Consider the following 121896-nt stretch of genomic DNA (forward strand, 5'->3'; position numbering starts at 1 on the left):
AATAATAGATATTTTCTTTGTTTCTTTTTGTTTACTTTGAATACACAATATTTTATTCCACTAGAACTGAATCATTTTTAAGTTGTCTTCATTGTGTAAGAAGCTGACTTTGGACCCTTTTACTGAAGAAATATGGGGGGAAAATTATTTTGTTGTCAACAGAATATGAAGTATGGAAACTTCTGGCATTCAGATTAAAATTTCTGTTGATTTCATGCAAAGACCAAAACAGTAGTGAGGAAGAAACACTGCAAAAATAAAAAAGAGAGAGAGAGAGCATCCCACTGGAAGAAATAAAAGGAGAAAAGCTTCTGAAGCTGGAGGAACAGGGCCAGGCATGTCCCCCAGATATGAGGCGTATAATGTTCCTCTTTCCTTCTAATAAACTGCAATCTGTTGAGGACTGACCATCTGTCAGCTCAACAATAACAGTGATCTTTATGTGATAAATAAAATGCAAATTCTAACTGATTTGAGTAAATTAATCATCTGTTACAGTGTATTCTAAGGTGTTTCAGGGTGGAACTCATTTAAACATATCCATTTAAATTCTGATTTAAATCATTGATCAAAAAGACTTTGTTTAATCTTTTTTTTTTTTTTTCCTATGAGCTGTAAATCACCTCTCTCTTCATTTTCCACTTTAAAAGTGCACTTTTGGGGAAAAATAAGGATCTGAATTATGTAAAACCAAAATTGCACACCAAAATTTTTTTTTCTGAACATTCCTATGTTCCTTTGGGAGAAGAAAAGCATACATTACATATTATCTTTGGAAAAAGCATAATTTAATACTTGAAGTTTATTATGTTCTGTGTATAATAATTATTTTACTATTATGAAATATTGTTTTTCAGAACAGAAATAGGCATAGTTCCAAATTCTGATTTCCTTAGTAGCTTTCTAGATATGCCTCTAAAATACCTCAAATCTAGCCCCCAATACTATCTTTAATTTACGTTATTTGTAGAAAATTTTGAAAGTTTGAATGAGGGCTTCCCTGGTGGCTCAGTGGTAAAGAATCCGCCTGCCAGTGCAGGAGACATGGGTTCAATCCCTGGCGCAGGCAGATCCCACATGCTGCGGGACTAAGCCCATGCACCGCAACCACTGGGCTGTGCTCCAGAGCCCGGAAGCCACAGCTGCTGAGCCCACGTGCCACAACTACTGAAGCCCCACCAAAGCCAGCTGCTCTAGAGCCCATGCTCTGGAGCAAGAGAAGCCACCACAGTGAGAAGCCAGTGCAGTGCAACTAGAGAAGAGCCCACGCAGCAATGAAAACCCAGCACAGCCGAATACGTAAGTAAATAAAATTTGTTTTAAAGGTTTGAATGAATATATTCTTGCATGCAATGCCTTACCATGATGTTTGAATTGTAATTTATAAATTAATTATATTTTTGCAGTTGTTAGGATGTGTTTTGCAAAATACATATATATATATGTATATATTACCAAACATTTTAGTTTATGTTTTTGTAGTTGAGTCTTAAAAATTAACCTGATATTTATCCACGTTGAGTCTCTATGTAAGTATTTTTTAGAACGTATTTAGAATGAAGGTGAAATAATGATTGCTATTTCCTTTCTGACAATCTCTCAGACTTCTGTTAAGCTATAAGTAAGCTGAGTCTGGACTCATGGAAAGGCTCTTGGCTGAGAATCAGAACTGTACCTAAAACCATAAAGTTTTATTGCCCCTTCCTGTTTGTGTATTAGTCTCATCATTTTTCATCAAATATTTATTAGGCACCTACTGTGTGCCAGGAACTTGTTAGGTATTGGGTTTGCAACAGGTCAAAGAGCAATGTGAGTTCCTGTCCTCAGAATTTCTTAATCTACTCTCTTCTAATAGTGGCTGTGAATCAATCCTACCCATTATCTTAAATTCTCTACTGAACTCTAGATTTGAAGCAGTGATCTTTTCAAATACCTTTGCTTTTGCACAAGGGCCCAAGCTCCTCTGTCCAGAGCACAGGTCACCCGTTATGACTCAGTCATAGATTTGGTGCTGACAACTCTATTCAATTCTGTGTTATTGCTCAACCAGTGTCTAAGGATTAAAGGATCTTTATGAAAATTATATGTTTATCTCTCGAGCTCTAGATGGCTGAATATTACCTTATGGGAACATGTACTCCTCAACAATGGAAATATTGAAAAGGCAATTAAAATTTAATAAAACTGCCAAGCCAATGAGATTGATATCTTTAGAGATAATTTCCCTTGCTAGTTTTTAGAAATGATATAAAAGTCATTTCAAACATCCTCAAAGCTTTTCAAATTAACTTACACTACAGAGATACCATACAGGCTCTAAGAAAAGTAAGAGTATTTAGAGGCTTCAGAGATCTTGTTGTTGTTATTTATTTACTAAGACAAAGAAAAACACTCCAGAAAAAGGACCAGGTTAAAAACAAAATGCATTATCTAAATTTGCTTTTGAAAGAAAATTAAAAGGGCATGTAGGACTGTTTGATATTATTTCTCTTATTTGTGGCGCTTCCCTGATGACTCAGACCGTGAAGAATCTGCTGCAGTGCAAGAGACACAGGTTCAATCCTGGGTTGGGAAGATTCGCTGGAGAAGGAAATGGTAACCCACTCTAGTATTCTTGCCTGGAGAATCCCATGGACAGAGGAGCCTGGTGGGCTATAGTCCATGGGGTCACAAAGAATCGGATGCGACTGAGCAGCAGACATTCTTACTTGTATTGTTTTCTTGAAATCCCAAAGTCATACAGTGAACAAAAGGGTCAGCTGAGCGAACACATATATTTGAGATAAGCTACTGCTCAGCAATGGAGCAGATAGCATCTCTCTCATTTTTGTTTTAACAATGATTTAATGAATGTGCTTATTATTGCATTTCACAAAAACATCATAGTTACCTACTAAGAATCAAAAATAAGGGATCCAAGATGGTTAGGATAGTCTGCTTCTGGCAAGAAGGCAGACAGGTATTTTTAAATCCTCCTGCAACAGAACACCTAGATACCAGATAAATTTCACAAAACTGTGTAAAACGTGTATCTGAGATTATATGAACGTGAGAGAGGACTAATATGTGAAAGCTTGTCTGGCTACAGGCTTCAGCTGACCTCAAGACATCTGAACAGCATAGAACTAGAGCCTTGTTTGTTTAATCATCATCATCGTTATTCCATGCTGCTGCTGCTGCTAAGTCACTTCAGCCATATCCAATTCTTTGTGACCCCATGGACTGTAGCCCACCAGACTCCTCTGTCCATGGGATTCTCTGGGCAAGAATACTGGAGTGGGCTTGCCATTTCCTTCGCCAGGGGATCTTCCCAACCTAGGGATCGAACCCAGGTCTCCCACATCGCAGGCAGATTCTTTACCATCTGTCACCAGGGAAGCCCTATTATTTCATAGCATTCACTTATTAATAAGCACCCTGACAATCTACATGTGTTTCAGCTTTCATGTTTACAGAGGAGGAGCTTTTTGCCCAGATTATGTTAAGAATTCCCATTGACTCCCTGGTGAGTTCTATGAATATTGAAGTGGAGAAGCCATCTCCTGGGACTGACTGTCTGCTCCCAACTTTCCTTTGGCTCAATATGAATGAGTTAGTGGTTCCCCAAAGTAAATCTAGACTAGATATCCTTAGGAGATGTTCTGATTAAACTACTGCTGGACTAGAAACTAGATGGAGAATTCCCAGAATACTTACATGAAAAGTGACTGGCTTTCTTTCATTTAATAGCAATGTGCAAAAAATAAGTCTCAACATTTAAAAAGCATACTTTCACTAATCTATTGGCAAGAATGGAATTTGTATGAAACACAACAAATTTTTGGCCACCTGATGCAAAGAAATAACTCACTGGAAAAGACCCTGATACTGGGAAAAATTGAAGGCAGGAGGAAAAGGGGAAAACAGGATGAGATGGTTGGATGGCATCAACTGACTGACTCGATGGACATGAGTTTGAGCAATGTCCAGGAGTTGGTGATGGACAGGGAAGCCTGGCGTGCTGCAATCCATGGGGTCGCAAAGAGTCAGACACGACTGAGCGACTGAACTCAACTGACGTGAACTGACCACACAATTCATGTTAGCTGGAACTTGTACTAAATGACCTTTAAGCTCCAATCAGTTCCTTTTTAGTGGAATTCTTTTCAAGGAAAAATATGTGTTGGCTTCTCATGATCTAAACTGACAGTTCTACTGTGAACTACTCTTGATGCATACATACATATTCATAGATCAAAGCCAATTTCCTTTAACAACATATAAAAAGATAGATTTTTAGGGTGCTAACTGAATGCTTCAATCTGAGTAATGATTTTCATTAGTAAGTTCCAAATTGCACTATTAGTCTTTTGGCTATCATGTTAGAATAAACACTGTATCTGTATTATCCTATAATAAAACTCTTGTTAGAATTTCATTATATATCTCAACTTGTATCATATGTCAACTAGCTTGTATTTTTGTTCTTTATCAAAAATCGCTAAGAAAATTATTACTAGACTTTATATGGTTAACTCATAATTCCTGATTTCTTTATATGTTTAATATGAAATGGTCCAGGAGGTGTTTCCACTGTCAAAGATGATAATTCCTTTCAGTGATATAGCACATACTAGAAAATTAACTATTCCTCCACAAAAACACTTCAAATATAGTAAAAAGAACCATAGGTTTTTTATTTGTTTTTCTTTATTTTAAAGACAGTTCTGCAGATTTATAGTTTAATATTGGAAGATTAATAAGCCTTTTACAATGTATACTCTGTGTGTGTGTGTGTGTGCACAGGCTTAGTCGTGTCCAACTGTTTGTGACCCCATGGACTATAGCCCACCAGGCTCCTCTGTCCATGACATTCTCCAGGCAAGAATACTGGAGTGGGTTGCCATTTCCAACTCCATGGGATCTTCCTGGTCCAGGGATCGAACCCACGTCTCCTGAGTCTCCTGCATTGCGGGCAGATTCTTTACCACGGAGCCATGTATACTGTGCTGATACTTTATTTTTGTTTATTTTATTTATTTGGGTGCTGGGGCCTAGTTGCAGCATGTGGGATTTCTAGTTGAGTCACGTGAACTTTTAGTTGCTGCATGTGGGACTAGTTCCCTGACCAGATATCAAACCTGAGCCTCCTGCCTTGGGAGCATGGAGTCTTGGCCACTGGACTGCCAGGGAAGTCCCCAGAACTTTAGGTTTTTAATGACCGTTCTGGAATAAGAAGAAAGCCCTCGACTTGAACAAAGCAGAATTAGAATCCAGGCACCAGCAGACATTGGCCCTGTCTCCTGGGAAAAGGGAGAAAACTGGGAAACTTTGTATTCTGATTCTTGCTCTGGGTCAAAGAGTAATATAAAAATTGGAAATTCTTACCTGAGAAATTTTAACTGTGGCCCTTTCACTTGGAATTGTGTTTCAAATCATACTACCTCCATTATCCAGGCCTTCTATAGGAAAATATACCCTCATGTCAGAATTTAGGATTCCCCAGATCAGCCAAATGTGAGCTCCCAGTATTATTACCAAGCCTCCCAAGTCAGTCCCTGACCAGGGTCTGCCTGCCCGGTGTTGTTGGAGCCAATGGAACAAGACTGAATTAGATTCAGAAGCAAAGGAAAGCTTTCTTCTTTGACCAAAGGAAGAAGAGGCAGAAGCTTGGGCTGTAGAGGACACACTCTCCCTGACAGGCCGTGGGCAGACTGCTTTATAGGGATCTCAGGGAGAGGTTCAGGGGGGTGATGCAGCTGTTCTGTGCAGGCCGCCATCACAGTGCAGGGGTGCATCCTCTCTGCACCTGCCCTTCCCCGTGCCACCCCCGCCATCTTGGCTAGAGTGTCCCAAAGTGCGTGTCTGCCCACAGAGCTGAGGTGCCTGCACAGCCATTCCCCCAGGGAACTTGGGTCTGATGTGCCAAGCTCAAGGCTAATGCATGTAGCACCTAAGAGCAAGTGACACTAGACTGAGCACAATAGAAAAAAAAAAAAAAAAAAGGTTAGACTTTATCACCCAGGTTCTGATTTTATTCCCCAGGAATTATTTAATGGACTTTGCCAGTGACACCAACATAAAACGGCAAAAATTTTAAAAAATGGTGAAATGAGTTACCATGAGCAAAAAGTCATGGCTGAATAAGATGCCAAAGAATTTCCGTATTGAAATTATCTCATGGATAATGTAAAATAAATGTTTATAGAAGCCAGCCATCAGTTTCCATGTGATTCCTCTAAAGGTGTCAAAAATATGAGTAAACAATAGCAGAGTATCATAAATGACCAGGATATTTGGAAAAGAACCAAAAATAACTTCTAAAATTAAAAATTTTGTCATTGAAGGCAGCAACCTAAGTGTCCATGGATAGATGAATGAATGGATAAAGAAGGTGTGGTGCACATTTGTGTGTGTGTGTGTGTGTGTGCGTGCATAATGGCGTGTTATCCAGCCATAAAAAAGAAGGAAATCTTGCTATTTGTGGCAGCATGGAACTTGAAGGCATTATGCTGAATGAAATAAGTCAGGCAGAGAAAGACAAATACTGTATGATCTTATTTATATGTGGAATATTTTTTTTAATGAACTTGAATACAGAGAATAGATTGGTGGATGCCAGAAATGGGGGTAGGGAGTAGGTGAAAGAATAAAGGGGGTCAAAATGTATAAATGTATAAAGTAAGTAATATGGATGTAATAAACAGCATGGTGACTATAGTTAATAACACTGCATTGTATATTTTAAAGTTGCTCAGAGAGTAAATCTTAAAAGTTTTCATCACAAGAAAGATATATTCACAGATGATTTATTGAGGTCAAAGACAGAACTGAAGAAATTACACATGATATAGCACAAAGAGAAAAATAAGAGAGATCAGAATCATAGAGGATAAGACAAAAAATTGAATATAAAAAAATTGAATATTACATGGAGTTCCTGAAAGAGAATAGGCATAATAGGGCAGAAACGATATTCTAAAATATAAGAGTTAGGGAACTGAATTGTTCACTTCAAATGGTTAATTTTTCTGTATGAATTTCATCTCAATAAATTATTTTAATATTATTTATTAACACATATTATTTCTTATACATATTACACATATAAGGAATTTAATATATATGATACATATCTTAGGGCTTCTCTGGTGGCTCAGCAGAAAAGAATCTGCCTGCCAATGCAGGAGACACATGTTCAATCCCTGGATTGGGAAGATCCCCTGGAGAAGGAAATGGCAACCCACTCCAGTGTTGTTACCTGGGAAATCCCATGGACAGAGGAGCCTGGCGGGAAACAGTCAGATATGACTTAATGACTAAGCACACACACACACATATGTTTATCAGATTAATAAAGCACGATATATCCCACGTAGGATAAGTAGAAAGAAATGTACAATGAGAGAAAACAGAAGCATTGACAATCAACTGAAGTCTTAATAGAAGCCAGAATTGTGTGAAAAATATCATATCCTCAAGATGCTGGGAGACAATCACATCAAAGTAGAGTACTTTACCTAGCTAAAATGTGACTCAGGAGTGTGAACAAAAGAAAGACATTTTCCTTTACTTAAGAAATAAGTAAAATTATTCCACAAGGAAAAACTGAGATAAAAGAATGAATAGCAAAGAAATTTGCAAATATGGATAAATCTATACAAATATTATAATTTAGGGAATGACATTTGGCAGGGTTATCAAAGCATTTAATCTACTTCATAAATTTCTCCTCCATCACATTCCTTTCTCCTGTTATGTGATCAGTCCTTGGCTTCATCATTCAAAGATTTTTAACACGTGGCCTTTCTCCGCACCCCCCCCCTTTTTTTTTGTCTCTTTCAGTACTGTAGGCTGCAAATTTATAAATGTAAGACTTTTATTCATGTTTTCAGCAACCATTCATTGAGTACTTGCTTTTCACCAGGGATTGTGCCAGGCACTGGAAATAACCAAACAGCTTACTGTCTGGACAGGTAGATGAATAAGGACAGGAAATACCATGTTAGAGATGCTGTCACCAACATATCCTAGACCCTTAGGAGAACAAAGGAGGGAGTAATTGATTATGAAACCTGAGGAGATTGGTGACAACTTAATAGAAAATGTATTTCCAAGCCAGCAAGGGAATCAAGGGCATTCCAGGCAGAAGGATACATGTGTGTTCAGAGAGGATTGGAGTGAAATCATATAACATATTAGAGGAACTGCAAAAAAATTTCACATGGCCTTAGCATGAAAAAAAGAGGGGCTGGGGCCACCACTAAAGACAGGGCTGGTGAGAAAGGCAAGGGTCAGCTCAGGAGGCAATTGGTCTGCCATAACTAAGAAGCTTGTGTGCACGTTCAGTCACTTGGTCGTGTTCAACTCTTTGTGACCCGATGGACTATAGCTCTCCAGTCTCCTCTGTCTTTAGGATTTTCCAGACAAGGAAATGGAGCGGGTAGCCATTTCCTTCTCCAGGGGGTCTTCCTACCCAGGGATCAAACTTGGGTGTCCTACATTGGCAGGTGGATTTTTTTTTTTTTTTTTTACCACTGCACCACCTGGGAAGCCCATGAACAGCAGGGAATTACTGAGCGTTTTTAAGCTGGGCAGTTACATGGTTAGATTTGCCTTTAGATACATTTCATGCCATCTATGTGGTAGGTAAATCATAAGATGGGATTTCCAGTCGAACACTTAGATACAATTGAATGTCAGTCTGTAGAGCTGTCCAAGAAAATGTCTGAAAAGTTAGAGATAAGATGAGAAAATATGGTCATCCAACATGTAAAATGTAGAGAGTTAATAAAATGATAAAGAGATCAGTCAGCCTCAAAATATTTTAAATATATATCATCAGCCAAATGAGCTGACTAGAGATGTGATGTGTCAAGGACCAGACAGCCCTTCAGCTACCTGAGATGACAGTGGGTTGATGAAGAGGATCTGATGCCTAGACAGATTTGTCTCCTGTCGCATAAAGCATTCATTGTTAGTCAACCCCTCATTCCCTTTGTTCCACCTCTGCTCTCAGCCTCATATTCATTCCTCGGAGTGGATTCCAGGACAGAGTGCCCTTAACAAGTGGCAGGTACCAAAGTATCCTGAGTTATTGCTCCCAATATAAGTTAATACCTTAATTTTCAGGTTTATGAGTCTCACTTTTGGTTTGAATAAATCAACCCCTGAGAATTCCCTCAACTTCAAACCCACTGGTAATATTTATTTTCCTCAGCCTAAGAAAGCTGGTGACTATGGATTCATCCAAGATAATTCTCACCCACCAGGAAGTTTTTCCTTGGCAATTTTTCTATTGCAGTAACAGCTATGATTATCTAATGTCCTAAGAAGCATCCATCCTCCTCTGAGATCCTCCAAGCTACATCCAACTCAGCATGAAGAAAAGCTTAAAGAGATGAATCTCTGAATTTCTGTTCCTAAAGTGCTTAGTCATTCAGTTGAGTCCAACTTTTTGAGACCCCATGGACTGTAGCCCTCCAGGCTCCACCGTCCTTGGGATTTTCCAGGCAAGAATACTGGAGTGGATTGCCATTTCCTTCTCCAGGGGATCTTTCTGACCCAGGGATCGAACCCTCGTCCCTGCATCTCCTGCATTGGCAGATGGATTCTTTATCCGCTGAGCCCTTGGGGAAGTATCGTGCTCAAGTTTTAACTGATTGAACAGCTAGTTTCCTTTTACCCAAGGAACCAATGGTGACATTTTATAACACACTGGGAGATTTTTATAAATTTGTATTTTGAATCTATGGGCTTTGGATCTGAGGGCTTTAAAATAATACAATGCTAAAATACATTAGCATTCCACATATTTTAATAACATGTTAATGAGGCAGTTTTAGATTTCCGTTGACTTATACCTTAAAAACTTTAATATTACTTTTAAATTTTCTCAAATTCGTCATATTATAGCCAAAAACAGATTTTAAAATAATTGGAAGCATTTCAAACACCATTGGTCAACCTCCCAGAAGAAGTTGTGATCTTTATGTGTAATTACATTTCTATAGTTAAATTCACATTTCTTTTTAGTTATGTTACAAGATATTTATAGTATCAATTATCAGCTTTGGACTGTACTTGAATCTTGTCACTTTTTAAAGTTGTTAATGAGCATGATATTCTGTAAAAACCAACACTTACATAATCACTGTACTATTGTCTTTCATCCTGAAATCATCACCTACTTGCCATCACGTTCTTTTATTTCTTTTCTTATTTCACAGCTATAGTATTAATTAGCAAATAGCAGCTTCAACTCTGGTCAATACTTCATTGTCCTTTAATTCCTTCTCCAATCCATACCATTTTCAATACTGACTCCCTTACCTACGTGTCCCTTTGTTCCATTCAGTTAACGTCCACCCTCATATTTCCAAACTGGGGCAACTTCCATTGACTTTAAGAACTGTTGGCATACTGCAATAGTGAGAACAATTTTTTTTTTTCTGGCGATATCTGAACATGTTGTGGTTTTAGTAGAAGAAAAAGGATATTTTTCCTGCTCCAACCACATCTTATGGTGATTTCTTACTCACTTCTGAACCCTTGGCTCCCCCATAGGACAGGGCTTGATTATAGAGAAGCAGAGATGATATAAGAGCAAGCAGTGTGAAGTTCCATTCAATAGCAAGCATTTATTGAGCCCCTTCTGTGCAGCTTTGTCCTAGCATTCTGGGCGGTGGAGATGTTAGCTTCTCTTTTTTTAAGATCAAGGACAGACCCACCCCCACCCCCACCCCCACCCAACTCACATCCTTGATTATAACTGATAAGAGTTTCAGGAGAATCTTCAGCTGAGAAGAAATTGCAGCACAAGCAGTACCTGCCATTTGCAGCAACATGAATGAATCTAGCAGATGTTATGTTAAGTGAAACTAGCCAGATAAAGACAAATACTGTACCATCTCACTTATAAATGTAGAACCTTTAAAAAAAAAAAAGTTGAACCCACAGAAACAGACAGTAGGATGGTGGTTACCAAGAACTGATGAATTGGGGAGATAGGGAAATGCTGGTCAAAGGTACAAACCTTCAGTTACAAAATAAATAAGCTCTGGGGACTGAATGTACAGCATGGTGATTGAGTTAATAATACAGCATTATGTAACTGAACTTTCCTAAGAGAATAGATTTTAAGCATTCTTACCCAAAAAAAATGCAGTTATATGAGGCAATAGATGTGTAAATTAACCTGCTTGTGAATTATGTTGTTCATTCAGGCTTCCCTGAACATCACCATCTCCCGGAGCTTGCTCAAACTCATGTCCATTGAGTCAGTGATGCCATCCAACCATCTCATCCTCTGTCGTCCCCTTCTCCTCCTGCCTTCAGTCTTTACCAGCATCAGGGTCTTTTCTAATGAACTGGCTCCTCACATCAGTTGACCAAAGCATTGGAGCTTCAGCTTCAGCATCAGCCCTTCCAATGAATGTTCAGGACTGATTTCCTTTAGGACGGACTGGTTTGATCTCCTTGCAGTCCAAGGGACCCTCAAGAGTCTTCTCCAACACCACAGTTCAAAAGCATCAATTCTTCAGTGCTCAGCTTTCTTCACAGTCCAACTCTCATATCCATACATGACCACTGGAAAAATCATAGCTTTGACTATGCAGACTTTGTTGGCAAAGTAGTGTCTCTGCTTTTTAATATGCTGTCTAGGTTTGTCATAGCTTTTCTTCCAAGGAGCAAGTGTCTTTTAATTTCATAGCTGCAGTCACTATCTGCAGTGATTCTGGAGCCCAAGAAAATAGTCTTGTCACTGTTTCCATTGTTTCCCCATCTATTTGCCATGAAGTGATGGGACCAGAGACCATGATCTTCGATTTTTTCAATGTTGAGTTTTAAGCCAGCTTTTTCACTCTCCTCTTTCACCTTCATCAAGAGGCTCTTTAGTTCCTCTTTGCTTTCTGCCATAGGTTTGTAAAGTATACCTATGTCAAATAATTATGTTGTTCATTTTGAATATGTATAATTTATTGTCAGTCATACCTCAGTAAAGCTGAAAAGTAAAGAGTAATGAAGCTCTTCTGATTGGGGTGAGATTTTGATAGACCCACAGAACTAGATAAATGGCATTAACTATTAATATGGGTATCATCTTTCTAGATTTTACAAAACATCTTCATTTCATTTTTTCTCCATTTGAGATGTTCTCGGACTTAAATAGACTGGGACTTAATATGAGACCTGAGAATATGGTAGGCTGAATAATGATGCTCCAAAGATGCCCACAGCATAATCCCTGGAACCTGTGAATAATAAAAGAGACCTTACATGGTATAAGGACCTCGTGAATATGATTAAGGTAAAGATTTTGAGATGGAGAGATTATCCTGGATTATCTGGGTGAGCCCAGTGAAATCACAGAGTTCCTTATAAGAGAAACCAGAAGATGATGAGGATAGTAGAAGATTGGAGTGATTGGGAGGAAATGACTATGAGCCAAAGCATGTGGGAAGCCTCTAAAAACTAGAAGAGGCAAGGAGTGGACTGTCCCCTGGAGGTACCAGAAGGAACCAGCCCTGTGGAGACCTTGATTTTAGCCCTATAAGCCTCATTTTGGACTTTTGAGTTCCAAAACTGTGAGATAATAAATGTATGCTGTTTCAAGCCACTGTATTTGTGATAATTTGTTGTAGCAGCAACATGTTAACTTATAAACCTATGAAATGTTCCTGTTAAGTGTTTTCAGTGCTAGGGTAGGAATGATATTCCTGGTACTCAGTGCCTATGGTGCTTATATTATTACTGTTTTGCAGAAAAATCTCAAAGTTTTTATATCATCAAGTGAAGTGTGAGTGAAAGTCACACAGTTGTGTCCGACTCTTTGCAACCCCATGGACTATACAGTTCATGGAATTCTCCAGGCCAGAATACTGGAGTGGAGAATCCCGAAGCCTTTCCCTTCTCCAGGGGATCTTCCCAACCCAGGGATCAAACCCAGGTCTCCTGCATTGCAGGCAGATTCTTTACCAGAGGAGTCACTAGGGAAGCCCAAGAATACTGGAGTAGGTAGCCTATCCCTTCTCCAAGGGATCTTCCTGATCCAGGAATCAAACTGGGGTCTCCTGCCTTGCAGGCCAATTCTTTACCAGCTGAGCTACTAGGGTACTAGTACCCTACTAGTACTTAGTATAGTAGTACTAGTAGTATTACTTAAAGTATTACTATAGTAGTACTATATACTACTCATATCATCAAAGTTGATCTATCAAGTCCCAGTATTTTCCTGACAAGAATGCAAGATGTCTTTGCAAACTAAAGAAAAGTGAAGTCGCTTAGTCGTGTCCGACTCTTTGCGACCCCATGAACTGTAGCCCACCAGGTTCCTCCATCCATGGAATTTTACAGGCAAGAGTACTGGAGTGGGTGCCATTTCCTTCTCCAGGGGATCTTCCCAACCCAGGGATCAAACCTGGGTCTCCCTCGTTGCAGGCTGACGCTTTACTGTCTGAGCCACCAGGGAAACAAATGAATAGCTACAAAGGAAAATTTCTTCTTTTTCAGTTGCCAAATAGGCAATCTCTTTGGGCTTGGGCAAATTTTTAATTACTCTTAGACTAATTAGCATTTCCATATAATAATGATTAGAATTTCATAAAAAATTAAAGAAAAAAAAACTCTCAAGTAGGATGGAATGAACAGATCCTGCAATTATCCTGCTACTCTAAGATCTTATTTCCAGTAGGGACTTTCTTGTTTTACGTAGTTTCACTGAAAGTATAAACAGCTAAAATATACTCTCTGCTGGAGTTTCTAACTAATGGTCCCATTTTTGCCTCTAATAAATCCTAATGAGATAATGATAGATTTGCCTTTTGCTAAAATCCCTTCAGCAAATTTCCAGTTTATGCAACTGAGACCAAAAGAAAATTGAATTTTTTCTGCAAGGAAGACTGTCAAGCTAATTTCTCTAATGCTGTATGAGTCACATAAGCCACAGTTAAAAGATTATATGTATTCAAATTTCAGAATTCTAGTGATTACTTAGGTTTCCTGAGAGTGCTTCAGAAAGAGAAGTAGCAGCCAATTCTATTTTAGGGGACAGACACATTGTATTAGTTTAAAGAAAGTGATTTTTTTCCCCCACAAAACACCAGATGGTCACTACCGAAATCAGAATGATTATATTCTTTGCAGCCAAAGATGGAGAAGCTCTTCTATACAGCCAGCAAAAACAAGACTGGGATCTGACTGTGGCTCAGATCATGAACTCCTTATTGCAAAATTCAGACTTAAATTGAAGAAAGTAGGGAAAACCACTAGGCCATTCAGGTATGACCTAAATCAAATCCCTTATGATTATACAGTGGAAGTGACAAATAGATTCCAGAGATTAGATCTGATAGACAGAGTGCCTGAAGAATTATGCACAGAGGTTTGTGACACTGTATAGGAGGCAGGATCAAGACCATCCCCAAGGAAAAGAAATACAAAAAGGCAAAATGGTTGTCTGACAAGGCTTTACAAATAGCTGAGAAAAGACGAGAAGCGAAAGGCAAAGGAGAAAAGGAAAGATATACCCATTTGAATGCAGAGTTCCAAAGAATAGCAAGGAGAGATAAGAAAACCTTCCTCAGCAATCAATGCAAAGAAATAGAGGAAAACAATAGAATGGGAAAGACTAGAGATCTCTTCAAGAAAATTAGAGATACCAAGGGAACATTTCATGCAAAGATGAACACAATAAAGAACAGAAATGCTATGGCCCTAACAGCAGAAAATATTAAGAAGAGATGGCAAGAATATACAGAAGAACTATACAAAAAGATCTTCATGACTCAGATAGCCATGACGGTGTGATCACTCACCTAGAGCCAGACATCCTGGAATGTAAAGTCAACCGGGCCTTAGGAAGCATCAATACGAACAAAGCTAGTGGAGGTGATGGAATTCCAGTTGAGCTACTTCAAATCCTAAAAGATGATGCTGTGAAAGTGCTGCACTCAATATGTCAGCAAATCTGAAAAACTCAGCAGCGGCCACAGGACTGGAAAAGGTCAGTTTTCATTCCAATCCCAAAGAAAGGTAATGCCAAAGAATGTTCAAACTACCACATAATTTCACTCATCTCACACGCTAACAAAGTAATGCTCAAAATTCTCTAAGCCAGGCTTCAACAGTAGGTGAACCATGAACTTCCAGATATTCAAGCTGGATTTAGCAAAAGCAGAGGAACCAGAGATCAAATTGCCAACATCCGCTGTATCATCGAAAAAGCAAGAGTTCCAGAAAAACATTTACTTTTGCTTTATTGACTACACAATAAAAAGCCTTTGACTGTGTGGATAACAACAAACTGGAAAATTCTGAAAGAGATGGGAATACTAGACCACCTTATCTGCCTCCTGAGAAACCTGTTTGCATGTCAGGAAGCAACAGTTAGAACTGGACATGGAACCACAAATTGGTTCCAAATTGGCAGAGGAGTACATCAAGACGGTATATTGTCACCCTGCTTATTTAACTTATATGCAAAGTACATCATGAGAAATGCCAGGTTGGATGAAACACAAGCCGGCATCAAGATCACTGAGAGAAATATCAATAACCTCAGATACGCAGATGACACCACCCTTATGTGGTGAAAGAAAGCAAAGAAGAACTAAAGAGCATCTTTATGAAAGTGAAAGAGGAGAGTGAAAAAGTTGGCTTAAAACTCAACATTCAGAAAACTAAGATCATGGCATCCAGTCTCATCACTTCATGGCAAATATATGGGGAAACAATGGAAACAGTGACAGACTTTATTTTGGGGGACTCCAAAGTCACTGCAGATGGTGACTGCAGCCATGAAATTAAAGGACGCTTGCTCCTTGGAAGAAAAGTTATGACCAACTTAGACAGCATATTAAAAAGCAGAGATATTACTTTGCCGACAAAGGTCCATCTAGTCAAAGCTATGGTTTTTCCAGTAGTCACGTATGGATGTGAGATTTGGACAATAAAGAAAGCTGAGCACTGAAGCATGGATGCTTTTGAACTCTGGTGTTGGAAAAGACTCTTGAGAGTCCCTTGGACTGCAAGGCGATCCAACCAGTCCATCCTAAAGGAAATCAGTCCTAAATATTCATTGGAAGGACTAATGCTAAAGCTGAAACTCCAATACTTTGACCACCTGATGCAAAGAACCAACTCATTGGAAAAGACCCTGATGCTAGGAAAGATTGAAGGCAGGAGAAAGAAATGACAGAGAATGAGATGGTTGGATGGCATCACTGACTCGATGGACATGAGTTTGAGTAGGCTCTGGGAGATGGTGATGGACAGGGAAGCCTGGAGTGCTGCAGTCCATGAGGTCGGAAAGAGTCGGACACAACTGAGCGACTGAGCTGAACTGATGGTCATTATTCAGGATAGATGTGGGACATTGTCTCAGGAGTCAGAGAAACCTCTTAAAAAAGAGAATAGGGGTCCTCTGTGTTGTTTCAGTGGATAAGACTCTACATTCCAAATGCAGGGGGCCTGGGTTCAATCCCTGACCAGGGAACTAGGTCCCACATGCTACAACTGAGACCCAGCACAGCCAGATAATTTTGTTTGTTTGTTTTTAGGAGAGAAATAGGACTGTTTGTTTGGACTGAGGGTGGAGGAAGGAGGTTCCCACTGTGTCTGGCCTTGTTGACCATCCTCAAACAACTTCTGGAGATTAATGTTTGGGGATGAAAACTAACTCAAAAAGAAATCAAATATAAACTCCAAGGATAAAGAAATAAAGAGACTCTCCGACTCACCTCCATAGGTTTGCCACTGTAACCATAGCTTCTAGAACAGTCCTGGACCCGTGGTAGACACTCAGTAGTGTTCTGGAATGAATGCATGAGTGCATGAATAGAAAAGGAGTTGCTTCCTTGAATAGCTTTCTAGTAACTACTTACTGGATCCATGCCAGAGGGCTCTGTACATAGTCTGATACATGAATGAAATAAAAGGTACAAGCAATGAGATGAGAGAATGGGATTGTTGACTCCTTGATATTAGGCAACTTCTTGAATATGATGGGCATAAAAATGCAATAAATAGAAGGAGAGTAGCAGAGGATGAAATGTTTCTGCTTATACCTTCTTGAATCCACACCATCAACCAGAAGTCCATGTCCAGAACACAGAATACCTTGGCTGCCAGAAGTTCAGAGTCCTAACAAAGCCTGACATTTGGAGCTCAGTGAGGCATCTCCCTGATGAATTATGATGAATTATGAAAGACAAAAACTGAATTTAAAATAGATCTGCCCAAGAGGATGGTAGAGTTATTGAATCTTGAACTTTCATATCAGTTGTCTAGTAAGAGACTCCACATGCATCTTCAGAAAAAAAGAGGTACTTCCTTAGAAAAATGCATGAATTGATGTATGAGCACAGAAAGCTATTTTATATACTTTGGTAAGTCTCTCTTTCGAACATCATCTTTTGTGAAAGTTATAAACAGCAGAATTGCTATTAGAAAGAAAAAAGAAGAACAGTTTCCACTGAGGATACAGCCTTCAGGAAGACTGTCTTAACACCAGCAAAGAAGTTGATCTGGGCCAGCAGAATGTGCCTGGCCTTAAGTGTATTTTTCCAGCATTCCTAACAAGGCCTGTGTTCCGTTTAGCTAAGGGTCTCCATTTCCCTTGGAGAGTGAGGCTTTGAGATTAACACAAATCTCCCAGGGAGAAGTCACACTTGAAATGATACCAACCTTTTCTACTAGGATAACTGTCAGAGTGGTCAGGGGGACAGGGAACTAGAGTCTGACATCAGAGGAATGGGCCTAAAGGCAGGCTGAGGTCAGACTCACTAATTTACCACTTTGCTTGGAACTGGCGCCAGGCGTCTTCAATGTTATCAAGCCCACAGTGCCCCCTGCAGGGCAGAAGGACAGGAATTTTGGTCGTATTTTTGTTTTGCTTTTGATTATGCTACTGTCACGGAGAAGGCAATGACATCCCACTCCAGGACTCTTGCCTGGAAAATCCCATGGACGGAGGAGCCTGGTGGGCTGCAGTCCATGGGGTCGCTAAGAGTTGGACACGACTGAGAGACTTCACTTTCACTTTTCACTTTCACGCATTGGAGAAGGAAATGGCAACCCACTCCAGTGTCCTTGCCTGGAGAATCCCAGGGATGGGGAAGCCTGGTGGGCTGCCGTCTATGGGGTCGCACAGAGTCGGACACGACTGAAGTGACGCAGCAGCAGCAGCAGCAGCATGCTACTGTCAAGTACTATTTTGTTAGAAATAAGGAGATAAAGACTGTGAATTCTCTTAATCTTCCAAAACAGTGGGAATTTAGCCAGCTTGAATTTGAGTTGGCAAAGCTTATAATCAGCGAAATCGTACAGTCTGAGGAATGACAATCTTTTCTTTCAAAAGACAAACAAAAGTCCTATAAATTTAAATAATCTTATAGAAAATATATAACCCACTTCCCTTCCCTTTAAGAGACATATTTTTCATCTTTATAACTTTTATGAATTTTAATTCTGTGTATGCTTAGTTTTAAATGGTTATAATTATACGTATTCTAAATGTCATTTAATTTTTTTTTAATCGAAGTCTCAATGGCTACATAGGTCTGTTAAGTTCCTGGATAATAATTTACTTAATCAGAGTTTTGTGCCTTGACACTTTGACCGGTATTTAATCTAAATGACGTATATGAATGATTTGTTTCCCTTTGAATTAATTCTTTAAGATAACAGGCATAGTGACTAGTGACAGACGCACAAACTTTGGAGGAAGAAAGGTTGAATTCAGATCTTGATTTGACTGCATTTAGGCAACACTCTGTGGGGATATTAATTATTCTTTAGGAAGCTCAGACATCTCTTCTTTGTAATGAGGCTGGTAAGACTTAAATGATAAAACACAAGTACAACCTCTGATACATGGTAGCAATGTGGTAATAGCATGATAAAGGGCAGCTATTGTGCTACAGCAATAATTATTAACTCTCAAAATTATTAAGTAGAATACCTTTCCTAGTTCTCCACTTCTGAAACCCAGTCCAGCCAGGAATCCAGTAAAAACAATGCCTGCCCAGGTGTCTCCTCCTCTCGTCTGCTGAAAGAAGACTTTTTTTTCCCAGATTGCTGGGATAGAAGTCAAGGTGTCTACTACAATAGGAGCAGGAAAGAAGAGAAAAGGGTTCAATGAAAGGCAGAGCTAGAGGGATGGTTTTAGAGCACTGACACAGGAGAGATACTGGGCCCAGGAAATTTGGAGGATTATGTTGTGTGTTAGTTGCTCAATCCTGTCTGACTGTTTATGACCCCACGGTCTGTAACCCATCAGGCTTCTCTGACCATGGGATTCTCCAGGCAAGAATACTGGAGTGGGTTGCCCTGCCCTCCTCCAGGGGATCTTCCTGACCCAGGGGTCAAATCCCAGTCTCCTGCATTGGCAGGCAGATTCTTTACCATCTGAGCCACCAGGGAAGCCATGGAGGAAGGGGCTATTAAAAGATACTGCCCTGGATTCTGAATTATATCCCTCTAACCCTCTTCAGTGAATAAAAGCAAAGAATATAATCACTCTTTAAAATTTCCTTACTACTAAATTCTGCCTCTGGAATGTGTCTTTGTTCTGAAAATAAGCAATGTGGATCTCTTGATGTGTAGGAATTAAGTCATCATCATGGACTTCATCATCCTTATTATCATCATTATTAGTATTTACTCACAGACTTGAGATTATAGGATGAACTGGGTAAAATAAGTTTCATGGATATTAATAATAATATATTTCTGTTTGGAAAGGCTACTCTGGTTAACACTGGTTTGGCTCCCTTTCAAAAGAATTTGTCTTCTTATGTGCCCGGGGCTACAGCTGTTTGAGGTACATTGGTCACCAAGCGTCTGGTTAGAAACCTGAGTACATGTCTGGGTTTGTCGGTGAGGGGACTCACAGGATATTTCAGGAGAAGGGAGGTAACCGGAGAGGCTTTTTCTTTTTTTTCCATGAGCAGCAAAAGCAAAGCAAGCCCTTGACAGCTGTTCTCTCCCCAGCCCTTTCCTGGCTCCTCTGGCAGTCATAGCTTAGAGGCCAATCCTTTACGTTCTCTGTCTCAGCAACTCTGTAGTACATGTACACAACTACATCATGGTTCAGTTCAGTCACTCAGTCATGTCCAACTCTTTGTGACACCATGGACTGCAGCACGCCAGGCCTCCCTGTCCATCACCAACCAACTCCCGGAGCTTGCTCAAACTCACGTCCATCAAGTCGGTGATGACATACAACCATCTCATCCTCTGTCATCCCCCTCTCCTCCTGCCGTCAATCTTTCTCAACATCAGGGTCTTTTCCAATGAGTCAGTTCTTCACATCAGGTGGCCAAAGTATTGGAGTTTCAGCTTCAGCATCAGTCCTTCCAATGAATATTCAGGACTGATTTCTTTTAAGATTGACTGGTTGGATCTCCTTGCAGTCCAAGGGATTCTCAAGAATCTCAGCAACTTTGTAGTACATGTACACAGTTTAGTTCAGTTCAGTCGCTCAGTCGTGTCCAACTCTTTGTGACCCCATGAATCGCAGCACTCCAGGCCTCCCTGTCCATCACCAACTCCTGGAGTTCACTCAGACTCACGTCCATCGAGTCAGTGATGCCATCCAGCCATCTCATCCTCTGTCATCCCCTTCTCCTCCTGCCCCCAATCCCTCCCAGCATCAGAGTCTTTTCCAATGAGTCAACTCTTCGCATGAGGTGGCCAAAGTACTGGAGTTTCAGCTTTAGCATCATTCCCTCCAAAGAAATCCCAGGGCTGATCTCCTTCAGAATGGACTGGTTGGATCTCCTTGCAGTCCAAGGGACTCTCAAGAGTCTTCTCCAATACCACAGTTTAAAAGCATCAATTCTTCAGCACTCAGCCTTCTTCACAGTCCAACTCTCACATCCATACATGACCACAGGAAAAACCATAGCCTTGACTAGACGGACCTTTGTTGGCAAAGTAATGTCTCTGCTTTTCAATATGCTATCTAGGTTGGACATAACTTTACTTCCAAGGAGTAAGCGTCTTTTAATTTCATGGCTGCAGTCACCATCTGCAGTGATTTTGGAGCTCCAAAAAATAAAGTCTGACACTGTTTCCACTGTTTCCCCATCTATTTCCCATGAAGTGATGGGACCAGATGCCATGGTCTTCATTTTCTGAGTGTTGAGCTTTAAGCCAACTTTTTCACTCTCCTCTTTCACTTTCATCAAGAGGCTTTTTAGTTCCTCTTCACTTTCTGCCATAAGAGTGGTGTCATCTGCATATCTGAGGTTATTGATATTTCTCCTGGCAATCTTGATTCCAGCTTGTGTTTCTTCCAGCGTTTCTCATGATGTATTCTGCATATAAGTTAAATAAGCAGGGTGACAATATATAGCCTTGACATACTCCTTTTCCTATTTGGAACCAGTCTGTTGTTCCATGTCCAGTTCTAACTGTTGCTTCCTGACCTGCATTCAGATTTCTCAAGAGGCAGGTCAGGTGGTCTGGTATTCCCATCTCTTTCAGAATTTTCCACAGTTTATTGTGATCCACACAGTCAAAGGCTTTGGCATAGTCAATAAAGCAGAAATAGATGTTTTTCTGGAACTCTCTTGCTTTTTCCATGATCCAGTGAATGTTGGCAATTTGATCTGTGGTTCCTCTGTCTTTTCTAAAACCAGCTTGAACATCAGGAAGTTCACGGTTCACATATTGCTGAAGCCTGGCTTGGAGAATTTTGAGTATTACTTTACTAGCATGTGAGATGAGTGCAATTGTGCAGTAGTTTGAGCATTCTTTGGCATTGCCTTTCTTTGGGAAAGAGCAATATTGCATAGGAACCTGGAATGTCAGGTCCATGAATCAAGGCAAATTGGAAGTGGTCAAACAAGAGATGTCAAGAGTGAATGTCGACATTCTAGGAATCAGCGAACTCAGATGAACTGGAATGGGTGAATTTAACTCAGATGACCATTATATCTACTACTGCGGACAGGAATCCCTCAGAAGAAATGGAGTAGCCATCATGGTCAACAAGAGAGTCCGTAATGCAGTACTTAGATGCAATCTCAGAAACAACAGAATGATCTCTGTTCGTTTCCAAAGCAAACATATACACAACTACATCACAAATCACCAAAGGGGAAAAAAAAAAAAAAAGGTTGAATCTAGATTTACCAAAGTGATAAGAACAGCAGTTTCAGTCTTGAAGGGATTCAACTCTTAGAAGCTCCTCAGAGAAGTTCTGCTATCACACAGGGTTCGAATAGGAGATCTTTTATCTTCTTGACCTGAATACCTAATGAAAAGCTAAAAACAAACATCTGTACTAGCTCAAGATTGCAGTTAAATGGAAAGCAAAATTTAGAACAATAAGACCCTGATACAGATTAGTTTACAAGGGTCATATAACATTATCAGTTCTATAAATAAATAATGCCCCTGGCCAGAGTGAATAAATAGGAAGCATCGATTTCTGTATTATAAATGGCAATAGAAATGAGGATATTCACACTTACAAAAGGAATGGGCACTCTAGTACCTCAATTTAATTAAAGCATAAAATAAAATATAAGAAATCTAGAAAAATAAATATTTAGGTCAGTCTTTACTAACAGAAGTCATGGAGTAATACTATCCCTTCTGAGCACAGGAATAATTCACAACATAGCCCCTAAAGTCAAAGCGATGTGTTGAATAAGTTTTGTGTGACATTGGAATCTCTTCAGTGAGATGTGATAAATGTTTCTGGAAATGTGGTGTCAAGGATGTCATGAAGTGAGAAGCTTTGAAAAAGAAATTATTTGACAGATTTAAACCATTCTAAAGGGAAGTTTGAAGTTCTACTGAGTAGATTAAATTTGACAGAAAGTTTTAATTCAGAAACATTTAGAGGGAAATAATTTTGAAACCCTGAGATAGAGGGCAACATCTAAGATGGTCAAGTCCTGAAGCATAGTGACCCTTACCCACCCAAACACATGAGCGCGCAGGCACACACACACACACACACCACACCACCACCACCACCACCACCACCAGGTACTGCAAACTCACATGCAAGTCTTTAAGTATGTCATAAACCACCATGAATGGGAAAGAAATGTTTCAGTGCCTGGGAGGCCCACTGGGTGACCTGAACTTGGAAAACCCTCTGCTCTCTCTGCTCCCACTGGCCTCCTCCTCTTCATGGACTGGTTGGGGCGGGGTGCGGGGGGATGGCGGGAATGGGAAAAAGGAGCACATAACAAAGCAGTGGGCCTTGCTTCATCATCTTGAAAAGGGCCACTAAATAAGTCTCTAGAGTTATTCTCTTTAAATGCTGGCACTCTAACAAGACATCGGGCTTGACTCCTTATATTGGCAGATGGTAAATGAATAGAGTATGTACCGTTATCTCTAGCATATGGTATCAGCCTTTTAAGAAATTAAGTCATCTAAGTACTTTTTTGGTAAAGTTATGGGTTTTATTTTATGCAAATCAACATCCCTTCTTCCTTCTCCTCTGCTATACCACAAACTTGCCAGGGTAATTTATTCTCTAGATCCCTCTTAGAAGACAGAGATCTGAGATCACATTGATTCTAAAGAAATATCAGGGCTTCCCTGGTGGTCCAGCAGTTAAGACTCTGAACTTCCACTTCAGGAGGCACGGTTTCGATCCCTGCTTGGGGAACTAAGAGCCCACATCCCTCATGGGACAGCCAAAAAATAAAAAAAAGAAGAAGAAGAAGCATTAACTGAAGGATATTTCCTGTAGTTAGTCCTGTAGACATAAAATGCTTCTTTTTAAATACAAACTGTCTACCCAAATACCACAAAATAAATTTTTTTAGAGTGACTGCTTCCTTCTACAATCTTGGGCTCCTGTCCTGCTTAAAGCAAAGATGGAGACTTGCTATAGACCTGTACCTGTAGGAGCACACACTGAATCACTGCACACACGATGCCTTACTGCCCTCACTGGAGTGTCCTCTTGTCCTTCCATTCATTTCCTGTTCTGGGCAGCACAAAAGTTCCTGCAAAGAATTTCAGACCACAGTGGCTGTGGGATTAAAAAGGGATATGCACTAGTGGTAGTTCTTGATCTGCTGCAAAAAATAAAGCAAAACAAAGGAAAAGTTTCATCAGTTCAGTTCAGTTCAGTCGCTCCGTGGTGTCCAACTCTTTGCAACCCCATGGACTGCAGCACACCAGGCCTCCCTGTCCATCACCAACTCCTGGAGTTTACTCAAACTCATGTCCACTGAGTTGGTGATACCATCCAACCATATTATCCTCTGTCGTCCCCGTCTCCTCCCATCTTCAATATTTCCCAGAATCAGGGTCTTTTCAAATGAGTTGGTTCTTTGCATCAGGTGGCCCCAAGTATTGGAGTTTCAGCTTCAGCATCAGTCCTTCCAATGAATATTCAGGACTGATTTCCTTTAGGATGGACTGGTTGGATCTCCTTGCAGTCCAAGGGACTCTCAAGAGTCTTCTCTAACACCACAGTTCAAAAGCATCAATTCTTCAACGCTCATCTTTCTTTATAGTCCAACTCTCACACCCATACATGACTACTGGAAAAACCATAGCTTTGACTAGATGGACCTTTGTTGGCAAAGTAATGTCTCTGCTTTTTAATATGCTGTCTAAGTTGATTATAACTTTTCTTCTAAGGAGCAAGTGTCTTTTAATTTCATGGCTGCAGTCACCATCTGCAGTGATTTTGGAGCCCCCCAAAATAAAGTCTATCACTGTTTCCACTGTTTCCCCATCTATTTGCCATAAAGTGATGGACCAGATGCCATGATCTTAGCTTGCTGAATGTTGAGTTTTAAGCCAACTTTTTCACTCTCCTCTTTCACTTTCATCAAGAGGCTCTTTAGTTCTTCTTTGCTTTCTGCCATAAGTGTGGTGTCATCTGCGTATCTGAGGTTATTAATATTTCATGCTTTTATGATAGTTCATAAAAGATTCATGCTAGATGTTAAAATGCATGCTTTACAGTGGCTTGAAATTCTTTCAAGGAAACAATCAAGGAAACAGAGAAATTAGTAGGCGATGGATTAGAAATAGGTGGAAAGTGCTTTGACATGAAGGAAAACACTACCATCCTCAGGACTTTCTGACAACTGAGAAATAGAAGGGAGAAAAGATTGCGTGAGACACATCATGACTTTAAGGGATTTGAAGAGAACAGATGCAGGGACTGTGTCTCTAAGGGGATTGTGCTCAGTAACAGTGGTTCTAAATGTGTGGTCCTGGATCAGCTGGACTAGTACCTCGATCAGTATCACCTGGGACTTTTTAGAGACATTCATTCTAGGACTCTTCTTTACCTCCCTAGGTAGATGATTCGAATACTTGCTAAAGTTTGAGAACCACTAGAGTTAAATCTTCAGAGAAGGCAATGGCACCCCACTCCAGTACTCTTGCCTGGAAAATCCCATGGATGGAGGAGCCTGGTAGGCTGCAGTCCATGGAGTCTCACAGAGTCGGACATGACTGAAGTGACTTAGCAGCAGCAGCAGAGTTAAATCTTGGTGGGGCTTTCATTTCCATGTTGTACCACCCATAGTGTGTTTGTGTGCATGTGTGTTTAAAATCTTAGAAGATAATAACCTTTAATTGTTTGCTTGTTTTTGATCCATGAATGGAGGGAATAATAAAAACGAAAGTGGTGTCAGTAAATAACAACCAGTGATCTTAAAATGATACTTTGGCCATCTGATGCAAAGAGCTGACTCACTGGAAAAAACCCTGATGCTGGGAAAGACTGAAGGTAAAAGAAGAAGAGGGTGGCAGAGGATGAAATGGTTAGATAGCATCACCAACTCAGAGGAAATGAATTTGAGCAAACTCCTGAAGATAGTGAAGGACAGGGAAGCCTGGCGTGCTGCAGTCCATGGGGATGCAGACAGTCAGACACAACTTAGCGAGGGAACAACAACAATCTTAAAATGATAGAAAAAGGTCAATAAGAAAATATGCAAATTGTTTTATATATTCTTTAACTTATCAAGTGGGAGGCCCTGGAAAATCTGTTGATGTAAAAATCATATTTATTTTCATTTGGAAAGAACCTTGGGAACATCTGGTACCTTCTCATTTTACAGATGAGCAACCTGATGGGTAAGGAGTTACTGACACACCTGTGAAACAGAAATTTATAATCTAGGTTCTGAGGAAGAGGGACCACAGGTAAGTGTTCAAATTGAGTAGATATGCTTGATTTGACTAGCAAGGGCTGTTTCTTTATCCTCTTGTTCTTCTGAAGACTTTTGTATCTTTAATATTCAATGCACAGAGCACATATTTTTCAGGGTCCAATAGGCTTCTAGCAAAAAGACTTCACAAACCATCTGCTTCATCAGCCATGAGCTTCCTGTTCTTTTAAAAAAAAAAAAATAAAATATTTAACCACATTCTGTGAAATTAAATGGCTTAAATAACTGTCTTCCCTATCTCCTGGCTGCTTCCAGAGGCTGGTGGCTAAGACTCAGATCCTTAGAGGAACACATGCTCTCTGTGGAGGCCATGGATCAGTAGAGCAGACCGTGGCCCCAGCTGCAAGGCTCACTCTGCCAAGGAAATGAAAGAGCCTTTTCACTCTCTACTTCTTCCCTCCCCCATGCCAGGCATGGCACCAGCTATAGCCCCCACCATCCTTCTGTGAATGCATGCCTCAATTCTGGAAAGAAATCCTAAGCAACTTGCCCAGGGAGAATTGCTCTTGAGTGAGTGAAAGAATAAACTTTATTATAATTATTAACCACTATTATTTTATTTATGCACAATATCCCTCCTTCCTTCAGAAGGTATGTAAGAGGAGACTGTTTTTAAGGGATGGGTATCTGTCCCACCCTCTCCAGATCACAACATCTTTACAAAGCAACCGGTTGGAGAGTCAGACCTGGACCTGTGTCTCAGTCATTCCTACAGTGCTGAGTTCACCGCCTTGAACACATTAGGAGGTCCATGAATATTCGGTGAATTACTGAATGGATGTGAAAGAGGAATGAGGGAAACTGGCAGTGGAAAGCCTAGGGAAATGTTCCCACTTGTCAGATGAGGATAAATTCCTAAGAGTTGAATTCTTTGTTTTGTACCTTTAGGAGTAAAGATTCCAAGAGTACATAGGGTCATGTTAGGATTACCCTGGAATAAAGCACAGCAAACCAGATCCATATGTGTCTCTGAGTCTGGGCAAAGAGATCTTCTGTATTCTCATGAAGGAAGGTAACTTGGGTTTGGAAATGTTCCAAGTCAGAGTCCAGACAATCTTCAAAACTGGGATGACTTTGGTTCTAGTTGAAAATGAAAACTCAGTGCTAACAAAAAAGGAACAGTGAGATAACAATAGGATTTTGAGACAAATTATGTTATATTCCATCATATAACATAGAAGGCATCTGCTAATATCAAAACTATGAGAGCCCAATACCTATTACTCTGAGGAGTATAAGACTCAAGTGTCAGATAAACTTTCCCTTGCAATACTCCTAACAATTCTATTATTTTTCCTACTACCACTTCTATGATAGCTTTTAAGTGACTAAATGAATTAATAAAAAAAATTTTTTTTTCATTTTGCCTGGGCCTCTTGCTATGTAAAGTCTTAATAAACAGTGAAGTGAAAAATATGTGGACTTTTGGAAGAAAAAAAAAAGGTGGGAGGCAAATGACTTTGGAAGCAAATCAATAGCTGATTTAACTTAGAAAAAAAATAAAGTATTTCAAGAACAAATTCTGAGATTTCTTTTTTCTTAATCATCTTATTTGTGCTCAAAAAACTTACATGCAACATATTAAGATTTTATATTTTAGCTTCAGTAATATGCATCCCAGACTCGATGGACATGAGTTTGAGCAAGATTTGGGAGTTGGTGAAGGATAGGGAAGCCTGGGGTGTTGCAATCCATGGGGTTGCAAAGAGTCAGACACGACTGAGCAACTGAACTGAACTAAATAACTGATTGGAAAATTAAAACAAATATCCTTAATATATTAACAACTTGGACTTGTCTAAATATTAAATATCTCTAAGTATTAAATTTGACACATAGTAACCAACTGATTATCTTGACAAGATGTTTTAGGTTGTAACACTTTGATTTGCAAATCTTTTAGGCAAGGCATTTAAATGACATGTTAGAAATAACTTTCTATGGGCAAATTCTTAAAAATAAAGACAAGTAAAATATCTTGGATGAGAATCATAGAGATTGTGGGGAGGTAATGTTTTTGAAACTGAGTCCTCCTAAAACCAAGTTCCCTTACAGAGTTTATGGGTTCCCTTACAGAGTTTAGCCTCTTTATCCATTCTATTTCTTGTCCCACCCCTGGTCCCCTCAGGATTGAAGTATTCCACACACAAAAAAAAAGGTGGTGGTGGAGGGGAGACTGAATAAAGCAGGACCAAGGTCCATGTAAGTTTTCAGCCTTTTATAGCTAATTTATTTTTGGAACTCAGCTGCATTCCAAATTTTAGCTGGAAATTAAGTTGAGTATCATAAATGGGATCAGTACTTTACACATAATAGATACTCAGATATTTGACTGATGCTCTAAAATTGCTGATCCAGAATTCCTATGCAGGCAGGAAGTTAGAATAAAGAGAGAGATATAAAACAATGAGGAAGTATAGAGGTATGCAAGACAAGGGTGTTTGTGGCGGTGGTGGTGTGATTGTGGTGTGATAATTCTGGTGGAGGGATAGGATGAGCTTCCATAGTATTTCTGACATTTGAAATAGATCTGAAAAGCAAAGAATTGTGGAATGCAAAGTCTATCCTAGAACAGCTGAAAGTGTGATGTGGCTGGAACACAGATGTGAAGAGAGGAAGGGAAGAGGGCTGAGGCTGAGATGGAAAGTCTGACCAGATTTTATGGAAGGTCTTGGATGCCTTTGTAAAGAGTTTAGATTTATTCTCCAGGCAATATTAAAGCTTTTAAGCGAAAGAATGACATGAACAAATTACGTTTTAGAAAACTCTGGTCATAGTTGGAGAAAGAATTGGGTTAGAGAGACTAGACAGAGGAGGCTATTGCAAAAATCCTGGTAAGAAATGACAGTAGTCTGAACTAGGTCGGTGGTTGTGGGAGGTTTAAAGACATTTCAAAAGTAAAATTCACAAGGTTTGGCTGTTGATCCTGTGCAGGGAGTAAAGAAATCAGAGGGTGAGACTTCACCTCCAAAACACTGGGCACTGTAAAGTGAGGTGATGTGTCTTTAGTCCACTCATTCCACAAATATTCATCAACCACCTATTCTATTGAAGGCTTGTGCTAGATTCTGGTGCCGAAGAGGTAAAAAGTGGGTAGATATTGATAGGCAGTTCTTGGGAGAGGAAACACATGAAGAGATGCTTGGTTTTCTTAGTGATCAGTGTTGTCCATTAAGACAACAACAAAAAACATTTGTGGGGAAGACTGGCAGACTGATAAAGACTAAAAATAATAATAATATCACAGTAACATATCCCAGTTTTATAGAATAGTGTACGCACACATACACACACACACACAAACACTAATGTGCAGGAAAAATGGAAAATGTATACACTAAATTATTTATAATGGTTCTTCTCAGATAATGAGGTGGTGGTCTGGTGGCTCCTATTTAATTTCGTGTTTTTTTTTTTTTTTTTTTGCATTTATCTGTATATATTTTTAATTTAACTACGTATTACCCTATAAGCTAAAAATAACTAATAATGCTATTTCTGCTTTTGAAAAATGATCAAGAGCATTGAGAGGTAGTTAAGAGGATAGTAAGACAATAGTCCTGGGAGCAGGAAAGGTGAGTGGAAAGGGGTTGAAAGCTTGCAGAGTGGAGAGAGAGTTCAGCATCACCTGCAAGAGACAGCCGGGACATCGTGCCTGCAAGATGTAATAGGGAGGGACTTCCCTGGCAGTCCAGTCATCGACTTCACCTTCTAATGCAGGGGTTGTGGGTTCGATACCTGGTCGGGGAGCTAAGATCCCACATGCCTTGGAGCCAAAAAAAACCAAAACATAAAGCCGGAGCCACAGTGTAACAAATTCAATAAAGACTTTAAAAAATCGTAATGAATACATAAAAAGTCAGAAGAAATAGGTTAAAAAAAAGGTAATAGGGAACTAGGTACAGCTCCTAATCAGGAGAAAGACCGGGTCCTATGCACAGATCCATTTAGAGTCAGCACGAAGAATGAACTGAAGCGGGGCTGGTTAGTGTTTGGGAGATCACAGGACCTCCCATGGCAAGAGGACTCTGGTCAAATTAGATGTTTAACCTTCCTGTGCCTCCTGTACAATGGAAATAAGAATAGCAGCTGCCTTAAAGGGAGGTGCATCTTGAAACTAAGAAAGGTAAGTTTTCAGGACTTTTCACTGTTATAAGTACTAATTTTGGTAATTGTGATTTCCTTTTTTTTTTAATTTTATTTTCTTGTGGTAAGAGCACTTGACATAAGATCTATCCTCTTAGCAAAATTTTAAGTGTACAACACAGTACTGTTAATCATGGGCACAATGTCTTAAGTAGATCTTTAGAATTTGCTCATCTTGCATAATTTAAGCTACTTGTTGATTAACAACTCCCCATTTCCCCTTCTGCCAGCCCCTTGTAACCATCATTCTACTGTCTGACTCTATGAATTTGACTATTTTGGAATCTCATAGAAGTGGAATTACGTAGTATTTGTCCTTCTGAGACTGGCTTATTTCACTTCTATAATAATGTCTGTCTTCAGGTTTCATCCACGTTGCTCTATTTTGCAGGATTTTTTTTGGTACTCATACTTCTCTGTTCTTTTTCTTTACAACCCCTGAAACCATACAAGTTTCAGGCCTTGGGAAACTTGGAGCCATTTCTGATAAGGCTTAGCGTTGCGTTCAGGGTGAAATGAGCTAATCTGTGTTGAGTGTGTGACACATGGTACTTTCCACTGGAGTGTCAGCTGCTTCTATTATGTGGAGGTGGAATACAGATGGTGGGTGTGTCTAGGATGATCCCTGAGTATTCTGGCTTGGGCTGCAGCATGCTAATTTCCCATAGAGAGACTATTTAGTTTTAAAATGAAGGAATACCGGTTTAGTTTTTGATATGTTGAAATTTAAACTGAAGATAAAATATTCAGTGAGTGTACAGAAGGAAGTAAGTCAGTGAAATGGTTAGTTAGAGAGCTCAAGAGTTGTTGTCCAGGCTCTGAGTTGTGTCTGACTCTGTGACCACTGTAGCATGCCTGGCTCTTCTGTCCATGGGGATTTTTCAGGCAAGAATACAGAAGTGAGTTGCCATTTCCTTCTTCAAGGGATCTTCCTGACCCAAACCTATGGGAATCAAACCTGTGTCTCCTGCATCAGCAGGCAGATTCTTTACCACTGAGCCACAGGGGAAACCCAGAGTGCTCAAGAGAGAGGATATCAATTTGAAAATTATCCAAATACAAAAAATAGTTAACCTCACAATTATGGATGAGAAGGTCCAAGGAGCATGTGTAAAATGAAAATTGAAGAGGGCTCAGAACAGAATCCTGGGAGACACCAATCTTTAAGAATGAGTCAGATTGTGATGGTGGTTACACGAATCTATATAATTTCAAAATACTGTGCACTGCCCTACCCCACAAAAAGAGTGCATATAAAAACTGGTGAAATCCAATTAAGGTCTGCAGTTGAGTTAATAGTACTGTACTGGTGTAAATTTCATTTTTGATCATGTATTACGGTTGTGGATCAGGCGGTAAAGCGCCTGACTACAATGAGGGAGACCCGGGTTCCATCCCTGGGTCGGGAAGATCCCCTGGAGAAGGAAATGGCAATCCACTCCAGTACCATTGCCTGGAAAATCCCATGGACAGAGGAGCCTGGTAGGCTACAGTGCATGGGTCGCAAAGACTCGGACATGACTGAGCGACTTCACTTTCACTTTCAAAATGTTATTTGGGGGGAAAGTTAGCTTAAAAGTCCATGAAATCACTATTTTTGCATCTTCTTTGTTTTTATTTCAAAATTAGAAAAAATTTGAAAAAAAAAAAAGCCTTGACTGCAACATATTCACTGCAGATAGTGACCGACATACTCATTTATTAATAGATAAGGCTGATCCAAAGTTGTTGGATAATTTGGAGTAAGATATTGTGTGCTGATACTATTTTATGGTTTTATTGAGCAGCAATCTCATTTCAGGCTAAGTTCTAAAGAATGCAACCAACTGCACAAGCTAAAACAACTGTGACATTCCTGCTACAATCTGTCTCAGGTCAACAATAACCCTAAGTCTTTATAGGAACAAAATGAAAAGACTCTGGTAGAGGCAGAGAAGATCAGAGGGGAAAATTCTAGAAGGGAGTGGATCTAAGAGAGAGAGAGAAACACCTGTTCAACCCAACACTTGGTTTATTCCCAGACATTAAGAAACACTTCCATAGAAAAATTAACAAAGAAAAAGTAAACTCAATTAGTTTTTCTTTGGGGTTGTTGTTGCCTTCAGAAAAACAGAATCATTAATAATCTTTGTGTATGTGCTCAGTCGCTCAGTTGTGTCCAACTCTTTGCAAACCCATGGACTCTAGTCTGTTGGGCTCCTCTGTTCACAGAATTTTTCAGGCAAGAATACTGAATGGGTTCCCATCTTCCGGGGGATCTTCCTGATGCAGGGATTGAACCTGCATCTCTTGTGTCTCCTGCACTGGCAGGCGGATTATTTATTACTGCACCATCTGGGAAGCCCTTAATCATCTTTGGATGTGTCCTATTCTCACAGATCCTTGGGGATGTAAGGATTGTTTGAAGTGATTTAGTGCTGTGGTCTCAAAATGTGGTCTGTGGACCAGCAACATTGGCATTCCCTGGGGACCTGCCAGAAATGCAGAATCTCAGGGCCCCTCCTCAGACGTATGGAATCTGAATCTGGTATTTTTAAAGCCTTCAGAGGAAGGCTTTGCAGTTCAGAGTTCAAGCTGTGCAAGCTGAAGAATTCAAAGCCCTGGCCCAGCCAATCCTGCCCTTCCACCACATTCATAATCATCAATAGAAAATTAATAAAGAGGGCACTTCCTGCCACCATGGGAGAATAACCTCACATATGCAAAAAAGCAGTGGAATAAGATCAATTTTTAAATTGTCTAGGAACAAAATCATATGAACTATGCTCTTTATGAACTATTAGGTGGAGCCATATTAAAGTGCTTGTATCAGTGCTTTTGTATGGTTCTACACAGCAAACTCGGTGATGGTGAAGGAAAGGGAAGCCTGGCGTGCTACAGTCCATGTGGTCACAAAGAGTCAGACATGACTTAGTGACTGAACAACAATAACAACCCAATATTTGCACTATAGTAAAATTTAAAAATGAATTAAAATTTCCTCTGGTGGGGCTTTTTTTGAAAACATCAAGGATTATATGATTCAGGACTTGTATTTTTTAGTTGTTGTCAGAAAATTAAGGAATATCTCCCTTAAAAAGACAAATTCTTTTGACCATTTGAGGTTATGCTTAGTTTAATGCATTTTTCCCAGAAGTTTGAGATAATGCAGATGGTATGCATTATTCAAAAGACTGGAGTATAAACATAATTTTATTTGCTTTCAGTTGAAACCAGTTATATTATATTAGTATTGAAGCTGATAATAGACAACATTACTAAGTGAATATGCAATACTGCTTCCCAAGTAGCTCAAATGGTAAAGAATCTGCCTGCAATGCCAGAGACTCGGTTGGATCCCTGGGTTGGGAAGATCCCCTGGAGAAGGGCATGTCAACCCACTCCAGTATTCTTGCTTGGAGAATCCCATGGACTGGGGAACCTGGTGGGCTACAGTCCATGGGGTCACAAAGAGTTGGACATGACTGAGCAACTAATACACACACATACACATGCATTTTAGCTCCATGTTCGTATGTCTGTGCCTAAAGTAAGTATTAGAGAAATACAGCAACTCTCATGATAATTCTCAGAGAGGGCAATGGCAACCCACTCCAGTACTCTTGCCTGAAAAATCCTGTGGACAGAGGGGCCTGGTAGGCTACAGTCCATGGGGTTTCGAAGAGTCGGACACGACTGAGCGACTTCACTTTCACTTTTCACTTTCATGCACTGGGCATGAAAGGCAATGGCAACCCACTCCAGTGTTCTTGCCTGGAGAATCCCAGGGACGGCGGAGCCTGGGGGGCTGCTGTCATGGGGTCATACAGAGTCAGACACGACTGACGTGACTTAGCAGCAGCAGCAAGTTATTTCTGGGCAGAGTAATCTAATTATAGATTTCCAAGTTGTTAGTGAACTTCTACAGACTGCATGGCATCTCAAAATGTTCTTTGTCTATGAAAGTATTAAATAAAGGACTTCAGGGAATAATAGGAAAAGGGTCACTTTGGGTTGAAAGTAGTGACTGTTCCAACACAACAATAGAAATATAGATGTGAAATTTCAGAATTTAAGGGCAAGGGGAGGAGGTGGGCTGTACTCTTGCCACTTTATGTTAAAAAAAAAACTTTTTCATTTGACAAGTTGATTCACTTGCCTACATGGCACAGCATATTTCTTCAAAGATTTTCACCGATCTGTAAAATGGAGAGAGTGGTATCCACAGGATGGCCCTGAGAGGGAAATGGCGTAATATATATACAAAGTGCCCAGCACCGTGTGAGGTTCCTGAGAAACACTAAACAGTTGGTAGTTCTCTTATGTGCAGTCCTTCTCCAATGTCTCCTATCTCAGTAACAGCACCTGGAGGCACAGCCAGTTGGTTAATCTCCAATCTGAAAACTATGCTTAATCCCTTCCCCTCCATATCTCCTCTCCACTCCCAAACTCCAGGGAACTTATTCAGTTCAGTTCAGTCGCTCAGTCGTGTCCAACTCTGTGACCCCATGGACTGCAGCATACCAGGCTTCCCTTTCCATCACCAACTCCCAGAGCTTGCCCAAACTCATGTCCATCGAGTCGGTGATGCCATCCAACCATCTCATCCTCCCTTGACCCCTTCTTCTCCTGCCTTCAATCTTTCCCAGCATCAGGGTCTTTTCCAATGAGTCAGTTCTTCGCATCAGGTGGCCATAGTATTGGAGCTTCAGCTTCAGCATCAGTCCTTCCAATGAGTATTCAGGACTGGTCTCCTTTAGGATGGACTCATTGGATCTCCTTGCAGTCCAAGGGACTCTCAAGAGTCTTCTCTAGCACCACAGTTCAAAAGCATCAATTCTTCGGTACTCAGCTCTCTTCACAGTCCAACTCTCACATCCATACGTGTGTATATATATATATATATATATATATATAATATTAAAATCACCCAAGTAACTGCCAAGTAGCTACCATTTATTCAGCATCTATTATGTTCAAAGTATTTTTAAAATTTAACAACATCTTAAATAGTGCTTACAATATACCAGGCACATTTAATTTAATGGAACAAATTTTTTCCTAAGCACTTTACACACGGTAACTCATCAAGTAGTTATTATCATTACCTCATTTTACTTGCAAGAAAATGGTGATACAGATGGGTAAAGTAAATTTGCCTAAGATCATAGAGCTGACGTGGGGACTCAGAGGTTGAATTCGGGTAGCTGGTTTTAGGCTGTGAGCTCTTAACCACTCCAATCTGCTGCCTCTTTGTAGGGTACAGAGTGTGGCATACATTATCTTTCTTATTGGTCAGGACAGTCTTCCAAAGTAGTTATTGTTATCCCAGTTATGTAAAGGTGAGAACTGAAGCTTTGACAGTAAATTGCCTATGTTTATGTCAAGGGAACATTTCATGCAAAGATGGGCTCGATAAAGGACAGAAATGGTATGGACCTAACAGAAGCAGAAGATATTAAGAAGAGATGGCAAGAATACACAGAAGAACTGTACAAAAAAGATCTTCACGACCAAGATAATCACGATGGTGTGATCACTCACCTAGAGCCAGACATCCTGGAATGTGAAGTCAAGTGGACCTTAGAAAGCATCACTACGAACAAAGCTAGTGGAGGTGATGGAATTCCAGTTGAGCTATTTCAAATCCTGAAAGATGATGCTGTGAAAGTGCTGCACTCAATATGCCAGCAAATTTGGAAAACTCAGCAGTGGCCACAGGACTGGAAAAGGTCCGTTTTCATTCCAATCCCAAAGAAAGGCAATGCCAAAGAATGCTCAAACTACCGCACAATTGCACTCATCTCACACGCTAGTAAAGTAATGCTCAAAAATCTCCAAGCCAGCCTTCAGCAATACGGGAACCATGAACTTCCAGATATTCAAGCTGGTTTTAGAAAAGGCAGAGGAACCAGAGATTAAATTGTCAACATCTGCTGGATCATGGAAAAAGCAAGAGAGTTCCAGAAAAACATCTATTTCTGCTTTATTGACTATGCCAAAGCCTTTGACTGTGTGGATCACAATAAACTGTGGAAAATTCTGAAAGAGATGGGAATACCAGACCACCTGACCTACCTCTTGAGAAAACTATATGCAGATCAAGAAGCAACAGTTAGAACTGGACATGGAACAACAGACTGGTTCCAAAGAGGAAAAGGAGTATGTCAAGGCTGTATATTGTCACCCTGCTTATTTAACTTATATGCAGAGTACATCATGAGAAACACTGGGCTGGAAGAAGCACAAGCTGGAATCAAGATTGAGATGACACCACCCTTATGGCAGAAAGTGAAGAGGAACTAAAAAGCCTTTTGATGAAAGTGAAAGAGGAGAGTGAAAAAGTTGGCTTAAAGCTCAGCATTCAGAAAATGAAGATCATAGCATTGGGTCCCATTACTTCATGGGAAATAGATGGGGAAACAGTGGAAACAGTGTCAGACTTTATTTTTTTGGGCTCCAAAATCACTACAGATGGTGACTGCAGCCATGAAATAGCCATAAAAGACGCTTACTCCTTGGAAGGAAGATTATGACCAACCTAGATAGCGTATTGAAAAGCAGAGACATTACTTTGCCAACGAAGGTCCATCTAGTCAAGGCTATGGTTTTTCCAGTAGTCAGGTATGGATGTGAGAGTTGGACTGTGAAGAAAGCTGAGCGCTGAAGAATTGATGCTTTTGAACTGTTGTGTTGGAGAAGACTCTTGAGAGTCCCTTGGACTGCAAGGAGATCCAACCAGTCCATTCTAAAGGACACCAGCCCTGGGATTTCTTTGGAAGGACTGATGCTAAAGCTGAAACTCCAATACTTTGGCCACCTCATGTGAAGAGTTGACTCATTGGAAAAGACTCTGATGCTGGGAGGGATTGGGGGCAGGAGGAGAAGGGGATAACAGAGGATGAGATGGCTGGATAGCATCACTGACTCTATCGACGTGAGTTTGAGTGAACTCCGGGAGATGGTGATGGATAGGGAGGCCTGGTGACCTGCGATTCATGGGGTCACAAAGAGTCGGACATGATTGAGCGACTGAACTGAACTGAACTGATGTAGGTAGTAGGTAAAACTGGCAAGGATTCAAACATAAGCACATTTTGATAGTTCATGATTCTATGTTTATTTTTGGAACTAAATTGAAGAAACCCCTGAATTTCTAGTCTTGGTAAAATTTTCTTTACTAGGATGTTTCAGATTCTTCCAAAATATGTTACCCCTTGGGATTTAGATAACCAACGAGACACTATCTTATAGTAGGAAATGCTAACTTTTAAAAAATATATACTTATTTTCCTTTACTCATTTGGCTGCTCCAGGTCGTAGTTGCAGCTTGCAGGGTCTTTTAGTTGTGGCACGAGAACTCTTAGCTGTTGCATGCAGGCTCTAGTTCCTTGACCAGGGATCAATCCTGGACCCCCTGCATTTGGAGCTCAGAGTCTTAGCCACTGGACCACCAGGAAGGTCCCAGAAATGCTAACATTTTAAAGTCAAAAATTCCAGTTTAAATTGTAGTTCTACCACTTTACTAGCCTTGAGATTTTGATCAATTACTGAATGTTAATAAACCTCATTCCATACTGTTTGGGGAAATTCAAAGATATAATAAGGAAACTACTCATACTGAAATACAGTAGTAAAAATGTCAATTTCAACAAAATAATTCTGAAAACAATCTTTGGGAATCTTGGCTTTGTCAGGTACTTGCTGTGTGGTTTAGAATGTATAAACCTTCTGAGCTTCCATTTCTTCATCTGACAATTGCCTTCTTATTCCTGGTTCATAGAAGGTGAAATAAAATGAAGTAGGTAAAATGGCCAGTAGAGGACCTTCCACAGGGTTGGTCTACACAAAAAAGATATTTATTACTATAGCCCCAAATTTGTTTTTTCAAAAAATTTAATAGAAACTGTTTTTATCTGAGTTAATCAAATTCCAAAAACTCTTAAATTACTCTGATGGAGTAATTTATAGACTCTGAGAGCAGGCTTAATATATATACACAGTTTCCTATGGACTGGTTTAAACATGATTTTGTTAGTATTTTAATTTCTGTTACTTTAGAATTGCCTAAGAAGCACCCTGCTGTTACAATTAAGTCTTGTGACTAAATAAAGATCAGTGATGCTTAGTTATGCTGTGAGCTGATAACCCAAGGACTTGTCTATATGCAAATTAAACTAAAGAAATGTTTTGGATGGCAGAACTGGCTCTTTTAAAAGAAATAAGCATCCTCAAGATCACCCTCTATCCAGAATATGATTTTTTAAAAGCCAATAACTTTGTTGTTGGTAATAATAAGTGTTCCAGACAAACTGGGACTGTAGGAAAAGAAAATAATCCAAATTTATTGGATTTCTTATCTTCACATATTAATTATGACACCAAGTCATTGCAGATGTATTATAGGAAGATGAATATTGTTTAAAGTTTGCATTACTTTAGGAAAAGAAACTTTATTTTTAAAGCAACATCACCAGTTAGAAATCCAAACATGCAAAAAAGACTAAGAAACACAGTCTGTTCAGGAAATAAATATGATTGAACAATAAAGAAAGAATTTCTGGATAGAATTGTTTGAAGTTTTAAATTGTAAAGTGTAATCCTTGGTGTATTTTTACAAAATTTCATAAAATAGCAGACTTTGTTTTCCCCTATGAATAGCATCTTTTCTTCTGAACTCTCTGTGAACTGATGCATTCAAATCTGTGTCCAGTATTGTGTCATCTGCTGTAACATCAGTTCTGGGGACAATCAGGCTAGGATGGATCTGCCCCAAGTAATGAAAGTGCTGAGGATGGAATTTCTGGACCTAGATCTTTCCATTCAAATCGCCTGAATATTGCCAGAAAAGACTTAGCTGTTCTATAAGGGGAATCCCCCCAAGACAATCAAGGATGTCCAATAATGAATTCCTGGTGTTCAGTGGATTTTAGTAGCAACTCATTGCACAGTTTTCTTTCAAAAAAAAACAAAACATAATTAAGATTTATACAATTTTCACAGAAGAGTAGGATACAAATTCTATTCAAGTGCCAAAGACTATCAACTAGGAGGCACTGGAACATAACCAGGGACATAAAACAAGGTACAAAAATTGCATGGCCTAAAGGTACTAAAGTCAGAGTCTATTCTCTTAACACTGTGGAATTATGTTAGAAATCAATATCAAAATGTATTTGAAAACAACTCACATATTCTCAAGTGCAATGTGACATTTACCAAGAGAGATCTTTGACTTAGTCATTGAAAGTCTTAATAAAGTTAGAAGACTGAAAAAACACAGAGGGGGTGATTGCAGAGAAGAAAATATTTAAATGAGAAAATTAATATGAAAGATAACTTAAAAACTCCAGGCATTTGGAAATTAAATGTCCACTTTTAAATGATGAGTGTATTTATGAAGCCATAATAAGGAAAATTAGAACAGTATAGAAATGTATAATAACAGTATAAAAATGAAAAGAGAATTTACCGGAATTTGTTGCATGCTGCTCAATGCAACTAAATACAATGCAGAATCTTGAATAAGATATGAAAACAAATAATAGACACTAGCATGACATTTTGTGAAATTTAAACAAAACTCTGTACTTTAGTTAATAACACTGTATCACATGTTAATTTCCTGTTCTTTTTTTTTTTAACAATTGTATTTATATTCTCAGAACTGAATTAGAAGTTTTAAGCCTCATTCAAAATTTTTTTTGAAAATCGCTAAGATGATAATCTTTCTAGACTTTTAGCAGTAATACTAGATGCCAGAATACATGGAACTATGTCGGTTTTGAGTCATCACACATTTTTCTTCCCAACTTCCCCATAGGTAATATACTCAAGAGGGAGAAGGGGCTAACATATAACTAGCCAACCAGCACTAAAGATACCCTCTTCCCTTTATGCTTGTCATCCCTAATTACACAGAACTTGGAAAACCTTTACACATGTACATGGAGTACTTAAATATAACCACCATTTTTGCTATAGAGAAAAAGAAACAACTTCACTGTTTTATCAAGGGGTTTTCTCACATTCCACTCACAGGTTTCTCCTACAGAAAGACAAGCAGTGTTTAAATAGAAGTTTAGACTTCGTATGTATCCTTGATGGTCTTAGACTGAAGGGCACTGACATTTCCTTTGAGCCTCCATCTCCACCTCTTGTAGAAAATCTGACGATCTCATCCACATGTCCAGACATTCCCAAGGCATTCACAGTCTACAGGACACTTCTGTTTCTGAGATTATGCCTTCCCTGGTTTAGTTCTGTTCAGCATCAACTGTATATTTGTCTTGTTCTGGACAATGTAAGCAAGATGGATATTGAAATTTTAGAGAAATTTCCCAAAATTTTTAGTTCAAATTAAACAAAAACAAAGCACAATGCATTTCGTTTCTTTCTTTCTTTCTTTTCTTTTTTGGCAAACTACACTAAGGATTCAGGAAATTTAGGTTTCTTAATCACAAATCAAAACAGAATCAAATGCAATATGAGGTAAATTTTTTTCTTTTGAGGTTTTTTGTCAGTCTACTGGGTTGCTTGCCTTCTTCTCTCTTCTGAGTGTGCACTGCTTCTCATTTTTCATTCCACCTGCTGCCAATCTCTGCTCATTTCTAATCTGTAACAGTATTACAAAATGCTATGCATATTCTTTCATTTATTTCTCTCTTATTTGCCTGTGTCTTTAGGCACTCATGTGTACTTGCTCAGTAGCTTCAGTCATGTCTGACTTTTTGCGACCCTATGGACCCTAGATAGGCCACCAGGCTCCTCTTTCCATGGAATTCTCCAGGCAAGAATACTGGAGGAGGTTGCCATGCCATCCCATGGACTACAGCACTCCAGGCTTCCCTGTCCTTCATCATCTCCCAGAATTTGCTCAAACTCATGTCCACTGAGTCAGTGATGCCATCCAACCGTCTCATCCTCTGTTGTCCCCTTCTCCTCCTGCCTTCGGTCTTCCCCAGAATTGGGGTCTTTTCCAATGAGTCAGCTCTTTGCATCAAGTGGCCAAAGTATTGGAGCTTCAACTTCAACATCAATCCTTCCAATGAATATTCAGGACTGATTTCCTTTAGGACTGACTGGTTGGATCTCCTTCCTGTCCAAGGGACTCTCAAGAGTCTTCTCCAGCACCATAGTTCGAAGGCATCGGTTCTTTGAGTTTTTCCAAGATATCAATTCTTCGGCGCTCAACGTTCTTTATAGTCCAACTCTCAACATCCATACATGACTACTGGAAAAACCGTAGCTTTGACTATATGGACCTTTGAGGGTAAAGCAATATCTCTGCTTTTTAACAGAGACGTATTAATACATATGCTGCTGCTGTTGCTGTAAGTCGCTTCAGTTGTGTCCGACTCTGTGCAACCCCATAGACGGCAGCCCACCAGGCTCCCCCGTCCCTGGGATTCTCCAGGCAAGAACACTGGAGTGGGTTTCCATTTCCTTCTCCAATGCATGAAAGTGAAAAGTGAAAGGGAAGTCGCTCAGCCGTGTCCGACTCTTCATGACCCCATGGACTGCAGCCTACCAGGCTCCTCTGTCCAAAAATTTTCCACTTGAGAGTACCAGAGTGGTGTGCCATCGCCTTCTCCAATTTATACATATAAATATATGGAAAATAAGGTACTTTACTGAGCATGTCATTAACCTCTTTATAATATAAAAAGTATCAACTTGATCAGAACAAAGCCAAATCAGGTTAGTAAGAAATGTTAAAAGAATTGCTTTCCGTAGTTTAATTAATAGGTTCTTTTTAAAAGATATTTATGTATTTGCTAAAGAAACCAACTAAAGATCCTCTAGAGAAGGAAATGGCAACCCACTCCAGTAATCTTGCCTGGAAAATTCCATGGATAGAGGAGCCTGGTGGGCTACAGTCCGTGATGTGGCAGAGTTGGACATGACTGAGCACACACCCATGCAGGAATCCTTTCATGTCTGATGACTGGAATCATTTGAAATAGATTTGCTTCTAGCCCTATATATTTCAAACGTTGTTTCTCTTCCATCAGTCTTTTGATGCTGTGTACTGTAGGACACGTTCATAGAGCAATATGACCCTTAGCTGGCATCTTTATGTTAAATGGCAACAGATAAGCCAGCAGAATAGGAATTTCCCTGGAAGTCAGTGCTACAACAGGATGGCTAGCAATAACACAATCACACACAGAAGCAACTATAAACATATCTCATAATTAAATGCACAACATTGACGGTGCTAAAGCCTTTGATTGTGTGGATCACAACAAAGTGTGGAAAATTCTTAAAGAGATGGGAATACCAGACTACCTTAACTGCCTCCTGTGAAACCTGTATGCAGATCAAGAAGCAACAATTAGAACCAGACATGAAACAACAGACTGGTTCCAAATTGGAAAGGAATATGTCAAGGCTGTATATTTTCACCCTGCTTATTTAACTTCTATGCAGAGTACATCATGAGAAACGCTGGGCTGGATGAAGCACAAGCTGGAATCAAGATTGCCAGGAGAAATAGCAATAACCTCAGATATGCAGATAACACCACCCTTATGGCAGAAAACAAAGAGGAACTAAAGAGCCTCTTGATGAAAGTGAAAGAGGAGAGTGAAAAAGTTGGCTTAAAGCTCAACATTCAGAAAACTAAGATCATGGCATCTGGTCCCATCACTTCATGAAAGATAGATGGGGAAACAGTGGCTGACTTTATTTTTCTGGGCTCCAAAATCACTGCAGATGGTGACTGCAGCCATGAAATTAAAAGACGCTTACTCCTTGGAAGGAAAGTTATGGCCAACCTAGACAGCATATTCAAAAGCAGAGACATTACTTTGCCAACAAAGGTCTGTCTAGTCAAAGGTATGGTTTTTCCAGTGGTCATGTATGGATGTGAGAATTGGACCATAAAAAAGTAGAGCACCGAAGAATTGGTGCTTTTGAACTGTGGTGTTGGAGAAGACTCTTGAGAGTCCCTTGGACTGCAAGATCAAACCAGTCCATCCTAAAGGAAATCAGTCCTGAATATTCATTAGAAGGACTGATGCTGGAGCTGAAACTCCAATACTTTGGCCACCTGATGGGAAGAACCAATTCATTAGAAAAGACCCTGATGCTGGGAAAGATTGAAGGCAGGAGGAGAAGGGGACAGCAGAGGATAATATGGTTGGATGGCATCAACGACTCAATGGACATGAGTTTGAGCAAGCTCTGGGAGATGATGAAGGACAGGGAAGCCTAGAGTGCTGCAGTCCATGGGGTCGCAGAGTTGGACACAACTGAGGGACTGAACAACAACAACAACCAACTCCACTTCTCCTTGAAAGTGAAAGTATAAGTTGCTCAGTTGTGTCCAACTCTTTGAGACCCCTTTGACTGTAGCCCACCAGTCCATGGAATTCTCCAGGCAAGAGTACTGGAGTAGATAGCTATTCCCTTCTCCAGGGACCCATGGATAAAACCCAGGTCTCCTGAATTGTGGGTAGATTCTGAGCTACCAGGGAAGCCTAGATCTCAAATGCGCTGCAGTCATGTAAACACCAAGGACAGGAAGGGAAGTCAAGTGTAAAGAGTCTGTGGTCTTAACTGATTGTGACTAAACTCTTTTTTCTTTCTGCAAATTTTAGTAAAACATACAGGTAAGCACATTTTAAGTGCTACCTTGGAAGAAGCCTGTGCAAATAGCCTGTGCAAATAAAGGACCTTAACAGTTAACCAAATAGCCCACATTATGGTGATAACTTAAAATAGAGTGGTAATGTTTAAAGGGCTACAAAATTAATCAAGTTATACAGGATAAAACACAGAGAGGAAAACTTAAATATGAGTTTAGTTTTTGTGGATTTTCAGTAAGGCAATTAAAACCCGCCTTATTGAGAGTGTCAATTCTGCCTTAACAGCATAAGGCACTCTGCAGACCACTCCCCCAAAAGATCTGAAATCAGAAGAACACAGAGAGTTGGTGGTATTTAAATCGAGTCACTCCCTCCTTCCTTCTACCCTCCCACCCCCTCCTCTCCCACTTCCCAGACCTAGGAGTGCTTCCCACGCCACTGCTAGGTGTGGCTCCCACTCCCCACACCTGGCAGTGGGGTGCTGTCTGTCTAGGAGGGTCAGGGGCACCAGCGATCCTCCTGCCCCAGTTACCTGGTGCTGAAGCGGAGTTCTGAGTGAGTGTAGCAGTCACGTGGGGGTTCCCTCCTTGTGCCCAGCCACCACTAGAGGTATTCAGGCACTCCCTTGAATGTGGCATTACTAAGGATACTGGGACCTCAGTGTTACCAGATGGTCTGTGTTAATAAAGCCTTTTTGGTGTTCGTCCCAGAAATTGAGGAGGTAAATAACATTATAACTTCGTGACAGATATTTTGGCTGTCAAGTGATTTTCAGTTTTTTAATTTAAAAAATGGAATAAGGATCCACTGGAGTAAAATACAAATTTGCATGATGTATCATAGTGATATGCAGCATAAGATTTGATAGTTTAAAGAATTGAATGACGATGCTGTTATAAAATTCCTTCTGTTAATTTTATTTTGTTTATGCAAGCAGTTTCTCAAGCTTTACATTTTTAAATGTTAAAAGTGGATAGAACCGATGCTAAATCCTGTCCCATTCTAAAAATAAATGATCAGATCAGATCAGTCGCTCAGTCGTGTCCAATTCTTTGCGACCCCATGAATCGCAGCACGCCAGGCCTCGCTGTCCATCACCAACTCCCGGAGTTCACTCAAACTCATGTCCATTGAGTCGGTGATGCCATCCAGCCATCTCATCCTCTGTCGTCCCCTTCTCCTCCTGCCCCCAATCCCTCCCAGTATCAGAGTCTTTTCCAATGAGTCAACTCTGCGCATGAGGTGGCCAAAGTATTGGAGTTTCAGCTTTAGCATCATTCCTTCCAAAGAAATCCCAGGGCTGATCTCCTTCAGAATGGACTGGTTGGATCTCCTTGCAGTCCAAGGGACTCTCAAGAGTCTTCTCCAACACCACAGTTCAAAAGCATCAATTCTTCAGCACTCAGCCTTCTTCACAGTCCAACTCTCACATCCATACATGACCACAGGAAAAACCATAGCCTTGACTAGATGAACCTTTGTTGGCAAAGTAATGTCTCTGCTTTTCAATATGCTATCTAGGTTGGTCATAACTTTCCTTCCAAGGAGTAAGTGTCTTTTAATTTCATGGCTGTAGTCACCATCTGTAGTGATTTTGGAGCCCAGAAAAATAAAGTCTGACACTGTTTCCACTGTTTCCCCATCTATTTCCCATGAAGTGGTGGGACTGGATGCCATGATCTTCATTTTCTGAATGTTGAGCTTTAAGCCAACTTTTCCACTCTCCACTTTCACTTTCATCAAGAGGCTTTTTAGTTCCTCTTCACTTTCTGCCATAAGGGTGGTGTCATCTGCATATCTGAGGTTATTGATATTTCTCCCAGCAATCTTGATTCCAGCTTGTGTTTTTTCCAGCCCAGCATTTCTCATGATGTACTCTGCATATAAGTTAAATAAACAGGGTGACAATATACAGCCTTGACGAACTCCTTTTCCTATTTGGAACCAGTCTGTTGTTCCATGTCCAGTTCTAACTGTTGCTTCCTGACCTGCATACAGAGTTCTCAAGAGGCAGGTCAGGTGGTCTGGTATTCCCATCTCTTTCAGACTTTTCCACAGTTTTATTGTGAACCACACAGTCAAAGGCTTTGGCATAGTCAAAAAAGCAGAGATAGACGTTTTTCTGGAACTCTCTTGCTTTTTTCGATGATCCAGCGGATGTTGGCAATTTGATCTCTGGTTCCTCTGCCTTTTCTAAAACCAGCTTGAATATCTGGAAGTTCGTGGTTCACATATTGCTGAAGCCTGGCTTGGAGAATTTTGAGCATTACTTTACTAGCGTGTGAGATGAGTGCAATTGTGCGGTAGTTTGAGCATTCTCTGGCATTGCCTTTCTTTGGGATTGGAATGAAAACCGACCTTTTCCAGTCCTGTGGCCACTGCTGAGTTTTCCAAATTTGCTGGCATATTGAGTGCAGCACTTTCACAGCATCATCTTTCAGGATTTGAAATAGCTCAACTGGAATTCCATCACCTCCACTAGCTTTGTTCATAGTGATGCTTTCTAAGGCCCACTTGACTTCACATTCCAGGATGTCTGGCTCTAGGGCAGTGATCACACCATTGTGATTATATGGGTCATGAAGATCTTTTTTGTACAGTTCTTCGGTGAATTCTTGCCATCTCTTCTTAATATCTTCTGCTTCTGTTATGTCCATACCATTTCTGTCCTTTATCGAGCTCATCTTTGCATGAAATGTTCCTTTGGTATCTCTGATTTTCTTGAAGAGATCCCTAGTCTTTCCCATTCTGTTGTTTTCCTCTATTTCTTTGCATTGATCACTGAGGAAGGCTTTCTTATCTCTTCTTGCTATTCTTTGGAACTCTGCATTCAGATGTTTATATCTTTCCTTTTCTCCTTTGCTTTTCACTTCTCTTCTTTTCACAGCTATTTGTAAGGCCTCCCCAGACAGCCATTTTGCTTTTTTGCGTTTCTTTTCTATGGGAATGGTCTTGATCCCTGTCTTCTGTACAATGTCACGAACCTCATTCCATAGTTCATCAGGCACTCTATCTATCAGATCTAGGCCCTTAAATCTATTTCTCACTTCCACTGTATAATCATAAGGGATTTGATTTAGGTCATACCTGAATGGTCTAGTGGTTTTCCCTACTTTCTTCAATTTAAGTCTGAATTTGGCAATAAGGAGTTCATGATCTGAGCCACAGTCAACTCCTGGTCTTGTTTTTGCTGACTGTATAGAGCTTCTCCATCTTTGGCTGCAAAGAATATAATCAATCTGATTTTGGTGTTGACCATCTGGTGATGTCCATGATAGTCATCCACAAATACATGAATCAATTGAAGAAGTCTCTATCACCTTATCAGGGTATATTTCCAGTAAATATATACTCTTTGTTCAATAAATGTTTATCCAAATGTATAATACATATAATATAAATAATAGTCAATCAAAGAGTTGTTATTTTTTTCTGGCTGCACCCTGCAGCTTGTGGAATCTTAGTTCCCCAACCAGGGACTGAACCCAAGGCCTCAGCAGTGAGAATGTGGAGTCCTAACCACTGGATCACCAGGAAATTCCCCAGTAGATATTTTTAAACTGTTTAAATATAATTTAAATATCATAAAATTCACTCATTTTAAATATGCAATTCAAGTGAATTTCATTGTACTTACAGAGCTGTACAACCATCATCACAATCTAATTTTAGAACATCTTCATCATCCTAAAGGAAAAACCTCCTGTCCATTTACAGTCAATTCCATTACCAAGCCCAGCTCTCGGTAACCAATAATCTACTTTTTGCCTCTTTATATTTGCCTTTCAAAGAAAAATCATTGAAAAAGAAATTTATGTTCATGTCTGGCTTCTTTCACTGAGTATAATGTTTTTGAGGGTCATCCATGTTGTGGAAACTTTGGGAATAGAATATTTCATTGTAGTGATATACTGCATTTTCAAAGATCAGTTCATTGGCTGATTGACATTTGGGTTGTTTTCACTTTTTGGCTGTTTTAAATAAGGTTGCTATGAACATTTCTGTCAAGTCCTCTTGTGCACTTTGTATGTGTATACAAGTATTTATATTATTGTTTGTATTATATGTAAACTATTTCCAGAACTAGACAGAATTCAACATCCTATTTCAATATTGATATTTATAGATGTGAAAACTGAGAAACTCTAGCCACCTAAACACACTGTTAATAAATATATAGGTGTAGAAAGAGTTTTATAACAGCAGCATCTCCCAATATTTTGAACCAAGTAAAATGAAAACATATGTCTATAGAATTTCACCTATAAGAGGAGTTTCTAGGTCATATAGTAATGGTAAGTCTATGTATAACCTTTTAAGAAACAAACTTTTTCAAAAAATGACTGCATCATTTTACATTGCTACTAGTAATGCATGAGGTTTGAATTTCTCCACATTTTTGTACGACACTAGTTAGTGTCTTTTTATTACAACCATTCTAGTGAGTAAGTAACGGCATCTCGTTATGTTTTTGACTTGCATTTCCTGAAAGACTAATGACATTGAGAATCTTTTCATGGACATTTGTATATCTTCGGAGAAATACCTATTCAAATCTTTTGCCCACTTAAAATTTTATTACTTAGCTTGTTGATTATTAGATTATAACTAACCTAATAACTTTCATATGTTTGAAATACAAGTAAAATATGATGATTCAAAAATATATTCTCAGTCTGTATGTTGTACTTTCGATTTCTTGATGGTGTTTTTTGAAGAGCAAATTGTTTTCATTTTGATGACATACAATTTACCTTTTTTTTTTTTTTCTTTTTATTGCTTATATTTTGGGGATAACCAGAATAAATATCAGGGTAAATTTTCATCAAGTGATATGGAAACATGAAAGTGAAAGAAAGTGAAGTAACTCAGTCGTATCCAACTCTTTGTGACCCCGTGGACTATAGCCCGCCAGGCTCTTCTGTCCATGGGATTCTCCAGGCAAGAATACTGGAGTGGGTTGCCATTCCCTTCTCCAGGGGATCTTCCCAACCCAGGGATCGAACCCAAGTCTCCTGCATTGCAGGCAGATGCTTTATCCTCTGAGCCACCAGGGAAGCCCCATGGAAACATGAGTTTAGGGCAAAAAGGAATGGGTATTTCCCTAGTGGTTCAGTGGCTAACTCTCTGTGCTCCCAAATCAGGGGGCACAGGTTTGATCCCTGGTCAGGGAACTAGATCCCACATGCCACAACAAAAGATCCTGTCTGAGATCTACAGGATCTACAACTAAGACTTGGTGCAGCTAAATAAATAAATAAATAAAAAGAAGAAAAGGAATGGGGTAACATTTTCTTCTATTAAAGAAATGCTTGTCATAGTTTTAAAAATTGATGATGATATAAAACTATCTGGTATTTAGGCTCTACTGGCTACAATTAAAAGTTATGTATCTCTTATTTTAGAATGTCAAGTTACTAGAAAACAATTTGTATCCTTTACAACTCTTTAAGTGAGATGAAAATTTTTGATGCTCAATCAAAAATGAGGGAGAAGGTACATAGTCACAGTTTCTCATAATTCTTTTTAAGGTGTATAAGAAAAATCATTTAAAACCACTGTATTAATGTATACCACCCCCACCCCCTATAGGTTTTTCTCTTTGGGATGGATGGCTGTTATCTTTTTGAGATTTCAGAGAACTATTAACACCAAATGGAACTACCAAATTTTAAACTCAAAAGCCTCCCCCAATAGTCATCCAATATTTCCCATCATTAATTTTGACTGAAAGAAAGTGAAAGTCGCTCAGTGGTGTCCAATTCTTTGGGATCCCATGGACTATACAGTCCATGGAATTCTCCAGGCCAGAATACTGGAGTGGGTAGCCTTTCTCGTCTCCAGGGGATCTTCCCAACCCAGGGATCGAACCCAGGTGTCCCGCATTGCGGGCAGATTCTTTACCAGCTGAGCCACAAGGGAAGCCCAAGTTTGACCGGAGTAACAATTCATCTGGAATTAAGTCACTGCCATTCTCAAACAAGTCACTTAGCTAGTCTTAAGAGCTCAGGGCACTATATATAGACTTTAATGCAAGTCTATTCAAGACTGTAAAATCTGCCATCTGCAGATTGAAGAAAAACATACAATCTAAAAGTTTCAAGATTAAGTTTTATACCAGACTCTTACTAAAGGCTATTGCCCTGGAGACAGCCTCTTAGATAATTTTGAAAAACTGCTCTGAAGAATCAGGGAGAAAGAAACCAGAATATGTAGTTTTGTGGAGTGTTTTCCCCTTAAGGGGAAAAAACGTGGAACTTCAAAAGATTACTGCTAATCACAAAGAACAGATTAAAGTTCATGATCTTAGTCCCTTTCTCTATATCAGAAGATGCAAGAGTCTGGGTTCATCTTTAGATAGGCATCTTCACTATCTAGGACCAGTAACCAAAGCACAGACCCGCTGTTGTGTTTTTCTCCATCCTAAACTCGCCTCGGGGCTCATGTGAGGGGGCAGGGGCGGCTGCACTGGCTTGATCCTTGCAGAACTGGAAAATCAGGCAACATTCCCTGTCCACGCACCGAAACTATCTTATTAACTTTAAAGAACATTTAAAGAAGCCTATGTTTACTTTGATATTCCTTTTGACTTTCCATGATCATAAATGGAATCAGCACATTTGCTATTTAACCTTAGCAGTCAGGAACTTTTTTTTTTTTTTACCGTGCTGTTTCTACAAACTTTTAGCACACACGGCCCCCCCTAACCATCAAGCCTCAACGCCCACCGCTCTGTACCACTCCCTCCCGCGGCCTGGGGTCCGCAAGAGAGTAAGAGACTGCGCAAGCGCCGGACTGTCGACGTGGCCGGGAGACCCTAGTTGGGGAGTCCGCGCTGAGTCGCTGGCTCAAGTGGTTCTTCCCTGGCCTTCGGCCCTTTATTTTTTACTCCCTCTAGAGTTTTATGGTGACTCAGACATTCCAAGTGGACTGACTTCGCCGCAGAGGCCATTTAGAAGGTCTGAGCGGACAAAACTGAGGCTGGGAGGGCGGGGGACGAGTCCGCGACGGAGCGGGCCCGCGTGGGCGTCACGTGAGGGCCGAGCTGCGGGGGCCGAGCGCTCGGGTCACGCGGGAGCCGCGCTGGCGGGCGGGGCGGCGCGGGCGCGTGACGTGGCGCGTTCCGCAGCGCGCGCCTCCTCAGGCTTTGTCAGCCGCGGCGTGCGGGGCTCCGGGACCCGCGGGTCAGTCCGCGGGGAGCTCTGGGGGCCGGCGGCGGCGGCGGCACCGCGTCTGAGGGAGCGGACTCTGCGCTGCGGCCGAAGGACCGGGCGGTCTGGCAGGCACAGGTGGGGCGGCGGCCAGAGGGAGGGAAGGAGTCGCCCCTGCGCGGACCCCCCCACCCAAGGCGGGCGGGTGGCGTCGGCTCCCCGGGCCGGCTGCGCGCTGGCCGGGCGGGAAGGGCCGAGAAGGCCTCGGGCCCCCATCCAGGTCTCAGGGGTGGAACTTTCGTGGAAGGGAGCGGTTTCGGGAGGGATTCATTTGAGAAGTTCTTAGTTAACCCTCACCTCGTGTATCTGCGGAACCTTCGAGCTCGCTACGCCCCCTCCCTGTTTACTGTTGGGTTGGAGGGCGCCGCCTGGCCCTCGGGTGGCGGTCTTCCCGAAGCATCTGTGGACCATTCTGGCCTCGCCACCCCCGCTGTTTACCGATTTTTCACCCTCACCCGGCGCTTACAGCTTAGAGAAAGTTCCGAAACCTTTCTTTACAGAAAGTCAGCCACATGGGGGTGGGTAGCTCACGATTTTACTCCTTCGAAAACAGTTGTTCGTGTTTTGGGGGGGCGGGGCGGGGTGGGGCACTGCGCACTGCAGAAGATCCCTCCGACTTAATTTCTCTGCCTGGAGAAAGTTGCTTTTGGAATGCGCAGTTCCGTGACACGGCATTATTGCGTTACTGTAGGGTTGGCCCAGTTCGCCACTCTCTTTATTGTAAATGAATTGCTTTACTCTGTCTCTTGAGGATGCTCGAGATTTGCTTTATTGTATTGTAATTTAATGAGCTTGTCTTCACTGTTGTTGCCTCTGAAATGCGTGGCCTCAAAATGTTTAGAAATTCAACTATTTTCTTTGAAATTTCCGAACGCAAAAGTAATACGAGAAGGCCCCCCTGCCTTTATAAGTGGAAGTACTTTTTGTTTCGCTCTCTTTTACATTAGCAGACTTAAGTTGGTGACTTTATGTGAAACGTATTTGGAATAAGAAGCTCTTCTCTCCTGCGCTGTCTCTTACCTGTGAGGCTTTGTGAAATGTCACTATATATAGTTCCTCTAGCAAACCAAAATAGGGTGAGTTGCTACAGAGGCAGTTACAGATAGATATTTGGGAAAAGTTCCTGCTCCTTTTGTTTGTTTGCTTGGTTTTATTTTGTAAAAGGCCTTCTAGGGAGATGAATGCTGCTGCTGCTGCTGCTAAGTCGCTTCAGTCGTGTCCGACTCTGTGCAACCCCAGAGACGGCAGCCCACCAGGCTCCCCCGTCCCTGGGATTTTCCAGGCAAGAACGCTGGAGTGGGTTGCCATTTCCTTCTCCAATGCGTGAAAGTGAAAAGTGAAAGGGAAGTCGCTCAGTCGTGTCCGACTCTTCGCAACACCATGGACGGCAGCCCACCAGGCTCCTGTGTCCATGGGATTTTCCAGGCAAGAGTACTGGAGTGGGGTGCCATTGACTTCTCCGGGGAGATGAATGGTTATATTATTAAAGACTTCTTGTGATATTGATTGTTAGCATGATTGTTACTACTTTTAGTGTTTATGCTGCTGCTGCTAAGTCGCTTCAGTCGTGTCCGACTCTGTGCGACCCCATAGACGGCAGCCCATCAGGCTCCCCAGTCCCTGGGATTCTCCAGGCAAGAACACTGGAGTGGGTTGCCATTTCCTTCTCCAGTGCATGAAAGTGAAAAGTGAAAGGGAAGTCGCTCAGTCGTGTCCGACTCTTCGCAACACCATGGACGGCAGCCCACCAGGCTCCTCCATCCATGGGATTTTCCAGACAAGAGTACTGGAGTGGGGTGCCATTGCTTTCTCCCAAGTGTTTATGAGATTGAACTAATAAATAAAGACAAAGTGTTTGGTCCAGAATTGAACTTCTTTCCTCCTAGTGTTTTTTTTAAAGTGCGCTTGTGCTTGCGTGCGCGCGCACGCGCGCGCACACACACACACACACACACACACACACTGTTACATGAAATAAATGCATTTTACTTTTATTAGAACATTTAAAAAATAGGTTAAATGCGCCATTGGTATCTGGAGCCAGGTTTTGATTTGTGATTGAAGATAAATGTAGTGATTGAAGATGAATGTAGTGGTGTAGGTATTGTTTTATTTGATACTTCAGATTGACGTTTCAAAGTCTTCTGTTTTCAACTTTAAAAATTAAAGTGGGAAGTCATGTAATAATAGTTTTTATCTTTTCAAGACACTTGATAAGCACTTGACTATGGTTAGGAGTAGGATAGACTTCTTTGTTTTTAAGTCACCATCGTATAGTCCTTTTTTCTGTGAAATGCATCTTCTCAGAGAGTACTGAGAAAAAGCAAATCCCGTAACAACCACAAAATAAAAATGTAATATTTTAGTAGAAAGTTTCTTCTTTCTGTGATATATATATATATATATATATATATTTCCCTCTTCAAAGTGAAGACGACAGCAAGGAAGGCTCTTCAGCAGCAGCTGACCCATGGAACCACCCCCCCCACACACACACACAAATGGACGTGTGCGCACACACCTGTCTTCCCTGTGAATAGCCCCCACCCCCTTCCTCCAGTGACACATTTAGGAAATCTTTCAGCTCATTATGTGAAATAAGTTTTTAAATAAAGACGTTTGCAAGGTAATACTGCTTCTACCTAGGGTTTCTTTATCGTGCATGCTTTCTGTCTTCAAATGCTATCTACCCTTTAAGACTTAAGCCTGAAGTCTAAGTAACTGAAACACTTCAGTTACCCTTCACACCTCCTTCTCTCTGCTCACTACTTGTTCATGTAGCGGGAGGTTTAACTTTGGAGTTAGGTCATTTTCTTGACAAATACTATTGAGCCTGACTCTTTGAATCTATCTTTTCCATTTACCACCTCATTGACTAGTTCTTGAGCAAGCTGCTGAGTATTTGTTAAACATTTTCTAAGTTAGAACAACCCTCCAAGGATATGAGGAGTAAATGGAGCATATAACAGTGCTGAGCATATCCAGAGAGCTTAATAAAAGGTAGTAAATTACGGTGCTTCTAAGTGTCACAGACCATGTGTGTCTCATGTTTGCAATATAATATCATAGTGAGTGGATTTAGAACTGTGTTTTTAATTTACTTGTGAACCCCCAAAATAATTTGTGTAAAACAATTCCACTTGCATAGGTTTAAGTTGGTTTATAATGTTTTGCATTATACTCTCAGGTGGTTGGAAAGGATGCAGTATCCCACGTAGCATAGATACATTTTAATATAAAATTGGTTCATCACTCTTAACTGTATCTCATGGGGTATAATATTGCACTTTTATATACATCACCATCAGTTTTTAAAATATATGCTATTTTACATGGTTCCTTTTTCTTGAAATTGTACTTTGATTTTATCCATTTCTACTATTACTCACTCCTGAGTATTCTTTTAATGTAATTTATTTATATTCAAAAGCTTTTTCTTTAATAAAAGTACTTGTGTAAGTTGAAACTAAGTTTTAAAATTTTTCTTTGACTATAGCTCTAGGAGTTTCTTTTCTTCTGGATTGAATTATTACAAGTAGTAATAGAACAGCATAATACCCGATGGATTTTGATAAAGGATAATTCAATATAAAAATGGAATTTTAGTGGAAATTTATATCTTAAGGAGATGAATAGTTGGAGTCATGCCTAAAATTGAAATCAACACCTGTGACTTTTGGGCTGTTTGATTCTACCATGAATTCTGCCTTTCCATGCTGGGAAATACACCATAGTAAAAATAGAAATGGGAGTGTGGTATATTTGGTAAAGTTTTGCAAACTGGGAAGATTGTGAAAGGAGCTTGAAATAGGAAAAGCAATAGCATGATAGCTAAACTGCAGGTCTGTTGCCCATAGGTCAGTTTTAGTGAGGAGGGATCTGAAAGCCTTTTTCTTAAAATTGTATATGTTGTTGTTACATGTTCCTTGACAAATCTTCATGTTCCCCTGGGTACACAGTCCCTCATTTAAAGACCATTTGAACTGTGGTTGTCAACGGGATGATTTTGCAGCCAGGGTACGTTTGGCAATGCCTGGAGATTTAAAAACAATTTTACTTATTTATTTTTTAAATGTTTGGCTGTGCAGGGTCCTTGTTGCTTTGCGGGCTCTTCTCTAGTTCCTGTTGTGACTTCTCTTGTTGCAGAACATGGGCTCTAGGGCACTTGGGCTTCAGTAGTTGCGGTTCCCAGGCTCTAGAGCATAGGCTCAGTTGCTTCGCCTCAAGTGGGATCTTCCCAGATCAGGGATCAAACCTGTGTCTCTTGCGTTGGCAGGCAGATTCTTTACCACGGAGCCACCATGGAGACATTTTTGGTCATCATGTGGTGGGTAGAGGTGGTCGCTGCTTCTGGCACCTAGTAGATAGAGATCAGAGTGGGGATAAACATCCTCCAGTGATCAGGACCGGAGAAGGCAATGGCACCCCACTCCAGTACTCTTGCCTGGAAAATCCCATGGATGGAGGAGCCTGGTGGGCTCCTTAGCGTCCATGGGGTCGCTTAGGGTTGGACACGACTGAGCGACTTCCCTTTCACTTTTCACTTTCATGCATTGGAGAAGGAAATGGCAACCCACTTCAGTGTTCTTGCCTGGAGAATCCCAGGGACGGGGGAGCCTGATGGGCTGCCGTCTCTGGGGTCGCACAGAGTCAGACACGACTGAAGTGACTTAGCAGTGATCAGGACAATCTCCCATAACAAAGAATTTTCCAGCCCAAAATGTGAATCAAACTGAGATTGAGAAACCCTGATTTAGAGGATTCAGGAATCATACTATCTAATTCTGTAATCTAAGGCAATGGGTCAGTAAACTCTTTTTAGTAGATGGTAAGATGTTTTAGGCTTGTGGACCACATACAATCTCTGTTGCATATCCTTGTTTTTATAACCTTTTAAAAATACGAAAGTAATTCTTAGCTCCAAGGTCTTTCAGAAACATGTGATCTAAAGCAGTTATGGCCTTCAAACCTCATTTTTCTTCCTTCTGCAAAGTACTGGTAACAGTAACAATGTCTCAAGAGTTGTTTGTAAGGACTGAATGAAATGAACATCTAGCTTGGTCTCCAGCACACATTAAAAGCTCTGTAAATGGTGTCCTTGGTAGTCGTGGTGTCCTGTGTGAGTGAAAGTCGCTCAGTCCTGTCTGACTCTTGGCAACCCCATGGACTACAGTCCATGGAATTCTCCAGGCAGGAATACTGGAGTGGGTAACCTTCCCTTCTCCAGGGGATCTTCCCAACCCAGGGATTGAACCCAGGTCTCCTGCATTGCAGGCGGATTCTTTACCAGCTGAGCCCAAGGGAAGCCCAAGAATACTGGAGTGGGTAGCCTGTCCCTTCTCCAAGGGATCTTCCCGACCCAGGAATCAAACTGGGGTCTCCTGCATTGCAGGTGGATTTTTTTTTTTTTTAACCAGTTGAGCTATCAAGGAAGAACACGTGGTATCCTATAGCACAGAGCAAAAAATTCCAAGTCACAGTGTTGTTCAAGACCCTGTTCAAGTAAGTCATTTGAACAAACTTAGAAAGAGTGCTGGTTAAATTCCTAGGTCAGCTCGCCATAGCCTGTGTAACCTCTGCTGTCTTGCTTTCTGAACTCTGAGCCTGCTTGTATCTTAAGGAGGGTGGAATGCAGAATTTCTGTCCCATGATGTCTGAGGAAAGAAAGCATTCTACTGGCATTCTGTTCTAAAGACAGATTCCAGTGTGGGGTTGTCAGTTTTCATAGGGGATTCAAGGTGGGACAAGTAAGATCTCTGATGATAGTCGATTTTATGTGATGTTTTCTAAATTGGGGACAGATATATATAAATGTACACACACACACACACTCTCTCTCTCAACTACCGTGAAGTCCCTGTATGTGACTGACCAGTGGTTTATTTTTCAGGTTAGAAAGTATGGTTAGGCTAGTTTGGTGATGCCTTTATAGTGCAGATGGTTGCTAAAAGAGCCTTAAGTCCTTTAAATTATCCTATCATTATAATTTTTACTGAGATCATAGGAAAATAAAACCACAGTGTCTGTAGTAGGCACATCTGGGTATTGAGGGCTTGAAATGAAGGTAGTTGAAATTGAGATATGCCTCAAGCGTAAAATACACACTAGGTTTTGAAGACTTAATGCCAAAAATAAGGAAAACTATCTCAATAATTTTTATATTGGGTACATGGTGAAATAATATTTCGGATGTTTTTGGATAAATAAAATGCTATCACTGAAGTTTTTTACTTTTTAAATGTGGCTATTAGAAAATTTTAAATTACATATGTAGTTAACATTTATAATTCTGTTAGACAGTGCTGCTTTAAAGCTTTAGTTTAATTTTTAAAAATTAATAATTGTTTTTATCCTGCGCATATAAAGAATTAAATATTTTTATAAGGCTTGCAGTGAAAATCAGAGATCCCACCACCCTGGTCTCATCCCTTACTCCCAAAGCTTGTATCCGTTTTATTACCACTTCTGGTCTTTCTGTCTGAATCTATAATAAATAGGATGCTTATATTGTTACTTTATTTTTCAGTGTTAGGCATTGTCCATTAACTTTCTAGTAGGAAAGATGAAATTTTAGGTCTCCCATGCTGTACCACAGGCACATAAACTTTCTATCCATTCATCTTCCCATCTTCTCAAGATGGTTGTATTATAATTTGGCTTGTATCAGGATTCATTATTTATATTATTATGATATTAATCAAAATTGAAACATGCAGTACATTGATTACTTTTCTTTCTAGCTCAGCATCTTGTTTTCCTTGGAGTTAATAATTGTCTTGATTTTTATTTCCTTAGTTTACCATGTACTTATTGCTGATTAAACCCTGAGTCCTCCCACAGTTAATATAGATCTCTTCTGAAAACTTAAGAACACATTAGGTATTTTCTTTTATGCTCTTTTGAATTAAAGCACCCAGTCTTCTTTCCAGGCTGGAGAGAAATAGTGTTCTTGGGCTGGTTAGGAGAGATCTGAGGGTCTACTTTGTAAATTAGCTTTGACTCCATCCCTTATTCAGTCCTTACTCTCTCTCCCAAAGGAGGACTGAATCTCATCAGTTCCTGTGCCTTTGGAGGTTCTACCATGAAATATATGTGGGGCTGCTGCTCTGGTTTCCTGATTGACAGTGTAGGCCTCCATTTTCTCACATCTGTTTTCTGAGTTGCGGTATCTGCCGCCTCTTTCAGAAACGAAGCACTGTTGACTCCCTCCGCCCTCCCTTTTTGTGAGTTTTGGCTCCGTTATTTGTTTTATTAATGGATATAATAAGGTGAAATATAGTGCATTAATCTTAAGTTTACAGATTTTTAATATATGCCTACACCCATGTAATCACCACTCAGATCCAGATAGGGAGCATTTCCGTATGCTATAAGGTCGTCCCCTTGTGTCCCTTTCAAGTCTATACCAGCACCTGTAATCATTGTTTTTGTTTCTGTCATCAAAGACTAGTTTTGCCTGTTCCTCAAAATCATACAGGATAGTAGTCTCAGTATGAAATCTTTTGTGTGTAGCTTCTTTTGTCCAAAGACTTGGTGAGTCATCAGCATTGCGGGCATCAATTTAAAAAAAAAAATCCTGTGTATTACTGCATAATATAAACATGCCACTGTTTATCCCTTCTCCTGTGGGTGGGCATTTGGATTGTTTCGAGATTTTGGCTTTTATGAATAAAGCTGCTCTGAATATTATTGTACATATTTTTGGTGTGTATATTCATTCATTTCTCTTGGTTATATACCTCTAAGTGGAATTGCTGGATCATAAAGTGGGTGAATGTACCTTAGATAGAAATGCCAGACTTCCATAGTGGCTGTACCATTTTTCACTCACACCAGCAAAGTATACGACAGTTCCAGTTTCCATCTTCTCTAACATTTGCCAGTATTCAATTTTAGCCACCTGATAAGTATATATAGTTGACCTTGAACAATGGGATTAGAGGTGCCAATCACCACATAGTTAAAAATCTCTGTATTACTGTCTCTGCCTCAGACATAAAGGAATTGATAAATAACAAGGACAGAAAACTGAAACACTTTGGATTGAATCAGGATACAGACCCTCTTTCTTTTGATTCCACATGTTGTGATGACTCTAATCAAACACAAACTTTTCCCCACACTTAATTAAAGAGCCATAAAATGAAAATACAGTACTGTATTTATTGAAAATAATCTATGTATAGGTGGATCCATACTGTTCAAGGGTCAGCTGTAGTCAGCTGGGTTTTAGTTTCATTTCCATGAAGGAATCATGTGTTGAATGCCTTTTCACATGGCCATTTGTGAAGTATCCATTCATGCCTCTTTCTCATTGAAAGGAATGGTTATGCCTTTTAAATAATCTTGTGAGTCACTTTAATGGAGTTTGGGGAGAGAAGAGGGCTAACTGCATGTGAGAAACCTGCCACCTTTAAATGAAAGTAAGGTAACTTTAAAGCTTCATTCAGATACATTCCTCCCCCTCATTTCTGTCATCTCCAGTATGTGATTCAACTTCATTTTTAATTAGCTGCTGTAATCCAGAAGTATAATGAGTTGTAGAATGAGACTCTTTTGTTCCAACCTAAAAGATATAGGAAACTTTTCTTTCTTATAAGAAACTGGAACAAGAAAATTATTCAGTAGCTATATTCTGTCTTATTCTCTTACATCTTTAATTAAAAAGATAGGAGCAAGAGCAATATTTATCCATTCAACAAATACATATTGAGTATTTCCTGTATGTCACATCTAAATAGGCTTAGGAAATATATCAGTGAACAAAGACAAGCAAGGCTCCAGTCCTGAAGTATATTCAGGTGGGAGGAATTGATACTAAATAAGTAAACAAATATCTAAATAAGGTAATTAAAAATATATTTCCTGTTTTGCAGAAATGGAACAAGAACCCCAAGATGGAGAACCTATTGAAATTAAGATCATCAAGGAAGCATACAAGAAAGCCTTTGTATTTGTTAATAAAGGACTGAATACAGATGAATTAGGTCAAAAGGAAGAAGCAAAGAACTACTATAAGCAAGGAATAGGACACCTGCTTAGAGGAATCAGCATTTCATCAACAGATCCTGAGTACACAGGTCCTGAGTGGGAGTCTGCCAGGCAGATGCAACAGAAAATGAAAGAAACGCTACAGAATGTACGTACCAGGTTGGAAATTCTAGAGAAGGGTCTTGCCACTTCTCTACGGAATGATCTTCAGGAGGTGCCCAAGTTGTATCCAGAATTTCCACCTAAAGACATGTCTGAAAAGTCACCAGAGCCTCAGAGCCTTAGTTCACTTCCTCAGCACAGTGAAGTAAATGGCAGCACTTCAACTGCAAGTGCAGAATCAAGTAGTACACCTACTACTTTGTCCTTGCCGTGTCAGAGTCATCCGTCTGAAGCACCTCCTGCTTACACTCCCCAGGCTGCTGAGGGTCACTACACTGTATCCTATGGAACAGAATCTGGGGAGTTCTCGTCAGTTGGGGAGAACTTCTATAGGAATCACTCTCAGCCACCTCCTCTTGAGACCTTAGGGCTGGATGCAGATGAGTTGATTTTGATACCAAACGGAGTACAAATTTTCTTTGTAAATCCCGCAGGGGAGGTTAGTGCACCTTCATATCCTGGATATCTTCGAATCGTGAGGTTCTTGGATAATTCTCTTGATACCTTTCTAAATCGTCCTCCTGGATTTCTCCAGGTAAGCCAAAGAAAGAGGTAAACAAATTTGAAATATGTGTAGAACATATTACTTTTATTTGATAATATTTATGATGTGTCCAAGACAGTGAATGCAAAAAGGTTACTATAATTTCTAGTTCCTTTTTAAATTCATGAAATTTATGTGCCTTCAGCATCTACGTTTGTATTTGACAACATTTCTTTTTCTTTAGATATAAAGTCTTGTTTTAGTATTAAATGTGTGATGACAGGACCTGAAGGAGATTGGAATATTCATCCTTTTAGTTTTTTATCTGAAGAAGAAACCTAATAACTTTAATTTCAAAAGGGATTTGTGTAACTCTTGTGTGAATGTGTAACTTTAAATTTCCACAAATGTTGTCAGGCCCCCACTGAGGGGCCAGACTGGGTTAGATGCAGCCCGGTGTCTGGAACAGTGGTTCTCAACTAGTAGGAACCACCCCTGCCGTCTCCACACACCCTGGGATATTTTGACAGTAGTGGGGACATTTTTGGTTGTCATAGCTGGGACTGGGGTGTGTGCTGTTTCTCCTGGAATATATAGTGGGTAGAGGCCAGGCATACTGCTAAGCATTAAACAGGATAGCTCTTATCAGTTAAAAAAAATAACTGAAAATGTCAGTCATGCCAAGATTAAGAAACCATGGTCTACAAGTAGAGACTGTGATGATGATCATCTGAGAAGCAATTCTAACTTTCCAAGTATATAGATTTACCAGGATACACTTGGTCCAAGAGCAAAGACTGTTGCTAAATAAAGGTTGAGGTTAGGACACTTATGGAATTCCTGAGGTATTCTGAAGGTGAAATTCCTGAGGTATTCTGAAGGTGATGGTCCAGTATCAATCTGTCTTAGTATGGGGAGATGGGTTTCTGGAAGTACAGATTCAGTATTCATTGGATATAACAAAAGGATCTGCATGGCAGGGAGATGACTATTTGAGAAGGCAGGTGCTTTTATAAGTCCAGGTGATGTGGTTTAGCTACAGTACTAGTTATCTACATTTTTTTTTTCTTTCTTGATATATTTTCAATTCTTATGCAGCTTTTACTTTATAAAGTCCACACGAAGGTTGTTTACAGATAGTTGGAGATTTACTAGGAGTGTATGAAGGAGATATCTGGGAGCATTGTTGGAAGAAACATTTCATTAGTGGACAGGAAGAATAGTGTGAATCATAAGTTATTTTTTGAAAAGAAGCCTTAACTTTGAAAAGAGTAGGCTTATTGATTCTGAGGGGTCTGATAAAAGATAAAATATTTTCTGCTGAACTGATAATAAAATGGCATTGTAAGAGTGGAATTTAAAAAACCTTTGGGTCCTGGGCTACTGGAGGTTCAGGGAATGAAAATTTGAAACATTCTATTCATTACATGAGCTCAACCATTAAAATGACTTGTCCTTTAGTAAAAATTTGTTCTGTGCTTTTAATTCTGTTTTTCTAGTAGCTCCTATTTTGAGTCCTAAATAAAAAAAGTAAAATTGTACCCCAAATGTGAGTCTTTTTAAGGACTCTCATTTACACGTGTTCAGTTATTTATAGCAGTGCCCTAAAAGAGAGTTGCCATGTGTTTACTGAATTCTCTGTTCTTAAAAATCACTATTGCTTTATTTAGGAAATTAGAAATTAAAGTTGGCAGACTAGAATTCTGTGGCTTCTAAAAACTATTTTTTTCTTGAATTTAGTTTTAATATACTTTTTAAACCTGTCAGATTTGTCGTCAATTCATATGGAACTTGGATATGAAGTTGCTCTGTGAAAGTGAAACTGGGAGAAATCAGCCTGTGGTGGGTGAGCTCACCAATCTATAATACTCTGCCCTGAGAAAGGTCTATAAATTTTATTTGAGAAGATTTGAGGATACTCCATTTCAGTTAAGGTGACCAGAATGTAGTTTATCTTAGAGAAATAATGACACAGTAAAAGAAACCTTTTCCTAACTTTCATCATTTAAGTGTAACAATTACAATTTTTTTTGTTGTTAAATCCACCACCTGTTATTCATATTTTTTTAAATGTCTATTTTTTTAACTTTATCCTAAGCAATAACAACTGTGAAATTGAGGAAAAGAAGTTGTATTTTTTCCTACATATTTCAATACATGTAGCTACTCAAATTTAAATAGTTTGTATATTACTTGAAGTCATTTCACATACTACAGATGGTTATATATCATACTTTGGAACATACAGCCATCAGTTTTATTGTAACTTGTCTGAAGTTTGATTTTTATGAAAGCTGGAGAGTGGCTTTTAAAATGACTAAAACAAAGACAATCCACTAAAATAAGAATTTGAAAATGTTTGTTAAGCACTTTTCTAGGAAAGAGTCAGACTTGCATGCTTGATCTCTACATATTTGTATTCTGTTGGTCAGAGATGTGATAGTATACCAGAATTTTCCATTGTTTATATGAAACCTTTCATCTCTTTGACTCATATACATCACACAATATTTGATAATAATCAATTGTTCTTCCAAGTTTCTTAATATTAGAAAATGTCTTGGTGAGGGGAAAAATTATATTCTGGTCACTGAAAGAATAATGGAAATTAATACATTTGGATATTCTGATTTAAACTTAATTTCTTCTGAATTTAGATCTCTAGGAGGTGAGTTTAAGTCTTAGTTGATGATCTGACCTCCCCGTATGATGTTGCCGGGCAGCTTTTGGTTTAACTTCAAAATAGATAGTAAATCCATAAATGTAACTTAGTATTCTTGCTCTATCAGATCAGGTTGGACTTAGTAAAAACAAACAAACAAACAACTGTGTTTCTAATTAAAATAATTGTTTAGCTTCTCCAGTGGCAGATAGCACGTGTTTAAACCCTAGCTTCACTTTTTAGTTGTTGACTCTGAGCAACTTAATTAACCTCTCAGTGCCTCATTTTTCTTGTGGTTAAAATGACACTAACCAACTTCATGGAATTGTTTTGAGGATTAAATCAGTAAATACATGTGGAGTACTTAGGAACAGTTTGATTTTATTTAGTTTCCGCAAAGAGATGTTTAATAATAAAGAAAAGCTTAATTTACTTTGACTATTATTTCTTTAGAGCTAGACTCATTATCGGTTAACAGTGGGCTATTTCAGGGCACTGGTTTTAAGACTGTTAAATTAGAGGAGTAGTAAGATTTTTAGCACAGTTCCTGTGTTTTGCAGGGGAATCAGGCTAGCAAATGATTTATTTTTATTGGGGGTTTGTTGATGCTGATGGTTCTACAAAGCCTTATAAAATGCATTTCAAACCTTAAAGTGTGTATTTGCTAATCAAACAATAATTAAAACCTCAGTGAAAACTTTGTTAATTGATTTGTTTTTAATTAATCCTTTCAGGTTTGTGACTGGTTGTATCCTCTAGTTCCTGATAGGTCTCCAGTTCTTAAGTGTACTGTAGGTGCCTACATGTTTCCTGATACGATGTTACAAGCATCGGGATGCTTTGTGGGGGTCGTCTTGTCATCTGAATTACCAGAAGATGACAGAGAACTCTTCGAGGATCTATTAAGACAAATGTCTGACCTTCGGCTCCAGGTAACTTGTGTGCCACCTTCAGGATGAAAACCTACTTTAACGTAATCACTCCTGCTTTCAAAGAAATTGTAATAAGCTCCAGTTTGATCAGTAGGAAATAGTATATAATTTGCTTGTGTGTTCACAAATATTTAATACACGTTGGGAATTGGCTGTAAATAATGATTATTGTGGTCTCCGAAATCAAATTGTCTCGATTTGAATTTGAACTCTTGCACTTAATAGCTGTCTAATTCAAGTTGATCTATAACTGAAAGTTACCTGAATGTTGATGTTCCCTATACTTTAGTTTCTTTATCATAAAATAAAGATAATAACATCCACTTTATTGGGCTATGATGAAGATTAAAAGTTAATGCCTTAAGACACTTACATCAGTGCTAGCAAGTAGTGTGGTATTAGCTCTTGTTATGACCACTGTCTTCTCGGTTGGAAAACTGGGCTGAAAGAGCCCCAAAATGGGACTCAATGGTGAAGTGGAGGTAATTTCAGCATTGGTAGTGAAGTTGCTCAGTTGTGTCTGACTCTTTACGACGCCATGGACTGTAGCCTACCAGGCTCCTCGTTCCATGGAATTTTCCAGGTAAGAGTACTAGAGTGGGTTACCATTTCCTTTTCCAGGGGATCTTCCTGACCCAGGGATTGAACTAGGGTCTCCCACGTTGCAGGCATACGCTTTACTGTCTGAGCCACCAGGGAAGTTAATTTCAGCATTAGCAGATGGATAGTGTTAGATGTTTTAGGGGTATGTCTTGAGGAACAGGTTTTGTCTCAGGAAATTGTCTTTGTTCTTATGATGAACGAAGGCAAAATGTGATTTAAAAAGTGGTTGGTCATCCTGTGAACTTGCCTCATTTAACCCATTTTCTCTGCCCAATACTGATCTGTTTTAGGAAGTTGAAATAGAGTATAATGGGGATGTTTTCTTTAGCTGTTCTTGCCCATCCTAATGTAGGACAAGGGAGGAAACCATTTTTGATTGTGCATATTGACAGTTATTAGAGGTTGAAGAAGATTGATAGCCTGGGTAATATATACATAATAGTATATATAGAAAACCTTTTATTTTCTCCTTCAATCAACAGATATTTAGAATTCATTATTTAACCTGGTTCTGTGTTAAATGATGGAATGGTAAGGAAGAACAGAGGGGGCTATAAAAATACATATATAGTAGCTTCTATTCTTGAACATGTTAATAGTCTGTCAAATAACAATAGTATAGTGTAATCGATAATGGAAAAAAGTGAAAGGAGGTCAGGGAGGATTTCACAAAATAGTTTTGAGTCCAGTTATGAAAGATTTGTTCCTTTTATCTCAGAAAGTAGAATACACCTTCAGTCCATACCTATGTCAAACATTTAAGGGCAAAGGTGATGGGAGCAGATCACCAGGTAAGAGATAGGTCAGAGAGTCATCTCAGCATTAGATTGTAAGAACAGTATATGAGAGTGACCTGATGATCAGTATGAACTAAAATGCCACATATTTAAGCTATGCCAACAAAACTTTTGACCCCCGTACGGAAGTGTGTGTAGCCTCAATATGCTCAGGAGAGTTTACAAAGACAGCACTGTGGTCAAATGGGTGTGGGTTCAAATCTAAGCTTTGCTGTTTCCTAGCTGAAGACAGTGACATTTTTAAGTAATCCAGACTTTATGGAGCTGTTATTCTCTTCACCCCTACATTCATTTGACCTGTATTACCAAGCTCTAGGCAAGAAATTAAACTGACCTTTAGTTTAGTTGTTTATGTCCTCTGTTCAGTTTTATTTTTCGGTTGCATGTTATTTTTAGTTTTCTGTATTGTCCTAGAGCTCCAGCAGTAAAGAAAAGCTTAGTTACTCGCTGTACGTTGGACTTGTCTTTACTCTTAAGCATTCATTCAGCAAAGTGTATGTAAGCAGATTACCTTCAGTGTTGAGTGCAGAAGTGAAAAAACAAAAGCAGCCTTCCAACAATGCAGAGTAATTAAACTGGATATGAGTTCCTTTAAACTCATTTAGTCCTATATGTGTTTCCTGAAACATTTATTGTTTAATTAAATTCAAATGTATTTGCATCTGATTTTGTGATCACTTACACCAGCAACTGCTGTAAGTTTATCTTGCATACCTTTTTGTTTTTTGAAATTTACTTTAGGCCCTATCCCCGTGAACCAGAGAACTCAAAAAGGTTTGAGATTTGATAATGAGACAAAAATATAGAGAAAGACTAGCAAAAGTAGTTGTAAAACACTGTCATTTGAATAAGTATATTACTGCAGCATGATGCACCATAGCTTAGAAGAAATGTGAATTTGAACTAAACTGAGTCCTTTATTCCTAGACCAACTGGGACCGGGCAGAAGGAGAAAATGAATTCCAGATCCCTGGAATATCAGGATCTGCCTCTGACCAGTTGAAGGAAGCCAGTGGCACTGACGTGAGACAGCTGGACCCAGGCAGTAAAGATGTGCGTCAGAAGGGAAAACGAGGGAAAAAGGTAAGTAAAGTGAGTGAAAAATCAACAAGGTATGAGGGTGTGTTCTAGCCTAAAGGTACCTTTCACCAGTTTATTTATAAGATCCCCATTTACTAAAGCAGAGCAACTTCCAGACCACAGAGTGATCACTGGTTAAAGTAATTAGAACCAGTGTTAATGTTTTCCTTTCCAAGTATTTATTTAAACTGTCTTAAACAATAGTCTGTGTTTGGAGGATACATCTTTTTCAACTATTGGAAAGATTTTTATATTCACATTAATGATGCATATGCTTTTTTGTTTTGTATTATCTTCTACCTTCCTGTATACATCAAGATCTTGGGTCTAGATATACTTTTCCTTATACTGCCATTTTTATTCAGTTCCTTATTTCTTCATGTAGTCAGCAGAACAGAGAAAATGGCCTTTTAAAAATACATATTTAGCATTTTTTCTTTCATTTCTTAGATTCTGTGTTATGTACCAAATGTTGAATTTGGATTAGAGGTCAGGAAGTATTTATTGAGTGCTAGAAAGCTGCTGGGAGGGGTGGGAGCAGAAGGAGAAGGGGACGATAGAGGATGAGATGGCTGGATGGCATCACCAACTCGATGCACATGAGTTTGGGTGAACTCCGGGAGTTGGGGATGGACAGGGAGGCCTGGTGTGCTGCGATTTATGGGTTGGCAAAAGAGTCGGACACGACTGAGCGACTGAACTAAACTGAGAAAACTGAACATAATAGAAAAAAGTTTAAATTCCTCATCTCAAATATTTACCATCTAGTGTAGAGGATAGATTAGCAAAGAGAGAATTTCTACCCAACATGATGGTTAGATGAAAGTACACAAGTTGTACAGAAGACTCGGTTGTGCCTTCCAAGAAGATGTGTGGTGTGGGAAGCAATTGAGGAGGCTCCTTCTGGGGGGCATTATGGCTGAGATAAGTCCTGAGGTGAAGTAAGCAAACCTGTGAAGAAGGAAAGTACCGTTGTGTGAGCATTGAATAGTAAACAATTTGGCATTGTTTATTGTTGTAACTCTTAAGTGCTTGGTAATTGTCTTTGGAATTAATGAATGTCACATGAATATTGTACTTTTACACACCAACTGTCACTGTGGGTTATGTTGAGCATCTTAGACAGCTTTATGAGGACATGGGCATTCAAAATGGAAGTTAGAAGTTCATTTTTTAAAATTTAATTCTTTGATTAAAAAATATCAAATTACATAAGATGGTAGATATCTTCGAAAAGCTTTACTTCCACCTTCATCCCTATCTACACCTTTCCTTCTGCCATTGTAGGTAATTTTATTAGTGTCTTCTGTTTATTTTCTGGGTTTTTTGAAGTAGATAAAAGCAAACAAAATCTGTTATTATTTCTCTCTCTTTCTTATATAAAAGGTGGCATCATATAGAGTGTCCCAGAACTTACTTGGTCTTTTTTACGTTGTATTTCATTGTATGAATAGATCACAGTTTATTTAATCAGCCTCTTATTGAGGGGTATTTGGTGTGGTTGTTTGCTATTACAAACAATGCATCAGTGAATAACTTTGTAGAGCTATTGATTCATACATCTGTAGGTAATTCATCAATTTCTTAGAGGTGGGGTTACTGTGTCAACAGATAAATGCATTTGTGATTTTGATAGATCTTGCTACATTACCCTTCCTAAGGATTACACAGTTCAGATGGTACTAGGGGTACATGAACACCTGTCTCCCCACAGCCTGCTAGCAGAGTGGATGGTTGCTCTTTCTGTATTTTGGCAGTGCAATGGTGAGAGAAATATACTGGAATATATTAATTTGCATTGCTCTTTTTGTGAGTAAAATTGAGCAGATGTATAAGGGTAACTCGAATTTTGTTTTCTGTGTGGTGTCTAGTCATATCCTTTCTCTGTGATGTCTAGTCATGTCCATTTTTAGTACTGGGTTGCCAGTCCTTCTCAATTTCTAAGAACTCTTTATATATTATGGACATTGGCCCATTGTCAAAGATAGAACTTGCAAGTATTTTGTTCATTTTGTCTTTAGGTTTTATTTATGAGTGGCCTTCCCCCACATGTAGGAGTTTTTGTTTTTAATGTTTTATATTTTAAGTCAGGTTGTATTTCTGTTGGGTTAAATTTGAGTTTCAAGTTGTTTTATAATATTATGAGGTCTGAGTTAGCCTGCTGCTAAGTATTTAGAATGAAAAAATAAATTTAGCTTTGAAATTTTGAGTGTTGGCCCTAGCCATTGAATTAGCAAGTATTTCTATGTTTCTTGTTTCCATTCAAATGGAATGGCAGATTCTGTGTTTATGTATTTTTATTTGCTTTTACTTGAAGTCTGTCAAAACCAGTTCATTTGGATGCATTCTTCATTACTGATTGAGTTATTTAACACATCTTTTAACCTTACCGAAGACTGTATGCGTATGGGTATTTAGGGGAATGATAGCCCTCTGAAGGAACTCGGTCTAGTCAAGGAAAGAAAAAAGTCAACTTAAATATAATCTAATAAATGCTGTATTGGAAGTATGTTGGTATTTAAATCTTACTTACCAGTGGGACCTAACATAAGACCAGAACAGTTTTCAGCTTCATGGTGGTTATGGGTATTGTGTTTTATGTACTAAAATGTACTAATAATTAGGTTGGCTAGAAATATTTTCATTCATTAGTATTTATTGGCTTAATATTTTATTACAAAATGCTTATGGTTTTCCTTCATCTTAGTTTTTATTATTTTCACTTCTTGAAACATTTTTACCATTTAGACCAAAGGAACTTCAAGTGAAGAAGTTAATCTGAGTCACATTGTACCCTGTGAGCCAGTTTCAGAAGAAAAACCAAAGGAGTTACCTGAATGGAGTGAGAAAGTGGCTCACAACATTTTGTCAGGTATTACAGTAATGATAACTTTTTTCGCTTATGATGTGAAGCTTTTGGGTGGGTCCCATTAGAGAATACTTGGAAAGATACTATTTTATATTCTGGTTTTAAATGATCAGTTTATAAATACTTAAAAATAGAACTGATCTCTTTGAATGTTACATATTGTCATATTGGTGTAAGTTCTTCTTGGTTTATTTTTCTTTTTTTACTCTTGGGAGAATTGGTAGTGAAAAGCTTCAAGAAACCCCAAGCTTTCAGAATAACTCTGAACGTAAAATAAGTTATTTTCCTTTCCCCTTGGAAATCCCCTCTTAATCTTGGTATAGGTATTAAATGTATACAATGAAAGTATGAAAGTGAAAGTTAGTTGTGTCCAATTCTTTGTGACCCCATGGACTGTACAGTCCATGGAATTCTCCAGGCCAGAAAACTGGAATGGGTAGCCTTTTCCTTCTCCAGGGGATCTTCCCAACCCAGGGATCTAACCCAGATAATCAGTCCTAATTTTATCCAGTTATTTTTCCTTTTAAAAGGTGCTTCCTGGGTGAGTTGGGGTTTGGTCAAAGGTGCTGAGTTTACTGGCAAAGCCATCCAGAAAGGAGCGTCTAAACTTCGAGAACGAATTCAACCAGAAGAAAAGCCTGTGGAAGTTAGTCCAGCTGTGACCAAGGGACTTTATATGGCAAAGCAGGCGACTGGAGGAGCAGCCAAAGTCAGTCAGTTTCTGGGTAAAGTGACTTTAGATTCCTTTACTACTTTTTACTTACATTAAAAATTTTCTTTTAGTCCATTAATCTAATCTCATTTAGATGGTTTAACTTTGAGGGTAAAGAATTCGGACAAAGAAGCTTTATGTTGCTACTTGTGGTGGGATCTGTAGACCAGCAGCACCGACCTGAAAGCCTTAGAAGTATGTCAGGCACTGACACACATACTGATTGGGTATTTCCAGTTCACAGGATGTCTCAGTGATTCTTACTTGCTTATTAAAGCTTGAGAAGCACTGGTTAAAGGTTATTTTGATGGGTTGGAGAGGGGAGCATCTGTGCCTTTGAAAGGGAATGTATTTGCCAAGTGTATTTACCATCCTGGAGTATGACACATGCTTTCAAGGACAAGTCACTGCATTTGAATCAGATTTTTGGTGTGTTACTTTCATATACACTTAAATACTTAATTACTATTTCAGTTGAGTATTTGCTGATAGGGAGAAAAAGTACAAATTCGCTTAGCTGGAAAACATGATAGTTGGATCTACCAGTCTTGCATTTAAATAGAAGAGGTGAATGATTCTCTTCTAAGCAAAATGATGAAACATTATATTTAAGACTCACAGTTGGTGATGGACAGGGAGGCCTGGAGTGCTGAGATTCATGGGGTCACAAAGAGTCAGACACGACTGAGCGACTAAACTGAACTGAACTGACGCTTTGCAAACACATCCTTAAACCAAACAATAGCCTTTGTTTAAAAAAATAACCAGCCTTGTTTTCATCCTTTTTAAATAGGAATGGTAACATTGTACAATGAAACAACTTTAGTTACTCATGAAAAGTTTTGCTTAATGAGAATGGTAAAATCAAGGGAAAAATACATGTTTTTCTAAGTTTTTTTTTTCTTTTAAATGGTTATATTAGTTGATGGAGTTTGTACTGTGGCAAATTGTGTTGGAAAGGAATTAGCTCCACACGTCAAGAAGCATGGAAGCAAACTTGTTCCAGAATCTCTTAAAAAAGACCGAAATGGAAAGTCTACCCTGGATGGCGCTATGGTTGTAGCAGCAAGTAGTGTTCAAGGTAACATAAAACTCTGAAAACTTAGGAAGGTCTGTTTGCCAAGGGTTGGTTTTATTTACCTTTGATTGTATTTTCAGGATTCTCAACTGTCTGGCAAGGATTGGAATGTGCAGCTAAATGCATTGTTAACAATGTTTCAGCAGAAACTGTACAAACTGTCAGATACAAGTAAGTTGAATTTTATCATTTTAATAATGAGATCTCATAGCATTTGTTTAACTCTGGGGACAATTAAAATGATTGTATATCTATTTTTGATTAAATATCTGGTAAAACAGTTTTTTTCACTTGCTATTTCTAAATAGGGAGAAGAGTAAAGATTCTAGAAATCAATAGTATTACTGTGACTTTTAATTGTTATATTTGTTCATCATTAATGGAAAGAATAGATTCATATTATTTTTAATGCCTGGAGTTTCTATATGCCTTCATGTTCTTGTGAGTGGTGTTTATTTATCTGTGATTTTGGTGGGGAAAACTTGAATTATAATTAAAGTATTACACTTTGTTAGTACTAGTCCCTTCTATATACGAAGAATATTAAATTTTCACATCTTATTTGAATGTACCACTGTGCATGTGTATTGGAACAGACAGATGGTATAAGACATGCCGTTAAGAAATGAACAAACATAGAACTGAATTATTCATCCAAGCTCATCTGATAAGTGGTGTTAAAGATGAGACTTAAAAACAGGATTTTAGCTTTTTATTCTGTCTTTATAAATACTAGAAGGCTAAACTCAAATTTAGTATGAAGGACTTGAGTTGCCTTTTTTAACTTTGAGTTTGTTTAGAGCTTAATAGTTAATGTTTATTTAGAAGAAAAAATCGTGTTCTCAGCTCTTGGTTATATGTGTTAATTATTTACTCACTGACAGCATTTGAGTTCACACTTCTGCATCAGACATTGTGTTCACTGCTTTTCATATGTAGTGTTTAATTTTTAATGCTGTTATCTCCATTTTATAGATGAAGAAACCAAGAGCATAGAACATTAAATACCTGGTTAAGAATTGGACCCTAGTAAGGGGTAGAGCTGAGATATAAGCCAGGTCTTTGTCGTGCAGTGTCAGGGAACAGTGCCGGGCCACCACTCCCCTTGACGGGATATCTGTGTGAGTTTAGTATCTGGAATTCTTTTCCAGCACTACATCAGTACGTTTAGACTCCCTCCCATCATAGTAAATTAGCTAACTAGTAAATTACTAACTTAATTTCCAGCCTAAGTTGGTTTGGTCTGCTCAGTCCGGGGCAAACATACCTTTGAGTAAAAGTAACATGGCCTGTCATCAAGGAGTGTCAGTTTTACCAGAGGATTTGGAAAAGCAGATGCAGAGTAGATCTGAAATTTTGATGGAAATGTAAAACCCAAGTCTCCCAGCTGACTTCTTGCTACTCTTGGCATTGACCTCTAATCTAATACTCTTTTTGTTACGCCTTTTAGGTTACTTTGATGGATTAGTCATCATTAGAAAAATGGTTTCTTTTTTTGTTGCAAGCACAGGAGAAAGTCAGAAGTGTCTTTTAGACCAAAAGTGGATTATTTTTAGATTATTATGTGCTAGCTTGGGTAAATAGGTGGTCACATGAGTAAGTAGGAAGTGCTTTATTAGATTTGTCCATTTCCTACTCCTTAAAAAAAAAAAAATGTACCTGAGTACTTGAATTAAGTTGAGTCTTTTAAAAAGTTTGAAGTTTACCCAACTAGGAAGTACAAGGTTTTAGTGTAGATTTTGTATTTTTTGTCCTTAGTGAGGAGAACTTAATGTGATATTAGAGTATTTTTACTGTGATTTGGAGCTAATTTATTTCTGTTATGGTGTATATTGCTAGTTTTATCCTTTCCTCCAAAGATTCAGTTCTTTTTTTTCAGAAAAGAAGCAGGTGAGGATTTAGTTAATTAGATTTGTAATTCCAATTATCAGGATACCTTAGTGTTAGCAGTAACTTAATTAGAAACTTGGAAAGACAGGAAGGACAGTGGAAATAACAGGTTTTGTCCAAGTAATACTATTTTCTCACTTATGAATAATCTTGCCCAGAAGTAGAAATTGCTTTTTAGGGGAAGAAACTGCAGGTATTAAACCAGTAATAATTCAGTGATATTTATCACTGAAGAATTTTAGTTCTCCATAATTGACATAAATTTATATTTGTTTATATTTATGAATTTATACCTATTTAGACTATGAAAGCTATTTGATACAGATGTAACATTTGTATTTTTCTACTCTAATCCACTGATGATGGTATAATGAAGAAAACTTATTATTTTTTGAACATGTGTATTCTTATTGCCTATGAGAAATTACTCTCCCAAGTAGTTGTTTCAAATCTGCCTTAATTATTTGCACTATGCCTAAGAGAAAAATATGTTACATAAATTTCCATATCAAGTTTCTTGTAGTATAAGCAAATACAAAGAATTATTATTTTTTTAATTTAGGTATATTTAAAGGCAGGTTGTATTAGATAAGTATATTCTCCATGCCTTTTATGGTTTTGATTCTAATTCAGGACTGTGTTCATTCATTATGAATGACTTACCAATGACCTATATAATTAAATACACTCCTAATTTTTTGAGGTAAATGTATAAGAAAGATTTGTTAATACTTTATTTTTGTCAGTTATATTACTATTTTTGTTATATAGATTTAGGAGCAAGAAGACCTACAGGAATAAGGAAAAAGCAATTGAGTAACTTTAAACCTACTATACCTGATTGCAGTATAGTGTCTGCTAAATAATTCATCACTCTTCTACATAGCTTCTAACTTTCACCTTTAAGTTCCTTTTTTCCACTTTAAATTGTTTAGAGGAAAATAATATAACTTTAGTAAGTTAGGTACATTTTTGTTTCCCCCTCAGTAATATTTTATCTTAGAACATATATTTGTGAAGAATAAGCTTAGTAAAAATATTTTCCTGTAGCAAATTAACTCTTTTAAGGTCTAGTATTTAACTGGTTTATTTAGTAAATTTTAATTAAAGTTTCCCTTAAATTTTCACTGGGTGAAGGGACAAATTCAAATCCATTTGAGGTTATCCCCTTTAGCAGATGTCATATTATCCATAAAACTCTATATCACATCTACTCAGGAGTTGTATAGGATCAGTCTTGGTCTTTTCAATATGGTAACTGTACAAATATTTAAATATGGTCATTATGTATTTTGCTTATTTTTTCTTTTCTACTAAATACTCCCAGTTTAACAATTCCATATATAGTATGGTTTCCAGATCTTTCCTTCACGAATGTTCTCAAAATATGGAACCCAGACTTGAATCTAATATTCTAGAGGTATTGTAACCAGATTGAATACAGTGGGGTTGTCTCCCTTGTTTTGGTCATATTTAGCATGTGATAAATATGGAATAGAAGACAAAGGGTATGTCTTTATAGTAGCTGTTACTTTATTGACCCATATCAAACGTGTTTTTCTTAACTGAATTATAATTGCTTTACAATCTGAACCTTTGCCTTATTTTTAGACGGTTGATATTTGTACCTAAATAAAACTTTACATTTATTCTGGCTTAATTGTACTTCGTTGATTTTGATTTTGACCCATCATTAATTCTATCATTTTGGCTTCAGATTTTGATCTGTGCCATGTTAGCCTTACATTTTGAGTTACCTGTAGGTTGAAAGACGTGTCTTTCTTACGTCTTAAGATTTTTTTCCACAGGGTTTTTTTTTGTGTGTGTGTGTGTGGATAAAGTCAAATCACATGCTTACTGTAGCCTTTCTTCCTAATTGATCTTTATCCAAGATTTAATACTTATTGAGACTGGTGGGTCAGCTGTTTACACATCTCCTAACAGTATTGTCTTTTCCCACCTTTCAGTTTTGTCTTACAGATACTTCTTAGGGTGGTTGTCTTCCACACCCATTTCTTAAATATTGGTTTTGTGTATGGTTTTACTCTGTACTCCCTTTTCTGCTCTTTGTGGATATCATATATATATATACACACACACACACATCTATGGCCACAATTATCACCTATATCTCAGCAGCTCTTAGATCTATATTTCCTCTTAACTTTTAATCTATAGGCTTATACATCCCAACTGCATACCACTGCACCCATTCAATCCACAGGTTTTTTTTTTTTTTAATTGATCCCTTTAGCTCCAGCCTCATTAGCATTACCTTAGAATATATTTTCATCATTTTTCATCCAGCTCAAAACTTGTTTCCTAACTGGTCCTCAGTGTTAAACCCTTACAGTTCACAATGCAACCTGTGATAGATCCTTCTGAAATACAAATTTGGTCATACCGTTCCTACTGATTTCAAGATAAAGTTTAAACTCCTTAGCTTCACCTATAAGGTTGCTTGTAACCCATCTGTGTTTGAGAACTATTAAGAAGCTATTTCTGTTTTAAATATTTAATATTTCTAAGAATAACTTTGAAGGTTGCATGTAAATTGAATTTTAGGCAGATTTATTAGAAAGTTGTGATGAAATTTTGCTATAATGAGTGAAATCTGGAATCACTGCCAGGGTGCTATTTTGCTATATGTTACTAAATGCACTGGAGAAATTCCTGAAAAGTGTCATTCAAATTGACATCTGAATCCCATTGACTTATTTAGAACATTCTTTATATTCATTTTTTATTGTTCTTAAATTGGTAGTATTCACTATGTAAGATGTAATTCAATTAGCTAATTATAGTTAACTTTTTTAAAAGGAAGAATAAAAAATAAGCTTTTTTTTTTTGGCCAGAGATAGGCTTTCTAGGAGTCTTTAACGGTGTAGTTTGAGTCTGAATAAAGAGAAGAACTGAAGAGTTATTAAGGCAAGAGAGGAGAAAGGGATGTCTGCCAGGAATCCTGGCTCCTGGGCATGTTGGGAAGCAGAGGTGATGAGTGAGAAGATATTTAAAAAATAAACACAACTTCTGAAAAACTGTTCTGTAGGGTCTTTAAAAATATATTTAGTCCTATGGAATTTTCAAAGTGCTTTCACATACACATCTCATAAAGGAGAGGAAATTTTATGAGGTACAGAGAGGTGGGGACTTCACCTGGGTCACATGGCTAACTGTTGGCCCATTTGGTATTAGAATCTTCATTTTCTGACTCCCAGTTTAGTAGTTTTCTCCAAACACTAACATGGCCACATTCTTCAGTCATCATGTCACTTGACTGCAGTTAACCCAGGCCTGGAGAGAGAAGCCCTGAGAGGGACCTGCTCAACCAGGAGTTTGGGGCACCCTTCCAGTGCTGAAACTGCCTCCGCCCCTTTCTTCTCATTGAGCCTGAGCCATTGCCACGTGATGACTGTATTTGTGACCAGGGCGTAATTGACTGTGAGAAAGCCCCATGTCTTTTGCAACATCAGCAATTCTGTGGAATTCCGAGGGGTTGCAAAGCAGCAGGGACTGGCAAAAAGCAGTCAGGAGCTTTTCCATTGGGTAACTGTTGTGAAAACCCCAGTCAAGAGTGGTATAGACATAAGGTTTGACAGATTGTAGGCTCTGCTGTGCTCTAACATTGTGAATGGAATATTCAGAAGCATTATAAGATTATTGCATATTTCCAGCACTGAAGTTGAAAAAAAACAAAAAACATAAATAAACCAGTAGGATCGCAAACCACAGAAGGCCAGACTGATACTAATAGAGGACTTGTTAATTTGGAGATCTGATCCAGTGTAAGAAAAAATGTCCAGATACTGGTCACAAAGCATCTAGGAAACTTCAGTATGTTCTGGAAAAAAAGACTGTAGAATTTTGCCTCTTTGTTCTTGTTTGTTGTTTAAGCAGTCCTCTATTTGGGGAAACCTATGGACAGGAAAAGATTTTAAAGCCTGGTACTTAGAAAAAGGTAAAGAGTAAAACAAAGTAGAATAAGGTTTAGTGTCCTTGTATACGCCTCAAGTTGTATTTTCTCATGGAAATGGTATTAAACACCATCAATTGTATTGATTATGGTCAGAAGTAACTGCTTTGTGTGATGTTTTACAATTTCCCCAGTCCTTTGCTCTACTTGAGAACCCAGGAAGCTCTTAGATGGCTAGGGCAGGGCTTACTTATTTTATTCATTCAACAAATATTAGGTATTAGGCACTGTTCTAAGTACTTAAGATACATTAATGAACAAAGCAAAGAGATCCTTTTATAATGGGGTTTATATTCTAGTGAGACAAACAAGCAAAACAAAAACAGTGGGGGTTTTTGCTTTGGTGTTTAGAAAGTTGTTCTGTAGTTGTCAGTTCAGTCGCTCAGTCATGTCCGACTCTTTGTGACTGTAGCATGCCAGTTTTCCCTTTCCATCACCAGCTTCCAGAGCTTGCTCAAACTCCTGTTCATTGAGTTGGTGATGCCATCCAGCCATTTCATTCTCTGTCATCCCCTTTTCCTACCTGCAATCTTTTGCAGCATCAGGGTCTTTTCCAGTGAGTCAGTTCCATAGAAGAAACAGGCATTAAGTTAGAGAAGAAAGAGCTGTTAAGGGAGGATTGATTGGCTGTGGGATGAGGCAATTAAAATAGGTTAAATGCTAAGAGGATTATACCTGACTTGAAGAAGGTGAGGCAGTTAGCCATGTGGATACCTGTGGTGAGAGTAGTCTTAAGTGGATACCAGCCAGTACGAAGGTCATAGGGCCACTACATGTGTGCTTGGTGGGTTCAAAGAACAGCAGGAATGCCATTGAGTCTGCAGTAGTGTGGAGTGGAGTGAGAGAGAAAGTTGTAGAATCTCTGTTTAGAGACAAACTCAGATTCCAGTAGTTTGAAAGGCTTAACTAGAGTCTAAGTTAGAACTCAAAACCATTTATAGTGACCTATAGTTGTAAGACCGGGAGCTGACTGTGGCTCACATCATGAATTCCTTATTGCCAAATTCAGACTTAAATTGAAGAAGGTAGGGAAAACCACTAGACCATTCAGGTATGACCTAAATCAAATCCCTTATGATTATACAGTGGAAGTGAGAAATAGATTTAAGGGACTAGATCTAATAGAGTGCCTGAAGAACTATGGACAGAGGTTTGTGACATTGTATAAGAGACAGGGATCAAGACCATTCCCATGAAAAAGAAATGCAAAAAAGCAAAATGGCTGTCTGAAGAGGCCTTACAAATAGCTGTGAAAAGAAGAGAAGCGAAAAGCAAAGGAGAAAAGGAAAGATACACCCATCTGAATGCAGAGTTCCAAAGAATAGCAAGGAGAGATAAGAAAGCTTTCTTCAGCTATCAATGCAAGGAAATAGAGGAAAACAACAGAATGGGAAAGACTAGAGATCTCTTCAAGAAAATTAGAGATACCAAAGGAACATTTCATGCAAAGATGGGCTCGATAAAGGACAGAAATGGTATGGACCTAACAGAAGCAGAAGATATTAAGAAGAGGTGGCCAGAATACACAGAAGAACTGTACAGAAAAGATCTTCATGACCCAGATAATCACGATGGTGTGATCACTGACCGAGAGCCAGACATCCTGGAATGTGAAGTCAAGTGGGCCTTAGAAAGCATCACTACGAACAAAGCTAGTGGAGGTGACGGAATTCCAGCTGAGCTATTCCAAATCCTGAAAGATGATGCTGTGAAAGTGCTGCACTCAACATGCCAGCAAATTTGGAAAACTCAGCAGTGGCCACAGGACTGGAAAAGGTCAGTTTTTATTCCAATCCCAAAGAAAGACAATGCCAGAGAATGCTCAAACTACCGCACAATTGCACTCATCTCACACGCTAGTAAAGTAATGCTCAAAATTCTCCAAGTCAGGCTTCAGCAATACGTGAACCATGAACTTCCAGATGTTCAAGCTGGTTTTAGAAAAGGCAGAGGAACCAGAGATCAAATTGCCAACATCCACTGGATCATGGAAAAAGCAAGAGAGTTCCAGAAAAGCATCTATTTCTGCTTTATTGACTATGCCAAAGCCTTTGACTGTGTGGATCACAATAAACTGTGGAAAATTCTGAAAGAGATGGGAATGCCAGACCACCTGACCTGCCTCTTGAGAAACCTATATGTAGGTCAGGAAGCAACAGTTAGAACTGGACATGGAACAACAGATTGGTTCCAAATAGGAAAAGGAGTTCGTCAAGGCTGTATATTGTCACCCTGTTTATTTAACTTATATGCAGAGTACATCATGAGAAACACTGGGCTGGAAGAAGCACAAGCTGGAATCAAGATTTCCGGGAGAAATATCAATAACCTCAGATATGGAGATGACACCACCCTTATGGCAGAAAGTGAAGAGGAACTAAAAAGCCTCCTGATGAAAGTGAAAGTGGAGAGTGAAAAAGTTGGCTTAAAGCTCAACACTCAGAAAATGAAGATCATGGCATCTGGTCCCATTACTTCATGGCAGATAGATGGGGAAACAGTGTCAGACTTTATTTTTTTGGGCTCCAAAATCACTGCAAATGGTGATTGTAGCCATGAAATTAAAAGACTCCTTGGAAGAAAAGTTATGACCAACCCAGATAGCTTATTCAAAAGCAGAGACATTACTTTGCCAACAAAGTCCGTCTAGTCAAGGCTATGGTTTTTCCTGTGGTCATGTATGGATGTGAGAGTTGGACCGTGAAGAAAGCTGAACACTGAAGAATTGATGCTTTTGAACTGTGGTGTTGGAGAAGACTCTTGAGAGTCCCTTGGACTGCAAGGAGATCCAACCAGTCCATTCTGAAGGAGATCAGCCCTGGGATTTCTTTGGAAGGAATGATGCTAAAGCTGAAACTCCAGTACTTTGGCCACCTCATGTGAAGAGTTGACTCATTGGGAAAGACTCTGATGCTGGGAGGGATTGGGGGCAGTAGGAGAAGGGGATGACAGAGGATGAGATGGCTGGATGGCATCACTGACTCGATGGACATGAGTTTGGGTAAACTCCGGGAGTTGGTGATGGACAGGGAGGCCTGGCGAGCTGCGATTCATGCGGTCGCAAAGAGTCGGACACGACTGAGCGACTGAACTGATAGTTGTTTCAGTTAAAATTCTCTCATATTTCCAGAAAGAGACAAAACAGGAAATAATGACTGATTAACAACCTTTATTAAAATTTACACTCAGCATAAACAGTCTTCATTGCATTAATCTCAGCCTCAGTTTATTTTCGTAGTATTTTTACTGAAGGAGAAAATAGAGTGTGTGCACAGTGTGATTTTATTCTTTACTGTGTTTTACATTATTCATTAAATTGAAACATAATCTTTGATTTTGCTTCTAAGGATAACATACTAATCATGTGAGCTATTTAACACTAAAATTCAGAAAACTTTGATTTGTATTTGTAATTTTGTTGTGCTTTCTCTAATCTTTCTTTTAAAGATATGGGCATACTGCAGGAGAAGCTACACACAACGCAGTAGATTCTGCCATCAATGTTGGTGTAACTGCCTATAATATTGACAACATTGGCATCAAAGCAATGGTGAAGAAAACTGCAAAACAAACAGGACACACACTGCTTGAGGACTATAAAATCATTGATAATTCTAAGGGGGAAAATCCAGGAGGAGGAGCAAGTGCAAACCTGAAAGGGGAGAAAGATGAGCAGAAAGAGGGGCCAGAGAAGAACGGGGCAAAGAAGAAAGATAAGTGATGGAAGTGCTATGCATTGCCTATACCAAAGCCTTATAGACGGATGCAATTTTGTTAAATAGGCTAATGTGATAATCCTCACAGGTTAACCAGGATTTTTAAAGTGTATTCATTCCTACAAAGTGACTATTTCATAAGCTTTATGTCATGTATTCTACTTCCGTGGAAAAGAATCAGTATTCTTGCATCTGATCTTTAGAAATATAGTTAACATTCTCTGTGAATTTATTTTTTTCTAAATGTGGCTAAAATATTTTTGCAGTTAAAATAAGACTAATAATAGATGTGCTATAAACCTCATTAAACCTAATGTTAAACTATTTTTGTATTTGCTGTCTTTCAGAAAGTGAAGTAGGAAATCATTATATTATATTCACATATACATAAAATTGGCACTTAGTAACCTTAGTTCTATGTGTACTGGGAAGGAATGACTTAAAATGTTGTTTCCTCTTTTTGCACTAATTGTGGACTTTTTTTTAGGGTGCTTGTCAGAATTGTCAGTATGTAAGCTAAACAAAAACTGTGATCCTAAATGAAAAGAATTCTTGCATAACATTTAAAAGACTTTTTCAAAACAAGGAATAGACTAATCATGAAAATTAAAATGAGTTTCTATAAAAATTATTTGGTAGTTTATCTCTTTGTTAGTAAATGGGACAGTCTTTTTGATTTTAAATGATTACAAACAGATTTTTAAGTCTTCTAGAATTAAGTCTTCTAGATTTATACTGTTACTGATCTATTAGGAGCCTAGGAAATTTCGGACTGTGGTTGGTATTGTAACAATACAAAGTGATTATTATCAGTTCAGTTGGACAAAAATGTAATCACTTCTACTGTAAGTTTTTCCAAAAGGCTAAAATTTAGTGAAAACTAAAATATAAACAGTTGAGTTAATGTACGGTAAATAATTTTTATTTTGGGATTCAGTCGTTAAAATTGTATATACCAAAAAGCCAATGAATTAAATTATTAGAAAGATTTTATTCATAATTCAGGTAAAGAATGTGAAGACTTTAGGCATTTATCCATCGTGAATGGCATAATGGTGTCCACTTTGGCAGAAGACAGGATATTCACAGACCTGTAAGCTACAAACATGTTATAAAAATAGCTAATGGCATTTTACTTTTGTTTCTTGATTTTAAAAAATTTGGCATTGGTTTTCATACTATAGTCCTTTCTGATATTTCTGAATCTCCAATTGCTATTTACTTTATTAGACTTTATTTGAAGCTAAAGAGTGCACTTTGTGAATAAACTGTCTTTGATTTACTTGGCCTCAGATGTATTCATGGGCTTGTATTTCAGGAACACAGAATCAGAGCCTTTTCCTAGGGCCAAGGATAATGTTCTAGTTGAAATGGAAATAAAGTCGAATTAGTAAATAGCCTTCAGTCAGTCTCTGCCTTATTTAAGAAATGGAATGACAATTAATGGAGCCTGGAGTTTAAAAAATTATCTTAGAGCACAGATCAGCAACAGAAACCTACTTGTCCCTTTCACTTCATTCTACTCTGTTCACTTGTTTGTGGGTTGCTGTTTCAGATCAACAGCAGTTTTTAAATTAAGGCTTTTGAACTAAAACCACACTGATGACAGTATTCAGTCTGTAACTGTGGAAGTGGGGTGGAAATTAAAGTGCTGGGAGTTGCAAACTGAAGGGTGAAGAAAGATTGACAGTGGAAGGATTACCTTTTTAGTCAGTCAGTAGACAGGTTGTGACTAGTAAGTCTGGGTGAAGCAAGGGGAAAAGTGGATGGTGTCACACCCAAGATGGCGTATCAGAGGAGTGGGTTTTTACATGAAGATGGAAGCGTGTAGTGATGCTGGAAGCAGCATTAGAGGCAGAGAGCATTTCTGACTCTCCTGACCCAAAGGAGCAGGAGTTCTATAGACAAACTAGAGAATAAACCCATCAGTTCTTAGATTTTGACATTTCAAAAGCTATGATTTATGTGTGAATCAGATTTGGGAAAATATGTGACGATCTCTCTAACATCCAGCTCACTCTCACCCCACCTCCCCAGTCTATGAGAGAACTAAGAACAGTGGCTAAGGACCAGAAGGGGAGCCACCAAGACAGAACAGACACTGGTGAGTGTCTGAGAGGTGACCAGCACCTCGCTCCCCACAACCTGCCTCAGGTTGGGCACAGAAGTTAGGAGTACTAAATTTGCCATACCATGTGATATTGACATCCTGTGAGGAGAGTTCTTTTGCACTTTTCAGTTAAACTAGATTCTTTGAAGCCAGTGCACGTACTTGGTATCTTACACATCACTTTGTACAAAATAAGCCTTCAATTGTATTTAATTGAATTGATGCCTCACAATGCTGCCAATTATCTTTGGCCCACAACCCAGGATTGTTCTTTTGGACACTAAACACCCTATCTGTCTAACATGCCACTACATCACGTTCTGTTTAAACAATTCAATTCGAAACTTCCAGTACTGGCCCTCTAACACCTGTGAACCACTGAGAGACCCAGCCTGACGGCGCCGCCCTGTGACGTTACAAGGAGCCTGGCCGAGAGCGAGGCCGTTCCCCCGACAACGGCTGTGAGATCTTCCCCTCACCCGGCTTCTGAGTGTCCCCTCAGGTCTAGTGTCAGCTGTGTGAGGGGAGGGCGTGGGTGGCCTCTGAACTGACGCTATGTTGGAAGGAAGAGGCGACAACTTCAACTATGTGAGCACCGACCGTCTTAAATTGGAGTTACAGGAAGAAATGCACCTGAAGTGAGTTGGGGACCAGCGCGCACTCCCGCCGGGTGTGGGGGTCACGGCCACGCCGCCAACGCGAAGGCCGGTGTCTGGGGGGTGGGGGGGTCCAGGGCTCAAGGTCGAAGCCCCTGAGGCCGATGTGACAGCTGCAGGGTCACTGATATCCGGGCAGAGCTGGTGACATCTGAAAGCAGTATAGATTCATTGACCTGGTACATTTGGTGTTACAAAGAGGCAGGTTTTGAACTGCCTTCAAGATCAAGTCAAATGGAGTGTACTATGTGCATATGCTCTAATGCTAAAATGTGTGTGTGCACTTTTGATGTTCCAGTAGGTTCAGGTTTTCTGTTTCAATTGCCAGACATTTTGTTCAGTTATTATACTGCTGTTTTATCCCTTTGCTGCTGCTAAGTCGCTTCAGTCGTGTGCGACTCTGTGCGACCCCATAGATGGCAGCCCACCAGGCTCCCTCATCCCTGGAATTCTCCAGGCAAGAATACTGGAGTGGGTTGCCATTTCTTTCTCCAACGCACGAAAGTAAAAGGTGAAAGTGAAGTTGCTCAGTCGTGTCTGACTCTTAGCGACCCCACGGACTGCAGCCTACCAGGCTCCTCCGTCCATGGGATTTTCCAAGCAAGAGTACTGGAGTGGGGTGCCATTGCCTGCTCCGTTCATCCCTTTAGAAGCACTTAAGAATTGGTGACATTTTGTAAAAATGAAGCCCCTCCTATATATATACTTCTTAAAATTCTCCATATAAGCATTCTTACTAAAACTTTGGAACATTTTAAGCAGTTTTTGTTTTGTTTTGTTTTTTAAGGTTCCCCTGTCCCCACCAGTAGGCCACAGGAGGGTAGACCCGCCTATGTGGAAGCAGTGGTCTTTATAGCTTCCTTTGCTTTCCACTGTTAACAGGTCCAAACACACTCTTTTAGTTGCTCAGTCAATTCTTGGTCTGACAATAAGCTGTAAGCCCTCTGAGGACAGGTTCTGTAGTCCCTGAAACAGTAGAGTATAGGTACCAGTACTTTAGAGGAATCCTGTACAAATTCAAATCCCAGCACTCTTCACTCAGCAACTACATGATCTTGGGCAAGTTAATGAACCTCTAAGCTGCTGTATTCTCAAATCTAAGACTGTAGTAGAAATGTTTATCTCACACATCATGTGGTTGTTACCAGGACTAAATGAAATGTTTGTAACACTCAGCATTGGCTTGTGATAAACATTCAGTGGAAGTTGGCTGCTGCATATTGCTCTTCTTACTTGGGTATATCTTCAGCACTTATCACAATGCCTCTAACATAATAGGCATTCAAAAATATGTACTGAATAAATGATTCTATTTTGAGAACTACTATGCTTATTGATGTCCTAAATAGATTATCTCTGTAGTGTTACGTATGTATTTTTTTTTTAGTGCTGCTTTTTTTCTGTTTATATCAGGTTGCCAGTTGTTACCTGTTGTCCTAGCTATTCCTTTCTATAGTAATTTGCAGCTCATTTGTTGGGCTTTGAGAAACCAGATAACCAAAAACTGTCAGACTTTTTGGGGTCAACTTTAAGAATAAAGAGTGTTAAGTGGTTACATGGAGAGCTTTGAGCTTTAGTGCATTTGAGTGTCCTTCTGGACCCAGGTTATCAGAAGCCTGTGTTTTTTTCTTGATTCCTTGTTCTCGACCAGACCATCAGTGAGTGATATTTCATAGTATGGTGTTTCTGAAGTAGTGAGTTACCATGTGTTATTCTTTTCATATTATTTTTAATTGAATCATAATCAACTAAATGTGTTCAGTAATAGCGATATAGTGCAACTCTCAGTGCTTAAAATAAGACACAAGATTGCAGAACTGGAAACCAAACTCAATACTGATGATGAAGGTATATAAGTAAATATTTTTATGTGTGACTCCTAGATAGTTACTGTTCATTGTACTATGATATCTATGGTACATTACATATTTGGAATAATAGTGCCCAAATTTTAGTCTTGCTTTTTGGCAGCATTAATAATAATTTAATATAGAGGCTTTAAAAATTGATTTTTGGAATGTCAAACCTGTTGTTTTATAATTATTTATCAACTTACGATTTCAAAATGTTCATTCTTCAATTAGAAGAACCTTTGTTATGTGAAATCAATTCATTATTGATAAATAAAAATATTTTTATTATATATAAATAAATATATAAATATATTATTTATAAAGTAAATATTTAATAAAATATTTATTAATAATATTGATAAAGTTATTGAATAGACAATATCTGATATTAAGATTTATTACAATATATTAATGTTTAATTATATTAATAATTTAATATTTATTTAAATAAATAATTATCACAAAGTTTTCTACATAATTTGAGTAATAACTTTTATACCTTAACTGCTAAAGTTGAAGTATAACCTTAAAATCCTTATCTAGGTTTTGACTATTTGTGTTGAAAGAATGGGGAAGGGGCAGGTGAGTGTTGCACTCACACGGCACACCTAACACACAGGCATCCATATGTCCTTAAAATTTGTAATGTATATAAGTTGTTAATTTGTTACACGAATATTGATTGAGATCCTGCCATATGTCAACACTTTGAATGGAGGACCTTTCTTTTCCCTTTTCTAAAGAGGTTCACTGACTATTGGGAGGAAGTGTCAAATTAAAATATGAACATGACAAGTAATGTAAATTCTGCATAAGGAGAAATGGCACCTCAGGTAAGGGTAACCTAACACAACCTGCATGAGGGAAGGGGCAGTCTTGAACTGAATGCTAGAGAACAGTAGGAGCTTATTAGGGTTATGGGGCTGGGCTTTGGTTCTTAAACCAGCTCTTGCTGTTCCATTCTATTGGGGAAGCTGTAAACAGAATGGATTAGCAGCCATATGACAAATACAATGCTACTTTTCATAATGCCTAATGCTCTCTTAGAGCTTGATTGGAGAACACTACTTTATCTCAAGGCTGAAGTAGCTTCCTCTGCTTCCCTATCTATATCCTAATGAAACCGGCTCCATGAGTGCAGACTGTTGAGTACACTTACTGAGTATTTGCACTGTTAAGGCTGGCTGGACTTTCCTCTTCCAGCTAATTATAGACAAAACAGGTCATGCTCACAGGTACACACACAATGCAATAACTTTGGTCACTGGTAAAATGTACGCCCAACAAGTTGTATTACCAACAGCTCTTCTCACGGGGAACAGCTGGTTTGTGGGTATAAAGAGAAAAGGTAAAATGATAGGTGAGAAAGTTCTTTCCTCAGTGGGCTAAGCTAAAGCCTAAGATGGAAGGTGGAAACCTTTATGCCTTCTTCAGCATCAACTAAGGCCAGCAGAGGTGACTATTATTATCCCCATTTATGGAAAAATGAAGTTCAGGAATTTAAGTCGCCTGCTAAGATCACATAGCCAGGGAGCAGCAGAACCATGACTTTATCCTAAATCACCTATCTACCACTACCACCATTACCATGATGACTGCTGTCTCCCTGGTCAGTGCTCAACAGTTCTGGTTATCTCCTGTTGCACAGCCAATCACCCTGTGATCTAGGGGCCTAAATAACATCTTTCTCACAGCCTGTGGATTGACTTTCTTCATCTAGGATGTTCCTAATTCGGGTCTCTTATATGATTGCAGTCAGATGTAGTCTGGCACTCAGTCATCTGTAAGTTCAGTGGGGTTAGACATTCCCAGATGATTCACTCACATGGCTGGCATCTCATCCTGGGTGTTGGTTGGGAGCCCAGCTGGGACAGCCCATCAGAAGTGCCTGCTTTTGGCTATGTAGCTTTTGCTTCTCATAACATGGTACCTGGGTTCCAAGAGGCTGTACCCAAAAGCAAGCATACTAAAAGGAGCAAGGACAGAAACTGCCAGGCTAGGTAAGGGCTACTCCCGAAACTGACAGTGTCATTTCCACTGTATTCTATTCGTCAAAACAATCATAGATTTGAGAGGATGGAGAAAATCTACTTGTCAAGGTCACATTGCACAAGGTCAGGTGAGATGAGATAGATTCTTGCAGTCATCTTTGGAAAATTCAGTCTGCCATAGGGAGCATTAAATATGTCTTTTGAGAACTCTGAAGTAACTGATGAAGACAGAACATAGATTGTGACGAGAACGTGGCAGGAGATGAGATTAAGGTTTATGAAGAAGAGGAAGAATAATCTTTAATATGATGCTGATGTATTTTTATTTATCCTGAAGAAGTGGAGTGAAGTGAAAGTTGCGTCCAACTCTTTGCGACCCCATGGAATTCTCCAGGCCGGAATACTGGAGTGGATAACCTATCCCTTCTCCAGCGGATCTTCCCGACCCAGAGATTAAACCCAGGTCTCCCACATTCCAGGTGAATTCTTTACCAATTGAGCTATGAGGAAAGCCCTTTTATCCTGAAGGCAATGGGATGATTAAAGGAGTTTTCAAAATAAATTTATTATTGCTCAACATTATAAAAGAAATACATGCACATCTGTTTAGGTAATTCTTTCACACTTCCACCTCCTCAAATCTTGTCACCTCTCTCTCCATTCTCACTCTCAGCAAATGAGCGTACCTTTCTCTTCCAAAAAGAGATAAGAAACAATCAGAAGAGAATTTCCAAGTGTTTCAACTGAGCTACCCACTTACCTGCATCTTTACACCTCGTCTTCCTTCCCTCCTGTTCCTCTGTGTGTTCTGTGTTCAAGATTCAAGGATAATCCCTCCACTTGTGCAGCAGATCTGGTCTACCCTCACCTCCTCCAGGATATAACTTCAACAATTGATCATCTTCTCTCTTTCCTGCACCATCTGTTTTCGCTGCTCCATTGGCTCATCCCCAACAGCACACAGACAAGCTGACTTTATTTTATCTAAAAAACAAATAGCAACCCTCCTTTGGCTCCACATTTCACTTTCTACCATTATCCCCTTTCCCCTTTCACTGCTCCATGTATAGCAAAACTCTTCGATTTTTTTTTTTTAATTTCCACTCTTACCTCTTTATTCCTAGTTAATCATTTAATCTGCTTGGTTTGTGACAGGATTAATTTTTAGGCAAAATGGCCAACATAATGAACTTCAAAAGGATTCACATATTTTAGTGGCCTTTTGAAGCCCTTTAGGATTCATAGGAAACTATATGCAAAAAAGTGGTTTATGTTTGAAGTAAATCTGAATTTCACCATCTTAAAACTTGGCCACAAGACAAGGAACAGGAAAAAAAATATCCAGGAGACTTAAAAAGAAGAGTCATATTGGTGTAGGGGGTTTGAGTGCAGTTTTAAAAATTGAAACCTTGCAACTACCCTTTAAAAAATGTATCACCTCATTTTATAGATGAAAAACAGCCTTGGGGATTCTCACTGGCTTTCTCAAGGCTGCAGAGGTGGGGAGGGACAGATCTGTAATTTGGATCCAGGCATTCCGGCATCAGAGCCCAAACTCAGCTTCTACTTCTTTCCACTGAAGTTTCTTAAGTTTGCTTCTCAAGTTTTTTTCATCTGGAGAAGAGAACCTTGATTTACTGATCCTCTGGGACATTGATAATCTAGGCATAAAAATGGGCTGAATTTGCCCAGCACAAGCACAGTTTTCTCATTCTGTCTTGGAGTTGATCATTCCAATCAAAAGTTTCACCTCTAATCTCCTGAAACTGTTCTTATCAAGGTCATCAGTGACTGTCAATTTGCAAAATACAGTGTCAACTCTCAGTCCTCATCTTGACTTATTAACAGTCTTGCCACAGCTGATCACCTTCATCCGTGAAACCCTTTGCTTGTCTTCTGGGATGCCAAATTCCCTTGGTTATCTTCATATCTACTGGCTACTCCTCACTTCTCTTCGTCTTCATGAGTTCTAAAAACTTGGAGTGCCTCTGTTCTGACTTTTCTCTGATGTATGCTCCCACTACTTAGGGGATCTCCTCTGGTCGTATGGTATTAAATGCCATCTGTGTACAACACACAGACATATCTCCATTCCAGACCTCTCCTTTGAACTCCTTTTTCATCTTCATTTATAGGCTGGTTTCTAGTTTAAAACTCTATGGCTATTAAGTAAAATATTGGTAAATCAAATAGTTTTTACAACTCATCTCAATAAATGCTAAAAAGTGTTTTCATAAAATTCAGTTTGTCTTTCTTATTTAAAAAAATTCAATTTAAGTAATATGCTGGTAGATCAGTTTTTACAACTCATCTCAGTAAATGCTAAAATATGTTTTTAATAAAATTAATCTTCCTTATTAAAAGATATTTCTATTTATCTTGATCAGGCATAATACTTAATGATGAAACGTTAGAGGCATCCCCATTCCTGGAAAAAAAGCAAAGATGCCTCCTGCCACAATTAAAATTTAATGTTGTTTTGTGGTGTTGAAGAAGACTCTTTGAGAGTCCCTTGGACTGCAAAGAGATTCAACCAGTCCATCCTAAAGGAAATCAGTCCTGGGTGTTCATTGGAAGGACTGATGCTGAAGCTGAAACTCCAATACTTTGGTCACCTGATGCGAAGAGCTGACGCCTTTGAAAAGACCCTGATGCTGGGAAAGATTGAGGGCAGGAGGAAAAGGGGACGACAGAGGATGAGATGGTTGGATGGCATCACTGACTCAATGGACATGGGTTTGGGTGAACTCCAGGAGTTGGTGATGGACAGGGAGGCCTGGCATGCTGCAGTTCATGGGGTCGCAAAGAGCCGGACATGACTGAGTGACTGAACTGAACTGACGGTTCCAGTCAAGCAATAAAATGTGAAACAGAAATAAGAGTTATAGCTATTAGATAGGAAGAGATAAAATTATTATAATTTTAAACTTTTATAATTTGATATCTATAACTTTCCAGAGGATCAGTGGAAAAACTAGTATATTAGTAAAAAATTAGAAAATGGTTGAATACAGTAGTGGAAGAAATATTTATTAAAAACATTTTGTGTAGCAGTAACAGTTGGAAAACAGTTTTTTAATATTGCACAACAGTTCCGGCCTAAATCATCAAATATCTGATAATATCCTTGATAAGAAATAGTCAGGATCCATATGAAGAGAAAAAAGACTGTGACTATAATGAGATAATAGCCATTCAGCAAGAATTCTCACTTATTTAACATGAGAAATGTAATACTGGAGAGAAACCCTAAAATAAAATTTAATTGGAGAATTTATTAATAAGGTTTTATAAGAAGGACATAGACTTTTTCTATATCGGAGAATTGGATGTTATAAATGTGCTCATTCTCATCAAGTTAATTTACTCTTATTAAAACACCAAGCTGTTTTTTCTTAACTTCAATAACTGACTCTAAAGTTAATTAGGTACATAAGTAGACATGGATAACTGATAAGAATTTGTGTAGCGGGTGTCGACTGAAAAAAAGATGTACAACTTGAGAGTTGTGAGTTAAGTTTTATTTGGGGCAAAATGAGGACTGCAGCCCGGGAGGCAGCATCTCAGATATCTCTGAGAGACTGCTCCAAAGCAGCAGTGGGGGAAAGTCAACGTGCAAGGTTTTGGTGAAGGGGAGTTCAGTGCCATGAAGCACTCATTTTACAAAAGGTTTTTGTTAGTCGTGAGGATCTGATGTCACCATGAAGGGATTTAGTGTTTCTCTAGATATGAGGAGATGCAAGGGTTGAGACCATAAAATCTGTTCCTAAAAACATCCAACTATCTAAAGACCTGTCCCAGGAGATTCCCTGGAGCACAGAGTGCCTCACGCCACTCTGAACTCCCTCAGGGTGTGTTGAAGGTCAACAGCTATAGCAGCGTGGGGTTCAGTCTCCGTAGAGGCAGAGGGCAAATGCCTTTGTTCTTCTCTCGTTGGCAGTGCTTTAGGTAAGTGCCAATTTGTAGTTGACACAGGGTTGAGGGACTCCTGTAAAATAAAATAAAGCTATAATGACTAAAACTAGAAACAAATCAGTAGAACAGAATAGATAGTGTACCAGTTTGCTAAAGCTTCCATAGCAAAGTACTGCAGACTGGTTTATTTTCTCACAGTTCTAGATACTGGAAATCCAAGATCATGATACTGGCAGAGTTGGTTTCTTCTGAGATCTCCCTTCTTGGCTTGTATTCTCTGCAGTTTCAGTTAGAAAACACTTAAGTCCCAGTAGATAAATACAAGTAGGACATAGAGACAACTCATAAATATGGAAAAGGACCCAAATTGTTTTTAAGTTAAAGAAATGTGTTGCCTAAAAAAAAAAAAAGAAATGTGTTGCCTATCAAAAAAGTAGAGTTTTTTTGGTTTTGTTTTAAGTGAAATAGGAATGTTATACTCTACTGAAAGCAATGTAGTACTACCCTTTGGGGAAACAATTTTGCAGCAAATTTCTAATGATAAAAATGATAATAACAAAACCAACTAATTTCTATAGCAATTTCTGTGTGTGTTTCACTGTCTTAAGAATTTCACGTTTAATTAATCCTCTCAATACTCAAGAGGGTAGGAACTTTAATTATTCTCATTTTACAGACGAGAAATTGAGGCACGGGAAAGGTAACTTGCTCAGGATCACAGAAAGACACTAGTAAATGGTGGAGACATGACTTAAACCCACTAGTCCTTCTTTGGAGATGTTTTTCCTTATGGAGTCTCTTGAAAATTTGGTTAGGGGGACAACTTTACCCAAAGGAGATACTCTTTGCCCCATACTTCCCTCTGGGACATATTGGTATTTTTATTCATGTAATTCTCACTGAATATTCTTATTCTCTGGCTTAGAATAGATGTCATTTCCCTCAAGAAGCATTTTCTGCCCCTCTTCAGTCTTGATCTCATTTCTCATTCCCTTCTGCCACCTTCCAGGTTGGATGTCCTTCTCTGTGTTCCATTACATCGAATTAACCAAAGACTCTCACAAATATTCTGGGTATGTCTCTGTACTCTTCATGCTTCCTAACTGTCCTACTGCTGATTGACAGCAGGGACTATGTCTATTTTAGTTTTGTATCCCTCGTGCCTTGTATAGTGCCACATAGTAAGCTCTTTCCTTTCCTTGTTAACATTTTCTTATTTTACAGAGTTTTTTCAAGTTAATATAACTCCATCACTGTAATAAATATAGTGAACAACACAAACATGAAAGTCTATGTAGGGTCAAGTTTCAATTTAACTATGTTCTTTTTAACAATTAAAATATTTGGCATTGTTGTTTAGTTGGGCTTTGTTTGTTTTGTTAACATGCTATCTGTCTTTGGGGGAAAAAGAAAAGTCCATATCAGAAAGGTAGGCCTCCACCTAATATTGTCTTGCTTTATGAACTTCCTCCTTTAACGTCAATTTTTACCATAAATCAAATTTCCAGTATTTTTCAATTTTTGGTGTGATTTTGCTTTCATTGTAGTGATTCTAGCCAAGATCCCTCTTGAGATTACAAAGCGGTTTGATTTTTCCCCTCCAAAGTACACTGCTTGTTTTTTGTTTGCGTTTAGAGTTACCATAAAGGCAATGTTTTCATGGAATTATTACTCAGGGTACTTTTTCTCCCAAGAGACACAGATGTTTCTGCTAAACTTTTATCCTCATAATCTGCATTTTAATAATGACTTGTTATGGGTTCATCTTAGGCCTTGATAGTTTGGCTGCTGTTATTCTCAAGGTCATGGATCATCTTTTTTGGAGTCATGTTTGTTGTGATTGTTTAATGACAGCACCACATCTCTTATCTGGGATGTTTTCAGATGGCTCTGGACGTTCCTTAGAATCAAGATTATTTCCAAAATTTGCCATTTTTAATTGTTAATCTTATTCCCAGTCGAGAGCATAATTTAAATAGTATTGCATTTTAAAGACAGATGAAAAATTATTTTTCAAGAAATTTTGCAAAAAAATTGCAAACCTCAGTATATTCAATCAGATCAGATCAGATCAGTCACTCAGTCACGTCCGACTCTTTGCAACCCCATGAATCGCAGCATGCCAGGCCTCCCTGTCCATCACCAACTCCTGGAGTTCACTCAGACTCACGTCCATTGAGTCAGTGATGCCATCCAGCCATCTCATCCTCTGTCGTCCCCTTCTCCTCTTGCCCCCAATCCCTCCCAGCATCAGAGTCTTTTCCAATGAGTCAACTCTTCACATGAGGTGGCCAAAGTACTGGAGTTTCAGCTTTAGCATCATTCCTTCCAAAGAAATCCCAGGGCTGATCTCCTTTAGAATGGACTGGTTGGATCTCCTTGCAGTCAAGGGACTCTCAAGAGTCTTCTCCAACACCACAGTTCAAAAGCATCAATTCTTCGGCACTCAGCCTTCTTCACAGTCCAACTCTCACATCCATACATGAACACAGGAAAAACCATAGCCTTGACTAGATGAACCTTTGTTGGCAAAATAATGTCTCTGCTTTTGAATATGCTATCTAGGTTGGTCATAACTTTCCTTCCAAGGAGTAAGCGTCTTTTAATTTCATGGCTGCAGTCACCATCTGCAGTGATTTTGGAGCCCAAAAAAATAAAGTCTGACACTGTTTCCCCATCTATTTCCCATGAAGTGATGGGACCCAATGCCATGATCTTTGTTTTCTGAATGTTGAGCTTTAAGCCAACTTTTTCACTCTCCTCTTTCACTTTCATCAAGAGGCTTTTGAGTTCCTCTTCACTTTCTGCCATAAGGGTGGTGTCATCTACATATCTGAGGTTATTGATATTTCTCCCAGCAATCTTGATTCCAGCTTGTGTTTCTTCCAGCCCAGTTTTTCTCATGATGTACTCTGCATAGAAGTTAAATAAGCAGGGTGGCAATATACAGCCTTGACGTACTCCTTTTCCTATTTGGAACCAGTCTGTTGTTCCATGTCCAGTTCTAACTGTTGCTTCATGACCTGCATACCAATTTCTCAAGAGGCAGATCAGGTGGTCTGGTATTCCCATCTCTTTCAGAATTTTCCATAGTTTATTGTGATCCACACAGTCAAAGGCTTTGGCGTGGTCAATAAAGCAGAAATAGATGTTTTTCTGGAACTCTCTTGCTTTTTCCATGATCCAGCGGATGTTGGCAATTTGATCTCTGGTCCCTCTGTCTTTTCTAAAACCAGCTTGAACATCAGGAAGTTCACGGTTCACATATTGCTGAAGCCTGGCTTGGAGAATTTTGAGCATTGCTTTACTAGCGTGTGAGATGAGTGCAATTGTGCGGTAGTTTGAGCATTCTCTGGCATTGCCTTTCTTTGGGATTGGAATGAAAACCGACGTTTTCCAGTCCTGTGGCCACTGCTGAGTTTTCCAAATTTGCTGGCATATTGAGTGCAGCACTTCCACAGCATCATCTTTCAGGATTTGGAATAGCTCAACTGGAATTCCATCACCTCCACTAGCTTTGTTCGTAGTGATGCTTTCTAAGGCCCACTTGACTTCACATTCCAGGATGTCTGGCTCTCGGTCAGTGATCACACCATCGTGATTATCTGGGTCGTGAAGATCTTTTTTGTATAGTTCTTCTGTGTATTCTTGCCATCTCTTCTTAATATCTTCTGCTTCTATTAGGTACATACCATTTCTGTCCTTTATCAAGCCCATTTTTGCATGAAATATTCTTTTGGTATCTCTGATTTTCTTGAAGAGATCTCTAGTTTTTCCCATTCTGTTGTTTTCCTCTATTTCTTTGCATTGATCGCTGAAGAAGGCTCTCTTATCTCTTCTTGCTATTCTTTGGAACTCTGCATTCAGATGTTTATGTCTTTCCTTTTCTCCTTTGCTTTTGGCTTCTCTTCTTTTCACAGCTATTTGTAAGGCCTCCCCAGACAGCCACTTTGCTTTTTTGCATTTCTTTTCCATGGGGATGGTCTTGATCCCTGTCTCCTGTACAATGTCACGAACCTCAGTCCATAGTTCATCAGGCACTCTATCTATCAGATCTAGGCCCTTAAATCTATTTCTCACTTCCACTGTATAATCATAAGGGATTTGATTTAGGTCATACCTGAATGGTCTAATGGTTTTCCCTACTTTCTTCAATTTAAGTCTGAATTTGGTAATAAGGAATTCATGGTCTGAGCCACAGTCAGCTCCTGGTCTTGTTTTTGCTGACTGTATAGAGCTTCTCCATCTTTGGCTGCAAAGAATATAATCAGTCTGATTTCGGTGTTGACCATCTGGTGATGTCTATGTATAGAGTCTTCTCTTGTGTTGTTGGAAGAGGGTGTTTGTTATGACCAGTGCATTTTCTTGGCAAAACTCTATTAGTCTTTGCCCTGCTTCATTCTGTATTCCAAGGCCAAATTTGCCTGTTACTCCAGGTGTTTCTTGACTTCCTACTTTTGCATTCCAGTCCCCTATAATGAAAAGGACATCTTTTTTGGGTGTTAGTTCTGAAAGGTCTTGTAGGTCTTCATAGAACCGTTCAACTTCAGCTTCTTCAGCATTACTGGTTGGGGCATAGACTTGGATTACTGTGATATTGAATGGTTTGCCTTGGAAACGAACAGAGATCATTCTGTCATTTTTGAGATTGCATCCAAGTACTGCATTTCAGACTCTTTTGTTGACCATGATGGCTACTCCATTTCATCTGAGGGATTCCTGCCCGCAGTAGTAGATATAATGGTCATCTGAGTTAAATTCACCCATTCCAGTCCATTTCAGTTCGCTGATTCCTAGAATGTCGACATTCACTCTTGCCATTTCTTGTTTGACCACTTCCAATTTGCCTTGATTCATGGACCTGACATTCCAGGTTCCTATGCAATATTGCTCTTTACAGCATCAGACCTTGCTTCTATCACCAGTCACATCCACAGCTGGGTATTGTTTTTGCTTTGGCTCCATCCCTTCATTCTTTCTGGAGTTACTTCTCCACTGATCTCCAGTAGCATATTGGGCACCTACTGACCTGGGGAGTTTCTCTTTCAGTATCCTATCATTTTGCCTTTTCATACTGTTCATGGGGTTCTCAAGGCAAGAATACTGAAGTGGTTTGCCATTCCCTTCTCCAGTGGACCACATTCTGTCAGATCTCTCCACCATGACCCACCCATCTTGGGTTGCCCCACGGGCATGGCTTAGTTTCATTGAGTTAGACAAGGCTGTGGTCCTAGTGTGATTAGATTAACTAGTTTTCTGTGAGTATGGTTTCAGTGTGTTTGCCCTCTGATGCCCTCTTGCAACACCTACCATCTTACTTGGGTTTCTCTTACCTTGGTTGTGGGGTATCTCTTCACGGCCACTCCAGCAAAGCACAGCCATTGCTCCTTACCTTGGATGAGGGGTATCTCCTCACCGCTGCCCTTCCTGACCTTCAACATGGGATAGCTCCTCTAGGCCCTCCTGCACCAGTGGAGCCACAGCTCCTATATATATATAGGAGTATTGAATATATACTGTAATAATTGAATATATACTGTAATATATACTGTAATAATTGAATATATACTGTAATATATTCTGTAATAAGCCAAAAGTATTGTATATATATATATATATATATATTCAATATATATATATATTCAATACTTTTGGCTTATTACAGAACAAAATGTGGTAGGGAAAATAAAACTCAGTGTGCTCATTTTTTTCAGAAAAATAAAACAGTTGATAGTAGGAAACTGACCAGATTGGGGGTTGGGGGCAGCAATACTGTTATGTAGCAAGAAAGCAAAAAAGTTGTTAATTTCCGGTTTTGTGGACCTCCATCCACTTGTTGAGTATTTGGATTAATGACTTTGGACTTGGGTATGGGAGGACATTCCTGCCCCCTCTCCTTGTAGACTACATTTGCTTAGAGATGAGGGTGAGGGCAGGGTTGTGCAGGGTTGAAGACATTGGCGGTAATGTGAGCTAATGTCTTTCTGCTTAGACTCCTCCATCAACTATTGTGTAGTAGAAATTGCCTCATATATGTAAAAAACATTTAAAGTTTAGAAACAAGCTATTTTTTTTCTCTCTTTTACAAAGTATGACTTTCCAGACTCAAAAACCAAAAAATTAGCTTTGAGCCTTAATGCTGAAAAGGAGCTTTGTGTGTATGTGTGTACTTCTATTTTTTCTTTTAAGTATTTAATATTTTCTTGAAAAATTTTAAATCTCATTCATGTCTTATTTTTAAAATCTTTGGTTTATTTTTTTACATTTTTTAAAATTTGTATATTTTAAATGAAATAAGCATGAATATTTTTAATGGTAAAAGATACAATTCACAAAGCAGATAGACATCATGAAAAGGAGCTTTTGATTCTAGGCTGTATCTTCCTCCTCTGCCTAGAGCAATAAGACAGATGTTTTGGCCTCAATAGCCAAAGGAATTTAAAGAAAACTGCTTACAGATAAGAAAAGATGCTTGAACAGGTAGCCAGATAATTACCATAGCACAGAGGTTAAGAGGACACACTTTCAAGTCAGAACAAACTGGGTTGAAACCCCAGTTCCCCATTTATTAGCTTTGTCACCTTAATAATGTTATTTGACATCTCTGAGCCTGTTTTCCTTATCTGTTAAATGGATAACTAAATGTTTGTAAATAAGGATTGAATCTGCTAATATATATAAGGCACTGTGTGCTTTTAACACAGCAAACACATAATTTGTAGTTGTTAAACGGACTCAGAATTCTTTTGCAAAGGAAAAAAAGGAGAATATTACATTGGATGAGAGGCTAGTACTTTTCAGGCTGTAACACTGGGTTTGGCCAAAAAGCTTGTTTGAGTTTTCCATAACATCTTATGGAAAAACCCAAACTTTTTCGGCCAGCCGAATTATAGCTATTTCAAGTTCTGAGGAAAGAAACGTGTTACTGATATTTCCTCTAATAGAATTCCTTATAAGTATACACAAAGAACTCAAAGAACAAAAGCGGGTGGAGAGTGAGCAGACTAGGAATCACAGAACAGTGACTGTGAGGTCCAGGCCGGTGGGAACCTATGAGTCTGCTGTCTACACAGATCCTGTCTAACAGAGACATTAGTTCACTCTGGTGCATCTGTGTTACTGATAAAGCCCAGTATAGTGACAGAGTCAGGCTGAGCTGATTAATGTTGTTTTCATGAATAACGAGAGTTGGTGAGGTGATCTTGATCCTGCCCCCCTTTTCACTCAGGTGGTGAATTAGGAGACACAACTTGAACTAAATGATCAACTAGAAAAGCAAATTGTTTCTCTCAAAGAGAAAATGGAAAAAAATCGTGGAAATCCTTCAGATATGGAAGCAACTATATATATATATGTATATTTCATAAGTTGAGTAAAAACTGATAAAAGATCAATTACTTATATTTGCTTTGTTATAGACAGACTGTCTTCTATTTGAGTCTATGAACAGATGCCAGTGGTGAGTAAAAGATGGTTAAATAAAAGGAATAATTGAAGGAAATTATGTGTATTTCCTGCCCCCAGGCAGATTCTACACAAAATTTTAAAGGTCCAAATAAAATACTTTGTTCAGTGGAGCTTTTCTCAGGATGTAAGGAATCCTATACATATGGCCTTGATCTCTCCCTTATAAACTTGGACAGAGATTCTGTTGCAAGTACAAACCAAATAGAACTGGAAGGATCTCAGTGGTCAGGCTTGAGTGTATCTGTTCCTTGTAATCTAAAAGTGCCTGTGTGCTGTGTGCTAAATCACTTCTATCCAGCTCTTTGTGACCCTATGAACTGTAGCCTGCCAGACTCTTCTGTCCATGGGATTCTCCAGGCAAGAATGCTGGAGTGGGTTCCATTTCCTCTTCCAGGGAATCTTCCCAACCCAGGAATTGAACCACGTCTCTTCGTGTCTTCTGAATTGTCAGATGGATTCTTTACCACTAGCGCCAACTGGAAATAGCTCTCCTCATACCCATCAATTCCATCCTAGTTCCTCTAGAATACACACACACACACACAATATGTATAAAATCTAACAACCCATTCAATTACCTCACTGGCCTGCTTTACCTACTTCGTTTGTTGGTTGCCTAGCGACATTGTTTTTCCTTTGAGAGCTAATTTTCAGTTCAGTTCAATAGCTCAGTCATGTCCGACTCTTCGACCCCATGGACTGCAGCACGCCAGGCTTCCCTGTCCATCACCAACTCCCGGAGTTTACTCAAAGTCATGCCAAATGAGTCAGTGATACCATCCAACCATCTCATCTCCTCTGCTGTCCCCTTTTCCTCCTGCCTTCAATCTTTCCCAGCATCAGGGTCTTTTCTAATGAGTCAGTTCTTTGCATCAGGTGGCCAAAGTATTGGAGTTTCAGCTTCGGCATCAGTCCTTCCAATGAATATTCAGGACTGATTTCCTTTAGGATGGACTGGTTGGATCTCCTAATTTTAATCCCTGATAAATGAATTTATGTTTTATACTTTACAGAGCGTATTTATTTGCATTTAATTCATTCAAATATTTTTGAATATTTGTTTAAAATGTAGAGGAGGCCCCTAACATGACTTATGTCGAACTCTTGCTGTTTTTATTGCAAGAATACTCAGAGAAACATGAAAAGCTTGTAAATAAATCAAGGGTACTGTGCATGAAGATGAAGATACAATACTCAACTAAATTAGCAGGACTTAACATTACTCTTAATAGTAATAATAATTTGTCCATAATTAAACATATGTATATAATATGCAAATTAATTCCATACACATTATTTCTGTCTTGCAACAAACCCCATGTCATAAAATTTAATATTGTTATTTTAATATATGTGATTTTAAGCTTAAAGACTCTGATTTACTCAGTTTCACACATCTGGAAATGTGGATTCAAATTCTCTTACTCTTAAAACTATGCAATTTTACTCTGCTGTACCAACAACCCTGCAATACTGCTAATCAGAAGTAATGTGTGTTTTAGTACCTGTGGTAAGGCACTAAGTGCCTGCTGTATTCCTGGGCATTTATGGAGAATACTCTGAATAACTGCAAACCTTTAATGAAAGGTATAGAAAAATCGTCTACTTTTGTTAATGAATTTAGGGATAAAGTAACTTTTTTTTGCAAACCTGTTATGTACAATCCAGAAATACCATTGTGACTGTGTTTTAGAAAGTCAGGAAAATAATATGGTTTTTTTGTTTGTTCTTTTTTCTTGTTGGAAAAGTGGCCAAGACTCTGCCATGGAGTCATAGCTCCATCTTGTGGTATTTAGAAATTGCTGCAAGGGCTGTTTTAAATGTAGTGTTTCTTAACTGTCGGTAGAATTTTACTACTGCCTACAGAATATGGTGGGCTGCTGTCTATGAGGAGAAGGCAATGGCACCCCACTCCAGTACTCTTGCCTGGCAAATCCCATGGACGGAGGAGCCTGGTAGGCTGCAGTCCATGGGGTCCCTAAGAGTCAGACACGACTGAGTGACTTCACTTTCACTTTCCACTTTCATGCATTGGAGAAGGAAATGGCAACCCACTCCAGTGTTCTTGCCTGGAGAATCCCATGGACAGAGAAGCCTGGTAGGCTGCAGTCCGTGGGGTCGACAGAGTCGGACACGACTGAAGCGACTTAGCGGCAGCAGCACCAACAGAATATAAAATATCAAGTACTGCCTACAGAATATAAAACGTTCTGGCTTCCTTCTTCTAGATAACCCACCCCCAGTCCTAGCTCAAGAAATGAGGGCATCTAGCATTACGGAGAAGGCAATGGCAACCCACTTCAGTACTCTTGCCTGGAAAATCCCATGGACGGAGGAGCCTGGTAGGCTGTAGTCCATGGCGTCACGAAGAGTCGGACACTTACTAAGCGACTTCACTTTCACTTTCATGCATTGGAGAAGGCAATGGCAACCCACTCCAGTATTCTTGCCTGGAGAATCCCAGGGACGGCAGAACTGGGATCTGGTGGGCTGCCATCTGTGGGGTTGCACAGAGTCGGACACGACTGAAGCAACTTAGCAGCAGCAGCATTATGGAAGTTAGCAACAGAGTGCTGGTGTGACATGAGAGAAGACTCCACTGCATATCTAGGAAGGATTTCATCAGTTTTCTCATTGCTACCTCAGACTCTGTGACATACTCATGTTCATGAAAAATACATTTATTTCCCTTGATGAATTGTTATTCTTGAAGAAAATGTCATTCTCTAAGAAACAGAGAATTATATTTCTCTTCAAAAGAACAAAAAAATGTTAGAAGAACCAAGAATGTGGGGCCACATACTAAGCAGAAAGGAAAGATAATGAAAGTTCAGGTTCTTAAGGAACTGACCCTCTCTCTTCTCTGGGAGGTACCCTGAGTATTCTGGTTTTCTTACACAGTGGAATTCATGAGGAGTTTGTCTAAAGAGCAGGGATTAGGAATCTAGCCACGGAGCTGGTGCTGGAAGTAGCCAGTGAAAGTGAAAGTCGCTCAATCGTGTCCGACTCCTTGTGAATTCACCAGGTCAGAATACTAGAGTGGGTAGCCTTTCCCTTCTCCAGGGGATCTTCCCAACGCAGGGATCAAACCCAGGTCTCCCGCATTGCGGGTGGATTCGTTAGCAGCTGAGCAAGGGAAGCTGAACAAAGGAAGCCCAAGAACACTGGAGTAGATAGCCTACCCTTCTCCAGCGGATATTCCCCACCCAGGAATTGAACCGAGGGTCTCCTGCATTGCAGGTGGATTCTTTACCAACTCAGCTATGAGGGAAGTTGGAAGTAGCCAACTGCTAAGCAAAAAAACTTGGGATCCTAGAATCCTGCATCCAGTCAAGAAATCTCTCTTTTCCAAGGACAGAAGAGGTATTGTCTTATTCTTTATATAAAAAGCAATATTTGTGAGGATCAGACATGTACCATTTGTGTAATGCAAACATTTTGGTTTTATGTTAATTTTAGGTTGATAATCAGAGAAAAGGGCTTAAATTAGTTGTTTTTGTTTGTAAATTTACAGACACTTTATCCTTGTTGTAGATTGCTTAGTCTTTTGGAGTAACCTATACATGCATACTTAAGAAACTGATGTTTCTTAGTTTGAATACTGATTTTGAGTAACTTCAAATTGCAAGTTTGCTTATGAGCAACAAAAGGATGAACGCTTCTTTTGTCATGAAGGCTACTAGAGATATATAAAACCAGTACACATAGTGCCTGACAGAGTGAGCTGCATGTTAGTTCCCTTCCTTCCTTCCCTTGATAAAAGAGAAGTATAATTTCACTGAAGCAAGTCTGTTGTGAAATTAACCTTGATCCACTTGAAGGAATAAGGGTGAGGGCAAAGCCCAGAGATGTGCAATCTGACTTACTAAGCTCTGCTGTCATTCAAGTTGTGAATCTTCTGGTACCTTCTTAAAGCTCTGGTAGAATTCTGTGGTTTTTTGTACCTGTCCAGATAGCAGGGGGGAGAAGGCAATGGCACCCCACTCCAGTACTGTTGCCCAGAAAATCCCATGGATGGAGGAGCCTGGTAGCCTGCAGTCCATGGGGTCGCACAGAGTTGGACACGACTGAAGCGACTTAGCAGCAGCAGCAGATAGCAGGGACCTCTGTGGGGATTTAATGCTTCAAATAAAAAGTGTAGAACCTTTACTCCCCTTGGGCCAGCTGGGTTGTACATTTTCTAGCCCCTTTTGTTTGCATCCACTGGAAACAGAACCTAGAGCCTCCCTAATGTTCCAGGAATTTTCAGATGTGTCCCACAAAGATCTGCAGCCTTTCCCTGGAAAGCTAGAATCTGTTTTAAGTGTACCAAACAACTAAATGTCAAGGCTAATTAGGCTGTTTCACCTCTGATGAGCACTAGCGAGTTCTCAGGTTCTGACCTGGCCCTCTGGGTTTCTTCACTAATCTCATTTAGGCAGGTTACGGGCTGAGGATGCACTATGCTCTTTATCAGAGCTTGATGACCTCCGCTATGCAGCCCCACGGATGGTTCCCCAGCAGTGTGCTGAGCAATCTTTCAGTGCTTTACTGTCGTGACTAACATTTGGCAGTGCGTGCCTTCTTTCCTAGGTTAGCTTCCTTAGGCCAAGTCAAGCTTCGTACCCATGACACTGTGCCACACACAGGAAAGAAGATTGGCTCCTCTGCTTCCCAACGTCCCTTTACTGACCAGCACTGCCACATCCTTAGCTGCTAGCCAGTCTATCAAGTTGTGTTCTTTAACTTTCAAACTCTTTAAGAATCACATGGATAATGTATTGAAAGTTTACGTTTTGGGGTTTACTCTAAGAGATCCTCATTTCGTAGGTCTAGGGTAAGCCCTGAACACTAGTATTTTTAGCAGGCATTTCAATAGGTTCTATTGTAGAGAACAATTTGAAGGGAAAAAAAAGATTTGGGGAATTTATATCCTTCAGAGAAAGATGTGCAAGACAGCCTGTCTTGTGACAAGAGTTACTATAAAGTTTTTATCACCAAGTTTCGCCATTTCCCTATGGCCCGCTCTACTGCAAAGTGGAAGTCCTAGTCTTGACACACTTGGAATCATGAAATCAGTGATCCCTTATCTCAGTCTGTTTGGGCTGCTATTAAAAAACAAACAAACAAAATGAGTGGTTTTTAAGCAGCAGAAATTTATCTGTCTCAGTTCTGGAGGCTGAGAAGTCCAGGATGATGATGCCAGCGGATTCAGTGTTTGCTGAGGGCTCGCTTTCCAGTTCATAGACAACGCCCTCTTGTTGTGTCCTCACATGGTGCAAGGGGCGAAGGAGATCCGGGGCGGGGGGTTCTATTTCATAAGAGCATTAAGCCTGTGCATGAGGGCTCACCCTCATAAGCTAACCATCTTCCAAAGGCCCCCATCTCCTGACACCATCACGTCAGGCATTACGATTTCAGTATATGAGTTTGGGAGAGGGACACCCAGACTGTAGCACCCCTGTTTCTCTCTGTTTCTAATTTTCCCCCAGTGTCCTCTCCTTTGTTTTCCACTACATCCAGACAACTCGGACCCTTCAAGGAAACCTCTCACCAACACATGTGTCTGTCAATCAGATGGTTAGAGCACAGGAGATTCTTTCCTAAAGCCAACAAGACGGGCTGGTGGTGTGAGGCACAAGGAAGGGGGTGTAGAAACAGAAAAAAACATTCTTTAGGAAAATATTTGGTCCACCTCAAGTGTTCTCTGCAGGACTCTTGGTCAATCTATAGAAAATCAATTCATGGAAAGACAATTTGCCAAAATCCAAATCCTTATAATTTGTTCTTATATCTTAAGGCATTTTCAGGAAGGTTCAATTTGTTGAAAATGGTCTGTAGAATCAATATGAGGTATTCTGTCACAGACATCACCAGATTTGTGTTCTCCCCAAAGATCAGAATGGTTAATTTGGAGACAAATGTAACCTCAAATCAGAGAAAAGTTAAAACAAATTTTATATGTAAATCTATTGTTGTCCACCAGGGGGCGCTTGACACTTAAGCATGCATTGTTAAAATTGCCTTCCTTGAGAAGTATGGCATATCTACAAGTTGTGATTAACTGTTTTCTTAGGGTTTTCTCTTGTAAACATTCAATAGAGTGATTTTTAAAGCTTGTAGTTTTTATATGTTCTTTAGCATAGCAATTACCATTATTTAGAAAAATAGGTGGCTAATACTTTGGCCACCTGATGCGAAGAACTGACTCATTTGAAAAGACCCTGATTCTGGGAAAGATTGAAGGCAAGAGGAGAAGGGGACGACAGAGGATGAGATGGTTGGATGGCATCACCGACTCAATGGACATGAGTTTGGGTAAACTCCAGGAGTTGGTGATGGACAGGGAGGCCTGGCGTGCTGCAGTCCATGGGGTCGCAAAGAGTCAGACACGACTGAGCAACTGAACTGAATTGAGGTGGCTAATAGAGCCTCTTTTCTACTTGGGATAAAGGAAAGGGACATAAAAATCTAAGTATGTTTGATTTCAGGTGTGTAAATATACCCTGAAATTTCTTATTCTTACCCTGTTGTTTCAGTCTTCTGTTAGAAGGTGACTTTTTACAGATTAAGACATGAATATAGGTGAAGTATGATACTGCTTGCAATGCTAAGAACTGACTAGTTTCAAAAATAAAACAAAACAGCTTTTCCATAATAGGAGTTGAATTGTGTGTGTGTGTGTGTGAGATGGGGCAGGGGTGGGGAAGGGGCATAATTTCTAGTGGAGTCTTCAATTTAGCTGTAGCTTCAGTATATCTTTCCAAGCTGCAATTTTCTAGCATGTGACCACTGATTATATAATCAGATAAAACCAGCTCTTTGGGAAGACCAAGAACTTGTGAGTCTTCCAGTGATTTGGATGTGATGGGATAAGAGACTGTGTGCCTTTGATAAAATCATTTTTAAATACTAGTTTATTTTGAAGTCAGTAAAATAAAGAATCAAAATCTAGAATGAACCTTAACATTATTGTAGCATGACTTTATAATTTTTAAAGGATTTCCAATGTGTATAATAATTTTATAAATGGAATCACAAATGTCTTGCATTTAATGGTCCATGACTAATGTAGTTTTCACAAAATCCAGTATTTGTCCTCATTTTCTCAGCTCTCTTCCCTTTGCTCTACTCCCAGAAAACCAGCAGCCAGGATTACTCCTCACAGCATAGGAAATTGGGGGGTTCTTCAGTTGAGAAACTAAAATGCCCTTAAGAAGAGCAGTCAGTGTGTCCACCCGGAGAATGTATCTCACAGACTTCCCAGCACAGGAAGGCTCGTTGACTGAGGACCCTTGGTTTTGGGCTTCGAAGTCCATCACTGCTTTTCATCAAGACCACACCTCCCACTGTTCCTACCACATGGTCAGAAGCAAGGGGATACCAAGGCAGACGTATTCCTGGGAAACACAGTTACCCCATTGTGGGTAACTTTGCCAGACTTTCCTTAGGCGGCTGCCAGCCTGGGCTGCTTCCGCTTTCTCCTGACCTCCCATTCTCCCGTTCACGGGGGGTCACACTTGCATTACAGTTGACTGCTTTCCCAGCCCTCTCCTGCTCCTTTCCTATTTCCTTCCACACAGGCATTTCTAATAATGGATTATTTTCACATCTAATCCCATCTTGGTATCTGCTTCTTAGAAGACCGCGTTTACAGCTAGTGGTACTGGGGGTGCTATGAGAAAACAGCGGTAACATGAGATTTGGGCCTGGCTCACTTACTGAGTGACAGCCAGAAGGTGCTGTCCTGATCAATAGATTGGCACCAGTGGATCCTGGCTCAGTGTGGCCATTCAGTTGCTAAGGACTTCGCTGATGGCAACCTTGGAAAATGTTCTTGTGGAGGAAAATTCTGTGAAAGAAGCCATGATGCAGGCATTTGGAAAATACAGGCTTATTACTAAGTTGTATTTCCATCCTTCATAAAGATAATGAGCGTCTGAGAATAGTTAGTAAGCCCTTAATGCCTAACAATGAAAAGCAGGGAGCCTTGGTGTGGTGGTGTCTGCAAGAGGCTGTCTATACAGTAGTGAAAGGGCAGCCACAATAGAACAGCAGGGCTGTCCAAGCAGGCCTGCTGGGAAGGGCAGGGCCCTGATGGGAAGAACCAGGGATCCTAAACCTGTGGCAGGACATCTGGATGACTGCCCGTAATGACTCTACCCCTCCACCCGGCCCCTCTGGGTGGGCAGGGGCGGCCCACGTCTAGCTCTGGGAAGGGCTGGAGCACTCACAGTCCTGGAAGCTGCTGCACAGGCCTCTCGCCAACAGGGCGACCATCTGCCCCCTCTGGAGCTGTCCCCACCTCTTCTCCTGGCTGCCAAGACAATCAGTGAGGGTGGTGTTCAACATCTATAATTTTTAAAATTAAAAAGTTAAGAACAGAGGAGTGGAGGCTGAGGACAGTTAGCCTAGTGAAAAGCATGAGTCTTTCCTTATTTCCCAGAGCTAACCAATTTTTAGATCCAGAAATCACTGACCAAAGAAGCGGCTGGGTTACTAGAAGGAAGGACCCTGCAGTAGCAGTCCAAGTACATATCACGACAGTATCTCCAGTCTGCCCCTCAAGAGACCTCTGACCACGTGCCCAAGTAGCTGTACACTGCGGGAAAGGAAATAACCAGGATGGGGGTCTAAGCCTGAAGTCCAAATCACAGTGGGCCATGTGCCCACAGACTCGCCTAACCCCACAGTGATGATTTTCTCAGTCCCTGAATACCTAGTGAAGTCCATATACTTGGCAGTTGACATTAACCTTCCATCAGGCCCTCATCTCTGAAGTAAAAGCTATCATGGTGCAGAAAACCAAATAGAAACGTGGGAAATGGTGCCTTCCCCCACCCAGGCCAAAATTGCCAAACACAAATAATTTCTTATCCCAGGGAAGACAGCAGAGGGCTTAACATCACTCTGTTTAATTTGCCAGTCTGACCTCTGCAAACCCTGGGTGTATCTTAGAGAAAGACTGTAGGTTACTGCAGGCTTAACCAGTTAGTAGCCCCACCTGTTTTGCCAGGTGTGGTATCACTGCTCAAGCAGACTAGCAGGTCTTCAGTGTAGGGTGTGCAGCCACTGCTTGGAGAGTATACTCTTTCCATTCTGACTAGAAAAGAGAGTCAAGACCAATTTGTGGCTTCTAGTTTCAGTTCCAGGTATGTATAGTGCTTGGAAGTCATTGATCTTGTCACCACAACAACAGCAAAGATGGGTAACCTGAAAATCAGTGACTCTTCTTTACTCATTAAAAAACTGAATTTGCAGAGCAAATTCCCACCCTGAAATCTGTATAAACAGACAAATCCAGACAGGCATTGAGATCTGCTTAGCCTAGTATACAAACTGATAGGAACACTTAAATGGTAATTGTGATGCATTACTGGAGGAAGTATAGGCGCATCCATTATGAAAGTTGGAGACTTAACACGCCCTGTCAGTAATTGATAAATCAAGAAGGCAGAAAAATCAATAAAGATACTCAATAGCTTATGCGAATAGCACCATCAGTCAACTCAATCTGTTGACATTTATAGAATGTCCCATCCCACTACAGCAGAATACAGATTCTCCTCAAGCTTGGGTGTAACATTCACCAGTGTAAAGCACCTTCTAGGCACCCTATTAGACTCTGAGCTTCATGAGTTAGGGTCTGGGCTTGTCAGTCTCACTGTGGAATCCCCAGCACAATGCCTGACACACAGGAGGTGCTTGATGAATATTTTTTGCATAAAGGAATGAATTGTAAAATTGGGAGACAAGGAATCAGATCGTCATGGGAATAGCACCAAGATACAGTCTTAACACAGAGAAAGCAGATGGAAAATATTTAAGCTTCAAAGGTTAAAACTGCAAACCCACACTGACAAATAACAGAAATCATCCTTTTATTGTAGAAACTACCACTTGATTAATATTCCTAAACCCCTGCTTTCATCATATCACTTCTTTAATAACTTTCAATAGCTGTGGTGTTTCGACTCCTGAACTTAGCATCCGAAGCCTTCTCTAACCAGGACCTTCCCCAGTTATCTTGCTGCTGCTGCTGCTAAGTCGCTTCAGTCGTGTCCAACTCTGTGCGACCCCATAGATGGCAGCCCACCAGGCTCCCCCGTCCCTGGGATTCTCCAAGCAAGAACACTGGAGTGGGGTGCCATTGTCTTCTCCTCCCCAGTTATCTTACCTTGCCTCTTATTAATTGCTCAGATATTTTCCTTCAGCTCTTGAATTCATCTATTTCCTATCTACATTTCTTGTTTGAGCTTCTAGAGTTTTGGAGTGTATCTCATTCATATCTCATTAATATGAAAATAACTTGTGTTCCATTTGTTTATTTGTAAATTAATTTCTTTCAGTATTTCAAGTGCATTTTTCCATTGACTCAGTATTAAAAATGATTAGATTCTATTTACATCTCTAAAAATGTATTAACAAATGATGTAAGTGAAGCGTATTACTACAGAAAGCAAAGCTGGGAATCCTTGGAGCAAGGGTCTATGTAGCAAAATTTTGGACTACATCCATCACTCCCTGATTGTCCCTTCAATAACTCTCATTTTGGAGCATTGGTTTACTTCGTAAGGGTTTAATTTTCTGTAGAGAACTCAGTCCATTTATCCTCTTCTACTGATAGGGCTTTCATTGATTTTCTTCTGGAGCAAGTTTGTGTTTGGAGGCATGTATGTATATGTGCAAGCTCAGTCGTGCCTGACTCTGCAACCCCATGGACTGCAGCCCGCCACACTCCTCTGTCCATGGGATTTTCCAGGCAGGACTACTGGAGTCCGTTGCCATTTCCTCCTCCAGGGGTTCTTCCCAATCCAGGGATTGAACCCGGGTCTCCTGCATCTCCTGCAATCCAGGCGGATGCTTTACCGCTGAGCCACCAGGGAAGCCTGTATTTGGGGGTGGGGGGTTGGAAACCACTTAGGACACCAGTGCATAATTTTTGAAGACAAGTAATGGCTGCCTGAGAAGTATCACTGACCATGTTTTAACAGAGATGTTAAGCAAACATGCACAGTGGAGAATTGTCACTTCCAAAGGATTTGTTTTATCGTTGCTGCTATTTTTAGACACTAGAACTTGTCCTGTTACAGCTGACCTAATTATTCCCATTAATACAATTTTTTTACACTTCTGATAATTACCAGCAAGTATCTAAGAGAAAATCAGTAAGTTTTTAGAGAATGAGCTGAATTTCAGGAGGTGGGTATGAGCTCTAAAATAACTTGCAGTTTTGCTTTGTGGCGATTTAAATCAGCTGCTTCCATTTCTATTTGAATGTTTCTTGTAATAGATTCGGTGACCCAGATCATGACCAGCAAGAGCTGTGTAGAATTCGACTTGGAGATTTTTAAATTTAAAGTGTCAGAATATGAGAAATAATGGGAGTTATTGGGAAAGATCAGTTATTAGTTTCGGAATTAACATTCTAAACCCAATCTGTGTAATGCATTATTGTTCTGGTGCTTGGCTAACCCTTTTCTCCTCTACGCTGTTCACCTATTTGTGGTGATAGGTTGATGTCATGGTTTCCAGAACTATTCTACTCTGCCATATTTTCACAGTTCCCTTGATTATCAACTTTACTGCCTGTTCCTCTTTTTATTTATTTATTTATGGCTGTACTGGGTCTTCGTTGCTGTGTGGGCTTTTCCCTATCTGCACCAGTGGGAGCTTCTGTTGTTGTGGAGCATGGACTCCTGAGGGCCCTGGCTTCAGTAGCTGCGGCACGTGGGCTCAACAGTTGCGGATCCCAGGCTCTCGAGCACAGGCTGAGTAGTTGAGGCACAAAGGCTTAGCTGCTCCGTGGCATGTGGGATCTTCCCAGAGCAGGGATCAAACCCATGTCTCCTGCATTTGCAGACAGATTCTCTACCACTGAGCCACCAGGAAAAGCCTTACTGCCTGTTCTAACACTGTACTTACCCTGATAGCAATCGTATGAATACACACATATAGTAATCATTTAGTGTGTATTGTCTTTGGAGTCAGATTACCTGGATTCCAGCTCTACCATTTACTAGCTCTGTGCCTTTAGGCAAGTTATTTAAGCTCTATCAGATGCAATTTTCTCAACAGTAAAATGAATATATTAGCCATCTTCATGGCTGTAATAAGGATTAAATAATCTGTAGAAAGCATTTAGCACAGTACATGGCATATTGTAACAATAAATATTATCATTATTGCTGAAAAGGTACATATTATAGACTTTTGAAGTCACAGAATGATATGGAATAGAAGGAATTTGCCAATGAAGAAATTGGTGGTCCTAATATTATTTAAAATGTGAGTGCATGTAAAAACACTGTTATACTTTCAGAAATCCTTAAATGCGTTGCTTAAACAATTAGAGAGAAAAGGAATCTTGAAAATCAAGTGAAAGACTATGCACTGAGACTGGAACAAGAGTCAAAGGTTTGTTTTTATTTCTATGCTAAGAAATTCCTTTGGAACTGGCATGATTTTTGGTGTGTTATTAAAAACATACTATATAATTTTCCAGTATACTTACAAAACTATTTTGTATACTATTTGGAAAAAGCATAGAGACATAACTTAGCAGTGGTCTTGCTAGTATTGTAAATCTTCTTCGATACCAGTTTCTTTACTTTTATATCTTTCACATAAGCTTGCCACAGGACCAGCAATGAGCGCCGTACATACCCTGCTGAAATGTCTCAGGCAACTTTTGTTTCTTTACCTTCAGTTTATAAGAGGTACTGTAAATTATGTTTTTCACTTTTCTAGGTTTTTTGATTGGTTTGGTTTAGTAGAGAAGCAGCTGTTGGAATTAAAGGAGAAACAGTACCAAGTTTCTATATATGGAAGGTGAAAAAGAAAATATGTAACTTTTATAAAAAGGTAAAAATAAGATATATGTTTCCCAAATTAAGATTATATTTTCTGTACTTGTTTCTTTAGTTGTTCCTTTAGTTTGATTTGTAATTACTAGAATTCAAACAAGTAGTTATCACTTCTCTGTCATGAAAGTCAAGGCATTTTATCTCATAGCTATGCATGATGAAGTCTAAGATAGACCCCACACTGCTATTGCTAGAAAGTGTGCACTTACAAGCAGCAGGACAGGAAGTGATCAATGAATTATGAAAGACACTGCACATACTTTCCACAGTTTTTCATTCCCTTTTCCATTTTATTTATGATGTTGTTGGTATATAGTTTTGGTTTAGATGTTGTCAGACCTATCTTTTATTTATGGCTTCTTGTATCATATTTTAAAAGACTGTCTTTGTCTCAGTGTTTCATAACATTCATCACATCTCTTTAGTACTTATATGGCTTAATATTTGATATTTAGATATTTAATCCTTAGTAACTATTTTGATATATGTTTTCAGGTTAGGATGCAAATTCAGTTTTCAATGTGCATGATTTGAATGGAAGTGTCCAAAGAGGGGTAGGATGTATGAATCTAAGAGAAAAAAATAAAAGATCAGGATTGAAGCAATGGATTTAGAACTTGTTAGCATATAGATAGTAAATGACCCCATGTGAATGAATCACATGCATCAGGGAGAATACACAGGGTGAAGAGATAGTCTGAGATACAGCTCTGAAGAGTTTCAGGAGTGATAGCCAGGGAAGAAGAGCCGAAAAGAGGGTCAGTGTCCTCAAGACATAGGTACCTGAGACACTGAGGTAGAGGACCTTGAGGGCTGGTTTTGACATAAAAGTAATCAGCTGATCACTGATTTGGTGTTTCCAGAGGCTCAATGAAGGGACTGGAAGGAAGGGAGTTAGCTTTGGGAATTGGAATAGAGAATGGGGTGCACAGAACAACTTGAGAATGAAAGTCAGGGTGAGGGGTAAAGGCAAGCTTGGACTTCTAGTGCCAACGAAGGTAAGTAGGAAATTGAGACAAAATTATGGTCTCTTGCCCATAAAATGGACAGTCAGTCCACCTTTTATAGTCCTGGGTGCTTGGCTGGAAGCCCTGCTTCCTCCTGCTGCACCGGCATCCAGGGGCCTTTCCTCAGACCACACACTCTGTGTCCTCAGAATATGCTGCTTCTCCTACATTCCAGTTCTGCCTCCTTCAAGGTGTAGCCAAACGCCCTCTCCTTTATGAGGCCATGATGATGAGAGGCCACAGACTTTGGAGTCACTGCGAATTGGACTCGAATCCCAGATTTGTACCTACTGTGGTGTGACCTTTGGAGGCCTCGATTTCTTTCCTCCTCTGGAAAAGGGAAGTAGTTGGAGTATCCTGCCAGGGATTTGTGAGGCTCTGGAGATATGATGTATGTAAAGTGCTGAGTGAAATGCCTGGCACATAATTGGTTCTAAATTCCAATAAACTGAATATTATTTTCCTGTTTTTCTTTCCAACCTCCCTAGCCCCTCCCTCTGTGACAGGGGCATCAGCATTTCTACTTGCCTTAGCCATCCTCCTTTAGCTTTGTTTATCTGAAAAAAAAATCATTTGGGTGGAATAGCTCCTACTCTGATTATACAGGATCACTGAACATACAATCAAAGCCTATTTTAACAGCTTCCCAGGAAGATGTTAATCCTGTTTCCCTGTATAAATGTTAATAAGGATTTTCACTCCAGAGTGAATTGTTAATCTTTATAGTCAAAGATTGTTCTGACTATGTGGATACTATGGTGACTGGAAAGGTCAATGAATGATTTGCCATTCTTTCCATGCTGAATACATAAATAATTGATTCTTTAGTAGATAACTAGAGCTGTTTGCTGAGTCTGCTGTTTATATTTCTGCTGGCTTCACAGTTTGGGCTGAAACTGAGTTTCCACATCTTAGGATTCTTCCAATTTACACGGTATATGGACAGTATGGACATTGCTTTTTAATACTATACAGGCAGTCTAGCCGATGTTTTATAATAACTATACAGTGTACAGCAAAATGAAGTGAAAGTGTTAGTCATTCAGTTGTGTCTGGCTCTTTGCAACCCCATGGACTGTAGGTTGCCAGGCTCCTCTGTCCATGGAATTCTCCAGGCAAGAATAGTGGAGTGGGTTGCCATTCCCTTCTCCAGGGAATCCTCCTGACCCAGGGATCAAACCCAGATCTCTTGCATTGCAGGCAGGCTCTTTACCATGTAAGCCACCAGAGAAGCCCCCAAAATGTAGTATAACCTGTAAAAATTGTCAATCACTGTATTGTACACCAGTACAATACAATACTGTATAATTTTGATGTACAATATAATATTGTACATCAACTATACTTCAATTAAAAAAGAAAGAAAGGAGAAAAAAAGATACACAGGCATACCTAGGAGATACTGCAGATTTGATTCCTGACCATCACAATAAAGTAAAACAAATATTACAATAAAGTGAGTCACATGAATTTTTTGGTTTCTAGTCCATATTAAATTTTTTTACACTGTAATGTAGTACAACAGCATTATATCTAACATACAGTATCCATACCTGGTTAGGAAAGAGTTAATTGAGAATTGACTATTCCTCTTATCTCTGAAAGCAATCAAGAAATAAGAGAATAAATGCTCAACTATTTGTATTTCAGACCTCTGGCTCCTACCAAGTTTCTCAAAGGAGACAGATGGATCAACTGCCTAAAATGAAAGAGAATCTAGTGAAAACGTAAGTCTAGATCTTTCCATTCTAATTAATTACATTCAAATGTGAATGGTATTCATGAAACAGGTGTCCATTATATTTTGGAAGCTTAACTTTTATAGCAACAATGTAAAATAGCAGATGTTAAGAGAACTTAGAGAAGTTTGTATTCTCCATTTACTATTTATATATATATATCTGGTAGGTTCCAGGAATATTGTTCATCCTCAAACATGATGTTATTTTCTAAGCTAAAATGATATTGTTCCCAAGTAGAGCTTAGAACTACACCATTAACAACAAATCCAATTAAATGATCTGTCTTAACCTTTTAGTTTTACTACTGTGGGTGAGAATCCCTTAGATGAAATGGAGTAGCCATCATAGTCAACAAAATAGTCCGAAATGCAGTACTTGGATACAATCTCAAAAATGACAGAATGATCTCTGTTCATTTCCAAGGCAAACCATTCAGTATCATGGTAATCCAAGTCTATGCCCTGACCAGTAATGCTGAAGAAGCTGAAGTTGAACAGTTCTATGAAGACCTACAAGACCTTTTAGGACTAACACCCCCAAAAGATATCCTTTTCATTATAGGGAACTGGAAGGCAAAAGTAGGAAGTCAAGAAACACCTGGAGTAACAGGCAAATTTGGCCTTGGAGTACAGAATGAAGCAGGGCAAAGGCTCATAGAGTTTTGCCAAGAAAACACACTGGTCATAGCAAACAACCTCTTCCAACAACACAAGAGAAGACTCTACACATGGACATCACCAGATGGTCAACACTGAAATCAGATTGATTATATTCTTTGCAGTCAAAGATGGAGAAGCTCTATACAGTCAGCAAAAACAAGACTGGGAGCTGACTGCGGCTCAGGTCATGAACTCCTTACTGCCAAATTCAGACTTAAATTGAAGAAAGTAGGGAAAACCACTAGACCATTCAGGTATGACCTAAATCAAATCCCTTACGATTATACAGGGAAAGTGAGAAATAGGTTTAAGGGACTACATCTGATAGAGTGACTGATGCACTATGGATGGAGGTTTGTGACATTGTACAGGAGACAGGGATCAAGACCATCCCCAAGAAAAAGAAATGCAAAAAAGAAAAATGGCTGTCTGAGGAGGCCTTAAAAATAGCTGTGAAAAGAAGAGAAGTGAAAAACAAAGGAGAAAAGGAAAGATATACCCATTTGATTGCAGAGTTCCAAAGAATAGCAAGGAGAGATAAGAAAGCCTTCCTCAATGATCAGAGCAAAGAAATAGAGGAAAACAATAGAATGGGAAAGACTAGAGATCTCTTCAAGAACATTAGAGATACCAGGGGAACATTTCATGCTAAGATGGGCTCGATAAAGGACAGAAATGGTATGGACCTAACAGAAGCAGAAGATATTAAGAAGAGGTGGCAAGAATACACAGAAGTACTGTACCAAAAAGATCTTCATGACCCAGATGATCGTGATGGTGTGATCACTCACCAGACATCCTGGAATGTGAAGTCAAGTGGGCCTTAGAAAGCATCACTATGAACAAAGCTGGTGGAGGTGATGGAATTCCAGTTGAGCTATTCCAAATCCTAAAAGATGATGCTATAAAAGTGCTGCACTCAATATGCCAGCAAATTAGGAAAACTCAGCAGTGGCCACAGGACTGGAAAACGTCAGTTTTCATTCCAGCCCCAAAGAAAGGCATTTTTTGGGTGAGTGCACAATTGCACTCATCTCACACGCTAGCAAAGTAATGCTCAAAATTCCCCAAAACAGGCTTCAATAGAACATGAACCGTGAACTTCCAGATGTTCAAGTTGGTTTTAGAAAGGGCAGAGGAATCAGAGATCAAATTGCCAACATCTGCTGGATCATGGAAAAAGCAAACGAGTTCCAGAAAAACATCTGTTTCTGCTTTATTGACTATGTCAAAGCCTTTGACTGTGTGGATCACCACAAACTATGGAAAATTCTGAACAAGATGGGAATACCAGACCACCTGACATGCCCCTTGAGGAATCTGTATGCAGGTCAGGAAGCAACAGTTAGAAGCGGACATGGAACAACAGACCGGTTCCAAATAGGAAAAGGAGTACTTCAAAGTTATATATTGTCACCCTCCTTATTTAACTTATATACAGAGTACATCATGAGAAACACTGGGCTGGATAAAACACAAGCTGGAATCAAGATTGCCAGGATAAATGTCAATAACCTCAGATATGCAGATGATACCCCCTTATGGCAGAAAGTGAAGAAGAACTAAAGAGCTTCTTGATGAAACTGAGTGAAAAAGTTGACTTAAAACTCAGCATTCAGAAAACTAAGATCATGGCATCCGGTACCATCACTTCATGGCAAATAGATGGGGAAACAGTGGAAACAGTGGCAGACTTTATTTTTTGAGCTCCAAAATCACTGCAGATGGTGACTGCAGCTATGAAATTAAAAGACGCTTACTCCTTGGAAGGAAAGTTATCACCAACCTACACAGCGTATTAAAAAGCAGAGACATTACTTTGTCAACAAAGGTCTGTCTAGTCAAGGCTATGGTTTTTCCAGTGGTCATGTATGGGTGTGAGAGTTGGACTATAAAGACAGCTGAGCGCAGAAGAATTGATGCTTTTGAACTGTGGTGTTGAAGAAGACCTTTGAGAGTCCCTTGGACTGCAAGGAGATCCAACCAGTCCATCCTAAAGGAAATCAGGCCTGAATATTCATTGGAAGGACTGATGCTGAAGTTGAAACTCCAATACTTTGGCCATGTGATGCAAAGAACTGATTCATTAGAAAAGACCCTGATGCTGGGAAAGATTGAAGGTGGGAGGAGAAGGGGATGACAGAGGATGAGATGAATGGCATCACGGACTCAATGGACATGAGTTTGGGTAAACTCCAGGAGTTGGCGATCTACACAGAGGCGTGCTACAGTCCATGGGGTCACAGAGAATTGGACATGACTGAGCGACTGAACTGAACTGAACCTTTTAATGAGCAAGTATGGACACTGAAATAAATGTAGGTGTCAATGCAATTTAAACTATGTTTTTGTATGTGAATAAAAACAATTTAGGATGAATAAAGAACAGAGGAATATTTTAGAAGTTTAGGAGGTTATGTCTACACACACTTTTCTCTGGTCCCGTACTAAGTATAGAAGAATTACTCAGGCAATCCTTGTCTTCTATAACCTTATCTCACGCAGATAATATATTCATATAAAACTTAACAGTATTAAAATTGTAAGCAAAGATATAAACTATCTATAGATCAGAATTCTTTTCAAACACAGGCACTCAAAGTGCATGTAGTATAATAGGTTTCTTTGGTGGAAATTCATAGAATAGCAACGTTATGTTCAGAATTTGGCTAGATGGATAAGAATGTATTTATTCTTCCTTGAGTAATCATAAATACTTGAAGTGTACAAGATAATGAATAATCAATGGAAATACAATGGAGTTAAAGCATTTAAGTCAATTGTAGAAAAGGACTTCCTTCTGAAAAATGCTGTACTTCTGTGTTGAGAGGACCCCAAGACGACTCCCGTGTTCAGTGGTTCACTAGAACGACTCACAGGACTCAGCATCTATTTGTGCACACAGCTAAGATTTATTACAGTAAAAGGATTCAAAGCAAAACCATCAAAGGAAAGAGGGGTGTGAGATGAAGTTTGGAGGGAACAAGGCACAAGCTTCTAAAAGTTCCCCCAGTGGAGTTTCGCAGAAACTTAGTTCTTCCAGCAATGAGCTGTGAAGGTTGATTCCGGGGGCCCACATTAGATATTTAGTGCCCATATATTTGCTGGCCATTTGTATATCTTTTTTGGAGAAATAGCTATTCAAGTCCTTTGCCCATTTTAAAAAGCTTGTTTGTGTTATTTTTGTTGCATTATAAGAGTTCTTTATATTTTTTGGTTATTGGACCTAATCAGATAAATGATTTGCACATATTTTCTCCTATTTATTGGTTTTTTTCCTTTCTTGATGATGTTCTTTGAAGAAGACAGTTTTGATTTTGATGAAGTCCAATTGTTACTGGCTTCCTAGGATTTATTTTCTCAGTTGCTTGTGCTTCAGGTATCGTGTCTAATAAATCATTGCCTAATCCGAGAACATACGAATTTATACATATTTTCATCTAAGTTTTATAGTGTTAGCTCTTTTTTTCAATCCATTTTGAGTTAATATTTGTATAGGATGTGAAATACATCTAATTTTAGTCTTTTGCATGTGTTGGCCACCTCATGCGAAGAATTGACTTATTGGGAAAGACTCTGATGCTGGGAGGGATTGGGGGCAGGAGGAGAAGGGGACGACAGAGGATGAGATGGCTGGATGGCATCACTGACTCGATGGACGTGAGTTTGAGTGAACTCCAGGAGTTGGTAATGGACAGGCAGGCCTGGCATGCTGCGATTCATGGGGTCGCAAAGAGTCGGATATGACTGAGCGACTGAACTGAACTGATTCAATTATTCTAGCATCATTTGCTGAAAAAACTATTCTTACTGAGTCGGATTGCCTTGGCATCCTTTTAAAAATTAGCCATAAACATATAAATTTATTTCTAGGCCTCAGATCTATTCCACTGGTCTGTAAGTCTGTCCCTATGCCAGTACCATTCTGTCTTGATGACTATAACTTTTCATAAAGTTTTGAAATCAGTGAGTGAGTCCTTTAATCTTCTTTTCAAGATTGTTTTGGTTGTTCAGAGTCCCTTTATTTTCTATATACATTTTAGGATTAGTTCGTCAGTTTCATCGTAGGAATTTCACCACAGAGCTGAGGAAAGAGTGGAGTAGGGCGAGTTAAATAGCTACAGAGTTCAGTGTTCTTACTGGATTTTGCCATAGGTGTGTGTGTGTGTATGTATTAAATTCTCCAGGATTGCTGCAAGCCTTTGGTTAATTTCTAGAGTTCTAAAAGTTTGCTACTGACCTTTTTTTTTTAATTTTTTTTTGTAAATTGTCTCATTGTTTTTAAGGAGGAAATTATTTTTTGGGGGTCCCTATTCTGTCATTTTCACTCCAGTGTTCTTGCCTGGAGAATCCCGGGGACGGGGGAGCCTGGTGGGCTGCCGTCTCTGGGGTCGCACAGAGTCGGACACGACTGAAGCGACTTAGCAGTAGCAGCAGCATTCTGTCATTTTAGCTGACATCACTCCCTGAGTAAAATATTTTTAAGCACCTGCAGGGAATTAAAGGTGGCTTTTACTTTATCAAGTGAGCACATGGGGAAGTTGTCCTTATAAAGACATATAAGTCAATGAGGGAAAGACAGTTTTGTGGAAATCCAAGAACAGGAATTTCAATATAACTGGATCCACAGATACTAGAATTTGAATTCAGAGAAGGCTTAAAGACCTCAGCAGATATTCATGGATCATTACTTTAGTGGTTTGCCATATTGGATAGTAATTAAAGGCACAGACTTTGAACTTTGACTTCATGGATTCAAATTCCAGATCTACTTACTTACTATATAACCTGTTTCTGTTTTCTGTCAGAAATAACAGAGCTAATGATAGTATCTGCATTATAGAGATTTTGTGGAGTTGATAATGAGTAAATAAATAAAATTTAGAACAGTCCCTGACTCAGATTATGAGCTCTAAGAATGTTGCTATTATTATTTGTAGTATAATAGATCACTAGTTTATTCTCTGCTTCATTTTTCTTCTCATTACCAACTGCCAATTTCACTTTCTACACTTTTACATTACAGACTCTGGTATATATCATAGTTTCAATTTTATTGTAATTTTAAGTCACGCATCTTTGGCTTACTCATGGATTCTTATTTCCATCTTGTCCATACTCTGCCTCATGGACTGTATTTTCTTATCTTTAACTCACATTTCCAGAGACAAGCATCAGATTGGTCCATCTCATCCCTCTTTGGACAAAACTTTCCACATTAGGCTACCTCATGGGCTACTTCTAGGCCTTTGGATTATTTGTCCTTGAGGGAGTTGTCTCTGTAACTTGACAAGATGATATGATATGCTGTAACATATGGCTGTTTAGGATTATACAGTAAACAGAAAATCTGCATAGAGAGATTTCTCTGTGAAGGACTGTGGACTGGGGGAACTAGGAGAACTAGGTAATTCTCCCCATGTGACATACTAGTGTTTTTGTTGCACACAATGGTAACTGAAAAATCATGATTAATGCTTATCTTATTTCAGGGTAAGATGTAATTCAGTGAATCAGAAGACAATGAATGCCATGAGAAGACCAGTAAAAAAGATTTCAAGATCAAGCCGTCTTTCAAAACTCAATCTGTGATTCCTGAACTGGATAGTTTATATTTCTTACCTTTTTTCATTTTAATATTTAACTTGTGAAGTTAATGGTTCACATACTTTTCAGGGAATGAAATAGATAAGAAAGAGCTATCAATCTTATCTTTAGCTTTTCTTCTAGAAGTTTGTTTTTTTTTGTCTGTATGAAAGTAATTTTCTCAAGACCATAAACCATCTAATAGCATTCTTATGATTTTTTAAATATCCTAGTAAGCCTTAAGGTTGGCATCATTACACTTGCTTTTAATGATATACTCATGATCTGTTCTGATAGTAACATTGCTATTTTATTTGGGTTCTAGTTAGCTATTAGCTAAAAATGTGAGTTTATCAGAATGTTTTTGCTATTTTAGGCTATATCACGTTCAGCTTTTTAAAACTCAAGGTTTAAACAAAGCTGGAAATCAAATACATTTTAAACTTTGATTTGAACTATCATGGTGTTGTGGAAGTAGCCTTCAATCAGGAATCAGCTCGGGTGTAGTTCCCACCCTGCTCTGAACTTAAGAGATCTGGGATAAGTTCTTTCACCTCATCTTCATTTCCCACATCTGTAACTGAAGCAAACTGTACAATTTCTAAGGTGTCTTACCATTCTAGAAATCCAGTACTTATTCAACTGCAAGGTCCTGCCACTTAACACATGGCAATTTAAGTCATTTTAAGACAAGTATTAATTTATGGGGCTGGCCTAGTTCTTTGGGCCATACTTTGGCCAAGTGTTCACAATACTCAAGTCTAGAGTGGAAATAGAACAGGGTACGAGAAGTGTTCTTTTAAGGCATTAAAAAAATTTACGAATTATCTTATTTATATTTAGATTGTTTTCTTACTGTCACCTATGTCTGGTGACCCCTTACTTAATAAGTTAAATTATTGGATTTTAACAGAAATCACTCAGAGGTAAGTATAGTTTCTGGTATTCTTACCTTATATCTGGTACCAAAACCTAAATTACATTCGGTATCACCAATAATGGATGCCAAATGCTTTTCTCTAACTATTTATAGAT

At 39.3% G+C, this 121896-nt stretch overlaps 2 protein-coding genes across 3 annotated transcripts; both read left to right on the forward strand.

The window, feature by feature from the left end:
* The first annotated feature begins 50709 nt into the window (after positions 1 to 50709).
* Positions 50710 to 82317, forward strand: SPART (spartin). 2 transcript variants are annotated; one of them, XM_070380416.1, is made up of 9 exons: positions 50710 to 50829; positions 59958 to 60769; positions 64115 to 64312; positions 66640 to 66795; positions 69541 to 69664; positions 70192 to 70386; positions 71296 to 71454; positions 71532 to 71622; positions 80762 to 82317. In XM_070380416.1, exons 2-9 carry the CDS (start codon positions 59960 to 59962, stop codon positions 81033 to 81035), a joined length of 2007 nt encoding a protein of 668 aa, XP_070236517.1. In that variant the 5' UTR covers positions 50710 to 50829; positions 59958 to 59959; the 3' UTR covers positions 81036 to 82317. The 2 variants fall into 2 exon arrangements, with proteins under 2 accessions (XP_070236517.1, XP_070236516.1); XM_070380415.1 differs by lacking the exon at positions 50710 to 50829 and adding an exon at positions 50930 to 51159.
* Positions 82318 to 82453: 136 nt separating this feature from the next.
* Positions 82454 to 120969, forward strand: CCDC169 (coiled-coil domain containing 169). The gene is given in 10 exon segments (XM_005911883.2): positions 82454 to 83778; positions 85565 to 85644; positions 98500 to 98597; positions 98796 to 98885; positions 98976 to 99014; positions 111324 to 111351; positions 111354 to 111422; positions 111633 to 111685; positions 114525 to 114601; positions 120768 to 120969. Coding segments are annotated over 10 exon segments (717 nt in total). The 5' UTR covers positions 82454 to 83695; the 3' UTR covers positions 120868 to 120969.
* Positions 120970 to 121896: the final 927 nt, after the last annotated feature.

The sequence above is a fragment of the Bos mutus genome, chromosome 12 (genome assembly GCF_027580195.1).
Source record: "Bos mutus isolate GX-2022 chromosome 12, NWIPB_WYAK_1.1, whole genome shotgun sequence".
Taxonomy (NCBI): domain Eukaryota; kingdom Metazoa; phylum Chordata; class Mammalia; order Artiodactyla; family Bovidae; genus Bos; species Bos mutus.

Excerpts from the sequence above, each read along its gene's own strand:
- SPART (XM_070380416.1), top strand. The coding sequence starts at position 59,960 with ATGGAACAAGAACCCCAAGATGGAGAACCTATTGAAATTAAGATCATC. Across the intron at positions 64,313-66,639 it reads TGTCTGACCTTCGGCTCCAG|ACCAACTGGGACCGGGCAGA; the intron begins GTAACTTGTGTG and ends CTTTATTCCTAG. Across the intron at positions 71,623-80,761 it reads GTACAAACTGTCAGATACAA|ATATGGGCATACTGCAGGAG; the intron begins GTAAGTTGAATT and ends TTTCTTTTAAAG.